Source organism: Mizuhopecten yessoensis, unplaced genomic scaffold (genome assembly GCF_002113885.1).
Source record: "Mizuhopecten yessoensis strain PY_sf001 unplaced genomic scaffold, ASM211388v2 scaffold2711.2, whole genome shotgun sequence".
Taxonomy (NCBI): Eukaryota; Metazoa; Mollusca; class Bivalvia; order Pectinida; family Pectinidae; genus Mizuhopecten; species Mizuhopecten yessoensis.
The window spans coordinates 654676-798854 of record NW_018485984.1 but is presented as its reverse complement, the minus strand read 5'-3'; the positions used below and the strand labels follow the sequence as shown (position 1 = coordinate 798854).

Sequence of the window (144179 nt, the reverse complement as noted above, 5' to 3'; positions counted from 1 at the left end):
GAAGCCAGATCATTTCTTTTTTTTTTTTTTGCTTCTTGAATCTTTGTGAATTTGCTGAAAGGTTGGCTTACATGACATATGATATTACTGTATATATTTAGAAAAAAACCGTGACCATGAGCAACTTGTTTTCGTCATTAAATATACTATTTTTTGAAACAGTGTGTATTCTTTTAACTAGACTTATTCATTTCGATAAGTCCTTGAGTTATGTTAAAAAAAAAATTGTTAATAAAATAAAACGATGGATTTATTTTTATGTATAATTTGTAAATACCAAATTATTGATATCGACATAACTAAAATTAGCGGCTCTGCTTGTAAAATGTCCACACACACATGTTATACAAATACGTTACCCGTAACCGATGTACTATCAAACGTACCATAGTTTCGCAGGTTTATCAAATCAGAAATATATATCCTGATACTGTCTCAAAGGTAAGAAACACACACACACATGTATAATCAAAAGCATGATATACACCATGGTACTATGAATCGTATAGCATAAACACCAGGTACTAGCAAACGTACAGCACACATACCGGGTATTATCAAACGTATATCATACACACCAGGAACTATTAAACTTTTAACACACCCATCAGGTACTATCAAACGTATAGCACATACAACATACACTGTTAAACGTATATCATACACACCAGGAACTATTAAACGTTTAACACACCCATCAGGTACTATCAAACGTATAGCACATACAACATATACTATCAAACGTATAGCACACACACCAGGAACTATTAAACGTATAACACACCCATCAGGTACTATCAAACGTATAACACCAACAACAGGTACTATCAAACGTATAACACAACCATCAGGTACTATCAAACGTATAGCACATACAACATACACTATCAAACGTATAGTACACACACCAGGAACTATCAAACGTATAACACACCCATCAGGTACTATCAAACGTATAGCACACACACCAGACACTATCAAACGTATAACATACACACCAGGCACTATCAAACGTATAACAAACCCATCAGGTACTATCAAACGTATAGCTCACACACCAGGAACTATCAAACGTATAACACACCCATCAGGTACTATCAGATGTATAACACACCCATCAGGTACTATCAAACGTATAACACACCCATCAGGTACTATCAAACGTGTAACACACCCATCAGGTACTATCAAACGTATAACATACACACCAGTCACTATCAAACGTATAACACACCCATCAGGTACTATCAAACGTAAAGCACACACACCAGGAACTATCAAACGTATAACACAACCATCAGGTACTATCAAAAGTATAGCATACACACCAGGCACTATCAAACGTATAGCACACACACCAGGAACTATCAAACGTATAACATACACACCAGGCACTATCAAACGTATAACACACCCATCAGGTACTATCAAAAGTATAGCATACACACCAGGCACTATCAAATGTATAGCACACACACCAGGCACTATCAAAAGTATAGCATACACACCAGGCACTATCAAACGTATAGCACACACACCAGGAACTATCAAAAGTAAAGCATACACATCAGGCACTATCAAATGTATAGCACACACACCAGGCACTATCAAATGTATAGCACACACAACATGCACTTTCAAACGTATAGCACACACAACATACACTATCAAACGTATAACACACCCATCAGGCACTATCAAACGTATAGCACACACACCAGACACTATCAAATGTATAGCACACACAACATGCACTATCAAACGTATATCTCACACAACATACACTATCAAACGTATAACACACCCATCAGGCACTATCAAACGTATAGCACACACACCAGACACTATCAAATGTATAGCACACACAACATGCACTATCAAACGTATATCACACACAACATGCACTATCAAACGTATATCACACCCATCACAAATACGTTACCCGTAACCGATGTACTATCAAACGTACCATAGTTTCGCAGGTTTATCAAATCAGAAATATATATCCTGATACTGTCTCAAAGGTAAGAAACACACACACACATGTATACTCTAACGTCACATACCTTTTTGATATCAAAAGTATGATATACACCATGGAACTATGAATCGTATAGCATAAACACCAGGTACTAGCAAACGTACAGCACACATACCGGGTATTATCAAACGTATATCACACACACACCAGGAACTATCAAACGTATATCACACACACCAGGAACTATCAAACGTATAACACACCCATCAGGTACTATCAAACGTATAACACACCCATCAGGCACTATCAAACGTATAGCACACATACCAGGTACTCTTAAACGTATAACACACATTCCAGGCACTGTTTAACGTATAACACATTCCAGGTACTATCAAACTTAACGCTTATAGCACATACTGTACCAGGACTATCAAACATACAGCAAACACACAAGGCACTATTAAGCGTACAGCACACATGCCAAGACTATCGAACGTACATCTCACACAACTGTTACTATAACACATGACACACACAGGTACCACCAACCTTACGAAACACACTAATAACTTTTAAAAGTACGAAAGTACGGAATATGCAAAGGATATCCACGTCCTTTCGTACGATATTCATACGACCGTCGTAAAATCTTCCCTCTCTTTTTACGGTTGTCGCAAGAAACAGAAATGTTGTCGTACACCAGTCATTCGATGCTCTGTTGTACGATAACTACTATCGAAACCTACGAAATGGGTTTAGAATCGATAAACACCTACGACGATGGAAAAAGTGGAGACAGTTCAAATCTCTACGACAAGGGTCTACGTTCGTCGCAAAACATACCTGAATTTCGTACGACACACCGAGGACCGTCCAAAGTATTTCCCCAGTTTTCTGCCGTAGACCTATTGAGTGGTATCAGGGTCCGAGTAAAGTAACAAAGGCTTATGACCTGTTACATGTATAATTTTACAAGGTAACGCGGACATGCTAACCAAACCAAACTTAAAATGTTTCTTTACTTCTTTAAATATGATATATAAATTACGGTTGGTATTTCATGTAAAACTCCCAATCCCATTCACGAATTCCCGCCAATAATAATTCCTTTGATAATAATCTTAAATGTAGAAATATGCAATGCAAATGCAAGTATTTGCGAATAAATCTTTAGATATAGTATGTGAAATCACGTATTTCCTACTATAAATACTGATGCTTTTAAATAAAGCAGGGTTTCCTGTAGGCGTCTTACACTTAAAGTATAAACACGTCCGATAGCTAAAGCCACCACAACGTTAATTATAATGAAACACATATTCACGGGGCTCATTATATAAAAGTGCATGCGCAAGTTATGATTTCGCCGTACTCTCCCATCAACAACACATTTTAAGTCAGTTAATTAATGCACAAGTTTAGCTTGCATATTATCTTTGATCATCCTTGCAGGACGTTGATTAAGAAAGAATACACTTATTACCCACTGCATAGTGTAAGTGTCAACTATTTTGGGAGCCCCTGTTGAGTAAGGAATTTGCTTTCGCGCCTCCAGTTGAGGACACAAACGTGACCAAAACAATCTACTGCACCCTTTTCCTGACTATAGATCTTTATATTTTCTCTCTGTACGTTTTGGCAATTCAAGCAAATATTCCCTCTTATGCCTTGCTTTGATATATACAATGCATAACTCTTTGCTTTCTTATACAAGTGGGGAAGGCAATTGGTTCTGTCTCCAGGCCGGGCCATACCAAAGTCCTTGAAAACTGGCAGTTGCCATTCCCTGTTAAACGTTCAGCATTAAGGTTAATTGAAACAACTGTTTAACCGGTTTTCGGTTTTATATGATGGATGTGGAATACAGTTATTGGCGTCTACGGCATAGTATTTCAGTGAGGTAGCACTCTCAAGTAAGCATCAGGTCTGCGCTATCGCAAGGAGACAAAAGCTCCAATAGCCCCCCCCCCCCCCCCCCCAGCACACATATACATTACACACATGGTGGCACGTCCTAAATGAACTAAGTTGTAAATAGGAGGTCATCAAATTAAACTAAACCAAACAAAATTATCTATATTTAATGCAGAATTTACTCTTAATGAATACAATGACCAACTAAAGACTGACGATGACGTTATATTCCAAACAAGGTCGCCACGCTTCCTTAAACTGTCTCAAGGTATAGCAAATTAAGTGAAAACAGAAAGGACTGACAAGAATGAGATTGCTTCATACAATCCAGTCACTAAACAGAGGGTGTGTAGCCGACAGGGTGTTCTCATTTGTCTGGTATTACCTCTTTGCCAAGGGACTAGTATGTCGTCCCAGGTCTAGTTGACCAATTAAGATCGGGCATTGGTTATATGCCTCATCGCCAGCCAATCCGTTATTATTTTCTAGATGGATAAAGGATACGTACGGTGTATGAAAAAAATAACTGAATAATAAAGTACCATCGGGTGATAATGAAGCAACGACTATCAAATAATTTAATTGTTTAGCTACCTTCTTTAAACTTTTTTTTCCAAATGTACCCCAATACATCCTCTGAAATAGACTTAAACTTCCCGTGCAATGTAATTTATTCACTGGGTAACATTTATTTAGATGTATGTTAATTATATCAAAGTATTTTTTGGTTTTTCGTGCAAATGACTTTACAGCATTGTAATAAATAATGTCACCAAAGATTTCTAATCTCCGTGGTTTGAAAGCAACAATACGCAACTGACAGTATTTTCGGTTTTAAGCACACAAACAGGTCCGATACGCAATTTTCGGATTTTTTTGTCCATGTCTTTATCGATCTATGGTTTTGCTTGGTTTCGGAGATGTCTGCTACGAACTAAAGAATGTTTTGTCTGAGTTTTTTTTTTCTCCTCGTCTTCTCCACTTCTATTTAATTTAGCTAGGAAGATACATTGTTGAACGGTAACCGAGGCTCTTCCTTGGTTCGCGACGAGATCGCAGCATACCAAACTAGCGTACATTCTCCACCTTCTTCGCCAGTAATTGTTTCCCTGGCCTTGAAGTCAATAACGTTTGGTGTTTTTCTTAAAATAAAATTTGTTTGTTTGCTAGATTCGTGTGAGTGTTTGTCAGTGAAGGGATTGATGCATTTCCGTTGACCTTTGGCAATGTCAATTTGAAAGTAAGTTCAAAGATAGGTTAACTGGAAAGCATTTTTCCCGTTTTTATCTCAATAATATCAACGCATTTACATTTAATGGTAACTTATTGAGGCTTCGGAAGAAAGCGAAATGCATCCGTGACATTTATGGTCTTTTAATGAGTTTAGCGTAAATGGGTTAATGGATGTTGTGTAGTTGATATGACATTGGAAGCATGCGGACAACAATGCCATATATCTTTGACTTCCCTTGACACAGTTCCAGTAGACTATACAAAACATCTCGCATGCCTCTTTCGTATGTGTTGCATCGTATGTCAGTAATGAAAAAATCTTCTCACAAAAAAAAAAATGTGAATTTCGAATTATATACTACTGGTCGATACGGAAAAAAATATCGTTGAATTTACAGTTAAATTATATATTTTCAGTGATAGCTTAACATTGTAAATATTTTGTTTTCCAAATTCAAAACAGCATGCTTTTTAATACATTATGGAAAACACCTTAGCGAACTGGACAACTATGTTGATGCTGGTCAAATCAATGATTTTTTTCTTATTGTCCCAATAGCAAGCCAAACAGTGTTTAAAATATAATGAATTATAAGAAGAAGACAAGGACCCGACTTTGAGACAAAGTCGTCAGTAACAGAGATACGAATTCGTGAAGCACCACATGGCCATTTCTTCAATTTAAGACTCATCGCTGGTACAAAGTTCAAACGAATGATAACAACATCTAAAGTGGCCCGAAACATAATTACAGCAAAGAGATAGAAAGTGCTGATTAACCCTTTACAACGTTACAAACGTACACCAAGTGCCTACCACAAGAGGAACGACATATGGAAGAACCAGAACATAAAGCCGATGCGCATCTCAAAAAAAGTCATTCCGTAGTGACTGTTAAATTCAAATACCTCTAGATCAAGGCAAACAGAACTTACGATAAAAACCATTGTATCGATATCTTACAGGTGGTCAAATTGTTTATTGAATTGTCGATCACATTTCTTTGTTTATATTTATATTTGAGTTATGCAGCTTCTTAATAAATCAACCTAATTGAAAACGTGTTTTGCATGTATTGCTTCATGTACTATTACACGTGCTTTGTTCCTACTTTCACACGTTGAAATAGATTAGAACAATGGTCTATTTAAAATTTAACAAAATATTCAATAAAATAATGCGACATTATTTTATCAATCATACAGATATACAGTTGAACCATGATATATAACAAAATTGTAATACCAAAAAGTCGAATGTTCCCCTTGCTTTTATATTAATTAGATGCTTATCTTATTATTCTTTCAAAAGTGTGTTAATGGTCCTTAAGTGATCAACGACAAACACAAACCATTTTGTCAATGTTAACATTAAGTACCTAAGAAATGGGTTGACTCGCTACTTTAGACTCTCCTCTTGGTATCAGTAATATTCGACTAGATAGATGAACACTAACAACCAATACAGTGTTTAGCCAGAGTTCTCTGTCAGAGACTTTAGCCTAATACTATGACTTTTAATGGTTGGCATCCAACTTGACATGTACAATATCCACTACAAAAGAAGATTTGTTGTCGGTTTTGTTGTTTGTCTTTCCTGCAGTCGACGGAGACAGCATGTGATAAAATAAATCAACTCTTACTCTCCTCGTCTATCTGGTTCGTGGAGTTCATGATCATTGCTTATCCTTATTGTCTCCTTAGTTTTCAGTTGTTGTTAGCTCCACTGTGTTCTTCACTATTTACAGTATTGTATAGTTCAATTGTAAATTGACGAGCTAGGTGACATTTCGCAATAAATGAATGCTTATGATGAGAACTCTATAAAAGTCCAAAGTAGGTTACACATTGAGTTTTGCTGTTGGCAAGCTGATATTTACATTGTCACGAATTATCCCAGTGCAACTTTTTCAGCATCGCTTCAGTCGGGTATTAATCATTTCAGCTGTGTTGACCTCCAAGGTTTAACCGTCAAATATTAACCTCAAATATTGACAATCAAATGTTGCCTTCGTATATTGATCTTCAATTGCTAACCTAAAGTATTGCTGTCAAATGTTGACCTAAAATATTGCCGTCAAATGTTGATCTGAAATAATGCCGTCAAATGTTACCCTCAAATATTGCCGTCAAATGTTGACCTCAAATATTACCGTCATATGTTGACTTCAAATATTGCCGTCATATGTTGACTTCAAATATTGCCGTCAAATGTTGACCTCAAATAATGCCGTCAAATGTTGACCTCAAATATTGCCGTCAAATGTTGACCTCAAATATTGCCGTCATATGTTGACAGTTATTTTTAGGTCTATGGACTTAATTTAGAATATAATGAAACTATTTAAAACACTCATAAAAGATGACAAAATACTGTTTCAACTTTGGTAACCTGCATAATTGTTTATGTATACGAATGGAATAATGCACTAGTAGATATCTGTAGAAATTCTGCTCTAAAGCTTAGGAATAATCAATTTATATCGTCGTATCGCGATGTGACATTGTCCGTATGGGCATTTCTGGAGTCGTTATTTAACATTCCGAGCAAGGACCTAACCTATCTATTACCATATGCGTCCTTTCTTATGTTACATAAGTACATGTATGTGAAATGTACAACGACCAGCTATATTTTCAGCATTGGCGGGATGCTTGTCAATGTTCCGGAATATAACCCCGACAGATTAGATTATGTGTGGGCCTAAATCATATATCGTTGTCCTATTACCGTGAACATATCACCGAAGGCCTGCACTAAGCTCAGGTACATGGCCCGACAGATCAGATTTTGTGTGGGCCTAAACCACGTAGTCCTATTACCGTGAACATATCACTGAAGGCCTGCACTAAGCTCAGGTGTACGGCCCGACAGATCCCCGTGGTGTTGCACTCACAGTATAATGTTAAAAATAAAATAAATACAGCGGATCTGTATTAAGGACTCTAACCCGAACCTGGAAACATTATATCCCCCTTGCGCATATGGGTCCCTGTGTAGTGGATAGACCGGGGTGACAAAGTAGATCATGCAACATTGGGGAACTTGGGAGAATTGCGAACCTAAGTAATGCCTCCTCAGAAGCTCGCCTTTGATGACGTTTACAATGGGAGGGCTTACTTAAGATTCCTTTGAATGCAGTAGAAAACATTGGTAAATGTTTATAGTAGGTATTTGCGACCGATATATCATCTACTGTTTATCGTTCAGGGAAAATTCTGATAAACCGATTACGTAGCCAATCTATTTACATTCTGTACGAGTTTTGGAGTGTTTGGGGAAATGTCGAGATTCATCAAAACGCGCTTTCAGCTGCTGAGGAATATGTGGCAATTTGCATTGCAGTTCCTCTGGGGACTTGGTAAAAAATAAATACATTATGTCTCATGCGCGCGTGGTCTTACGGCCACTGCCGATAAGAGTAATAAAATGCGATGGCTTTATAAGAAAATGTCTATCACCGTCGTTTGGAAAAGGCCAACACTAATTCTAATGGTATAATAAATGGTCCTCATCTTTTTCTCGTCTTCAAATCCACCGTCAAGGCATACAAGTTTAAATATAAATGATTTGTTTTTTAATAGGTAGCTTTTTCTGTCGTTTGTACATCGTCTACACAATGTATAAGGCGTTTGTTGCGTCGGGAACAAACACAAGGGAAAGAATAATGAATAAGATTTAAACATTTTTGCTCCTTTTTACAAGTCCTCACAACACTATGGAAACGTGTTGTAACACGGAATCGGCTTGTTTGCCCTAGCTACATCGTGTTGTGCACATTTAGAAAAAAAAACCACTACAACAGGAGGAGGGGGAGATGGGCGGACACAGATGTTCTGCATTCCATGCTCAAGAGGGGTATTATAAATTCCAAAACATAGATGGAATCGCTTTCTATATTAAAAACGTAAAATGTTGTTCTTGTTTTCTTTTTTTATTGCCTTTTATCTCAATCCTTAATGATAATGATTTTGAAAATTCACCAAAGCAGATGAGATTTCATTACACATGAACTACATATGATGTTTGTTTATAAACTTCAAAAATTGAAATAAAATAATATTTCGTCGTTAGTCTTGCCTGCTGTCAAGTGATAGGGTGCATATCGGACGTCGACAGAGTCAATTTGTTGTCACTCCATAAATATCCCTGAGTTTGTATCAATTTCAGATATATAGGTCTGTTTGAAGAGATCGATGTCTCTCGCGTGTAAGCGATAGTGTTGAAGGTAGAGCATATTTCACGTCTCAACGTCCGGTAAGATAGGGTTCCGGCCATCGGATCTACCGATACCAGGACTTGATATAACTCACATTGTGAGGAAAGTACACTGTAGATTGATTCATAAAGTTTGTAATATCCAAATCATTCATGTTAAACCTTGACATCGTTATAGATTCACAACACGACTTAAACTAACTATAAATATACCACAAGTTTCCAGTACATTGAAACATAGGATACCTCAATGTATTAATCATGAGATTGTTGGGATAAAAAAATAACATATCATATAATGTTATATTGAAATTGAAACTGGAATGAATTTACCTTTTATCATTGCATATCGAGGATCTGCTACATTTTCTTCTTTGATCAATAAATAAACAGAAGGTCGCGTGAAATGTATTCGTAAATAATTTGCGTTTTAGTGCATAGGGTAAAGAATTAAAATTGTAGTGAAGATTTCAGAGAATTCTTGCAGTATTTTATCAAGAGTATCGCTCCTTACTCATCCGGTTTTAAATAAGGTTTATAACAATGAAAAATATGTGTTATTCACAACAACTATTCATTACAGAAAATTCAGGATGACATTGACAAAATGATAATACTGATTAAATTCCTTGTTTTATGAACACTATTGTAGCATGCCGATGAAAATATCTTCTTTAATAAAAACATGTAAATAAACAGTGTGCCCTACAGTATACCATACAACTTTTCAATTAATATATATTTGTAACATTTTAAAAGTACAAGATTAATCCTTTATATTTGATACAATTTAACTCCCCACATTTGTTTACGTTTGTTTAAGGTATATTTGCTTCTGAATTGACAGTACGGATCAACCAAACCACGTTTTGGGAAAAATAACCTCATTAATATTTGTTGTTTTTCTTGTGTTCTCAATGGATATGGTTTATCACTATCCTCTTAAGATGTTAGCTATCTATAGTTCTGTGGGTGTAAGGAAGAGACATCTTCGTCTACTGAGGAGATTCTTTACCGCCGAGCCCTGAAGCAGACTCTGTTTAGACAGTCTAGAATCTCATCATTAGGAGCAGATTCGTGTGTACGACCCTAAAAGTTACGTGATGATCATGTTGTACCACTATGGTTGTAGGGTAGCACTATCCTCCTAGCAAGAAGTTGCAATTGAGACATCACACAATGGTAACAGCTGAAAAACCTAAAATTTCTCCATCTTATGGGGTTATTTTAAAGATGGTCATTATGCATAAAACTAGTGTTACGTCTTTTGAAGAGAATGTGTGTAAAAGAGTAGACCAGTCTGTAGGTTCTTTGCTGAATTCGGCAGTATAGTTTCAATGTTCCAAAACCTATATATAAAACTGTAATTATCGCTTTTTCCCAGTTAAACAATATGTGTAATTTAAAAAAAACACGTACTAAATAATACTGTTGCGTATGTGATACTGCGTAATCTGGTAATCAGAACCTCTAGACGTTGGAAACATTTTTTTCTTGTCATCGTCTCATTTGACCCTGACACTACGTTATACCTCTTGTGCCAGACAAACAATCGCGATTGTGAGGGCAAAAGGTTCTAAATCGTGTACATTATGCAGATGTTCATAATGGTCAATACCCGATCCATGTAAACACTTGTATGGGATGGTGTAGATACAGCCTGTCAATCGGTATCGTAGTGTGATAAACAGTTATGATCAACTAGCAACAAGGTTTTATGTTACCCAAAAGATATCTTTCTGTTCATTTATTTACGCTCTGCCCATTCCAGATATTTATGGTGGCGATGTCGCTGCAATAATGGTGCAAAAAGCTTGTCCATATATTGTGTATTATGTATGAAGAGTCTGAGGACGTTGACAATATAAATGACTTTGTTGATCTGTCCGACAGTTCCCTTAAACAATAAAGATAGAGCTTTGGAGACTTGTTACATTTTTGGTGGACATCCATTTTATGATTTGTAAGGACACCGATCGTGTCGTTGGTTATCAAATGGTGGCATGTCTATGCCAATTTCTGATAGTCTTGTCATTTCCTCTTGGTATTCTTTGTATTCTAATCTGTCCCGCATATAAAACAACTATCAGAATGCTATGCCAATTGACAAGGACATCTATGCCATCAAATATAATGAGTTTACACACAATGATGCATGGTGGACTACGATCTAACTTTCCTGCGATATCGGGCTTCATTGATTCACAACCACTGTTAGGCAAACTGAAGTATTATACTTATTCTCCAGAAAATGCCTTGCTAAAAAGAAAAACCATCGCTGCTTTTGAGAAAGGCTCATTGCAGATAACGCTTTACACATCAGAAATATTGATCGACGGCTGGACCGAATAGAATGGTCGTGGTCAGTGTTTGTGATGAGCCGGATTTCGCTATTGCAGGATAATTATTTAGTACAATTGAATACTGTATAACACGAAATATGCGTGGGTACTTCCCTTCTTGGTTTGAAGCTATTAAGATCGTTTCGTAGAAACCGTTTTCGTTGATATCCTATATTAACAAACAGTCGACACCTATATTATTCAAATTCGTTGTATTTATTTTCGTGGTTCAATATCAACCTCGAAAACCACGAATATTTATACACAACGAAAATGTTATGTTATACAATAATGTGTTTCAAAGCGGTCATTGTTGACAGTTACGATTTACAAACAAGGAGTTATTGACATATTTAATAGCATTGCAATATATCTAATCTCGGGTCAGATATTTATCTTGCAATGACAACCATTTTATTTTTCTTGTCTTTATCTGTGAATAAACCTTAAAAGGCTTCGAGTAAACTCATTCATCTGTGTTTATTTTTGTTTAAATACATGCACGCATTTTTTTTGCGCTACGACTTTTGACATTCTGTAATAGATGGCTTTAACGGAACCAAGCATGATCCACTTCACGGCAGGTACACTTAGACGTGTGCTAATGGTAACGAAAACACCCCTGTAATCCCACACCTTTGTCCCAATACATTTGTGAAACTGGTATGAAGCATAATGTGTGAATGTAGATTGCTCGCCTTTTATCACAATGACGGGGCTAGGCTTCCTACCACGGTGCCACTTCGGCACCAACATAACAATTAAACACAGTTGCGTAATACTTGTACACGTGTATTGTGTGCGTGTGTTGTACGACTCGTACAAACTTGAGTGGTCTCTCACTCCAAAAACCAAAACAAGACGTTTGTGACTCTTTTTTCAGGAACCACACATTAAAATGTTACAGAAAGTTCAGGAATTTGCTTCTGTGAGAAAAACTGAAACGTCAGATTGCCCCGTATGTAAAAAGATTAGCGGAATATCACGGAGTGTGTTCTTTTAAATCCCCATCTGGTCCCTCAAATGGGAATTTATGAGGCGCCGATAAGCAATAGTTCTTTGAGGGTGGTGACTGTTTTTGCAACCATTAACTTGATATGTTCCTCCTTTGACACATAGCCGTTATCTGTGTAACACTGAGAATGTACAAATGTACATTTATCATAAAACCATTGAGCAAATTTTGCAGTACAAACATAATACATACTGAGCACATCTCAATGTATGATGTATAAGCATTGAGCACATCTCACTAAAACCTATAACTATGAGCATATATCACTGTAAAACTTATGCTTATTAACATATCTCACTGTAAAGCATAAGTACACTTAACATATCTCACAGTGATGCATATACCGAGCGTTCACTGCGAACATCTGTACATATCACAAACATCTCACTGTTTATCATATACTGAAATACTCTGCAAACTTACAAGCATCCAGCGTATCTCATAGCAAAACGACTTTAATTGAGTAAACCTAACCGTAAAACATATAAACATTTTACAGGTCTGACTTACCTTTAGTCATTGAGCAATGTGACTGCAAGCGTATAAATATAAAAAATGCAAATTTTATCTTTGATGATTCTTTTATCAAGGGTGATATGTAACCGGTGTTAATATATAATACATAATAGGCTGACGGATTTAGCTTTCTTATTAAGTAGTTTTATTTTTACGGTCTAATTTCATAAAAGGTAATAAGGTCCTGCTAGTCCATTTCTCCTTATTTCATTTATCATAATATAAACAGTCAGTGTCATTTGACTAATCGCTAAATCTGGTATTAGAATTTTCTGCTTTTGCAAAACACAAATGGTTGCTAAGAATGCCATAAACTCGCATCCACAACGAGCCTTCAACGTGCTTATAATATAAGCTGTTTAAAAAGACGTTAAACACACTCTCAAGAAAGAAAATGAATGAAAAATGACCAAATAACTAATTGTTAGAACGGAGTTATACACAACTGGATCTTGTAAAACAGATTCGGTAATCAATTGCAAAGAAATATAGGCAGTGTCGAATAACTTTCGCCATGCATCGGTATGTACATAGCTGCTTAGAACATTAACAAAAGAACTACAAACCATTGTGTCAAATTTTAGACTAAATGACAACCTCGTTAAGGAATAAAGAATTGCTCCAAAATAAACTGACTGGCCTTTCTTTGTATGATACTGATATTTACAACATGATTTAAGACATGGATACGTGTTTGACCTACGTCTTGGTTTACAATAATTCTATATTATGAGATCGCTTTGTGTTTGCCCTGGAAACACGGCACACTTCAAACATGATATAATCCCACAAAAAGAAGGTACAAACGAAGTGCAAAATGTTCGGTACCCTAAAGCTCAGTTTCTAGGAGGTGTAGACATTATAGTCTGTAACGCTTACTTGAATACATGTCCGTTCGTGCAATGATGTATTATTCTGTTGTCCCCTTATTTACTGGTTTTGCTAGGACTTAATCGTGTGAAGCAGCGAAGTAAATCCATCATTTATGAAAAGATCCCGGTCATGATTTGGCCTCGCGAACAGCTATGGTTTCCTTGGATCTACGATAGAGAGGATTTCTGACTCTGTGAACGAAATGATACAGTTTACTAGTGGTACGAGGTGGACAGGTGCAGCTTAAATAGAGCAACCCTAAGAGGCGAGAAGATAGCAACAAATGTTCGGGTTATTTCACCAAACCTTTGCTTTAATAGACAGTGCATTCTTTTCCAAAATTATTACATTTATACAATAGGTCCGATCTAGGTGTTCGATATACACAGCTTTCTTGATTAAGTTAACCTACCAAATAATACCTTTATCATCAAACGAATTGTAACAGATGTTGATTTTGCTTATTTTTTTAAACTGACGGTTATCAAAATATAGAAGAAAAATAAGTCAAACAAATTCGTTGTAGGAGAAAAAGCATTTTTCATCCTCTTTGAAGACAGGAAACCACACTAAAAACATCTTACATGAGACCAACTATGAAGTGTAATATCAAATTCTTGTGTAACATTGAATATGGGAAATTAAACCCATATCAAGATCAACAAAAGTTCAATACGGATTTGCCATCAAGTGATACCAGTATCAGCTTGTATCATTGCACAGCAACACATCTCAACTATTTAAATGACTAAACAGCATTCTCAAGTAGAAGGCATTTGCTTTGTTGCCCTACAGAACTATCTACCTTCAACGTTGGCTATAAAGGCCAATGTAAAATTAGGTTACCGTCGGTCAAATTAATAATTTGTTTATTTATTATACTATAGGTGATACCAGTATCAGCTTGTATCATTGCACAGCAACCCCCAAGCGGCGCAAAGCGCCGTCGGGGTTTGATCTGTAAACACTTTGTCCACTTCCGGTGCTTTCCCATGCGTGAAAGCCTTCTGGGAAATTGAGGCCGTATGCTGTCTACAAAAATATGATGGTAAACCTTACGGTATCGGTATTTAGTAGTTTTCTAGTGAAATATCATGAATTCTCCATCTGATAAACACATATGTTTAATGCAGTGAAGATAAACGAAATATAATATATTCGCAAGTCAAAACGTCACTCTTAGTATTGTCCAATCTGAACGGTACATTATATTCTCTGCGTAGAATTTTCAGTTTCAAGTTTAGATGAAGTGATAGCAGAATAAGTGGTTGTGTTGTCAACCTTTGCAACATACATTATTGTTTTTACATATCTACAGAATTAAAATCATTTTTGTCTGGAAATCTTACCAGATAATACTACCAAACGGCAAAATTGCAATGAAAACCTTTTCAAAATGGCGCTCTGTATTGTTGTCAAGCGTGACATCAGTATACCCTGGCGTCAAAAACTACGTTACACATTCCCGCGCTTTTCTGATGAAGCAATATTTGAGCCTAATGATGTGAAAAAATGTAAGAAATAGAAAATTTCATGGTTTTCCCGTTTAATACGATATATTTATTTCATTTGTATAAAACGAATGTGATAACAGCCAAAAAAACAACGTTGTGGCAAAATGTGTCTTCGTCTCGAGAAGTACAAATGTAACAACTATTATTCAAAGGGGCGGGGGCTACGATTGACCCGTTAACCTAGAAGACGGTTGATGTTTTATCCAAAATAATCAAATAGGTACATTGTCAAAAAAAATATTTGCAAAAATCGCTGCAATTTTGACAAAAGGTATAAAAGATATTTCTATGGCAATCATCTTTATTTCCCGGCTTCTCTCTCTCAAATGATGGCGTTATTACCAAATCGTTGACATTTAACGTTAGGCCTAAACGTGCAGTTGAAACTGTACATTTGCGTGCTGTGGGACAATTATTAAGTGACAAAAGTGCAAAATGTAAGGATATTGAGCGTGAACGGAATATTCTGAACGACAAAATAATGCCATTAACAATTCATATAATTAAAAATATATAGATTCAAGTATGCAGGATCTGTTCCCTCGTGTTTGATAGACTGTCAGAAAGTCGTCTTCATAAAACAAATTAATGTCCAGCAGCTTTACTGCATTTTCTTGGTTTCAATAAGCACAAATGACTGAATTTACTATTTTTGCTTCGGTTATGACACATTGAATTGTATATTACCTAGATATGCTGTTCGGCTCTAAGTCTTCGTCCAAATTAACTTACTTTAACCAATCAGTCGATGACGTACAGTGTTCTCCGTTGACTTAAACATTTGTCTGCTGTATTTTGAAGCATATCGGTCTGGTTAAGTCACAGATGATCCGTTTTGTGTTCGGAGGTTTCGCTTGTGTTTTGCGATTTGATACCCGAACCCGATTGTCTTACTAGTAAAGAGGAAATACTCTTGAATACATCTAAGGGTAGAGACTTTCACGTTTGAAGTTGGATTATATTGTATTACATGTGTTTTTGTCCCACTGCAAAAAAAAGAGGAATTATATTAATTAATCATTAACGTATTTTATTCTAAATATTGCGATCTCTAAGTCGGTAAATGTATATGCACGCGCTTTGAATATAAAAACACGCGTGTTTTACTTTCAATGTTTGTGGGTGTCATCTGATAAATACAAACAAAGCACTCTTAAGTTTGATTCTCACGCCATCGATTTTAAAATGACCAATTTAAGTTTTATTTGATGAAGAGTTCTTTAACCTAAAATAACATGGCGGGTATCGTCGATGAAGCAGGTGATGTTTACCATTCCGAACTACCTGGTCTTATTCTCCTTGTACATTCCATGGGTCTCTATGCAAATATTCTCCTTTGTCCATATTTTGTCACAGTTTTATCGATATTGAATTCGACCAATACTTGTATCAACACCTCTGTATTCTCGTGTGTTTTTTTACGCGGTATGTCTAAGAATTATTGACGAGGGGTTTATTCAGTACATAAAGGTTATATGAATCTATCTACAATACAGGTATGACACAAATGTAACTAAAGCATAAGCGTCTTGTTTGGTATGAGTTGTTGGTTTGATTGATGGTTAAGTTAATGGCTATACATATTACACACAACGTGTTATCGTAACTAGGTTTCATGTACAGTATTCACACTCTCAATGAACTGGACACAAGTACGACATAAATCGCGATGAAGTGCTTTTAACCTATAAAAGAAAAGTTTTTTCTTCAAATAGTGTTCGGTGTAATGTTTAATTTCTTTGTTGAATTATTTCGGTGAAGGTCATTTGGATTGACCTTAACCTTTAAGTAAGTTGAAAAAAAACCCGAAATATTCAAGTTTGTTTCTTTAGTTCTAAAGACAACAGACCGAATTATGATAATTTCGATATGTTAACTAAAATAATTACTAAACACCAATGTATACAGGGTAGGAAAACTTCAGCAGTAGCATGTGTTACACACTGTTAAACATAAAGTATCTTATAAGAGGCGGAATGTTTACTAGTGAAATAAGAATGTAGACAAACAGACCTGGATGATAACAAGACAGCTATTCATACATCATTTGTAAGCATTATGAATGGATTGTTGTAGTATTGGGAGGCTCGTCAATTTCCACGCCTAGGTAGATTTATTTATGTAGGGCGTCCTGTGTATACCTGAGACCATCTGTACCGACTGTCACAGGTGTCGGTCTATAACGCCTGGAGCTTTCTACACTATACATTTTTCATGTATTTTTTACATTGTTCTTGTTTCAAGATAGCCGCTATCATCAATATGTGATCATAATAAGTTAAAGATTTTTTTTTTTTTTTTTTTATTTCTGCTTCCATTGGTGCTAGTAGTTATCTCCAAAAGGGTTAAAAATAAGGTTGGCAATATACAGTGTAAACATGCATAAGCTATCGCAGGGTAATTTTGCTTTTGATTAGCTTAGTTTAAAACATATTCATTGCAAAATATTGCTAGTTATTAGCGTTTTCTTCTTTCCAATGCTAACTATGAAAGCATTAGGAAAGGTAAGCACCAATGATTGTCACAATTAAACATATGATAATAACTATATATACATTTGACTAAAGGTCATTTAAACAGTGATGAATCAGACCCAGAAGTCACAACACCATTTCATAGCAAATATTTTATACAAGGATTCAGAAAAATGTTTCAGACTTATAAAACTCCTTTAAAATGTCCACACGCAGGCAGCGACTGATCAGATATAGAAAAGGGGTATAGAAGAAAAGTTATAGGGGAGGGAAAGGAATACAGAAAGTGAGTAGAATGAGGGATACAGAGAAGAGCATAATAAAAGTCCAGGAATTCAAGTAACAAGATAAACCTTTCATTCATAAAAGAAGATATGATAGGTATTCCCAAAGGATGTTACAAATTTGACTTTTAGCAATGTTATTGTCTAAGAAGTCATATTTACGGGAACTGTGTAAATGTGTAACATGTTCAACTCGGCTTCAACATAACGGGTAATTGTCTGAGATTAAGCTCCGGCATTAAAGAGGTTTTCAGGATTTTAAAGAGGCAAAACTTGTTCTGAGTGCTCCACAGAATTCCAGTCACAAAGAAAATATAAAGCTTAGACACGGTCAAACGAATGATTTCTACTACAAAATATATTTTGATATATTGTGAAAGCCAACTCTTTACATTATGTCGTGCGGAAAAAATAGAAATAAAGGTTGATTTCCTCTCTCCATCTACCTGAGAACAACAAATCTTGATTTCCATATAGTTTTAGATCTTGTACAAGGATCTGATTCGACCAAGTGCTTGTAATACAAATGTGATCACACTTCGTGTTTGTTTGGCAGTTATACGTACGTATAATGTGTGTGATATTCAGGAAATTATTCCAGTCCTACTTCTTCTGATCAGGTCATATGATCTCTGTATCACTGGACTTATTATATTAATGCAACTTGTTACGAACTGGTAAACAAATAACACCTACACGTGTACAGTATCGCGTGTGTTTCGATCGGCTGTTGCGTCTAGAATGCTTAAGATTTACGATCCATGACAGTGTTAATAAGACTGAAGTAAATGTCCATTTACTACGAAGAGGTCGTCGAACACGGGATTGTCTGTTTGCATAAAAACAATACAAGCTAATGCTAAATTAAAAGGCAGCGGGTGAGAGAGAATGAGTGCGGTTCCACAGTAGCGAAAACCTCTTTGCAATAAAACAATTCCAGTTAACGTTTATTTAAACTGCTGGGGGTCAATTATACGAACTCTGGTCATAAAATAGGCAGGGCTGTTTGCATTAATGCAATTGATTTTGACATTTATCTAACTACTAGAGGGTCAATTAACCAGGTCTCTCAACTGCTCATTAGGACTTTTTCATCTTTTATTTTGCACTTTTTTTCTGTCTTTCTGGATTGTTCATGTCGAACATGCTGGTAAGGGTATAGCTTATTTTAAATGAGAAACATTCACGCCTACTCGGCTGGGCCCTCGATGAACTTTCCTGTCAAATATATAAGTAGCATCCAAGCTGCAATACCAGTTTTATTGCCAACCCGTAATTAACAGAAGCATAACGATTGTTCATGCCGCTATGCCTAGTCACGTTACCTTCCCCTGTCCAAAAGCCCGGGAATGAAACATTATACGTGACTGCGGCTGGGAATGTATCGATCGCTCTGTAACCCATGTTTCAGGCAGCGACCCCTAGTGACCCGAATCGTATTCAACCGTCTATTATAACAAAAGTACTAGCATTTTAGAGACGTTTCTGAATTGATTGTGTTATTATTTTTCCCATGGAGAAACGTATATGTATGTTACACGCCATTGTGTGTTAGGAGCCTGCAGTGCATCTTCAGATTAGATGTACCACAACCTGTTCCGTGTGTTAATGCAGTGACAAACTGCAGAGATTATCAGGCGCAGCGTTACGTAAGACCTTAATGAATAATTTACATTCATTGATTAATTCGTTGACATGAACACAGTTAAAACAGATTACATACCTAAACTAATACAGCGTGCGTGTTTTTCTGTTCATAAAAGGTAGTTGTGTAATGGAAGGTAAAGAACCACACGTGGTGCAAATGACACGGAGCATGAAATTGCCCAAGCTTAGTTTTTGCAACAGTTGCACGTCACAGAATTAGAAGAAGCACACACAGAACCAACACGAATATGGTTCCCAGTACACGACAGACTCTCTCCTTCTTACTTCTTGTATATTTTGCTCTAGTTTACGTAGCTGCATAAGTCAAAGTCTCTTATGGCAACTTCATTTATCTAGCTTATACTACATCGCACGCAATGTCCTCTTAGCTACTTCTTGTATTCCATACTCTGGTTTACATGGCTGTATACGCCAGTTCATCATCTCCTCATTACTTTTCTGTATCTCATACTCTAGTTTACAACACTCTGACTAATTCTTGTTAGGAAAACTTGAAACTTGAGTGAATTAAGAGAGAGAGAGAGAGAGAGAGAGAGATGGGGGGGCATTCATAATGAATATAGAAAAAACAACCTCAGAAACCATGTTACTTTTAGGTATCAGATTATTTTCAATTGAAACATTTCGCTCATTCGCCTTTTTTCTTTTCGGCTTATCATGAGACGGTTGATTGACATTCCTAAATAATGTGATTAGTTATATGTAGTTATACTTATAAAGTATATGCACTGGCAGAAGTCGTTGCTATATTTAATAGAGATGTTTTATAAACTTTTGTAAAACCATTACTGTGATCATTTTAAGATTGTGTTCTACCTTGAAACCAAATAAAGAAAATTCCCTAAAAAGTCATCATCGATACACTTTGCGTACCAAAAATAGAAAATGTCTTAAAAACGTTATCGTCGATACACTTCGCGTGAGTCGCGCAAACAAACAAAGATATAAAAATAACATAAACAACTGACCTATATTTATGGCAAGTTAATGCAAATAACATTGTTTGCGCATTCATAAAAAAACAGTACTTGAAAGAGATTATAATATAGATGTTCAAACATATATATTTGGTATTTAAATGATTAATACAAATATGTATTTTTAAATGCGGATCAATACAAGAACGTTTCATGGCATTTGCTGCCTTCCATGTTCCCCGTTACCTAGTTCAAACAAGCAGTAACCTATAATTGCACATATGAATCAAGGCTGTTTTTTACTCGTTATCTTAATTATCGAGACACTTTATTACGCGTGCGTGATAGAAACACATCTAGCGTAATAATGCTGTTTTCTAATAAATCCGTTAAGTTGGCAACCTCAGAATTGTTGGCAACTTCTGTGGAGGAATTATCGTTTGTATCGGACTTTTCCCTACACATTTCTTTAGGAGTCGTACCCTTTTCGCCTGAACTGGCGAACGTCTAACAGGTTGAGATATTTCCTGTGACATTTCTGGAGACAGATTATTAATATCCAAGATGAATATTAAAACGGCGTCCCGTTTCATGGGCTATTTACTTGGAAATATTGTGTTATATGCTAGGGCCGAACAGCATGATGAGAGAATTTGTATTAGAACAAAACAGAAGGTAGATAATCAGATGCTGATATAAATAAACTGTAGTTGTTCTGATCTATCCGCTGCAGTTGATTTTTTCCCAATTCGACGACGTCATTGTGTGAATATTTTACGCTTCGTAGGAGGGCATCTTTTCATAGACCTTTTTTCTAGTTGCAAATAAGATGAGTACACTATTAACACACTAACTTATACACGTTTAAATAGAAAAATAATAACATAAACAAAATATTTAAGATAGTTGAACCATTACTTGTAGTCACGGTTTCTTCTGCAATGACATACAAATGCATAATGCATGCCCAAGACGGCATGCAATTTGCTACTGTCATGGGAAAAAATCCCCACGTAGATGTTACGTTAGCAAAATCGTTGTTGTCGTTCTTATCAAATGCATATACATATATAACAAAGTAGCCATACCATCAAACACTATTTAAAATCAATATCAGAAACATTGTTTAAGTTCAAAATCAAAATATCAACCTTCACTCATATTTTACAGATCTAAGGCTGATATACATCAAACTATTTGTTTGCATAAATGAGATATTGAACACTTTGTTCAAAGACAATGCATTCAAGCCCTCCAAACAGTCTGCTAGTTCCAAATGCACAGTTAGGAGGAACGTGTCTATGAATAACTCTAAAAGGTTTTCTGTTCGGTCGCTAACGGAATTAAGTACTTACTGATAAAATATTCAAGAATTTTTGTCAGACTCAGTCTCACTAAGTCGAGAGAGTCAAATACTTTTTTAACAAATTCTCGAATTATTTTTCTTTTTCAATTAAAGAAAACGAAATTCCGACGCCTTAATGAATGGTAACATAATTAGATATGTGTCGAGGATTCATCAAAATAATTAATACAAATCTGATGTCAGATGTTAGACGAAAACTCGATTTATCATCTGAAAATGAATTCTAGAAAACATGATTTGAAAAAAAAGTCAGAACAATCAACGAGTAAATTGATCACCAGCATTTTAGCCTCCTCGCGTTGTATCAGCGCATGCGCGTCGCCGATTTAAAATGCAAATTTATCTTTTTGATAGCTGTTATTTTAAAGTTCGGTATGATTTTGATATATCATACATGAATATTTAACTCTAAACTAGCAGTAGATCGCTATGTGTAAGTAAACAATGGTTAAAAAACCTGGGAATGGAGTGTCCTTTTTTCGCGTGTAAGTGCTGCGCGTGCAAAGCACGTTAAATCCGTATATCGGTGGAGAATCTACAGATCGCTTCAAACTAAGATTCTGATTAAATTAAAGATCCACCACTTGAAATGAAAGCTGCTTTATAACAGAACCGGTAACACTGTTCAATAAGTAATGAAAAGAGGATTAATTGTTATTTTAGAAATGCACCTTTTTCTATTACATTTTTTTCCTCGGCACAAATGTTCCAGTTATTTAATAGAAAATTTTACATAATATCATTAATAATGAATAACTGTTAGTATTTTATCCAAATTTGAGTTGTAACTAAGCTTTGGGATTCAATTATAATTACATCGAACATTTAATAGCGCAGGGGACTATTACATTTGATTTTCAAGTTGCAATTTAGTATCAAAGCTAATTAATATTTGTTTTTTTCAGTATTCCTTTGAATTTCATTTACTAATGACTACGATGAGGATAACAAACAACATTTAATCAATACACAGACATCGACAGTTATAATTCTGAACAGCATACACACAGTAAAACAAAAGCGTTCAAATCGGAATCAAACATTTAGAAAGCATTATTTCAAGCGATAACGTTCTGTCGCCCATTGAGGAAGATTTAAGAGAGAAACTACAGTATACAATGGTGATAACCATCTCAAATTAAAATTTATTACGGGGAATGACTACAATTCGTATAAATAAGCGAACAGAAGACGAATAAATATTCTATGTGTTCTATGATCTCGCATTCCGATAATTGAATAGTATAAAATATGTATACTTTTTGCCGCCTGTCCTGGCCGTACATTTTCACAGAGAAAAATAATCAATACATTTGTAAGTATTACATTTAAATAATGATGAATTGTAATTATGACAGATAGGGTTTTGAATTCAAAGATTATTGTTTGATAATTAGAAGGATATATATATATATATATATATGATATAATTTTCCAGGTTATAAATGAATAAGGTCTCTAGAAGGATATCGTCCTGGGTAAGATCAGTCATTTTCTGACTTGTCACGTAGATATTTGAACAATTTGAATGTAGTTATCTCCCCTGATAAGCCAATGTATTGATATTTGGACTCCATGACACTGTGATCATTCTGCCCAGCCACCATATAATGTAAGCAACATATACCTTATATAAGTTTCAGCCATGTCATCCGAATTGAGTCAGTGAAAAAAAAATGATTTAAAGCTTTTCGCAATCAAGATTAGTAATAACACTTGTCTGCTCTCTGCGTAACGGTAAATTGTATGGTTTTGCAATTACTTCTTATCTTTGCAATTGAAAATAAATACAAACCCATATCACAACCTACTTTATTACAGGCTTAGAGTATTTCACGTACATGGGAAGATGCGTTACTGCGACATTATATCAGACTATCATACTATCCCCACTCTGATCGGGCGTGTACGTACTTTACAAAAGTGTCTGAAAACCAATCTACGCTTGCATGTTCATTATATCTGCTTGCAAAATTGTAGTTGAACCTTGTTTTGATGTCACTAGTTTTGGGGGCAAAGGTATTGAGCACAGGTTAGGAAATTTATTAACGCCCTTTCCAAAGGCGTACATACACGTGTAGTAATTGTATACACCATAAGATGGCATTAACACAGCCAATCATATTTAATTGCTTCTAAAAATGAAGGAAAAAGAGGAAATTGGGGAGGCTTGATAAAGATGACGGGGTTTGATATAAACAGACGACACGCGTGTGAATTTTGACCTACTTTTGAAATATGCGACTACTCCATATAGTGTTTAAAAAGTACACATACTTCTGCATCCACACATGTGTATTCATTAGAATACATTGTAATTGACGTGCAATATATATATATTTATATATATCATAATCTGCATTTCGTTTTGTATGACTCATTGCTACATGTATATTGATTTCAAATGTGTTTAATGAAAATGCAGAAGAAAGCATATGTATGTATAGATACTTACCTTATTTACTTAATTGCATATTGATTTATCCTAATTCCCTTTGAATTCATGTATACATGTATGCTTATGTGACTATTAGGTTGAGCGAAAATAAAATTCTGATTATTGATTATGATTGAATAGCTCGTCAATGCTTTATATCGGCAGTGCTTAATCAATGACACTGCGCTATACCACTGCGGCTAATAAGTAAACAACAGATTTAAGACTACGTTTGCTGTTACGTTTTGTTGATAATTGGTAAGATATCATATTGTTTTATGTACAGTATTATCTGGGTTAAATCTGTTATATGTGTTAGAATCCCGCCAGACTGTAGTAATCTGTCTATTTTGAGCAAAACAAAAATAAAACTAAACAAACAACACAACACAAACAAATAAACTGATCAATAAATAACGAATATGTATATACGCATATCACATTTGTTAGTTAGATGTAGTTGAAATATCATTTACAGACTATATTAAATAGATACATCAAAGACTATTCGGTTATACAATAACATTTTGATATTATCTTTTTTTCTCTCTCTTTTCTTTTTTTCTTTCTTTCTCTTCCTCCAAAAACAAGAACAGATGAAAGGAATACAAATACATATTAAGTTGAGACGTTTATTGTATCTTTATGGTGAAGGCGCGTGCATTATTGCCCATCCAGAAGTTGTAAATCCGCCATTTGCCCAAATCTAAACACATAACGGATAATGTATGCCACCTCGAGCACGCCACTGTACATCCAATTGGTTTCGCAAGCTTTGTGGTCGACACTAATATCGAGAACCAATTCCGGATCATCTGGCAGAACCTCGGAGGTCACTCCCTGATTGGAACACACTTCAACTCTACTTGTGAACAAATTATGGATGATGAAGCAGTCATTCTTTTCTGACTGGGGAACTATTATGTCCAGTGGCGGGAGCGGAGAGAGCGCTAAAACGGATTAGTGATATTTAGTGACCATCGAGATGACACCAGTCCCTGACACTTCTCCTCCGAGAGGAAACCGTTTAGACAACCCAGTCCAGTACTAGCCGACGCTGCCGTACAGCTTTGTACGTACACTAAGACAAGAGGTGGTCGTATTTTATACATATTAATGAACTTTTAAAACTCCCCACGCCTTCCGTCTGTTGTCTTGGTGCCTAACTCAGACACGTAATAATGCAGTTTCTCACCGGGTCACTGGGACGCCATAAACCGGCGATGGCATAATCTTCGATTTTCTTTCTGAACTGATAGCAACGCTCCAAAAAGGTTCAAATAAATACAGGACAATTTTGCTATACGTTATATTTAATGTTCGAACAAGAGCAGGAATATATTTACTTTTATTTGTGTTTTATTGCGTTTGATTTCGTTACCTATTCACCCTTCGGGTTTTTATCGATGGGGAGACTATCACACGATTCATATCGTTCTACTATTACCATCTTGTATATATCTAGTAGTTAAAAACGGAAGCAAACATTAAATACGGCCTATTAAAGATGGTTTTGACGTTTCGTATGCCGCATCTCTGGTCTTGTACGATTAATATTGTTCATTTGGAGTGTTATTACTAAAACAAATATAGCTCAAGCGTTAAGTATTAATTAAAAATTCCAAATATGCATTAGAACTTTTGGATTAGAATTAAGGGTTACACTTTATACCTCAAATAGCATATACAGATTATGTCTCCATTCATATTAATTAATACATGTAATTTTGTTTAGCACACACTTTTAAAATATATAAACCCTTTTTTTAAATATAATGTGAAAATAATTTAGTCCAAGTCAGCTGTCTGTTTTCATGGTGGCTTAAAACGTAAACAAAAACAAATAATTTGCTATATGAATAGATATAAATAGAAACCAAACTTTTACTATCAGACAGAAAGATGTTCTCAAAAAGAAATCTTGTTTACATGGGTTATATTGTTCTGAAACATGCTGAAAAACTGGGATGGTTGTAAATATGATAGTATATAAATATATATTATCTAAAATGATATGATACTTAAAAACAAAAGTAAAATACAAGAGTTTGATTTTAACACTTTGCTTAGGGCGTCCATAGGAATCAACAACCCTCTTATAATGCGCATTAAATTGTTATCATATAAATATAAAACATATACAATGTTATGATACTTAAAAGCCTCAAGTTAACTACAGGAGTTCTTTATTCGAATTTAGTAACCGATTTTAACATTTGCTGTGGGCGCCTTTACATGTAGGAATCGATAAAAAAGCATTGTACATGTAATACGGAGTAAACGTAAGTTAAATACAGGCACAGCCAAGCTCACATGGATGGATATTAAGGAAATTAGGGACTCTGTGCATTTTTTGATTAAAACAAATATCGATATACTACTTAATACCTCATAAAGCAGATATTCCTCTAACAAATGTAGACCAGTGTGGGATATTTCTATCATACGACATGCACAGGAAAGAAAAAATATAATAAGTAAATGTGAAAAAAACATAAACACTATTTACTTTCAGTAATACAAATTATTTTAAGACTGACACAAATGTATCACTTAAAAAACCCCACTGATTCTTAAATCTTGTTCTAACTATTTAAAGTATGCTTCGTTTTTCTATTAATTCATCTTTTCAGTGTGAGGTATTACATGATGTAATGGCTTATTTGAGGTGTTGTTTATATTTCCTATTTATTTAAAGGTGTTGTTATTACGTCCGTCGTTGTCGTTAGATTGGGTTGAGACGAATGTGATTTTCTCGTAGTAACTTGCTTTTTAATCTTAATATTTACAGGATGTTCGTTGGTTTGCTAAGATAAGGAAGATCCTCGCTGACAGTAAGTATGTCATGACATATAAAGAAATCACATTTAATTTTGGTTTCATGATTGTGATTCATCAAATAAGTCTATACTATGTGTTCGTTTATTTTTATAGAATTCTGAAACAAATTCATTGTCGAATATATTCCGTTGAAATACGTTCTGAGGTAAATTGCTTAGCAGGTTTAATAATGATACTCGATACAACATGTGGCCGCAAATTTGAAATAACGATTGTCTAGCTTCTTCCGTTCCCGGTGAATTGAGTAAATCAATACAAACTAATTGTAAAATAAATAGAAAAGGCAATTTTAAACAGCGACTGCTATAATTGTAATAGTTGCTGTTGAATATGAATTTTACAAATGTATGCCCAACGCATTGTCGTAGATAAAAAACAAAGCAGCATCTCAAAACTGCTGGTTACTAAAATATGAGAAAAAATATATTGTAAAACACGATTTGTAAACATTTGCATTAGTATTAATAATTTAAAAATGCGAGGATAGATGAAAAATACATGTAAATAAATGAACGCATGTTGGTGTATTCGGAAATATATGAAACTCTATTTAAATTTGCACTGAATATCACATTACTTTGTTACCAATTTTCTTGTAGTTTTTTTTGCATATGCAAACACAAAGTATCATTGCATTATTGACAATCTTATCCGGGTTTCAGTAGAGTTGAAATAGTAATATAAAGTTCATTATATTGAATGTGTTTAAGAGACCGCCTTACATATGTAATACAATAATATGTAGCACGTGGTTGTTAAGTAGCATCGCAAATACTCTAATATTGTATACACAACCTAGATCAATATACGAAACACTATAGTGAATTGTACAATTGTCTGCTCAACTGGTATTTGATATATTATAAAAATGTGTAAACTATCGATTATCTCCATTATTTAAATGAATGATATATAAACGCCTCGGATATATTTAATATTTCGATAATCTTTCTATTTTTACGAAATTATCAAATGTAAACGCTTTGTCTTAAAATACAATTTGAGATAGAAATGTGTATGTAAATACAGGAAGGAAAAATTTAAAATCCATTTTTATAAAACTTGTATATGACACATCCACGTGTATATTTAAATCTAATCGTACGAAGAAAAGCTGTATGATGCTAAAGCTAACATCCACATAAAGGCGTGAACTGATATACAAATCTACATGTATCCCTGCAGGCAACTTTTTTCACTGTCTCTAATAATCCTACCCATGCCTTACCTAACGTCCAAAATAGACATATACACATATTGAAAATAACTTTCAATTCTCCCACGTTACATTGTATGTACATCGAGTATATATACACTAGATTTTATAGACATCGTCTCTACCAATCATGACGCAACGTATCGGTCTAGTAGACGTCGCTTGGTTTGTTTTCATTCGATACTCCCCACGTGCTCTGTGTAAAACTCGTTAACAGGCCCAACTCGACCTGTCAAATCTCAGCGCAATCTCAGCCTGTCTGGAGAGCTAGCCCAGCCCCGTGCATACACTATAAATGGCTTTTTCAATTTAAACCAACTGGCCGTGTCGCTTGCTGGGACCCATCTTAAAAGATTTTTACGTCGTAAATCATATTTGTCGAGGGAGTCAAATGGAATGGCAAAGCTTGGCTCCGCCCACATTGGGCGAGTTCTATAATTGATGATAGCGGGCTGTACGGGACCAGATTTGAAATATGTTGTAATGTTCTCATGTGTGAGCTGTTTTTGAGACTGTTGAAGAGATTAACAGTAAGTATACACTACCATTACTATTTATATACTGCTTTATTGTCTACACTGAAGCATCGTTTACAAATACTGCGTTTGTATATCTAGTTAAAATAATACACAACTCGAAATCGATAAAGAGTGAAGTACCATATCGGTTGGGAAAATGAATATTCATCTTTGCTGAACACTTAGTTATATGCCTCCATAAATCAGTGTTTTCGCCCATTTGCATTCTCTGACTTTTCTATTGACATCCACGACTAATTCAACGTCATATAAAAAACCCTAAGTAGAAGGGGAAGTGGGGTCTAACGTCTATACGTCGGATTGCAAGGTTACTGATTTTATTCATTTATGAACGAAGAAAAAACCCTCATCAACTGGCACACCACAACTCATTTTGGTGTTAATCGTCTGATGTTTACTTTAGTAGTGTAGTATTCTTAATTAATTAATCAAGCATGGTATTATAATCATGATGTTAGATATGAAATAATGAATATAACGTCACAACGTAAAGTGTACTAGTTGTATTGTATATACTTGAGTAATACTTTTTTGGTGTTTTTATTTAAAGATGATATAAATGAATAATTGAATGAAGCTTTGTAATAAAAAAAACGGGGTATGTATAAAATGTCTAGCGTTTAATTAAAATACAGTGCTATACTATCAAATGCAGTTTTTAAAACTAGCAGAGAAATTAGCAGAGCAACCATTATAGCTGATATATCTCGTACAAATCGACGGTGTAAAACCGTTTCCTTTTCCATTTATGATCACATACTAGCAGAAACATAGAATGCCATCATTTTATCGAACAACCAATTTTATATTGAAATACTATTTAAAATAAACCAGTGTAGTTATAACTGATTATACACTACCACGCCGTGTATGAATAATGCAGTTTGAATCAATGTTTAGAAAAGGAAAACTGTAACATTTTCCATAAAATAATTAACAAATTACTTAATATATTTATATTATATACCTACTGAGAGGATAGCTATTTGCAGAAAACATGTCATCCAGGTACATACTTTATTTGACTGTTTATTTTCCCCATGGGTCTAAAGTTGCTTTTCTCAATGGTATTTAACAGCATTTCCATTAATTCAATAATATCAGTTCATGAAATCTAATATGGTAGTTTTTGTTTTAAAATATTATGAATATTTTCTAGTGAATGATACAAAAATCACGAAAGCTGCATTTCTTGTGTAATAATGATAATCAAATACCGTGTTATGTTCTCTGTATAATTTGAATCACTTTAAAAACTGTTTATATGTTAGTAAGTATCACAAACGCATTTGACAATACACTCTTAACTACTGTTAAAATAATAGCTTATGATATTATTTCTATCAATTTCATGCAATTATTCTTTGATTCATTGTTGATATTTTTAAATCAAATATGACGTACGAAATACGATATTAAGTATATCAAATGGTAGTTTATTTCACTCTTTAAGTGATTGCGAAAATTCAATAATATTTACGTTCTCATTATTATTATCAGTAAACCTAAACGGGTTCAGTGCTATCAAGCTGAAATATCAAACCTAACTATAATGGGTGCTATTGAAGTGTTGTATCTTCAGTTCCAAACACCAAACACATGTACATGCTTCACATTGTTATACATTTGAACTAAGCAAACTCGAAATGTTGGTCTAATGCAAGGAAATGGCATTAAATATTGTATTGATGATTATTGGATCCCATCATTTTCCAACAGACCTACTGAAGGAATCTTAATAATTAATGTATTGGCTGATATTCAATTGATCCCACCATTAATGAGGGTTGAGTGGGATGTTACTTATTTGTGTATTTAACATTGCCAGGTCAATATTTCAGCAATATGGTCACATTTTTATTATCATTTGTCACGTTAGAAAAAAAGTTATAATTATATCGCAGTGTGTTTGCTTAAGACACTGTAATGCCTAATGAAAATTAATGCGGGATACCTGTGCTCTTTTCCCTGCAAAGCATAAACATTTTGCTTCTTTGTTTTTATATACATATCAGCATCCAACTAAGATAAACCGAAACATTGTTATAATGTGCTAGGATTTTTACACGTTTTAATTTTGCAAATCTAATATGTTACGAAATATAGGTGGTGAAAACATATGAAAATTCATATTAAAAATATGAATAGTGGAACATAAATGTACCAAAATTAACTGGTTGGTTTCTATTATAAAAAACAACTTAATAAATAACAAGTATCAATACCTTGTTAACTGTATAGACTGCCCTAGTGAAGCAGTTATTCTAAATGTAAAATTCAAAACATTCATCAACAAATATTTATAATATCTACCATATAAAATGTTTTGAAAAGCAAACATTACAGCTGTTCATTACCAACCAGGTTCAATGGTCATCCATTTCTTTATATCCCGATGTCGTTGATATATAAGATATCCAGGCTTATTGTCTAATATTGACTTAATTATCCATTAATGGATTTTCATGTAGGAATACAATAACAATAAGAGCCGTTACATTAATAAGATGGTATGGACAGGTAAGCCCCACATGGAGTAACCATTATGATTTCACTTGTAAACATCATACAAATTTAGAACACCCCATAAGGATTTCTAAGTTCTATTAAACAAAATCGAACACTTCCAAAGTCATTATCAACTCGACTAAACATTAAATTTAAACAAAAATGCAGTGCATTCCAAAGATGTGAAATTCAGCATTTCTGATGGAACTTTTTAAACAGATTATGCAAACAGCATAAAACGATGTATGATAGGAACATAGTTTATCGTTTACACAATAACGGACGTATAACTATATAATTGGAGTGAACAAATGGGGCATATATAATAGGAGATATCTTCTGCTGAATTTAACAGATGTGAATGTATTCTAGAAGTTACTATTTCTTCTGATCCAAAACTGTTGTTGTATCCAATCTTCCATTTACAGCAACAGCATGCTATTGAACACATATAAGTGAAGTTCTGTGACATCTTAACCATTAAATTGTGATGATGCATTCCATACTTTGGCACAAATGTAAAGTAGATGAAGGTGGGTGGGATGCTCCTTTGAACCATGCATACATATCTACACCCTTCATTGAAACGATACTTGTTAACGAACTTGGCAGAAACTTTATTCATATCATCTGATGTTACTACGAAGCCACATCAAAATAATAATCAAAAATAAGGAGAAATTTCATAATATGCCAAGGATATTGGATCGGTAATGTTGTTTTCTTCTTTAAAGATAATTGTGAATCACTTGTATGTCGGCTGTGTTGTATATTCTTCAGAATTAACATATTTAACGAATGCAGACGAATCTTTAAAAGAGACATGACTTGTTCTAAAACATGTACACAATTTAATTCCAACTAATCTTATCTATTAATTCAATATCATCATTACCAGTGCATTGCTGGAGTAGAGTGTCAAGGTAACAACTGAACCAAAATAAAACAAGCACGCAAAATGGGCTCATACATGCAGGTAGCGTATTTGTAAAATGTTTGTTTAATGCACACGTTCATTTTCAGCTTCCAATATACATTCCTTTCTTGACTTTCACTATCCTTAGCACGACTAAAGTATATTTCCTGACATGCCCACGGTATTGAACTGTTAGGTCCCTTTTGATATAGCAACGCTAGTTGTCTGACTATTAAACTGTATACTGTCCAGTGTTTACATTCTATTCCTAGTATGATTCAGGAATGACTCCTCAGGAGTACCAATATCTGCCAGATGTGGTCTTTGATTTGAGAGAGAGGAAGATATATCGGACCTACTCATGGTGATCTGGCTCACTAAAATCGATATGTGTTCCTCTATCTGACTTACTTCTTCGTACTTCCCTCTTATTGACATTTATGGGATGGTAAACGCTATTTTCGAACAGATATGATAGGTTTTTATACCACTACCACTCATGCCGACGTTGCTAAACGCTATTGTTATAACATCGTTTTCTCATTTATTCTCCCCTCCATTTTATCCAATTTGACCTTCGCAAACAGATTTAAATATTGTATTGAGCCAATGGTCACTTTTTACATTTAATTTAGTCAATGGTTACTTTTGACTATTTTACGACATCTTCATACTCATCTATAACAAAGACCCGTTTGTAACAGTTTACTCATCTTCTGCTATCCAATTCAGAAATAGTAGTGCAGGATTTAGTAGTTTAAAATCAGAACTATTGACACTAATTATAATGCTTGGCCTGTTCAAATCAGATTAAAATCCAGACTACCAATCAAACTAGCTACCATATATCTACAATATTAAGATAAACATAAACAAATGATAAAAATTTAAGAAAAAAAATGAAATAAAATTACAAAGATATATTTAAATAACAAACAATATAATGCCAACATGTAAATAATCACTTATCAGTTTCTGTGTACAGCTAGCACTGATCTGAATATACCAGTTGAAAGAAAACATGGTGTAAATATATAAACAATGAAGCAAGATGAAATCTGAGTTGAAATTGTTGAATAATGTCATCAACAAAACACGCTTTTATATACAAAAAAAAAGGTGTTGACACAAAATATGTCTATGCAGTTGGTTCTGGTGTCATGGATTATTCAGAGGTGTAGATATGTTCAAACAAACGCCGTTTTCAATCTTGATAAAGTAATATTTAAAAAAAGAAACTCTTTCTATCACAAGAAACAAAATTCATGGAATTTTCTACTCGGATTTTCGTGGATGAAGAATGTTAGTTCTAAAATGATGAAGAGGGTGCAGTAGCGCGGATTGTAGCGGATTGTAGCTGGTCCAGAGACCTAGCGCGGGCCTCCAGGCGAAGGGTGAAAGAAAGGAGCAGGAAAACAAATTACTATTTCCAGAAAACACATGAATCACTCAGACAAAAATTGGAAGGAAAGAAGCAGTTAATTTTCACGACATGTAGTTCTGTGCGATATTGTCCAGTATAGGCGGATAACCGAATCTGTGGAAAGGTCAGCCGACGTCGAGAAGTAATTATTTTCTACCACGAAAGATTCATCTGCAGCTAGCCAAAGCATAATAAAGAAAAAACGTATTATTATGCGTCATTTTTCAACTAACATCAGACACAGCGAAAACACTAGTGTCGTATCTCCTAGATGCCATTTATTAACGTCTGTGGTTCTTGCCTATACGTGTCTTCCATAAGATTTTCACTGCTCTGTTTTACACGTCTGTCGAGGGTTTGATGGTCGTTCATGATTTAATCATAAGCTTCGCCGGTCCAATAACTAAATTCCTTCCTTGAACCTCATGAAAAATAGCTTTTCCTTTTCTATTGTATGTGTCAAACCGTCCCCGAAATCAAATTGTGAAAGACGCGTACGAAATGATGCAAAGGTCCCATATAAGCAAACGTTTTAACACCATATGTCTTGGCAATATGTCTGCATTGTGCTTGTTTGGGAAGCTTGATACTCCGGTACAATGGACTACTGTGTGAAATGTTCTGCAAAGGAGGTAGAGTCATCCGCAAAGATGTCATAAACCTTAATCGCAGACACACATTTCTAGCCTTAGAAAGTCACCATCCGCCTATGTGATGTAATATAGTACAATGCATTCTGGCCGGATTAGGTAGCATACGTATATATAACATCATTTTGACTATTTGGGTAGTAGTTCAAAGAGCCTATACTTAACGCAATATGTGTGACTGTCCTTTGTATTCATTCAGATATTATCTTATTTGTTTTACCAATTGTTCTTATGCTATTGATAGCCAACGCTTTTAAACAGTGTATATATATGAGTTCTTCAATATTGATAGTTTTATTATATATTCTTTAGGTAGTTTGAATATATTCACTCTTTTACTTTATGAAGCAGCAATCAGATGATCTTGTGTTTATACGTATCTCTTCACACAGGTTATAAAAATATCGATTAATTCAAATCTAACGAAACACAATATACTACTGCTGTATAGAAGTGCATATTGCATGTGCACGTAGTGAGCATAAATCAATTTTATATCCCATTGTTAAGGGCTATTAAAGATCTCAGAACTCAACGATAAAAACAAATTTTGATTGCATCAAAATGTAAATATGAATTGTTTTTGTTTAAAAACCGTGTAAAAAATACTTTATTGGGTAATTATGTTATAATTAAAAGCATGTAAAGCAGCGATATTAAAATGACAGCACAAGCAACACAAAGACGTGTGTGTATATATAGCATGTGCATGTTATAAAGGGTGATCATGTGTGTTCATTGCAAGGTGTGTGTATGTGTGTAGAATGTCAGAACTGAACTGTAGTGATGTGAGAAGGTATGTTGATATTGTAGGCGACACATTCGTGACACACTGACATCGAAATGGGATTGGGGACCAAATTTTACAAGAAAAACAACCCAACGACATTCTTTTATTACTTTCCATATAAAAACTTTATATCATATAAGCATTCCATAAGGATAATGTATGGTGAACTGCTCGTTAATCATTTTTTTAAAAGATAAACAGACACAGCAACATATAAAAAAATATAGAGTTAATTTATATGGTAAGACTTATAAATACCGAATATAAAATATCTGCAATAAATATAATTCTGCATCTGGGCAACAATCTCATTATAATGTAAAATTATTTACCCAAAACGTTTTTACACTGGAAGTAGTGAATATTTGTGTTGGGCCAATATAAGTACAATTGATATTTCGTATGCAATAATAGGTAGTGAATCGAGTTGCTATTTGACGAATTATTTGCTTAATTATTTTTGCTTTTTTTCCGATGTTACCTGATCAATTGTAGTCAACAAAATGAGAGAAGAGATTAGGTGAGATCGAATAAGAATTGAATATCACCAACATTAAGGTTCATATGTCAAAGGAGGCTGAAAACGTAAATTAACATACTATTATGTGCTATATTTTTAATGACGGATAAAGCTCTATTGGCAAATATATGTTTAGGTAAATTTATTGAGCGAACGAAGTTTGGACGGACACAGACACTATTACACGCGTGCTATGGTGACTGACACTCAACAACAATGGGTTTCCGCTACCTTGTCGGACGTATTTTCTACGTGTTTTAACAGTTTGGGTCTACATAGAATGACATCTAACCGACCCGGATAAATGTACGCCTCGTAAATCTATTTAAACATTAGGGGAAGACAATTGTCAAATTAATTTCTAATTCTAGCACAATATGTCGTTTTCTGCTCTGTCCACCTGAACCCTAATCATACCACGGAATGTCCTCGATTCATAGGCTGTCCATTACGATGGTAGTATCGTCGCGTAATTGACCAGTCATCTTTTACATAAAACGATAATTTCTGCGTAGATATATTATAACATACAATAATTATGTAAATGAGTTAAAATGCTATTTTTATAATTAAATGTTTTGTTTTAAACAGTAGACAAAACTATTGCTCTAATATAACAATGATCTTTCAATACATATGTATTTTTTCAAGTTATGAAATACTGACATTTGATCAAAAGAAGATCATACATCTGATTTAATTTCATTATATGTTTTTATAATTCTTTTTGATCACGTTTGAAGTTTGAAAACATACAAGTAGGTACATTTGTTAAAATGAAATAATACTAATATCTATTTAAGATATCTCAAAGTATCTGTTTAAATTTTATTTTCTGTAAGTTACTGTGTGAATGAGTGCATTGTACAGGGGTGGTTTACTCTTTTGTTGTTCGCATGGCGAATAAACAATTATTAAATTAACCTTGATGGTTTCTCACATATATTCCCTTTATAAAGTTGAAACCTTTTTGTTATGTATTTAAACTGATCTCGTGAGTTTATTCTTTGTTAAATATCAATAAATTGTCACCAACTTAATTGTTATTCAAATACATTTTTATATCAACAGCAACTAAAGATTTTTTCCTAAATATCAATAAATAATAATTGTTTTCTTAAAATATATAACATATTTAAAAAAGCGTTAACATAAAGGTTTAGATGAACAATCAATACAATATTTTGGAAAAATAGTAACATATACATCCTTTCATTGTTTACACATGAGTCATCGCAAATTGTTAACACGCACTTTTAACATGAAACATATTTAGTAGCGTACAATACAATATATATGCTAAACTGAGACAAAATTACAGAGAAAAATAATTGAATATCAAAAAAATAATGTGTAAAACCTTATAACAGTAATATGGCATACACTGAAATTGAATATCAGGGTTAATTATGTATTATATTTAAAATAATATATACATCTTTCTATTATTATCAAAATTACATACAATAGAAAGATCAAATGTATGTTTATTTTCAAAACGTAAATTTTTATTTTGTTTTTACTTTTTTTAAATTACACGATATGATTTGATCAGGCATCGCTGTTATCATGAATATCGAGGATCATCAAGAAAAAACATAAACTTTAAAAGAGTACATAACAATCATTTCATACCTTCAAAACATGGTACATTGGTGACATGCTCTATTCAAGGCTGTCTTATGTAGTGGTAATATGCTATTTTGCTTCCCAAGTGATTTAACGTTTAATCCCATAATTTCCAATACAACACTCCGTCAACGTACTAGAAGCGGTTTTCTTATGCTCAGTATGTGCTTTTCTAATCCATGCATTTTTAATACCAAAGGAGTGCAGTAATTAATTGTCTTCGTGGTTCCCAGTTGGCCAGAAATTACTCCGTAATAAGAATATATCGAACCTACGTTTACCAGAGTGAAAACAATTTGTTAGCGCTTCTTCATTTTGCCCCACGTTGTTGTCATTTTTTATCCATTCTTATTTTGTCCAATGAAAAGCGCTCGTTTGATAAACTGCATAGCTATGCATGATGTATAAATAACCGGTGAGTTATTTAACACAAGTTGCACATCGAAAGAGGGATTGCCTTCACCTAAAAATAACCACTATTTATTGATACATATTTTGTGTGAATATTATGAACACATCAATATGAAAGAACATGGTGTATAAAGAGAAACAGGAACATTTTGAAGTTCGCATAAGAGAACCAATGGTGAACGTGAAACATGAGAAACGGGATGTTGTATTATTTTAGATAAACCCTTTATTGCTCATTGTATATTCGATTATTCAAGATAGAAATCATCCAATGAATCAAAAGAAAAATAATCATATACAAAGCTGTCAAATGGCTTTAGCTAGACGCCAAACAGGGAATAAATCATAAAATGTCGCCTTAGCGTTGTGTCCGTGTATTTATTCACCTCGGTTCACGATACATCACCTCGAGGACTGATATGTCCATGTAGGCTTTTTATTTATGTTGGTTAATTAGCCTTCCTTTCTAACAAGGTTTTCTGACTGTTTGTTATGGTATCGTAAATAACACAAACACGTGCCAATATATATATATATATGATATTTACAGTAAATCTGCTTTAACATAGATGTAATGACCTCACGATTTACGACACTGCGTCCAAAATTTATTCAGACAGTTAAGTTGAGTTGTTTTATCGCCCGTATAATAACACAAACACTCTCCTCCCTCTAGCATTGTCTTATATCTCTATCTTCCTACACCATCCGCCGGAAAAACACCTTTACATACATTTTAAGAAAACAACTGACTGATGATGTTTGTGTTTTAATGATTACCCGATTTTTACATCAATATTATATTCACCAGTGCAAATACCAGTTATTCAAATATGAATAAATTAGTAAGGTAATGATTGATAAGTGTTGCACTTGCAGTTAATAATAAATGTGTTTATTATTTATATACCATTTCACAAGTATTTTACCTTTTCGTGATCAAGTCATGACAACTAAAGTACAATCGACTTTTAACCCTGAAGAACGTTAACAGTTCTATCTTAAAATTGATAACAGTCGTGTATTGTTTCTGCGTCATTTGGTTTTGGTGCAAGTAATAACATAATAACGTTGTACCGTTATTACTTAAGGTAGGGTAAGAATTCATGAAAGGCTATATAAACATATGATATATCTATAATTTGAACAACGTATAATATTTGTTTCCAAAATTTGTATCGAATACGACTTTTTGCAATACGGAGTTTCTTTAGTTAAAAAATCATATATGACATTCAAATTTATTATTACATCGATAAATGCCTATTAAAAATATTATATGTTTATTATATTTCGTTATAAATATAGTTTTGCGAAGAAATATAAATACAAGTCTTTGTTTGTATTATACGGTCGTTTAGACCTTTGTTTAATCTAACGATATTATATTCAGTAATAATATGTTACACGTGAGCATCGTTCCTCAATTTCGTATAATTGATCATTTTTGATCTCACAAAATCTGATTTCTAAACCATAGTCCGCTTCATCATGATTTTATAACAAGCTATACATATATATTTATAAAATAGTTATTACGATCAGAATATGATTGAGAAATTAAAAGTTTAAACCGAATGCATATCTGAATTTATATAATCTTGCATTTAAACACAGTTATTATATTCTTCTAACATTTAAATCCTAATTGAATTATCGATAATTTTGTTTCGTCCATCCTCATTTTATTTCAATGAAATAAGATGTGCAAATGTCTATCAGTCGTAGGTATATATTTATGTTTTTTTTTCTTTCAGGTGAGACATTTCTTAAGTTCGTTGATACAGACGGACCGGGGAAACGCTTTCTAGTTGTTTGAGGGAAGAAAATGCTACATTAAATATTTATGTATTCCTCTGACCACAGTTTTCGCTACAAGGCTAGTTCTATCCGTACAACGTAAGTATAATGCCTCGAAATCCATTCATCATGAGAGTGTTATTTTATATATATCTGGACATAGTACTAGCAGATGAAAATCAAAATAATGTGTTGGCGCGTTCTAGGTTAATGGTGGTTTGCTAATGACTCTTGGTCGTTCTGAAGTACAGTTCAAAACACATTAGTCCGTCGGCAGGCTAGTGGCTGCTATTGTGTAAAGAATCGCCTTTTTATCACATATATCAGATAAACAGAAATCTCGTTATTAACATAAGCATAACTAGAAGTTAAGTTTTTTTCCTGCTAGCAGAGCAAAGTTGATTTGCTGTTTAAACATGTAATGTACAGTGTGTAATATTTCGTATGCGCTGGAGTGTGTCCTGCGATACAATAGCCCACGTGGGTTTATTTGATCGATGGGCAGGCTCAATGTTGGTCGAAGTCGTATGTATACCAGTAAGACAGGGTGCCGGTGTACATTTAACAATGAAACAGCTCGGACTAGGACGTCACACTGTTCCTACACTTGTAAGTTGCATTTAGTAAATATAATATTTATTTTACTATCTAATCTTTTGTAGAACTGTAAATATTCAAATCTATTTTGGTCTGACTTTTACCCTCTGTAATGAAAGCGATGTTATGATTGGCTGACTTAATCACGTGGTTATCATGGCTTCTTTTCAGTGGCGAGTGATTCTCTATGTTACAACGCTCCCTACGTACTTCAACAACATCAACATAATTCATTCTGCACGCGTCCAACCCTGACGGTACGGGACAGTTTTACGATCCGAAATTACTACGGTACCGATGAGTTCATACTTCGTTAATTCTTTATCCACGTGCTATGGACAAACTGTTGGACTAGACAGCTGTTCTGAAGCCAGTTTTCATAGAAATGGAAATTATCAGCATTCCGGTACGCTTTATCCGGGTTTCCCGGGTGGAAGGTACCCTTATCCGTCTAAAGAGGAACGGATTGAAGACCAAAATGGCGACTTTTATGGAGCTCCCAGGTTGAGCCATCTACCTCACTCCAGTCCCTGTTCTTCCCCTCACAACCTCCATGTCGGAAATAATAATTCTCAAAACGTCCATCATATCCCATCTAGTGAAAGGTCATCGTGTAATATACGGACAAATTCAAATAGTAGTGGTTCATATTATCCGAACGGGCAATTGGGTGGTGGGGTGGAGAGGAATAGAACCACCCCACCCTCACAACAACCCCCACCCACCCCTCCGGACCAGCAGCAATCCCAGGTCTCCCCTCAATCCGCTACAAACCAGGCACCTCAATCCCCCCGACCAACGGATCAGTACACCCCCCCACACATCTATCCATGGATGAGGAGGATGCAGTATTCTCAAGGTAGGTGCATTGCTCACCTTTATCAATTTAGACCGGGTGACACCCCTTTTTCAACATTATGTTTTTATCTTCATTTTTACACTAAACATAAATAACACCATTTTATGTCCAAATATAACGTTTTCGATGATTATTAAATGCAAACACAGTTTACGATTTATCTTCAACAATAGTTATCAATCGCTGGATAGGAATTTTAAATATTAAAATTACAATTATACTTTTAACAGTAGATTACACCCGTTGTCATATAAAAAAATCCAATGGCGAAAGTCAACACTCAACCCGATTATCTGACGTTATCGTGAACAAAAATATGTAAATTTTAATGTTTTCATTTTTATACATTGAAGAATTTTATGGGATTGCAATATTGCTCTAATGGGACATTACCCCAAGATTAAACTGGTCTACGTTCTGACGACGGTGTGTGCATATCGAATGAGGTCACACCCAGCCATATTTGTCATTGTTCATTCAAAACATAAATACTCCTTTTTAATCTATTTCAAATTTAAACGAAAACTGTTCTCGTTCTTTCGATTAAGATTGTAAATTAACTCTAGAGGGAATCACATGGGATATATATACTATATAGTATGTATGGTTTCTAGAATTACCGTGGTTAAATGCTAATCAACACTAGCGAACAAAAACCTTGATTTACGAGCGGAAGCCATTTTGTCCAACAAATGTAAACAATAGACCATGTGGTTGCGTGGTCTGTGAAACTCAAACTACATTCAAACACATTTATCCAAACTGAGAAGAAGGTATTATGGTATTTTTCTACATGTCAAAAATAGTTAATACATTTCTGCTGAAACATCATTTTGATAGAACCCGTGGAATATATATAAAATACAAACACATATCCACATTCTATACTAAATTCATCCGTATAGAGTAAATATAAATATATTTTAATAAACCTAGGTACGTTTCCCGAAAATAGTGACAGTCTAGACACACATTAGTGTTGAATTAATGCAGACATTTGTAACGGACAAGTCATGCTGTGGTCAGTTAATACCTCTAGTATGTCAGGTTAAAGTCATACCTGTCCCCAAGTGTACGGGATTGTTTATCTAGTACACAACATACACAGTTAGATATAATATGACACATTTAACACAAACACAATAAAGCAGTAACCTTTTCTATCTTTTAGTAGACTAGTTTGTATTTCAAATATCTATTTCAAAATATATCAGTGATATCCCAGAATAATTGTTTTGGTATTTAGAAAAATAGGATTTCAATGAATTCTGGTTTAAAATTATACTAATAGAATAAATACACATTCTAACCAAAACATAATACATTCGGTCTGTAATATACTATGTTTTCTAAATGCATCAAGAAACGGCATTTTATAAAACGTTAGTAATTTAACTGTACATAGGAGACTATTTGAGATTGCATATGTATATACACATAAGCTAGTACACCGTCTCGTTCATACCTCAGCAAGCACACAAGTATGTGTTTGTGTTGTAGTGTATTTATTTTTTAACCGCCAGAACTAATTTTGAGCGTAGCCGAAGTTAGACGAAACGGGGAAAATTCGTGATACAAAGTTTGCAATACCTTGTCTAAAATTCGTATGATACATACAAACCTACCTGGATGTCAGTTTGATTTTAAAAGGCTTTTTAATTCTTTCTACTGATACAATTATATTAGAGGTTAAATATTTCTTTTTATTGTAATTTGCATTAAATTTGCAATAAAAAGAAAACAATATTACTTGGAATTGTACATAAAATCAACAATATAACTCGGGAAATTTAGGTAAAAAAACTCATATGGCCATTATTTTAACAAGCAACTGCAAGTTTCAAATGAATTTCCAGTTATTAATTGAATAAAGGCTTCTCATATATCTGTATACATACACTGCAACACACCAATGACTTATAACAGGGGATATTTTAGATGCATACTATCAAGTGTAACATACATTACACTTGCAATAACATATACATTTTTATTTTAATGAACACATACAAATCGTACATAACGCAAAACACTTCATGCATTTGATACAATAAATGAATGCGCTCTTTCATCCAATAACCTCAAAAATTTTAACTGAATTTCCAACCTTGAGTCCTGAAAATCTTTGATGCCTCAAAGAGAATAATTAATTTGGATTAAAAACTGTCTTTTACAGTATTGATGGTTATTATATTTTAGATCGACACTATACTGAGACAGTTTATGAATTTATTCTAATAATTCACGCATTGATATTTCATATAAATATTTACATTATAATATAGATATTATATGTGCTATCCATGACCTGTATAATAAATGCGTTTCATAGGTAATATATTAGTAAGTCATATACGTACCTCTTAACTCATTATTTTTTAATATAATTTCGCCATATGCATTTACTAAAACATTAACTATAGATCAACAGTATCTAAATAGGTTATTTTTTCTTTCTTTTGTAACAGATATTTCCTAGTTTAAACATTAGAAAAAGAAATAATATTAAAAAAAACCACGCAGTTCTGATGTCGTGTTTGCCTAAGTATGAAACTAACTTTTTGGCAGGGAAGAATTTTGTAAACAGCGGTTAAAATACTGCTATTTCAAGTCGAGTCGAGGGTCCGTTAGGAAACAGAATAGGTCATAAATAAAAGTCACACGCCACAGTATAATAAACCTAGTGATGCTAAACGTCTAGAACTAATTCATGAACACTGCCAGCCCGACTGACCACAAACGCGGTCTCCTAAAGAAATTTGACATTACCCCTTATACCTTATTGTATGGGCTATTAAATATATAACAAGTTTACCTGGTTAAAATATCGACACTCTCACATACATTTTATTTGCACAAAACATGAATAACTTGTTTATTTGTGATATCAAATAAGAATGAAGAAAATTATTTTTAATTTTAATTATATTTTAGAGTTTTTATATATATTAATCGTCGTTGGTAGCGGAATCGATTTTTCTTATATATTTAAGCTTGGTATTTTATTCTTATATAATTCAATACTTTGCTGTATATACTATGATATAACCATAACAATTTTGCTACACTTAAGAAAAACATAAAAAAATGGAAATTAAACAATTATACGGTTTTTATATCAGGCATTATTTTAAAATGTCTTTCCGTTGTTAAAAAAAACCCCAAAAAACAGTTTAATGCAATATTTAGCAAACCTTTGTGTATGATCATATTGTTTTTGTACCCAGTCTTGTGGTTTTGTTTTCGCTGTATCTATCTTCTATACCAATGGTTATCTATGCTTTAGATGGGATATTATAATACTGAAAAAAAACCAAGCTGTAATAACAATTTTGTTTCGAGTTTTAGTCATTTGGGGCAATCAATAATTGATATATATATATTATTTGTTTTCCTCCGAGATTTTGACTAATCATATATAATAGTCAAAGAATCTAGTAGCAACTAATCTTCAAAGACAAAAATTCCCAATTGTACGAATTAATTGTGTTTTTAAGAAAGTGTCTAACAATATGGCTAATCAACGGATTCTCTACCATATCGATCTAAGTTTATTTAGCAAAGTGTCTCCATGGTAACGCTTTTGTAAGGCGTTCTCTAATTATATTAAGTGTCTCATTACGGTGTCCCTGGTGTAGGAGATGGAGCGTACCATGGCAGTTTTTTTCATTCCTTCCCGTTTTCCAATACATCTATACCGACAGCACGACCGGGGTATACTCTTCGACACATAAATTGTAATTGTTCCTTTATTGTTTTTGTTTTTCTTTTGTATCTATTAATTCTTGAATGAAATAAAAAAGCAATATCAAAATCCAAAACATTGAATTTTTTGTACAAAGCATTAGTCACAGATACCTGCAAGTTGTATCATGACTGATACAGTGTATCAATAGTATACTATTATAGTTGTTTGAAAACGTAAAGCTTTTATGATTTCATTAACAGCTATAAACAAAGTTGATAACACGCGCCGTTTTTTAATTGTAATAAAGTATCTAAGTGAACACATTCGGCGAAAATATATTATGTACCGTATTATTAAGTAAGTATTCCAAACGCCCATCGTTAGTTAGTGCTATAACAAGTATGGGTGTGTATTATAACTGTTTTAACATGGCTTTAGTCAATATGGATTTCCCTTGAGTGGTATTAACGATATTTTATTATTGATATATGGTCGTTTTCATTTCCCATTTTTCAGTAGTGTTACTGATTAAGTTTGGCAAAGGCTTTCAATTTTGAAAAAAAAACACATAAGCAAGATTTATTATGTTTAAAAACAATATTTTGCAGCAAAACCTGAAAGCCCAAAGTTTGCTTAAAAATGATATAATGGATACATGAACATGCTTGTTTGTGATATAAAGTATTAATAAATCAAACTTAAATATCATAAATATCAGTTCATTAATTCGATAGAATATCAATTGATTGATGACAAACATCATTTTTACTTCATATTTAAAAATGGCAACATTGACAATCTGAAAATTAGGAAAACAAAATATGGATATATCTGAATGACAAATTCATAATACTTTTTTTGCATCTCAACACAAATAATAATATCTATAAATTTATTTAAAAAAGCAATATCAAAACATTGTCACTGTATATAGCAATGTTTTATGCAGCAGGAAGATCAAGGTCAACCACATGCATTTCTTTAGTCTTGCAATTTTCATTGGAAATTCCTACAATGCACGACTATACTAGCTTATAATAATTGAATGCAAAACGTATTGGTTTAATGTGTTATTTTTTCAAGGAACCAGCTAGTAAAATATCCGAATTATTTTCCATCTTATTGATATACTGTGTCACTTTTAACTAGTAAAATTCTGATAGACTACTTGTTGATAACATCAACAAATACAGCTTTATTTTAACGTATTCATTTTGGAAGTAGGTTCAGTGTGTCTTTCGAAGAAACGGACTTTGCATTGCGTTGTTTTGTTCGATTGTTTCTTTGTTTTTTTCTCCTTTTCAACGTACAAATATGTTTGTATCTTATGTATATCAAACAATGGACATGGGTTTTTCAAGAATAGTATATCACAAATGTATGCAATGCCGAACCTGAGACGATTTCAGTGCAATGTGTTTTCAAGTTAGATTTTTTGTCTATTTTGTATGCTTTGTTTAATGGGAAAACACGACTAATTCAGTACTGCCTTAGTTTAAGCGACCAGGTATATTTCATTAATTCCAAACAATGTATAAGTTAGGATTACCAGACAATGGAAATTAGGAAGATCAGTTTCATCTTCCCGAAAGATAAGGACGAAAAGAAAAAGATTTTGATACATTGTTCTATTGTGATCAGTATGTACTCCCTGATTGTGTGCTATCTTCTCCCTGTTCGTGCTTGATGCTCCCTACCCACTATCACAACGTGCTAATATGTGCTGCTTCCGTCCTCAGAGTGTGGATATTTGTGGGTCACTGACGATAGAGTCATGCTAGAAGGTAATTAGAAAGATGTCCCCTAGAGTATACATTCATTACGTTTTATTGTATTTGACCTAAATTAGCTGAACATTTTGAGAATGTAACTTCTTCCCTGTGTATATTGATACAATTTTATGTTTTTCACTTGTTTATTCTATTTGCCAGAAGAATCTACAAAAACTAATATGAGCATTATGATCACATTAGCTTCGATGATCGAGATCATGAGATACCAGTTATGCTATTTTCCATACCTAGAGATCATCAGCATGCCAGTGATGAGTAGTTCGCGTTGGTGTAACTATCGATTGGAATGAACCTTTGGAACTGAAACGTGATCATAAATATTGTCCAGAATCGCTAATAAACTAGGAGTGTAAACGGATCTAAGTTAATACATGACACGTGGTCTTTTACTACACGAAGGTGATCTACCAATCTGAACAATCGTGGAGAACTCAATAAAACAAAGAATAATTGATTGATTTACAAAACACAAGAGCCCATGAAGCCAAATGGTTTTCAGAATAGCCTTGGTGACGTCTAGAAAGATATATCACTGGTTCCCAGCAAGATTGTTTTCAATACATCAAAGTCGTGTAATGTGTGATATAAAATGTATTTATACTAAAATACATTAATGGATGTTTTTTTGGAAATATATGCGCATGTGTTGAATCGGAAACATTGAAAAAGGATATGAACTATCTTCACTGTAAACAATACATTTATTAAATATTCAAGAACTCTTTTATTTAAACCAGTTCGCAAAAAAACAACAACAAAAAACCAGTATACTGAACTGTATATGTTTGATGAAAAAGATAATTGTTAGATGCGTAAATAAAATGCTGCTGCCCAGCAAATGAATGGCGTTCTACAGTTAAACATATGCATATATTAACAACAGAAAAATGAGTCACAGCACGTATAAATACAATGTAACATAATATATAGTAGCCAAGAACGTAAACATTTTATTACAGGGTATACGCCCATTGGAACGAATCGCCTTTTCTAATCAGGATATACAAACAAGAAGAATAACAATTGTTTATTTCGTAAATTAACAATTATTAACAGTAAATATCACTAGCTGTTAACATAAATAACAATAGCTGACATCAAACACTGGATGTGTCATTTCGTAGTTATGTTTTCTTTCAAAAAAGCTTATGTTTACATCCCTAAACAACATTATTTCAAAATATAAATGGACAATAACAATAACACTATTCAACGTGATATATTAACCAAGTTGATGTACACATGTCAATAACCTATCACAAGTGTGACCATCGCATATTCGCAAGAATAATGTGATGAATTCAGATTGCGCATATTGTTCCCTGTATCATTATACGTTATTGAGATACTAAGACACATATTGATAATTGAAACTTGTGTTGTACCCTTTTCAACGAACAGGTGAAACCTGACACCCTTATCGTTTTCCCCGAGGCCATTTCATACTAGAGATCAGAGTTCGTAATATCGATGTATATTCCAGGGCAAAGTAAATCCTCACTTGAATTGAATCTTCAAAAGAAATTACATAATTATGATCGATCTTTCTTTCCAGTCCACTCTAATACATTAGATTAGTTTATCAAATATCTTCAACGTATACACCTTTGCAATGAATTAACACACAACTTAAGTGGAAACCGACCAAAATGTCACAGCTACACATTAAAGCGAATGTTCAATTTTGCATGGTTAATGATACATTTTCCTGTCTAGTAGAGTTTTCATATTTAAAAAAAGTGTAAGACCAAGTTTGTATGTTATCTGTGAAAGCGGCTAGGCGTTCCATTGTACACTACCGTTTATCTTGACTCGTACCCAATCTCAATCGTGTATCAAAACGGAAGGGCATAGAAACCAAATAACTGAATATCCCTTTAAAATCATCTGCTGCGTGAAATGTTTTTGAAATTGACACGAAATCTACTCAGCCATGTGTAAACGTGGTTTTTGTAATGGGCAGGGTAGGTTCGGCCTGTTGAGAGGTTTATGCTCTGTGAATCAGCTATATAATAGCTCTAATACTCACAAGGAAGCGGGTATCGTTTTCATCAAAAGGTAGTCGCTTTGCTTACTATGTTGTAACATAGACTTGGAGGAATAAAAAAAAAATCATTACCTAGCTATAAATGTGTATATCATATTCCGTCTCTTATGTGGCTACTCGACGTCCACGGGTGACAAAAGCAGTGCTAGTGGTGATGCAATCAAACGTCCATATGACTATGTCTGTTACTGCTTCGCCAATATGAGAATTGCGAATCGAATATCCTGATCACATTAGAATGGTATCTCTTCTCTTGATAATATATTCCATAAAAAGAGGGTATTCCAAAAGCATTACTCAGAGTTAGACAATTAGCAAATCGGGAACCTAGGTCAATTCAAAAATTAAAAAAAGTCTGATATCACACGTAATTATTTCTTTCTCAATAATTTGAGATCAAATATTTCTGGATTCGAGTCTTTGATTAGCGGAGGTACCGTACTAATGAAATGTACGTTATTTAAATCTAAATACCCTGTACCAATTGTTCTTAACTCATGAACTAAGAATGTTTGATGTGGAACAATGCAAAACCCTGCAATCTATTTATGTGTTTTCAAACAATTTTTCATGGATAATGCCATCTGTAAATAAGAAAAAGGTATGTGCCATACATACACACATCTATATCTATATGAGTCTAATGGTCAATTAATTTTTAACTCGGATCTCTCTACGTTTACCGCGAATAGCATTGATCGCAGCAGTACCTATACGGGTTGTATCATTAGTGCGTAATCAAAGTGAATGCTTGTGTCGTCTCTCTTATATCACGCTGTTTATCTCCCTTGGAAGTTGTGATAGATGTTAATCAATGCGACTGACAACACATTCAAGACAGCATTTGTGTAAAGAAAGGGTACGTTCACCTATTTCAATAGTTTTCGTTCGTAGTTAAACAAAAATATTTTCAATAGATGTGTTTTTAATTCAAATTCAGTAGGGTTTTATTTAAAGTATGAAACGAATATAAAGTAGCTTTACCGTTATTTATGAACTTAAATCCTAGAAAATGAATAATAAAAGGACCTTGTAAAAAATACGTGCTGAATCAGAAGAAAATAGATCATAATTTAAGTAGTGATGTACAGTATATGATTATACCTCATTAAAGCAATGTTTATGAGGACCTAAATCTACCCTAAACGCCAAACGTCAACATAAAATATTTACGCCATAAAACATGATTGCATCAGCCTCCTGAAGAGCCGATCCGTTGATGTCTGCAGTCACTTTCGGGACGAGTATCATAGTTAAATGTGTGAATATGTTTTATTGTTATAATTAACGACAAAAATCCAACTAGCTGTAGTGTGATACGTATATTACAATATACAGGGAGAAAAAGTAACGTTTCTTTATCTTTACACAAAGATGAGAAGTATTCTCAAATAGAATGACGTTGAAATACGCGCCCTATAAATTATTGTAGTTTACGGTGAAATACTCAGTATTATCATTTTTTAGCGGTATCTCTTTGCCGAAGGTCATAACTCACTTTTATGTCTCTGTAATTGAACATTTGACTGAGGATACAGCGTAAAGGGTCATAAAATAAATTGTCAGTGATGACTATCTGCCCCAGGCCAGAACTGTACACAATTGTTTTACATACGAAACCACTAGGCATACTGTAAACCTATGTCTGGCCAATTGGAGTTTACATGCTATCCAACATTTCATGAGGTGCAAACGTTTATTAGATTATGTAGTACTGATGGAATGCATACCTAACTGCAATACATATTTATATTTATTTAACGATACATTTAAAAGTTTACATTATATGACACGTTTCTGTGAATGTTTTGCCACGAATTAATCGTCTTAGCTTTTACAAGAGGATTATGTGGCAATCATATCCGGTGAATTAAGACATTGGATTGCCAGATGACATTTTAAGGTAGGCCTGCGATGGGCAGACAAGTGATGTAGAAGGTCGCTGCGTATATCATGGCTGGTATTTGTATCCAGCTTATTTCTTCAGCTATTTACTTATCACTGCTTAGCATCTTCAGAACTTGAAAAAAGGCACCGATAAAGAAGTTTTGCTGGAATATGATAAATTTTAGTAAATACAAGTTCATAGGGAGTCTTCTTATTTAAAATATACTTACATACCATCACATTGCAGCCTATTTATGACCCGAAGCTGTGCACATCTGAGTTTGTAATCCGATCTTCGTAAGTGACAAGTGTGTTAACGATGTACACATAACTGCATTATTACATATCGTTAAATTTAAGTGTATAGTCTTTACTAGATAATGAACAGTGAAGGAAATTTACTCAAACACGTAAAAACAATTTAATGAGATTTAAATCACTGGCATTTTTTTCCCTGCGTGGCGTGTTCATTTTTTTCACAGTGTTTTAAATTTAGAAACAACATAAAAAACGATACAAAACATCTAGATAGGCGAGTGTTGGTTGAAATATACTAATTCAAGTATTTTAGGTGTTGTTTTCTTCCCCATTGAAAGGAAGATAAAATATCAGTGTATTTTGAATTATCAAATCAATATTTCGTTTAATTAATTAATTCTGCTATTTTAATTAACATTTTTTTGTATAGTTTTCTAATTTATCAACACATTCAATAGCATAATAATACCCAATAGAGCACTTTCACTCAGTATCGATCAAGTTCATCTAATTTGAAAATGCTGAAAGAAGATAAATGCAAATCATTGTACACGTCCCGGAGCTTGTTTCAACACACGCGTCCGTCTAAATCAAAATGTTTATGTATGTCTATTATGGAATAGTAAACGTTCTAAATTCATCGTAAGAGACTATTTTCACATGGCCGTTTTTTCTTTTCACCATCGACACAGTTGACTAGAAAGCATACACATTCATCAACTGTAACCTCTCAGCATGCTGGAATCGTACAATAAACAGTTTTACTCGCTGTGAAATTTTATCCTACTCTTTGAAATGAAAAATGTCCCGGGAAGATGCCTGTTTGGGATGGCTTTCGTTTCTCCGGTAGTATGACAACTGGTAACAGTGACGGTCACTACTTATAGGTTTATGTGGCCAGAGTCTGGCGCCTCTCTGCCCATAAATCCTAGCTGTGTGAAACATGCCGCGAGCATTGTGTGCTTAACAGAACTTCACTGTTCAAAACCATAACAAACATTGATGCACAGGTGTCGAATTGAATTGAATATAATTAACGGTCGTTCAGTGTTAGTTTTGTATTTATAAACATGTAAACATTATATATATTTGTATAGGTTGGACTGAAATCGATTTGCCATAAATATGTGTAAGCTAATTAGACTTATAGAGGTGGAAGTGTTGGAAAACTGTTTTACAAGGTTATATTGGACTAAGGGGGAGCCAGCTAACACGGGCATCTTATCCCAACTTAGGTACCGCTTACAGAGTTAAACACAGAATGCCACAAACAAGATTACTGTTCCGCAATTCAAAGATACATCGAGAGGGGTTTTATGAGATAAGCAGTTTAAATCAACCAGGAATGCATATTTTATTCTCATCATTTGCTGCCGCGGAAATCAAGAGATGCTTAACGATGACATCCCTGTTCACATGTCATAACATTCGCTAAGCAGGGTGTTGAGTTCTGCACAAAAGCTGCAAAATAAGAACAGACAAGAAGGCTCCAACCGTTTGTCCAGAAACTACGCGATTAGTGTGGATCGGAATGACAGACTTACAAAATATTGTATCTATTCTTTTATATCCATGCATATTCGTTTGACACATGCATACAGGTATGTCATTTAATAGAAAAAATATAGATTGTCCCACAATTTTATGCAAAGAATATGAAAATGCAATAACAGAAATCAGACATTGTTTGATCCCATTTGCAGTTTTAAATAGTTTGGAATAATCGAGCAAAGAACTATAATATTGAGTTTGAATTATTATTTCTATACGATACACAATCTGGGTTGATGGGATTTGTTTTATTATCTTTAGTTAGCTGATGTAATTTCATGTAATCCCACATGTTTCACTGTTTGTGAAAATAAGTTGCATTCTTCATTGGTCCATACACGATTCATTTCCTGGTCTGAGATTATTATTTCCTCTTGTGGATCTAAGCTGAATGACTTGGACGACAACCCAAGAAAGCGCGGGGAATTATGTGAACTTGCAGACGACAGGAAACGGTTGTGATGCGTGCATGTATGGAAGCCACCTCGGTAATCCATTGCAACGTTTTGTTGTAAGAGTCGGCAATTGGAATCCCACGATGAATACGCCGTTCCAAGAACGAATGACTTTTTGCACAAAATCCATTACCAGCGGGATCAGTTAGATGGAGGACACTACAAACTTTCCTGACATTTCTTCCTTCACATGCCAGGGGTTTTTCGTCCAAGTCTCAATCACGAAACACCATTCCGTCAACTGCATTTAAACATGAAGTCTTGCTTTGAAGATCTGAGAACAATGAACTGTATATTAGTGGTCTTCAGTTAAGGTCTGAAAGAAACATGCACCTAGATTGTTTCGTCTGCAATAGTAATTTGGCTCAATACTAGTAGTCAACAATGTTTTAACGGCTAATATGTTCATTAAAATCTCCAATAAAGAATATTATCATAACGTGAATCTATGACAAAATGGAGTTCTGTCGGCAAGAAAGGAATGATTCAGCATGGTATGACTTAAGATTCTACAGTAATCACTGATAGTCGCCAATATTGGTAAACGATAAGTTTTTAGTATTAAATTCACTGAATATGTGATATTTCGAAATGAGGTAGTGGATATGGCTGAGAGGCATCTAAAAACAACAATACTTTGTTTTCCTGCAACCGTCAGACATAGTTTGAATATAAATCCGTCACTCCAGGAAGATGTCACAAATAATTGCATACCACTCGGGGAGATCACTCCACTGGTTGATTACTCCTCTCTGGGGTTGTATAGATTGTTTATAAATAGGCGGCCTGTGTTTCGGAATAACCTTATATGAGTTAACTTTCTAAACTTACAAATCAGTACCACTCTCGTAAACTGCTGTACATCGTTAAATTGCATTTCAAACCTATTTTTTTTCATTATACATTCTCCCTTCATTATTTATATATGAGTATAACAAACTCAATGAACAGGGAATAATTAACTAATCAACTGATGATATTAGATATGATATTCTCTGTCCAGATTATGTTTATTGTTACTTATTGCTGCGTTGCCAGGTTGATACATTCAACAAGTGATGTTTGATAAAAATTTGGTGACGTAGATTGCCAAACGTAAAACAAAGATGTATTTCATGTTTGACCGCCGTCGTGTTATATAAAAACATTATATCAAGAACACCTACTTAATGATGGGAAGTTATCAAGAATCAAATATAACTGAGCAAATAATGCTATCGATTTCAATAATACCTTGTTTATAGATTTGCGTGACAGATATTGTGATAAAACTATTCCAATTACGTCATACGAAAACAAAATAGAAAAGCGCTGCTGTGTTTGTCGTAAAGTGAAGCATTCTATATAATGAAGATTGAACAAGGGATCGTATTGGACATAAACTATTTGCATACCGGATATTTGTAAATGTCTATACACACAATACGTTTATATGAAATTCCACTTTGTAGAACAGAATTAATCTAATTCACTTCTTTTCATGTTGTCCTCGTAAAGATTAAGATACCCATTTCGTTCTACTTCTTTATTATCCTATAATTTATATAATGACTACCGCTTATTAAGGTTAGTGACAAGCCAAGCCTTAAATTACGCAAAACATGCTTAACCATCATTCTGCGCAAGTAAGTTTAATTGTGGAAACGCACAATGTTATTAATGTGGTTTTATCAATTATCAAAACATGGCAAATGTGATGTCTTCTCCCTAAAGCTGGAGTGAAACTATAGGTGATTAAGTGTTTAAAAATGGAGTTATGAAAATCTAAATTTAGCCTCTAATATTCATTAGGAAGCTATCTCATCAATAAATAGAAGAGTTGTCGCTTGAATATATTGATGTATTAATCACAAATGAATAAGTTTGCAGAAAGTTCATCTGGTATTGTTGAAATGTTTTATTGGTTATCTATTTCACTATCTTAGAAAGGCTCGCTCATACATTTTTTTTATATACAAGATTTATAATCACACAAAAGTATAATGGGCTACATAGCCATGTATCGGCAAGTAGTACACTAATGAGAAAACTAACACTTGATATAAGAACACTACATTTTGTTCTTAAGCTAATTCATGTTACATCATTTTCATTATTATTCTGTGTTTTATTTATATTGCTATCATACAAAATAGTAAAAATAAGTATTGACTATCTATTTCATCATTTAAGAATGATTTATCATACTTTTTTTGCACATTAACATATACCTAGTGATTTTCTGGCTTTGTTTCGACAGGGGCATGTGCCTTGTTACTTTAAGAAAATAATAGGCAAAATGTATGGCATGGAGGAAATATAGGGATTTTTGCATTAAATTTGAGGAAATACAGCAGAAATCGTCACTTGAAAGGGCCTTTACAAAGCCCCAACGTCACATGAACAATCTCTGGTACTACTGAACAATTTTATGAGAAAGAAAACTAAAACATTTCAACATAGAAATACATGTTAGGACTATCGCGAAAAACCATGTAACTCAATGCACTATTCATACTCTATGAATAAAACAAAAGTACACCTACCATGTGTTTATTAATATGTGCAAAAACCAATGCTTTCTTTCACATGTCTGTATGCTATATTTTATAGTAACTCGATAAAGGGGGTTGTGTCCCCCTTCTTATTATACTGTGATGTTGACAATACCGTATAGATGTGTATACAGGTCCATAAAGAAAAGCTGCATTGTATTAGACCATTATATTGCTATGGTTTCCTGGTACCGGTGGGAGGGAATGGGCAACACAGTAATTGTATCCAGCAAACTGACAAAATGAATATCAAATCCGTGTAAATTATGACTCTACTTTCTTTTTACTTAGCGTTTGGTGGTCTTCGGATCACACCCGATACGGCGAGACGTTTTCGTTCACCTTAAATCATCCCCATGACACTAGCAAACCACGATATTAGACCACTCAAGGGTTATTTGGTGTGAGGCTTGTATATTATTCCGATGCAAATGGAATGGAATAAAACGGAAACCATGAATGTCCTGATGCAAAGTATCAAATATTTAGATTGGTTGTAATTGGTATGAAAGAATTAAAACATTAATTCTCTTCTTCATTATCGGTTTAAATTATTTAAGAAAGTAACACCTACACTCAAGTTGATTTTATATTCAAATTATTTGTTAATGTTGTATGTGGGGTATATTTGACACTCACGTTCCTGCAATACAAACTATAGCTAAGTGTTATGATACAGATTCATATTTTTGCGACAGCTCGTTTACAAGACTGGCTATTCATTGTTATTATCAATTATTGTAATGCTATAACTGATAACGATACAGGGAAATAAATCATAACCTAACCAAATTTGTATCAGAAACCCTCATCAGACATAGTAGATAGTAACTATCTAGTTACCTACTGTCTGTGTAGTACTCTAGTCTAATATATCTAGTTATGATACATATTTATATGTCTGGGTCAAATTGTTTCTAATTGAAACAGTCACAACAGGCGGACAACGTGTCGAAATTCTAAACTGACACTTAATGATGCGGGTGATACCCTTGACAATTTAAGGTACTTTATCTTATATGTATGATATAATTAATTACGTGTTATATTTTTGTTATTAAACAATGGTTTGTCAGTTTTGATTCGTTTGATCATACCATGATATCGTTATTGTGTACCCTTAAGTAGTTTGTGCATTTACATTTGTAGAATACCCAATCAACAAACAAGGTGTGGAATAGTTGTATAAGTAGCCTGTTAAAGTTCACTTTCGCTTTATTAACCCATTATGGTATTTGTTTAATATGTACCTGACGTATGTACTCATATCTAACCGTTGATTTGTTTTCCTATTTGTAAATTCACTAGGTTGTTTCAGTGTATATATATCCTATGGGGACATAGATATATCAATTCTCAATCAGTTAAGTAAAACAGTTTCAAATATAAAACGCATCAATCACTATTTGACAGAAAGGCAAACGCCTGCGACTTATTTTGCCAAGTTGTCTTCTCATACAATAAATAAGGGGAGATAATATTTTGATTTCGACAGCAGAGTTAATCGAAGCGTGTTACTACAAACCTTTTCACAGTTAGTAAAGGAAATAGCAATCACACCCTCTAGCCTTATTAAAGGGTCTCGACATTCTATAAGTACACAACTGTCAGTCGGATGTAACGTTAGAATGTACCCGGAATGAAATGTATTTAACTCTAAAACACTGGCGTGAAAAAGTCACGACATCTTACGCGATTTTGTGACTTCTGTTTAAATTCTCATTAATATTTATCATATGTCAACCGTGAACCTTCAATCATCAAAGTAATGAAGAACAACTGACGGAAGAATGATACAATATCACTTTGTATAACATGCTATTACTTGATTTGAGTCCCGGTACATAACTTGGTTACTGATTTAAGGTATGGATGGAATGTCGTGAAAGTACATAAGACACATACTCGTTTTATCAATATCATTGTAAAGATTTGGTATGAAAGACACATCCTTTTTGTGTGTTGTATGTCAGTCAAATTGTTTTGAAATGATAAATCTGACCATGTATCAAATGTAAGGAAAGCTAAAGATTGTTTGTTTTACATAAATAATTTCTGTTGATGTATTAACCAAAGTAAAATGTGAACTAGCATTCAGTTGTTTATTGATGACATCACATTTACAGTATTTTCTTCCTCGGCTACTTATCCAATAAGTTAATGTTGTAGCATCATTGGGTCAGCAAATATCAATACCTTTCGCTCCATTATGAAATATCATTTTCAAAAGACTTCTCTTGAAAAGACACCTTTCGATGCGTTTGATGGAGTTTCGCTTGTTCGAAGTTTTAATATTTTGGAAAAAAATCAATATTTTTTGTTTTGAAATTCAAAGGGTCAAATTTGGGACTTATTTATAGCCATCCTAGCATATTTGGTTTTCTGGAATTGTCAACGTTCAGTATAAGAATTAAAGGCGAATTTCTTTAACTTATAAGCCTGAACATCGCTTTATAAAAAAATCCTATCTTTTATATCTGAGGGACATTATTCAAAGTCTGAATGCCTGTTCGGAAATATGAAAAAGCTCCTCGGCGATTATAACCGCTGGAGTGTTTCCTCTTTTAAGAGGCAAACAAAAGGAAAAACAACCAGTGCAAATGCTTCCAAGGGAGATAATCAGCAACCCTTAAACAAACGATTATGTTACTCGTATTGTACTTGTCCTAACAAAATGTAAGCTTAATTCCGATTTCAAAACTGACTCAGAAACACAAAGTTCAAAATATTTCCTCGGAACATAACATAAAACATTTCCTTTATTTCAATGTATTGCATTAATTGTGTATATTTAGTGTTTTATGCAGAATGATTCAGTAAAAGTTTTTAAATGATAATTCTACCAAATTGGGCATGAACAATAAGCAGTGGACACTGTTCTGACAAATGCTTTTTACTAGGAACGTATTTTCGACTTGAATATTAATAACGTCGTGTGCATAGTCTTATATGAGAAGGTGTGATGTCAACTTTTTAATTTTTTACCCTAATGGAATGTTACTAAAGGTCGGCTAGTAGAACGACACTTGGCGGTATATACATCCTGGCTGTGCTTCCTCTCGCTCATAGAATCCCATTTATCGCTGCCAAGATTGGCCCTTCTGGATCTGTCTAAGGAAACAAGTATCTCGCACCTGTACCATGCTTGACGCGCTCATTAATTGTACTGTCAGGCCGTCATCCCGCGGTCAAGGAATGAAATAGTTAACACATCTGGCATGTATAAAGTTTTACTAGGAGAAAATAAAGTGCGTCTGTGCGCTTGTAATGTGTCGAAATATGTTGACTTTTGACTAAAATTTTGTTGAAATTGATGATAGCGCGCTTCCAAAATGACAATCTTCCATAATCCTTATATCCCTGTCTTCCATAACCTGTCGGCTATGGCGTGAAGTGGTGTTTTATCATCGCCTTGTTATCGCTGTGTCCTGCCAGTTAAAAACACTATCGCCGCGTCTTCTTAATATTATTTAATATACAGTGATAATATGGTTGTTTACGAACTCTAGGTGATTCTACATGTAGTATATACTGTTGGTGTTTGTGTATCACCAAGATTTTGTCCCCGTTTGTAAAACAATTGTTTTGATTTTCAAGTAATATTGAAACATTTATAATAAACAGCAAGTCTTAATCCACAAATCTCATTATGTATCCATATATAATACAATGAAGTAGCTTTCTATTTCCGGATATAAACGTAGGACAGATTGTTTTTATGTTCCATATTCAAGATATGTAACAGACACAATTTTATATACAACCCATCGGTTATCAATAACCTTCAACGGATAATGTAAAATAATGCTTAATGTGCATGCGTCATAGCTTTCAATGTGTAATAAAAATCAACGTTATTCAACGTCTATGAAGCAATTAAAACGCATGGATGCAAATAATATCCTTAACCATGGGGTTTACATGGGACACTAAGGGTAATCAACAGGTATTTTGAAATACCATTGTTACTAATTAACTGCATTATAGTATGTGTATGTATCAGATGAAACAATAGTTATGTGAAGAGAAACGTCACTTCAATCGCGGATTTGCATCATGGTGGTCGAGTGCCTGTTCAGGAGGAATACGTTTTTCACTGGAATCGTTCTTTGAAGTAGAACCTGTTAATTAACATTAATGCATTCTTATATAATTTAATAAAAAAAAAACATGGCGGCTTCGCCAGCATATTTTAAAATACCGTTTAGATTATAAATTCGCCATATCTGAAAGTATACATAACAAGGAAATTGATGCGATTTCTTCCCTTGCCAAACTTACTGGATCAAAACAAGACAAGCTTCTCTGCTTGCTATTGGTGATTTTCCAGTAACGACACACAACTTTCATTTCTAACAATACGTCGACTGAGTTATTATTGTTTGAATTTCTGCTGAGCTGTTGTTATAAACCCACACAAATATACTTTAAATGTGTAATTCAGCACTATCTCTCTACCAGATTAGGTATTCCCCAATACCTCATTGTGATGATCTGTGTGTGTGTGAGTGTGACAGTTCCCCCTGCCCTATGTGGGTGATATGTGTTCAGAAATGAAAGGTCCTGATTTATAGAACTTCTTACCTATATATTCCTAGCAGGACATAAATCTCCAAACCAATAAAACCCACACATAAACCTACCACATCGAAACATTAAACAATCGGAACCTTGTATAAGGCGCCACACCATAATTCATCTCTCTTAGGCTGGTTTCATTAAAGTATAATTTAAAATACTGTACGTGTTAATATTTTGGTGTAATTAGATAGGGAATGTTTTTTATAAATAGATTGTGTGTAGTAAATATTTGCTACACACAATAATCCTTCAGTTTTCTTTCCGTCTTTTTTAAGATTTGAATTTCAAGAAATTATTTAAGGCGATTTTGGCGTAACCTAACCTATATTAGTTTTGGCGTTACCGTTAAAGAATAAGGAATCACTTTATGTTCGTATGTTGTTTTACCTTAGGAAAACATGCAATGCTAAAGCACTGATACTCGGAATAAAGTAAATGTGTTTTGGATAAGAGAGTAATGTAACCCAAAACTATGATGACTTAACAGTATCTATGTCTTATGCCCTTTATTTTTGTCGCCTCCATGTATACGTTGATACCACACATTCCATTCTAATATGAACGACTTCCTAACGGCATAGTCATGTATTTGGTTTAAATATTAATAAAACTTACGCGTAACTCAATAGCATCATTAAAACATAAAGCTATTTACGGTTTATTAAATGATATATAAAAAGTCAACTGAAATAATTAGAATTCAATTCGAGAAATTTTAAATTGTTTAAATAAATAAAATGTTATTGCATATTAAGGATTTTTATTTTTTTAACAATTCCCAAATGTAAAAGACATATATTAATTGTAAATACTAAAATACATATATAAAGCTATAACTATATATACTTCAGTTTATATATTTAGTTTTGATGATGATAGATTGTATGAGGTCTCAAATAATAAATGAATAACAGCAACAACAATTTTAGGATACTTTCACAAAGTTCACTATGATAAATATGATCCTGTTATATATATTAAAAAGTGTTATCGAAAGATTAGGCAAGATGAGTGTTGGCTCTCTCCGTCTTCATCGTAAACTAATAGGTGTTAACAATCGACCTTATTACTAGGAATAAACTATAGGTTATTTATGCGTGGAAGATAGAGCAGCGAAACGACACATGTCGTGTTGTCTCGCCAAATGATCTATATATTGCTTCTGTCTTATTAATTATGACACGTTAACCTTAGACATTGGCAATATATCATTATAAACAAGAATCATCTTCCATATTGTCCTCAGCGTACACTTCCAACCGGGTCAGGATTTCTTCAAGATGGCTAATCATGCAATAGTTCTCCGGGAGTATTTACCTAAGATAGGGGTCCCTTATCGCACAGTCAGTGTGTATATGTCGCTTTACTGTCTTGTTTTATTTTTGCCCCATTCCGATTTTTTTGTCGTCTGCACTACAGTGCTTAACTGCACTTTATCAGCCGTTATGTGTATCAGCGGTACTTTACGGCAGGGTTGATGGTATTCCGGGCCAAAATGTCACCTGATCACTGCACATGGAGGATTTAGCGTACAACATATGGGAAGCTGTCTTCTGTACCTACCGCAATATTTCCTGAAGCCAAAATGTCTTTTTTTTTGTAATTTAGCACTGCGATAACTCACCGATACTGGATTTTCACAAGAAATGCTTCAGATTGATTTTTCACGAAAGATCTGCCATTGATTATTTTTATTTCCCTGTGCTCGCTGTAGACTATCAGTGTAAAAATATTTCTCATTAATTACCATCTCCTCTTTAGCATATTTAATTTTAGTGTCAACATATTAAGATGTAATGGTTCAATGCAACGCTAGATTATTGATGTGCATTATCATCAGTTCAAAGCCATATTTTTTGGAATCTAGCAATATGCAGTGTGTTGCTGGAGGCGGAGAACAAAAAATAATCTAATGCATCAAGCCTTTTTGCTAAATTGCCTTCTTGGAGGTGGGGGTTAGCAAAGACCTCCAGCATTGTGCAATGGCACAGAGACAAAGGAAATAAGAGAGCGAAACAGAATCACCTTCAAAATTAGGCCTGCAACAAAATATAGCAATGGAATACAATTATTATATAATATTAATAATAGATTTCATTATCGTGTCCTTTAGATATGTTATAGGATCATAATATAGCAACATGTTGACACCTTTTTGTTTTGTTTTGCTAAACACGTTGTTAACCGTTTAAGCATCAATTGCTCCGATATGTTTGACGTGCTATCCCAAAATAGCAGTAGCTAATGGTATTCGAGATATACGTATCACTGTATTATGATGTTTAATAAGTATTTCCGTGAAAATGAAAACACAAACAATTCCAGACAATAGCAGATGTAATATTTTATTTACTGTTTTTGTATTCAGTGGTTTTTTTTTATCTTTCTTAAACAATTGTTAAACCCTACAACTACTAAATGACGAAAGCAACGGGACAATTTCTTAACAAATAAACCTCACATTACCAGTATTTATTTATGAATCCCTGTTTGACAATATTAAATGTATGTACTAAATTATTAAATTTGTATTTTCTTTCGATAAAAATAAATATTTCAGTGTACACCTAGTACCCTGCAACACTTGTCTAACAAGCTGGTTGATTTGTAGGTCATATTGTGCTAGACTGGGATATATATATATTGGGAGATCACGTCTTTTAGACTGAGTATTTAACCCAAAGTTGATGTTTCACAATTATCACTGATTACCAGACAGTCTGTGTGTAGATCTAGTTTCGTCCCATGCTATTAGAGTTACTATTTGAATTCGTTACATAATCGTAAGCTGGCCATATGTAACATAGCAATATATACACCCTTGTTTCATCATAGTAAATGATAAGATCGCTTTACAAGCAAAACACGAACTTTCGTCTGGCGATGAAAGTTATGTTATACATTTACTAAATATAACTGCACACGGTGATCATGCTTCTGACAATTGAGTCGAGTTATTTATAGGATATCTAGCCAAGTAGGTCATATCATAATGTCCATTAATGTCCCACTATATTAAAGACCGATGTTTATCTTTCGAAAGAAGGTCAATTATGCGAACAGAAATAATAACTTTGCAATTGTTTGAAAACAAAACATCGTTCTGGTGAAACTTGTTTTTGAAACGTTTAGTTCATTGAATGTGTTCTTGATTACTCAGCATATGAAGATTTGTCCCACGAAAATGGAACAGGCACGTGTATAAATGTATGTAAATATACCTTATAGGTTGCAAATGTACATCTTTAAAATAGCTTTATCTGTTCTAGATACCTTTGCATTGCGAACTTCTTATCATTCCTTTAAATGTTTAAATATAAATAATTGTTGTCTCAAATCAAATCGCCGACTCATGGTTGTGGATGGGCCTTTAAAGTCATCTGTACATTTGATGGTTGGAGCGCTCAAAATATTTCCTTTAATACATTTTATAAATGTCATTTATTACAACTGTCATGAGATACAAGCGTCAATTTCTCACGTTACACGTCTCAACGTCAGCCATCTATTCTATGTATTTAATATGAAATTTATATGTTTACTCTAAAGAGCTCTCAACTGCCTACAACACTTTTATCCGAGTTGTCAGATAGTGTCAAACGAAATGAGCCATGGAAGATCCTTGGTAGATGTTTGACCTAAACAAATACATCTCGTCTTACCTTCGTATTGTCCGAGCATTGAAGGAAAATCCCTGTTCTGTCAATGATATATAAATATTTGTAAATGACGATTTAAGCGGCGTGCTTCAAAACTGAAATATGTTCGTCGTTCTGGTCAATTAAGCAAGTGACTATGGAAAAAAAGATTCTATATGCCCCGTGGAATATCTGTAAACTCGTCAAATAAGGTGTTATGTGTCAAAGACAAGGTGTTTGAAAAGAAATGAACATAGAATGAGATGAATTGAGGTTCTGATCTGTTGTGATTCTACAGAAGTAGAATTCGTTAATCATTAAATGCCGCTGTAGGCTTGGTTGTCCATAACAGCGATCAGAGTGTAGCATATTGTAAAAGCGAACGGAACTATGGCTATGATGAAGGAGCTGCAGTAATCATTTCGTTTTACTTTTAATGTTTTTATTTAATTCACTTATATAACCTAATTACAACTTCATAATCAATTGTGAAATTATGAGAACTTGCATAAAAAAAAATCAAAAAACTGTGAAACATATTTATTTTATAAATACAAACTTGTTCAGTAAATGAAGCATTATAAAACTAATAGTTGGAATTCAGAATTCATTGATTAATACCAATAACAAATAAACGGTCAAAATACGCTAGTTTCAGTATTAAAACAAAAACATCATATTAGAGACTACCGTTATTCATAACTACCCCATGCCCCCGCCCCGCCCTCCGAACAAAAAAATGTAACAGAGCCTGACAGGGCACAATGGTAGACAGCATTAAGGCGAAAAGCACCTCCACTGCTGATTTGCATGTATGAATTTAAAACTAAGGAGTCCTATCAAATAATACTTATGCAGATATCTTCAATAAAATAAAAGAAGTTGAGACATTTGTAAAATTTGATTGTGAAACATGTATGCACATAGGAATGCAAACAATAATTAAACAAGTTATAATATCAGATAATTGTTACAACGGGTTTAGTTTGCTGATAAAACATTTGTATATGAATTACGCAAGGATTTTACCGTAGGTAATCACATTAATTATATCAGTCCTGTAACATACACCACACACAGTACATATATAGTATCGCAGGTATGTTACGTTAATTGCTAATTAGTTTGATAAATCGACATTAATTAAACCCTGGTAATTTATTAGTATGTTAGCAAATATCAGTTGATTGTAAAAAGACGCATTATCTGGAATTAGTTGTGGTTTTAATACTGATTGTGAATCGTTAAGTATAGTATGCTGTGTCCCAAAGCACCTAAGCACCTACTACAATGTGAATACAACGTGTGTATGAATAAAGGCTATCGTAAATGGTTACATATCGTGATCAGTATAAACAATAGGTCTTGTATTTACATAATACTCAACATGTACTCTGAACACGACAACGTAAATACACAACCAAATATTTCTTGTAGATCATTCGGTACACATGTCTGCTGATATTTCTCTCACTGACATAAAATTTCATGAAAACACGATATATATATAAAGAAAGCCCCGAAAGGCCAAGAGGTGAATACTTGTTTTTTTTTCAGGACACGAAAACTCGGAACGATATAGTAGGTAGTTCGTAAACGTTTCTGAACATTTCATTATATATACAGTAAGAATCAACAGAATACGACCCTTAAACCAAGTGTCGCACGCGAGGCTGTTATTTCGCTGTCAGGTCACCTCAGTTTCCAAAGTCAAAATCACATAGAGCCTATCATTTAACCCCGACTATTTCATCGTTTTGTTCCGTGCTAGTCGGGGGCAGGTCGAAAGCAAATGATCATTGAAACTGAAAATTGCCCTCATAGAACAAGACACTGTAGGCACTTTAAATGGTGTCTCGACTGTAAGACAATTCGACAAACGATGATAGAATAACAATTTACGATGTATCTTTTTTCAGTTTATATTTTTGTTGTTGCGAAAACCACTACTTATATTCCGGGTTTAATTTTTCTTTATCACCATGTCGACATCGATATCTCATATTCGATCGATCCCGGCAATGATACAATTATACAGACGCAGAACAAACCTATGTGTTTTCACCTTAGGTGACTTGGCTACTGTGTACCACAATGGGTCTGGGTGACTCGCTAGCCTGGCCTCTAACACTGTCTGACTGCGTCACGTTGGACCATAACTTACCTGTAATTACCACATATTAGTGTGTCTATTTACAGCTTACCTGGTAGTTACAGTGTTAGGAGACATGAGTACGTTTGAAGTATAATTCTAGTGATAAATTGTATAGATACTACTTGGTTTTCTACAGACATTCACACATTATATATAATCTTTAGCCGCTGTATATACATTAAAAAGATCTTCTCCACCTTAAGTATCCAGGACACTAATATTGACCATTAAAATATTCTTAAAATATTATCATAGGTATTAGATCTTTCACTCAAATGCTTAAATATTTTCAACAGGATTTCCAACCACATCCATATCAATTGACGACTTCATGAAGATGACTTTATTCTTTGTTTCAATTTTGCCATCTGAATCATACTGAAATAATTCGAATTTCAATATAGCTTCAGAATCGTAAATTCTGCAAGGTTATAATTAACATGAAATAAACTTATATTTGTGTGTGCGATTATAAGGGAGATAACACATTTATTTATTTGTAATCCGAGACCCACGTATTTTTCAATTCATAAAGCAGCGGTACGATCTGAGAAGAGAGGACCTGCAAGCAGCAGTGCTGTTATTTATGTTGCTATTGCCATGTGAATATAGATATTCATTAAAATGTTGAAATGTACTAAAAATAAATAATAAATCTAAAGCAAACAAACGTGACTTGAATTGCAATAATTTCAAATCTTCAAAAATTTCATTTTTGTATTCACACATATTCCTTTATCTTCTATTTATTTGAGTTATCCCTCTTGCAAGTCAGAGTTTGTTCATTGAAATTGTCATTCTACTCTAGGTCGGCAATTCAATAATCCAGCGTGGTACATCTATATTGTCCGTTGGACTATCAAACAAAATTCCGTTTATTGCATTCATATACTAATGTCAACAGCCTATGACACATGTACATATCCCTATAAAGGATGATGTATTTACTCAAAATCAAATACCTTCATCTTACAAGGGGATTACTGAATCATCTGGGGCGGATTTCCGTCATTACTTTTATTATTTTAATATGTGTCAAGTAAGGTCAAAGTCACACCGTTGCTTTTTTATGAGAGAAAATATGATTTATTTCTCATAAAGAAGCAGATGTATGCTATTATGTCAAGTAAGGTCAAAGACACGTCTTTGGCTTTCAAAGGAGACAAGATTATTGTTAAACAGCTGGGGTCCATGACAACCATAACGATAACAACTCGTGACAATTTTAGGTCAATAAGATTAACACAATTGTACTATTTTTTTATTTATCCCTTAAGATGTAAATCGAAATGAAATTGTGAAATAAAATCTGTAAAAAGATCCGTGTTTAACATCTCTGCCCTCTGATTTCCAGATGTTACTCTCTTTTAAGTTCTCTGCACCCATGAACAAAATGCCATGACAAAATCGATGGCACGCGTTGAACTATTTGATAAGACTCAGGTAAAAAACACAGCTGACGAATTACTAGGCTTATACCCGTCCTTTGAAGATTATAGAGAACGTTTAATGAGTGTTACAGCTGAGATTTCGGGGGTGACTATCACCGTGATTTTCGATTAGGTCAATCACCATTTCTGGCGTAGTAACCTTAACGCCATTACAGTTCTAACGCCATATCATAACATTTGTAATTACTGAACGTTTATAGCCGTTGTCTCTTTCATCTCCTTGAATTATAATTCAAATTTTATCAATAAATACAATATATAAGAATAAGACATTGTTAAACAAATAATGAAACATTCAATTAGCTTAACACTGCATTTATGTAGTATCAAGTATACTAAGGAAAGGGCATGTATACGATATGCCTGTTGCCCTGTTCCGATTGCACTTAAGATCTGTACAATAAAATATTCAGAAACAGAAACTGCATTAAATTCAGAGGCAGTGTCAAAATATCGAAATACATAACTGTAATGAACTAAGATACAGTGTTTGATTTGTCTGTAATCCTCTTCACGAAATTAGGAAGATTTCCCCAAGCAAATGCATTTTAGTGCTCACATAAATGAATAAGTGTTCGTGTAACAACGTTTAACATAGACTCTGAGCCTTGTATGTCAATTATTTTATGACACAGTGTCATAACACGGTATGGTTACCACAGACATCGGGTTGACTTTCATTAGTTAGAGACTGGTAGCGGTGTGAAGTTTATGTTGTCGGCTTTCATAAAATTATCACCTTTTTGATTCTCAAAAATTAGGATTACGAGTGTAAACATTCTTGTGGCAACACTTTGGTCGTTACTAACTATTATTATTCATTGTATATATATCTCGAACAATATTAAACTGTAAATCATAATGGAAGTTAGTTTGACTTTGTTTGGTGTTAAAGTAAAATGAAATACATTTTTGGACAAAATAAAAAATAAATAAAAAATGTGGATCATTATCTTAAATCATCACTTCAGGATATCATCAATAAAAAAATAATTATTTATATTAATAGATATAATAGCCTTCATAGATGTTTACTTATAAATACTCTTGTCATCACATATCACAAATGTATCTTCAATCAGTGTAAGACATTCACAGAAACAAAAAAAAAGAATTGTAAAGTACAATTTATATTACAGGAAAGCCATTCATCAGTAAAGAATGAGCTTATGAGATTACAAGGCGTGTAATCGATTCTATACATTTACTTTTTTTTCTATTTGCATGATGTATTGCGTCGCTTAGATAATATAATTTTCTTGTAATGCAGTAGTGTAAAATAATGCATACATCTTGTTATATTGTAACCCAACATAATACATTTATCTTGATATGAATCAGGAGCAAAGCTGTTGCGGAGGGAGAGAAACAACACTGCAACGTCTGTTATCGCGATGTAACGCGCGGTGATTCCCCTTCACACATCTGTATTCACTATCGATTAGGCATTCAGATTTTTTTCTGTTGTCATAAAAATATGTAGGTGCCATAACATCACACCTTTGCGATATAGAAAACTTGTATGACGAACAATAAATGTCAGAAGCCGAGACCATTGTGACAGCTCCCTGTGTCAGACTGAAAGCTCCTTAAGGTCTTACTAAGATTATGGAGGATATGGAAATATTTAAAAAAGAAAAATGTATATATATATATATATTAGTATTCCGTAGAAACAGCTTGACGTGCTATGATAACGAACACAGAACATGGAAAAATAAAATAGTCTTTGATCTTATTAATTGTCGGCTATTGTTGTCTGGCCCGCCAGAGCACATCACAATCAACAGAGTAGGGTCATAAACCTGTTACAAATGTTGGCGCCTTGTCAGTCGGGCTGTCGTTTTGACGAGATCTCGGTGCCGCGAGACTTGATGCGTGAATAGAAAATCGGATTGTATGATTCGCTGTCCATCATTTGTTATTATATCAAACATAGTAAAATTCCGACAGTTGATGAGTGGACAGAAATACCTGTTATAAAACTAACGTGATATGACGAGCTGTTGACATGAACGATTATATTATCACAATTTTGAGATAATCTAGACAACTACTTAGACGGATTCCAAACATTTACATAATAGTTTATTTTATATATAGTAACCTATCACACTGCCCTTTCCGGTATACATTCTTTAGATAGTTTTACATCAATGAAGAAAAATGAAACTACCATTCAGAATTTTTTTCTTTATATAATATGAAATATAATTTATTAGGATTATTTCCTTCATGTTAAAAGGAAATTATGTAATTTGGTTAATATTTTCAAAAAGGTTGAACGTAAATAGTTTGAAGCAACAGTTTAGGCCTGTGCATTTTTATCTTTATGATTACACAATATGAGGTATATTACCTCCCTTTTAACCTAATTGGTCATGATAATCATTAACCGCATTACCGTCTGTGTTAACTTTTGATATATCAACAAAACTATTAAAATGTATTTTAAGTGCATGAACTTACGGTACTGGTAACCTTTGATATTGTAATAAAACAATCAATATATTATGTTTAGCTTGCAAAAACTCTGATACTACCTTAATAGTAATGTAGATTTCTCATATTGAAATTATTTTATATCTTTCAGAAAATGCAGATGGCGAATCGAAAAGATCGAGAACATCCTACACACGGCACCAGACGCTTGAATTGGAGAAAGAGTTCCATTATAACAAATACCTCACAAGACGCAGACGAATCGAAATTGCGCATGCGCTGAATCTCACGGAACGACAAATAAAGATTTGGTTCCAAAATCGAAGAATGAAATGGAAAAAAGATCACAAACTCTCACATATAGCCAAAAACATGAACTTCTGTAATGCATTGGAAAAAGTGTCACAAGAGCGAGAACATAAGGGGACCTTGTGAATATGTCAGATAATAAATATACTCAAACTCTTAAGACGATGTGACATATCGCTTACTCACACAACCATTGACGTGTTCAATAGAACGTCATCACTTACGTCATTATCTATGGCGATAACGTCACGCAGATCCGGTTGATTCACGCCCATGTACTTGCTCTGCAACGACTGTGGAAAATCGAAGGATATTCGCAACGGATGGTCGCAAGATATTCGACACTGAGGAAAAGTCCCGGGTCCAGTTTAGAAAGAGTCTTTTAGGACGGTGTCGCCAATAATAACACTAAAACAGTATCCGATCAGTTATGTGGATCCTTTAGCATTTGGAAAGGTCCAATGAGCTATTTTAGTGTTCTTTTAAAACAAATATTGTATGAAAACAGATTATATCGACTAAATTAGATTAAAGGCGAATATTTGTGAACTATTTTCGTGTTCTTTTGAATCGAATAAATTATTAATGAAAGCAAATTTATCAGCGCTTAATTAGATAAAACTCAAATATTTGTAGCTAGGTTATTAATTATTTAAGTTCATTATGTTTGCTTATAAGATAAACGATTTCACATTTAACGGTGATTCATGACATAGTTTCAATATTCTACTATCGCGATTATCAGGGAAAGATTACCGACTGCTACATGCAAGTATGTTCATTGTCAATCATATGAATAAGGATTAGTACAATCAGGGGATGTTGCTAGATCGGCAGAGTATTTCAGTATTTTAACATAACATGTGTAGTATTTCAAGTCAATGTGGACGACACAGTAATTAACATGGAACAATTGCAGGGAAAACGAATGTGGAAAGTGTGTGTATGAGTTCAAAGTCGAGTGAGGTGAATGAATGGAATTTTGTATATGAAAATCCAGATATTGTAGTGCTTATTATGTTGGATGTGAGTAATGATATCGTACCGAATTAAAGGGACATATTTTGCAGTTCTGACAGAACACTGTCAATACAAAAAAACACTGATTACAAAATGTACAGGTTGCAATTCCTTCAAATTTCCACAGTGCAGCCGAGTGAAAATATTCGTGTTTTTTTTTATTATGTAGAGTAAAAAACGTTAAAATACATCTACACGATTTGACATTTTAGATATTTCCAAAGTGTGCCCCTTTAATGAATTTCGAAATTAGCTACTGAACATGTACATACTTTATATAACCTCGGTTTTCTTATCAGGGTAATGACGAGGATTATGTGTGAATTACGTAATAAATATATGCGTATTACGTAATTAATATTGAATACTTATAAATTGTAACTATGTATTTATGTAAGTAATTGTATCAATCGGCGATAAATATTTTCCGTTGATATGAGAATATTTTATTTAGCCACAATTCCAATCGTATCTGTGTCTGTTTCGTTATTTATGTCGTAATAGTCGAAATAGTGTTGGTCTTATTTTACATTTTCAAATTACAAAAAATATAAATATATAAATATATCTATATATTGTTTAGTGACTGAATTGATATACTTCTACAATCAAACTAAAGGAGAAACATTGCAGGTTGACGTTTCCCTGAGCTATATACATTTCACATAATGTTGTTAGCAACAATTTGAAGATGGATATTTAGGAAAAGGTTAAAGAGAGCTGATCTATTTATTTATATCATTTTTTTATCTGAAAGATAACAAGTTGTTATGCAACAACCGAAATAATAAAATGCTGAACTTGATACATGTTTTATATATATATGTGTTTCTACAATATCTTTTTCCATGATTCAGGACAACTTTCTGATACTATATTTCTTACTGTATGTTCATTACTTGGATTAAACGTGAACATTGTAAAGTATTCAAAAGAAAAAGAAGAAAACAAATGGCGCAAATTGACTAATCTTGCTACTGCCCTTTTTAAACTGAAGCCTGTACAAAGCAACACGAACCTTCTTGAAAATTAGTTTTAATTACGTTACATTGCAGTTCAATGTGCACAGAAATAAATTTGCTGATTTTCAAACAAACACATTTATAATTATATTTGAACTACAACATATGGACATCACGTATTTTTGCTCAATAATCCCAATAAAGAAATTCAATATAATACGTTTAATTTCCAATAGTTAAATTAAGAGTTTAACGTAAGAAATATATGTCTGATTTAATGTCTTTGAAAAGCACACAAATTGAATGAAACCGTAGAATAGAAATAACTTTAGTTTCATATTTCATTTAATTGTAATTCGTAGGAATTTTACTGCCTAGTTGTTAATTTGAAAATTAAATATGATGAATATAATTTATATTAAATGACTCATTTGAAGATATTTAAATCTCGTGACCTTCTACCTTCATACTGAGCATGTGTCCAATCATTATCATGTTATATATGCCATTTGTTCATTGTCAATTTCGGTAGCTATACTGCCAGTCGTATAACGTCAGCGTACGATTAATTTGGAATAAAAGATAATTTTAAGGAAAATTACTTTTGATTTCTAGTTGTTATTTTATAAGGGATATAGTTGTGGAGCTTGTAGAAAGTGTTTATATAGACATGGAATCATTAATGATATGCAGAATATTAGAAACCAATAGCATTCTTGCAACAAACCATTATAATCAACATGCATAGCTGAATACAAAACGGCATTGACAGGAAGTTGAAGTTGACTACAAAATACCACAAGGCATGCTTGAACCAACTAGTATTTAACTCATTCACCCCTGAAGTCAAATATGAGCTCTTCCAATTCAAAAGTTGGAATAGTTGAATTAATGCGACCTTACAATGCGAAAACAAAATGCATACCAACGAAGACCATGTGTAAGTGAAAGATATATCTTAATTCAAATTTACCTATAACAAATCTTGACAACAAACTTTACAATATTTTTCAAATAAAAGAAAATTTTGTCTATAAGTCAAATAACACATTTCCTTGCTGTCTTTCTGAGCTAAACATTTTGCTCAGAACCTTGATAAAGACAAACATATGCAAATAAGTGGGTCGTAAGACTTTATATTTGAACAGTCGTTTAAAATGAATTAATCAAGAGATGACATTTTCTATCAATTGTTTTATCAGTAGATTTGTTTGAATGCAAGGGGTATTTACTTACGATGTTTGAAGCTGTTTCTTAATATCTCTGTAAGACATCAACTGCGATAACTGATACGATAGGGATTACCGTAGTATTTCACTTAAAGTTCAGCGTCAATTATGTTAGCAAATGGGCTAAATGTTAACCATTTATTATATCTGCTTCATGCCTGTACTGATATATACATCCATGTCGATTTTACGTGATATTGTGCTAACATAAGCCTAACTTGTCCCCCTGATAAACGTGAGTATGTACAATCAACGCTCTTATAGAAAAAAGTAAATGAAAGTTATTTTTTCAGTTTTATCTGAATAACTCTTGCTAACTGTCGTCGTATTAAAGAATTTACACAATATCACGACTCGATTTGCAAACAAATCGCAAAATAATATTCGGGAACATTATAATACCTTGAATATTATTTTCGAGAGCTAAAGAATAATTTTACCAGATGGCTGCTTTAATATAGATTATAAATGTAATTTCTACCAATAAGAAAGGTTATTCAAACATCATCTTGAAATATCTAATGTCAGTCAGTAATTATAACAGTAGTAATCTGGTGAGGCCGTCGGCCAGGTAATTTGCCATTATACATTTCACTTATTGCACAGTTATGGACCAAATAAATAAAAACTAAGTAATACGCTATCCTTGCTCAAAGAACATGTATTAATAAGACTTTGAGCAACATTTCCAGGATAAAGGAATGCTCATGAACTAGGTGTGTTGCCTCCTGAAACGGGAATAGATACAGACGTCGTGAAAATCAATATTTTGCCTTAAATACACACCGTTCAATTCAATAGCATTCTTCCTGTTGTCAGACCATGCGTTTGAAACCCTAACACGCCTTGACAAAGTGCATTGATGTTATATATAATCCTTTCGAATATATTTTCGCTATATTTTCTCATTTAAGGTTATTCCTAAATCATCTGATTACATAGACTGAACAGAAGAACTTTTTCAGCAGAAAATGTATATGTCAATATGACCATTAAAATAAAGAAAAATGTGCAATCACTTATTTCAAATATGTCTATATTTTTTTCAAAATATTGAATTGATATTCCTTTGTCTTGTATCACTAACGTTACTATTTTACATTTATTTTTAGTATAACAGATATTTAAAACATGTTATGATTTCATTCGACTATTGCATTATATGTTGTAATGCTAACATCTTTTACGACAGTTACCGCTATATTAAACATAACTTGTGTTGCCAACAAAAACAATAAGCACACTGCTATATCGTTTGATTCATTTAAGCTTTATTTATGTAGGAATACCACACATTTAAAAGGAGATTAAAATAGTAATTTGACGACCCCTCACCTTCCCGAAAAACATGTTTCAAAGGGATTTAAATATATAAATGTTCTTTTCTCTCTCTCAAACATTGTTCAGAAGTGGATATTCTAAATTTCATCATATCAATGTTACTGTCATCACTTCCTACTATAGCCAAATATTTTAGTTACAATTTCTAATATCTTGTTTATAATGTGACAAGACGGTGTTCAAAAAATACTTGCTCAACAATATAATTACAACGACGAAAATAATTTTTGAAAAAAGTCAAAGTCGAATCCGAAAAGATTTTCTTTATACATGGACATACAAAAACGCTACAAATGTGTTACAACAATTTTATTTATTTTATTTTGTGTACGAGTTATAGATACATGTGTTAAAAAAAGAATAGACGTATATAGTGTTTTTAATATTGGTTCTATATATGCTATTAAGGTATCGTATGGTATACTGTTTGCCATCAATAGTCCCTGAGCGAAAGACGAGTGAAATATGACCTCAAGGCAGGTACTATGAAGCCGTGATACAGACTTGAACTGTATATCACGTATTTGTCATACTCCAATCCCTCTTAATCATACACAAATAAAGTCATAGATTTAAAATCCCTGAGGTGAGAAGAGAACTTGAAAGTAGCAGGTGTGTTGTTACCAGTGGTCACTCACAGGAAGTGTTTTACTTCTTAGCGCGTGCGTATATATTTTACTGCCTAAAAGAGTAATGTACAAGAATATGGCAGAGTGATTGACCAAACACATTTCGTAGAATTTCTGTTGAGCCTATATATCACTTCAGCGATAGGGAAAGTCCGGTGCACTCTGCTGCTCTCTTCATATATATATATAGAGAGAGAGATAATATCTTTGAACAATGATTCCCCGTCTAAAGAAATAAAATCAACAATTTACTACTTCATATCAAATAGTTATTTAAACAATACATTAAGTAGGTTTTAAACATACTTTTACAATACACCAAAGTAGTGTATATATGATCGAACATTGCAAACCATTGAAGAAACAGTTTTCGTATAACTTGACATGTTTAAAAACATGAACAGTATTTCTTCAAAGTCCGAAAAAAAACAATGTTATCTTAGTACATGTAATTGTGACTACCTCGTTAACGTCTTGGAAAGCCTGATAACGAAGGTCAATAGTCAACGATCTCTCATATCTGACCAGAAATAGTCCTTCCTATTATACATGGAAAACACAACCAGATATTGAAATGATCAATGTTTTTGTGCAAATTTGAACTCTTTCCTTATCAGTGCTATTTAGAGGTGATATTTCGCATTCATCCTAATACGCAAAAGCGTTTTATCATTTCATTAGATATTATAAATTATTATCTCCATGACACAGAACCCAGGTTATGACCGTAAAAACAGCATTGAAAACTGTCAGAGAGATTACGACAAAAAGTGACAGTATGCTTAGGATGTAGGAACAAGATTTATTTGAAGTTGTTTACTATTTGTGATGGATGTTATGGGACTTGATGGTAGAGATAATTTATTAAAATCATAATTCTCAGATACATGAAAGACCCTTTTAGACAAAAATAAGTATGAAATGTATCGCTTAAATTATTGTTATCTGTGGTATTTCTTCGTTAATTCGATCTGGTAATAATCTGGTATAAACAAAGACTGCTGACGAAATTTTGATCTTGAGTAAAATGTAATTACATGCAGTTATAATAGAAGCATGCAAATGGCTATGTAATAAAACACGTCGAATTTAATTGAAAATTTGAACAAACAATTTCAAATGTCCTTAAAATTTCGAGTAGTTTTCAAACTATTAGAGAATCTACAGAGATTAATTTAGTTAATTTACCTCAAATGTAAACTGTCCCCGAGTTAATCAAGGTACCGATATTCTCATCGCTTCGTATACGTATAATATTTTTTTATCATTTTAAATGTTACTACAGATATGTTACATGTACTGTTAGCTTTATTTTAGCTATTAGTGATGGATTGCAAATAAGTAAAAGGGAACGCCTCAAGTTTAGAATGAAACAAGTTGAAATATTATCACATTTTCAAAGGAAAGGTGCTATCAGAAGCTCAAAATGAGTTCATAAAGGAAACTACATTCAACGAAATCTGAGAAGATAAAGACTTATTTTGTAACACGACTGGATAGAATAGTTTTTAAAAATAGAAACAGTCATAGTATGAGAAAAAATGTAACAGGAGTTCTCGTGTTAGATATATCGCACAGAACAAATTAAAAATGTACAATTAAAAACTATGAAACAGTTTTTGTCAATATAATTTGAATATACGCATCTGGGGAAAAAATATATATTTGCAAACGTTAGGAGCCTTTACGGTAATCCTGTGGTTTCAGGGTATCGCTGTTCTCATCTTCTGGTGCATACTTTTCTTCACAGCCCCAACATGTGTCTAAAGAGACTGGTATATTAAAATCACATTAAATGGAACTTAGTAAATGTTTGGTATGAGGCCGTGGAAGAAAAACTAGCAAGTCATTACCTTGTCCTGCCGATTTGATGTTAAGATGTTTTAATGTTTAGTTTTGTTACAATGCCATAAATCATATTTCGCTGACGAGAAGCGGTATATTAGATATCATGATTCCACAGTGTTTCTTCGTCTGTACTTTAGAAATTGGAATTTTCATCTTATAAATATGATTTCTTCCGAGAGGAAAAAAAAATACATATCTCAGCATGTCAAAATATATTTAGTTTCTATATCATAACTCATGATGAAATAGCGGCGTTTGAGAGCAATATGAGTTCCATTACTGTATACTTGAGACGAGAGTGGTATGTCTAAAACGGTATATCTGATATTGAGATATACGACGGACAACTTACTTGTAATTAGTAAAGTGGGCTAAACGCACGGATATCATTAGCAAAGATAGCTTTTGATAAATACACCCAAAGTCATTTAAAATGAATGAATTAAAAACACTTCCATCATAGCAACATCCTTCAAGTAACAGTAAAAAAGGGGAAAAAAACAAGCCGTTTCTAATGTCTTGTTATATTTCATTTTAATAAATTTAATGTAGTAAAATGTGTCAAATAGTGTAGCAGATACATTAAATTTATATATATCACTTAAAGATATGTTACCATACCATGAACACATTTATTGGAGGTGGCGTCACATTAACATTGATTTTGTTGATCAAACGACCTGTGCAGTGCATTATAGGGATGTGTAGGTTCTAGCGGTATCAAAGACAATTGATTAGGAAATTGAATAACTAAAATAAAATTTAAAAAAATGAAAAAAAAAATGAAAAAAATGAAAAGAAACAAATTGCTGCTTGGGTGATATAATAATTCATAATACAGTCATAGCACACACAAAAACACGTGTAGGTAAGTTCATATCATGATTATACATTAAAATCAACTAATTTCGATTCTATAGTTTATGAAAATTATATGATGCACCAAGAACCAAGGAAACACCAAGATGAAAGGAAAAGCAACATGGGTTAAGTTTTTCTTTAACTGAGTATGTCAGCTAAGTTGACATATTCTGTCAAATATAAGAAAATGTAAAGGGCAGTTAGAAACTAGTAGCACACGTATTGTTCTGGTTAGATGCAACTGTCAACAGAACAAATCTTTTCAAAAATTGTTTTTGCTTATTGTTAATGGCTGTATGATTCGGGGCACATGGAACTGTAACATGCATCTACCATATCTGACGATATCTTATAATCACCAAAGGACTAAAACTTAAGAAATGAAAATGTTGATAAGTAGCTTGGGTGTTTTGTCAAATAATAAGGCAAAGACTATGTATTCCTATGTATTACTTAAACGTTGTCATTTGAATCCTACAATAAACATTTTAACTATCAGCAATGTTGAAAGCATTGCATTTTTATATTAATGTCTCATCAATCTTATAAATATTTACAAAACTTATCTAGTACAAAGCAAAATACCAACATCACTCCGTAGCAGAACTTATAGACATGGTTAAACAGCGAATGTCCCACACGTCTTGATAAAAGTGAACTCTCTGCAAGATACTCGTTAATAAATTATTTTTAAGTGAACGTAATAGAAATTTCGTGATACTGTTATACGGAGGATAAACCTTTACATAAGAACAGATGTCAAGTTGGGGATTTTGACAATGGCAGCAGGCTTCCTGCGTGTTGACATGCCCATGTTTACAGTATGAAGTCTAAGTCTCCTTTACCTCGGGTAGGCATTGCAGTTCCGGCTCATTACATCGAAACTGCAACATCACTATTCGATCATTGTGTTTGATAGAAAATATCAAGCATCGATTTCACTTGACCGACCAAGGAGGCCTGCCGGTTACCGCCAATTATTTAATGACTTCGTATCGTTTTTTTCTGTACCAATGACTAAATATGAGAGAAGGTAAGACCTGACATGGGACCACGGCCAAGGGTTCATATGACGTGTAATCGGGTGAGCATGTCACGTGTCAGACTGACACACTGACACATGGCCCGACTTCCGTCCACTGCTCGCGACCTCAAGGTCACTGAGGCTCGAGACTTTTCACTGGGTCACGGAAGGGCGAGACACGTCTGGAGGTCTTCCATTATATAAAATCACGCTGGAGAACCGTAACCACAATTGTAGACGGAAGAATTTCTTACCTTCTGTCGCATTGTAAAATTAGGGGATTGGTACATAATTCAACGGATGTAAGCAAAAGTGTTCTTAAGTAAAAAATAAAACGAAACGAAATAATAGTGCCCTATAACTAAATTTGTATTCGTTTTTAACAGGCACCAGTTATAATTGATTTAATATGCGTTTTACTACACAACCATATCACATATCTTACTGCAGTGGAAGTTGTATGTAACACGGGGGAAAATGGCACAATAAAATGTTAAGATTTGTATTATCTTGAGTCTAACCAATCATCAGTTTAGAGTGTGGAATCCCAGTAAAAAAAATATCGAAGTTAAGCAATATTATACAAACGTGTGTCGAGTTGGGAAGATGTTGTCTTGTAAAATCGCGGTAACGGTTTGACTGTAAACACTAGAGCAGAATCTGAGAAGCGTATATGATGATAAGGAGAGAATGTGATCAAAATTAATCTGTTTTAAAATTAAGGAAGTCTTAATTTTCCTTATCTGTATAGGGCATGACCTTAGATCCACGGCTTAAATCAAAACTTTCCATTTTTACCAATTTCACTTGTAAAAAGTCGGCGTTCGTAGTGCGCCTGTCACAAGTCGGATAAAGACTCTGTCATGAGGAGATAAGGAAAGCTAACAAACGAGTCCTTTACGATAAACAATTACAAATAGTGTAGCTCTCACCGACAGACCAGGCTTGTATTATCCTTTTATCAAAAGCATTGTTAGCTTCAGTCTTTGCTGATCAGGAGTGATGACGTAACGTATGCGTAGTTATAACAGCGTTTGTAGCTTACAGACGTTACCTATCCGCGGTTATGACAGCTAGTGACAGACCCTGTCAGTTCTGCATCGAGATAGTCACAGTATTCTTATATCGATCTTGATATCAAGCCGGTTAATCCAGGATTGTTTAGAGCAGTGATACATTTTCCAGGCAGAACTTGACTTCACTGATAGCTCTGCTGAGAGGACAGCTATTTAAAAACGTCAAAAATATCTCTGTTGACACTGGGGGTATCGGCGTAGCATCATTAGAGTCAGAGAAATGTCATGCACCGTAATGTATGGTCAATAGACAGGGTATTCGGTACACTTGTAAAGTAAAATGATAGTAGTACAAGTGTAGTTACATAAACATAGACGATACAAAACTACATGTAAACACTTTGCAAACCTATAAAATGAAGCAAATAAGTATATCAGGATTCTTTAGGATATATTTCGTTCCAATTTACGGTGCATCCTTTTACAAAATCGACAACGAAACGCTCTAAGCAGAAGCAGTATATTGCTTCAAATAACGTATTGCAGACATTGCAATCATGATATAATGTACAAGCGTATATAGGATCCCAGTACAGATAAGGATGTCCTAGAAATGTCAGAAATCGACAATCTATAACCAGTGACTAGGTACACGTGAAACTGATAGCATTGATATTCATAAACAAGAACATATTTTCAAACAAACGTCAAAATTCAGACGAAAACGCCCGTAGAATCTGATGACGATGACGATAATATAATTATGCTTCGCCAACAAAAATCTAGATCATACGGGTAAAATGAATTTATGATTACAAATGCCGTGTTTATTAAATTGATTTATTGTCGTCGCTTTATCCGAGATGCACTTTGAAAGGTCAAAATGTAGATTTCTTTTTCAGTTACAATTATCGTACGTAGATGGAACCTAAGAAGGTATGTATAACACTTATTTGATACATGTCTCTGGCGGCAAAGAAAGAATTATGAGCATTCATTTCATAAACACCATTTCATTATTTTCATCATGATAAAACGCGCTTCCTTTATTTTTTTTCTCAAAAAAACTAAAATTAGATATTTCGTACACGCCCCATATCCAGTTCCATTTCTTATCAATTAACAACAGTATGACACCAGGTCACTCCCTTGCTAAACAATTGCTATAACAAACGGGTTGACTAATTTAGTCTCAGAGTTGCTTTATTTTCTTTCTCGAGAGTCCATGCCTGTTAAAAATGATTGAATCTAGATTTTCCTGAGATAGGAATCCTCTTCAATAATGAACTACATGTCTATCTACTCTATAAGCTTTATTCAATGAAGAAGAATATTAATGATGGTCATCAAAACCTTATTCTCAAATCGTTGTATGTCAAGTGTCTTAAACGTTTAAAGTCTTTTCTATGTCTTAGATCTTTTGTGTCTGATTTTTCCCCCCAGAAAGTAGAGAGATAACACGATGTGTTTCATATTTGATGCGGGACACGTTGCACTTCCGTAGTTCCATGTATCTCTTCCGGTATGTATTTAAAACATTTTCCCGTTTATCTCCACCGTTTTGTTTGTCCGTCAGTAATGTTTGAAATTGTTGTTTTTATTTCAGACCGTAATATGTATGCTTATATGATAGTTGATAGATTTATTATATGAAAACAATGTGTTTTTTGGCTATTATTTACAGTGTTTTCTCATTTTTCTCACGTTTTGTTATTATATCACTGAAATATTGTAACATTGCGTATCAGCGTGATCCTATTTCAGTTGTTTATACATTTAGCATGTCATGTTTTTACTTAATTTAATGAAGTCACTTGGACGTGTGATTATTAACGAAGAATGTGTGGATATTAAAATATAAGTAAGACGGTCTGAAAGGCCGTACAGTTTTAACTCTACTGAACCAGAAAAGTTTGTTATGCCTTATTTGAAATTTACATGGATATTGATTACCATTTAAGTCCACAATGCACGCGAACAATTGAAAAATATATTGTTGCAAAACTTAACCCATAGATAAAGAGGCTCTTGTTACATCACTGAAAATTTAGCGAGCTTTTACATGAAAGACACGCTTTTAGGATTGAATTTCACGTTTTGTTGCAAGCACTCCTCAATGAAACTTGTACCCAAGCTACATGTGGAAAACGGGAATATCACATAAAAAATATCTCCCCTGTCCGAAATGTCAACAGGTGACGCACGGATCTTCAGAATCTATTTCAGTTATTGATATGAAACATCTAACTGTCAATGAAAATTAATCTGACCCCTGATAAGCAAGGACCTTTTGACACCGTCGAATATAAGATAAGCGTCCAATCCCTAAGTTGTAAGACGTTTTGAAAAATTAGATTTCGTATTAGATTACTCATATTTAAGCGTTGTCAAATCATGCCAAAAGGAAGCAACGCATAACGTACAAGGCCAACAAACACTTTATCTTTGGTAATAGCTTAATAGAATAGTCTGCACTCGACTCGGTCGGGTATCATATTGTTATTGTGAAACATACAGAATGAATGGTTTATACTATCATTGTCATTGCAGTACCCCTAGTTAAATAAAACGCATTTATCACTTATACAATGCTAACAGTGGTTGCATGTTACCCTCATTAGCTAATAACCAAGTCGTTGGGTCACTCCGTACTTAGTTGGGCCGATACTATATCGGACCGGGTGTGTGTGAATGGAAACCATTCACTCGCTACGGGATCCACTCATGCTTAAATAATGTTACGTTCTTAAAATGCGGGATCTGTTCATTTAGAAAGTCGTGTCCAAATTTGCTACGGTCTGAAACCTCGTAACGACCCGTGGTTTTGTTTGCGGTTTTCGCGTCTCATAAAACAGGCGAAAATAGAAGCTGGTGACATGTTGTACATATACATGGCGCTACCACAATAGAAGCGTATTTGCCGGATTGTTGGCATACAATAGGATCAAACATATCAAGGTGTTAGCTATCTTTACTTCGTCGAGGTTGATCGATATTTAACATGAAGATGTCTTATCGTGTATTGCTGTTTTGTAATGTAGTTAATTCAAACACAAAACAAAACACTAGACCGCCACTGAGTTGATATGTTAAATACGCTATATACTATGCAAAATTTACTTCATCGATGTGTGTGTCTATTGTTTTATATATCGATTTCTGGATACGTCAAATAGTGTGCTGTATAGTATTATGTACATGCATAAGTAAATAGTTTTATATAAAAAAAAAAATATAAAGACTAAACAGTTAAAAGACTTTCCCGTCGAACATTTTGTTGATGGATTGTCAAAACCGACTGCAAAATGGTCTCTGTATATATTGAAGAATTCGTCACCTTTAAAACAACAAATTGCCAACTCGGGGTTTCAGCGGAGACCCTGGTTTAGTACTTTACAAATTGTGATCAGGAATCTATTGCTATTGAGCATTGTCCAAATAACGAGCGAGACCACTTTGTATAAATCAACGGCCGATAGGCAAACAGTTGTTATTTAACGAGGGCGACATCAGAAATTATCTAGAAAGTTTTGCGAATAGATCCTACTTCGTTTAGAAGTGCATTCATAAACATTTTTTTTCATATATTTATGAAATACATATAATATATATTTTTAGAACTCGAGTTGTTGTTCCCTTAATTGATAAAGTAGCACATTTCTTTATTATGAAAGTATCAAAATGCTAAACTCAAAAAACAAAAACCCCAGATGTTTATGAATGAAACTGAAAACATACATATGTACATGCGTTCGTTTACTCTAAGCTTAAGTCAATAGACAACTCCGGATTCTGACAGAGAAAAAATCCGAATATATGAGGTGATGTAAATTCTCAAATTACATTTCTCTGGCACTATCATAATACGAACTGATATAGGCAAGGTTCTTATCCTTAACTGATAATATTTGAATCTAAACATATGTACTTTGTGCCGAGGGTGTAGATAGCACAAAGGTTTTTTTACCATTAAGCACTGAGAATTTACTTGAAATTCCAATGAAATATTTTATTGATATAAATATGTTTAAAAAAGATCAGCTTTGTCTGTTCATCTCACAGTTGAGTTCACAAACAATTCATTGTAAGTGTAGCTTTCTTATATCAACATTTCTTTGTTCAGAGCCACGAAAGTTTAAAGAAAATGGATTAAGTAATTCTAATTTCTAAAGAGTTTAAATAAATGCAATATATGTAAGACGAACCATATATCCTAAGCATAAAACTGCAATTTTGATAGCTTATTATTATTCACAATCATAATGACGTGTATAAATATGTTGGTGTATCATATTCCTGAAACGTGTACCTTTGCATTGGTTCTGGAGGAATTGTCGATACACCACACATTATTTTCTTATATTTAGTATTCTTTGAATGATGTTTTGTTAACAATACTTTCCAAAAATCTGGAATTGTCTATACCTGTAGGACACTAGAGAGATTTTTAATATTCATTGTCGCGTGCAGTTTGTAAACAAGATGTTTAATTGGTTTCCCTGACAACTTGTTACTACGGCTGGCAGATTGAATCTGACAAACTCTCGCTTGGCCGGCCATCATCTGTCACGCGCGCGTTGTCACCTGCCAGTGTCTCCCCCTACCTGTTAATTTTACCTGACTAGGTGTATCGCTGGTCAACTCTTTTTTAAGCGTCTGTCGTAAATATGTCCAGTTGGTGTAAGTCTGTATCAAATATGCCACTATTTAGATCTAAAACAAGTTAATATGGCATATCTAGTTCACTTGCTGTCTTCTCCCACGTAAACGAAGATAACTACAGCATGCTTTACGGATTTCATTAACTAGCATTAGTATAACGAGCGTCGACACAAACATTACTCATTTCAACAGGAATGAAACATGCATGCCTAAATTGATTGTAAAGGATTTTCACTTGGCTTAATACAATTATAAATACAGACGTCTGTTTGGATATTTCACTAATGAATTTATTTTAAAATTGTTGGTCTTCATCATAGGTGGATTATGAAACATTACACATGAAAACATGAATTATCAATCATATTATCAAAAGGCTCTACAGAACAAATACACAATATGTATACCTAGACTTCTTAAACAAAGCAGAACAATAGAATATAGTTACAACATTCATTTCTGTAAAATTCAATACTGCACAAACTGGCAAAGTTGTTGACAACCAAATGAATAAATAAAAAAAAAGCAAAGCAAAAAGATTTTCGTATCCATTGTGTAAAATGTACATTCTGACAACCCATTTAAACCTTGTGTTTTATTTAGCGCTGTCTTTTAATTACCCTTGTCAGGATCAACAGGTGCAAATATCTTGAATCATTTGTGGCACGCGATAACTAGCTCCCATGCCGTATGTTAGAGACATGATTGACACGAGGTTACGATACGTGTACATTGCACAGAAATTATAGTTATGTCATTTTCTCTCGAAACCATTTATGCTATGGTATATGTCCTGTGCTATCACGTATTTGACAATAAGGGGTTAAATCACTTATTTCGAGTAGACATCTCGTACGTGTCGGCTATGTTAAATCACCGTGTTTATCTTGCCTGATTAACAGAGAAAACATTGTCACGTGACCTACTCACCCATTGAACGTTAGGTTATGAACCTAAGGCCTATAATATCTATTCTCAGGTCAACTTATCGTAATTCTGACTAATGCCCTACAGGATGTCATATTAACAGAAACAGCATGTGAAATATACATGTGAAATATACATGTGAAATATTCTTAAGGCAATTTGTTGGGATCGCCTCTGTTCGGAATGTAAAACTTGATGAAATGCATACAAATTTACCCCATTCATTACAACCTTTATAAAATCCTACTTTTATTTTAAAATTGATAATACAAATGAGATTATCACTTATGCTGATTTGAAAACTAATCAAATTTAGACGATTTTTATAGATGAGTAAGAAATGTCAATACCTTTATTACCTAACGTGATTTCTACACTAACGTGAACGCTGTTTCTATGGTGTCGACACTGTATGCTAACAACGCATACTGGATCAGATATAGAAGGGAGCTAATTACCGGTGTTTTGTATGCAAATTATCTGTCTTCTACCTTATCTGGGTATGACATTAATCTCTAAGTTATTACAGACTATTTATTTGTAAATCATTCGCAGAAATACAAGTATTGACGAAAAATAGGATGATTAAAATGTTGATTTTCTGAAAGGTGCCAGACAGCATATGCTATTGATAATGCTAAGTGAGTGCGTCTCTTGATATACCGTGATTATTCTCATTATCAAATAACACAATACAAATGTTGTGCACCACCAACATGTATTGATAGGTCGTATAGGCGATGATCAAAAGCAAGATGAAAGATGTAATGCCATATGACACACCTCTCTCTTCGTACGTCCCCAAATTAAACTTAACAAAGATTAAAAGTTTGTGTTTTCAAGATGTTACTCATTCCTTTTAACATCAACGAAAAGTTCACATGGCCGGTTGTACTACGATAGTATAAGAGATATAGTTATAGATGTAAAGTTACATTTGATAGCTGAACTTATCTTCCAATCGCAAAGTTAGGACAGCTCCCCCTAATGTTCTCACTCCAGTTTCAGATACGCCATTTATGCTGGAGAATATCAAAGCTAAAGAAACATATTTTGTCCTTGTATATAACATTTATTGACAGGCGTACCCTAAAAATACTAATGATTTCTATTTCCCAGCTTCCCATTCACATATGTTGAACGATATGAATCTGTATTAATTATTTCACAACAGCAGATCGAATAATGCGTCCTCAATATTGATAAGATTCGCGTCATTCGAGCTTTGACCTCCCTGTTTCAAATATAGTACTGACATATATTTACGAAATGAATTACGTTTTTTGTATCTCCCGTTTATCTAATTTAATTAACTAATTCATCCCTTAAGACACATTTAAACTTTTCCAATTCAATAGTTGGAATAGTCTATTATGAAATTTCAGGGGTGAATGAGTTCGGCAAAATAAAAAATACAAGTATATATTTAATTTTATAGATGGTTCTGCATGCTATCCATAAAAACAGTCTGAACAGGATTGTGAACAAAACATTTTTGTCTTATTTCTATTCATGTTCAGTCTTTAGGGAAATATAAAATATAAAAAATGATAATTGATTGTATATTTACAGGGTCCGTAACTCAGGGTCCATACAAATAGACAACAGACGAGATTTCAAACCAAACAGGAAAGACAGTCATTAAAGTTTATAATACTGATTCACATATGGGCCAAATTGTGTGGAGACATTTTTATGGTTATTTTCACAATTTCAGCAAATACTTATCTTCACCTCAAAGAAAAAAAACATGAGAATCTCAAAGAGTGGTGAAAAAGTAAGTCGAACTTAAAAGCTACGAAATTAGGAAAAACATGTCCAAGATTGCGGGTTATGTTGTTTTTAATGTAAATCTCTTTTTGAGATGAAAAGTCATTTTATTTTGTATTTAAAGATGTAACGTAATGACTTTCAAAACTTAATCTAAGACGTTTCGTCATTTTCATGTGGAAAAGGGACGTAATGTCGCTATATTACACATACAAAAAGTGTGCCAATAAATAGGAAAAATAGGTAAATTTAAAGTATTTTTTCTCTATTGTAGGTTCACTAAGTGTTCATATAGTTAAAGTAAGGGATGCAGGTCGATGAAGACTGTAGGTATATATTTTTTCCTGGTTTCATTACCTTTTTTTCAACCTGCATGTAGTTTTCCACACTTTGGTTGCGAAAAGACCAATACTTATTTGATGGAAATAAACTTTATAAACTTTTTATAAATCACTTAAATGAACTGTGCTATCATAATGATAGTAAAGCAATCCGGTAGTCATTACTATTATAGAATGTGATCTGTAGACGTCATTACCAACGTTTTAATATTGCATCACAGAATATTGAAAAATAACAATTGATTCGTGCAAACGGATTTCTAATGATTCTCTGCAATTCCAACAAATAAAGATGCAATAAAGATGATATGAATTACTTATGTAGTGTTCCTTGTTGTTGTTGTTATGAAGATACGACGCTGTTGTCGTTTTTTTTTAGATATTTTTACCATAAAACAGGAACAAATTAAAAATAGAAATTAAATCTTACACGGAGATTTTCTTTTAATTTATCGAGGAAAATAAACATATCACAATGAAAATAAAATGTTGAAGCGAAAGTGTAAGTATCCGTCGCCAATACCAATACGGTATAAATGCATGAGCAAACATTATTAATCGGAACTGCGCTTGTCACTATAGGACAAAACTGTATACAGTTGTGTCATACCGTCCGTGGTACCTTGTGCCTTACACACGCAGGAAACCAATAATTCCAAACGTGTCAACGACGTGGATTCGACAATGGAAGTCGGCTACACTATGAGGCAAGCTGCCCCTGCGTAACCTAATCGGCCTTTAAATCTTGGCATGTACAATGCTATTAAGGAATTAGAACAATATGTAACCCATACAAATTTAGTCAAACATAAACAAGAATTCTGTATCGGTTATGCGTGTATGTCACTCGGTACACTGATATAACAGCAGATGGGGCTCTGACACTACGTTAGGGGTACACCTGTGTTGTATACATTGCGGCTTATAATTAATTGTTTAAGAAATCAAAATTATTTGTAAATTTAACATAATCAGTAGTGCAAATTAGCATCTGTTCTGAAACACCGGAAGACACATTCTGCATTGCAAAGAGAAATGTATCCTCGAATTCAGCTGTCAGGCCGGCATAGCTAAACCCTTTGCTACAAACCCCCCGATGCATCCCTCTACGATTGCCGCTTGTACCCAGATCCCTCCACACCCTCCGAGATGTAGGTTTGTTATAAATGTTCAAATAATTGAGTAACAATCGGCCGGTGTGCTCTCGAATGTAAGTCCGCTGGGTGGATCAGATGACGAGACATAGCAGTGCTATATACCATCGATTCTCATCCTCAAATTCCTGTGCATGATCAAAGTCATTACCAGCACAAGTGCTATGTGTACATTGTATGTACAACAAACTGATTTATGTTGCATTGAGTTAGTTAACAGTGTTATATAAAAAAAATATGACGCCATTAAAGACAAAGACAATTAAGATAATTGCACAGTAATTTTGTGACATTTATTTTATTCGTGTAATTATTCAATTTTACCTGACGTCAACTAAGGCAAGAGCCCAAAAGGTTCTATTATTATCAAAATACATGAATAATCTGTTATAAATGCGTTTGTTTTACAAAATATAAGTATAAGTATATAAGCACTTCATTTTTGAATTAAACCTCTTTAGTGGAAGATATGTTAAAAAATTTGCATCGAATAAATCATTACAAGATATTTAAGTACTACCTTTATGTTTTTGCTGACAAAATTTTCATCACGTTTAGAAAAATAAAATTGCTACACGCACTGCAAATCGAGTGTGTCTACAGCGAGAAACAAAAGTACATATATCAAAAGCGGGCATGACATCTTGTGCTCAAATATCAAAACATCTTTTGTAATAAATCAACTGAACACTTTTATTCCTGAATAACTAGTGGGTTTATTTACCTGTTATATATCGATTATGCGGCTGTCATCATGCAATCTGCTAATTGCAACAGTCCAAGACACAAACACCTGTTGAAAGCGTTACAATTTCCACAAAAAGCACGTACATTGTATTCTAGTGTTAACGATGTGTGCCGATGAGGTATCGCTTAAATATGTATCTTGATCTTTGTCTGCAAAAACAAATGCATGGTATATTGGACACCCATAAAAACTGATATCTGATAGCGAAGGAATCCTATTTCATATCAGGTTATGTTTGTCAACTAAATTGAATGATTCCATTACATGAATGTCAACAATACGAGAGTGTATTCTGTATTGAAGCGCAACTTACACAATGAGTTCGTATACTTTTTGCAACGTTTGATAGCAACAATGTACACACATCGCCATTCTAGATAGAACTAATCGAACAGTTCACCAACACATAGTTCGTGAAAGCGTTCTATTGCAAAATATACGCATCGTTACCACAATTCGAACAGTGAATGACATAGCTGAGACGTGAAGAATAGTTCAAATAGGTCAATAGAAATTAAACGTGCACGTGTTTTGCGTTCTCGTTGAATATTCCGTGTGGAATGGCGAGTCAATGAGCAAAACGGGAAGAGTCCTTTTCTTGTGTAGTAGCGGGCAAAGGGCGATCCGGCTACAAGGCGATATCAGAGAGCCATCACTCATTCATGCGAGTCCTGTATTCTCTCAGGACCAAGCACCAGTTCAAATAACAACGGCAACGAACGAAATACAAGATTAATGAGAGCGATTAGTTGACCCTTATATAAACATTGCAACTTCAACATTGTTTACGAAATCAATGTTCTTCATTTCGGCGGCACAATATAAAATAGCAGCTCCGCAGTGAAGATTGGGTTGCATCCATTTGTCAAACGACAAAACAAGAAACGAAACGAAATTAATATGACAGACCCTTCTGAATAGATATATCATTTCCAACCTTCAATACACATGGGCATATGAACTGGCTTACTAGAGAGTCCCACAATTATTCATTACCATCATTAGCCAGGGTCGTACCATTCGATTTTAAGGGTTAATTAAGGGTCTTCAGAAAGGATTTATGATCCCTGCCATGAGCTCTTTAGCGAATGGCATCACGTTTATGTCTTTATAATGTATTTATTCATTAACTGGTCTTGATTTGAGTATATCCTTCTTTACATCTCAGACACTCGCGTATATCCATGAACATATTGTATAGGCTAAACGGCGTGTCGACTCTGTGATCCTTCATTAACTGTACCGTATACTTTGCAGTAAGTCTACACTGATGAAGTTACGACAAAGACGTCAAACGTATTTCATTCGAGAGTTGCCCTCATATTTCAAAGCAGCGTTAATAATGATGACACCGCTTTGAATAAACAATCTTCAGAGTGTCCCAGACGAGATGAAAGCGTAAAAACCTTGTTACTGAGAAACAATGTTTTCTACTCTTTTTCGTCCGTTGTTGTATAATAATGTGTAAAAGTAATAGTCAGAACATGCTTGGAGGCAACTTTGTTTCCGATATCGAAGAGGAAATAACAGCTTTCATATATTAAAAAAAAATCAATAAAGGTTAACAATAGTTGAATGCGGAATGGCTAATTGTTCGATATCGTTGTCGCTATTGTCATATTTGACGTTACGATTTTATATGTCTGTAATTCAGGTGGCGTTAAAGTGATTGGTTTTATGCTACAGCTTATGCAGATGTCAAATGTAATAGATCATGTAGCTTCATATTGAAATAAAGCAGATGTATGAATAATAAGATTTCTTTTTGTGGTTCTTACCGAAGCTATCGCACATTTTTAAGATAATATATCCATACAATGGTTTTCAATCATCGTCGACAAAAAGATTACGACCTGTGGTTAATAATTGAAAAATAACACTGAAGGAGGAATACAAATTACAGCTATTACATCGGAAATTTTAGTACGAATACATGTCATACTTGTGTAACTTAGAGGGAAAACATTTGAAAAGTTGTATACATTATCGAAGGAAGTTTACAAAATGAAAATGCATGCTTAATCGTGAGCAAAGGTAAAAAAAGAGTTTATATAGGATTGAAAATGATACTTAATATTCATGTTTTTATTTGCAGTGTTTTGCTACTAAATAACCTAGCCAAAACAATGTCAGAGATACAAGACTATTATTTGAAGTAGCAAAACAGGCAGTCGGCATGACAACGACCACCATAATGGTGCGTTCAGCAAACGGAAAGGACACACATAGACAATGATACCACATTTATCGGTGTATTGTTATCTGCAGATGGTTCCATGTTGTTTTACACTGAACAGATATCACATTTCTATGTATTGTAGTGATTTAAAAAAAATTGTATTGATGTTTTTTGTTACCTGGTACTTGTTTGTAAGGGGAAATGCACAAAACATAGAAAATATGTTCTCAACGGACTTTTCAAGCTAATCAATTGAGAGCGGGATATGTGAACTTCAAGTTGTGGTACATGATTGAGAACTAAATCAGGTTCTTACAAAAACGTAAATACTAGTGTTTAAATATTAAGTAAGATTCATCAGTTTCGAAATATGTAAGTATCAAACTTTAGCTTAATACACATACAATGTGCATGTACTTATTAAATTTGCAACGTTTCAAAACCGACTAGCTCCTTTGGCAAGTCATTCATATCTTGACAAAGAGACCAGGCAGTCTTGCACCGTTGGTATTGAAACGTTGTGACAAGTTTTATAGGCATTGCTTATGTGTTGAGTAATTTTTAAATACTTAAGCTGTTAATTTGCGGGAAGTATAATCATGATACTCCAAACAATATTACAGACAAATTGTCTGAAAACCTAAGTTTAGTTATAGGGCTGTTACTTGCACGATGTATCAGTTTGATGCTATATTAACCAAAGCTGCACCGTAATTATGTCCCATAGTAAAGTTTGAAGTGTGTAGTGCAGTTGCGCAAAGATTGTATCAACACTGATCTGGTAAAAGAATGATGTCAAAAGCGCTGTATAAAGCAACAAGCTATCATCGGATCGTCATGCCACTGCGAGTAACAAAAAAGGGTATGGTCGTTAATTTGAAGATGCCCTTTTTTTAAAAAGTAATTCGATTTTAATTGTTCATATTTAAGTAAAAAAATAAACAGTTGAAAAAAATAGCGCGTTATCAAAACTACTATACAATTCGATACAATTGATGTGATTATTGTTGAACCTTTAACTTTGTGATCTACCGTGTGACGCCGGAAGCACAGGTCTGGAATTAGGTGTCATATCACCCACGAAGCTTTAATGTGAGGCTGTGTTCACAGAAAGCAACGATGCATTGATGCAATGATGCAATGCAACCACGTGACATGCGATATTCGATCGAAGATGCCTACCGAAGGACTGCGTTACAGAGTGGATGATAAATGGTTTGCTCTACTTCTTGCATCTATTGTATGATTTTATCTTATAATTAACCTTTCCACGCTGCTTTTCTGCATTCATTAAATATTATTATCTTACATTTAGCTTTTTCACACAGCTTGGGAGAACATTATATATCTTAACCGCGTCACAGTATGTGTGGTGGAATATAAATATACATTATTGCGTTTTATTGGTTCCTAAAATAAATTATTTGATCGTAAACCGCACATAATGGCATTACATCCCATATCCACGACTGCCATTAAGTATGAATTGCATATCTAATATAAAAATGCATGGTATCCATCAAAACTTAACAGCACGTGTCTTGAATTCGATACATGTAAACGGTTTTGATTTGTTCCAATATGACGAATGTCATTCTGCCTGACCTTATGTCCGGTCAGGACACGTCAGTATACCGGAGGATCTTCAGCTTCCACCACCTGTGTTTAACATAATCCATCACACCGCTGTTTAACGTTAAGGTCACTTTGACGAGTGATAATGCACACACAACATATCTTCTGATCAGTAATTTCAATAAGTATGTACATTACAAAAAATATGTTCCTTCCAAATAATGTTTTGTCCTGTAAAATCGTCTTAAAAGACGTTAATGGTCACTTGTTTTCATCTTTTTCATTCACTGAATTGAAAACTGATCGAAAACAGTACTATTTGAAATTACTAGTTTTTATGTGGGTTGCAAATTTATGTGCATACCCTATGTACCTTCCAAATAGTTGTGTGTCCTGTAATACCGTCTAAATGGCGTTTACCGGTCTGTCTTTTTCATTTTTTTCATTAATTTAAAACAAGAATGATCGATCAAAATGCTATCACAGCTATGTAGTATTCAATGTTTTAAAACAGTTTGTCCATCGCAACATGTTCGTTGGCTGTATTTATAAATATAAAGTCCAGCGATGTGTTTTGGTGTTCCAAAAGGTATTTTTATTTCAGTAATAATTACCATAACTTTAATATGCATATACAATACCTACACCCATCTTTGTAGCCCAAAAACAAAAGATTCAAATATCCCTACCTCCCTACCGTGACGTAACCAATATCCCGACGACAGAGCCATGGAGTGATATCCCTTCCTCTTCCTTTTATGGCACCTGCTGCCTGCTGGCGCCCGGAGCTGTTATTTTGCTGTTATTCGCAAAAGTCCCCTCCCCACCTATCTAGTAATGAATCAATTGACCGTCATGAAAGTTAGCATTCAAACATCACATTTGTAAATTTTGCCAGTTATTCTATTACCAATATTTCGAGAATAAATTTCCTGAGTACATATGCGGCACACTTCAAAACTAATAAGACGTGCATATGCTTTCCTGGAAGATCCCAGTAAGGCGATCTGAAGACAAGGTATTATATACATATGTGTTAAAAGCTTTTGGGCCCCTTAATTTTACTTCCCCCTATTTTGTTGTGGAAATCATCTATTTCAGGCATGTGAAAAAAGTATCTTAATTCTTCAATTATTCGTTAGAAATATATATTTTCTAACATAAAAGAGGTTGACAATAATACTTATAATCACTATAGCAGTTCCTGTACAGGCACTTGCAATGTATAAGTGTATACAATTTTATTTTTTTACAGCAATAATTTCTTTTTTTAAACAAATATAACACCTGGATTTTGAAAAAGTTGATTAAGAGGTCATTTTTTCTTTAGTAAATATAACTCACACGCAACATTTGTATACATTAACAGTAATGAGAAATGGTTTATATTAGTTTTCTTCTGTAAAAAAGAATACAACTTTTCATGAAATCCAATATATTTTGTATACAACTGAAACATATGTGATCAAAATATAACAAGAAACAATACTATTAATGTACGCTAATAGTATACCAATTATCTTCAAATGTTTCATTTGCCTTTTAAAATCAATATCTTTTCTTTCGCGTTGTTAAAATGTATGTAAATAAGTTTGTTAAATATAATAATGTAGATTAGTAAGTTGATGTATAAGTACATGTATGATAGTGTAAGGAGTGTAGGATAGAATGATAATGATAATAATGACACAATATTAAAATACATTATGCTTCAGCAAATTCTGTTTTAAATTAGCTGTAATAGTGATTAACAGCAGCAAGAAACGAACATGTTAAGGAGTTAAACATGTAGATATGCGATGCTATCGGAATAACAAGTTCGCTAAACATTATAAAAATATAAATATCAATATTGATTTAATATTTGCAGCCGACAAGTGAAAAGAAACTATGACATATTACATCGTTAGCAAATACACAATCGGAACACACCATCGATATGAAAAGATGCCAACAGGAACCTATGGGATACAAATGACAGGAACTCCCGCAGACGAACCGGAGACCAAGCCAGGTGTTTTGAAAAGGTAATCATCGCCTGCACTACAATTCATACAGGAGACAGGTCATAACAACACTAAAGCAATATTTATAGACACGGTGTCGTATATTTAACAAAAACACAAATATAAATTTAGTTTGGTTCAATGAGGTATTAATTAGTGACTAGACAAAGATTTCCTTCTGACAGTGATGCCAAAACATGCTACTAACTTTCACAATTGCGTCATTTGAACACTTTCAAAATAAACACTATTTGAGTAGATATGTTTTCTAGGGGATACCCATGGTATTTAGGAAACGTTATACACATACATAGGGGTATATGTACGTATCACACCCATTTGGTTGCACCCGTCGTGATGTTTGAAATTCATTACAAAATGTCGGTCACAAACTAAGTTACAAATTTATCATCGAACAAATACTATATCCCATAATTGGACAATTCTCGCAGGCCGTATACCCGATAGCAAACCATGGCTTCGTATTCTATTACAATAAAAAAACCTAACCGCAACTGTTTCACTCTGCTCATTGCTTTGACAGCTAAACTGATCAGGTATGTGTCTCACCTTTGACCTATTATATGGAAGCTGGTTGGAAACATGAATTTAACTCCACTAGACGTTAATCAAGATGTATGGACTTTGAAACATGTTATCACCCTTGTCGTTATGTATACCATGCTAACATTTTAAACGTGTAAGGTATGATCTGTCATTATCTATCACATAAAAAAAGATGTTGTGATTTGCATATAAGCATATCTTTAAGCAAACTGGGTATTTAAACGAATGCATTGTTCCGATGGCGACACCGACAATCATTCCTGGTGTCTATACAAATGCTCTGTAATTGCGATCACGTAAACTTGGTATTGATTATCAGGTGACCTGATAGGATTGCTATTTAACTTTCTGCCATTCACAATACGTGTACCGGGTAGATTGTACGGGTGATATGACAAGTGTACTTAAAACAAGGTTATATTCATGTTTGTATTATTTCTAATACGTATTCGATTTTTTGTACGTAACATAAACATGCACACTATTTTTGTTTTTCATTTTTGTTTTTATTTTAAAATTGACGCAAATAACTTATGTCGTGAACCAATATATCTTATAAGTGATCGTGATTCGATTGACAACTGAAGTGTGAAAGATTGTGTTACCTTATCAACCCTATCGCTTGTTACTACCATAATAGGAAACAAATCGAAAATGGAATAATTGAAGTGATATCCTCATACAATTATAGCACTATTAACACCGTTATGGAATGCACTGTTCAATACGCTTTATGTACCAAGATACCAGTTTTCTTATATATTACATTTTCTTTATTATGTATCGTCCAATATGGTAAAACCCAACGATATCGTGGATGATGAGAAGGAGTTGAAATGCAGCATATCTCTTTGAAAGAAGTACATTGAAAAACACATTAACGACAGTATCCGCTGTCTACTGAAGAGGACAAATCGAAACTGGAAGTTGATATCAGACAACAACAGGGACAGTGGAAACATTGTAACCAGATCAGGGTAACAGGAACACCCTACCAAGTTCGGAAAACGGAATTCTGTGTTCTTTAAAGCTTCATATGTAATGATGGTTATCGTCAAATCACGAAGTAACGAAATAAAATAGGTTAACAACGATCAAATATGTCTCCATACACGAAAGATATCAAGATCGTCCTTAAATGAACTTAACAAGTTGTTAAACAAAAACAAAACAAACAAAAAATCGTATCAATGAAATCATGTCGTTGTGACGTTTAAAAGATTTGTTTCTACGAAGACAGGATCTCAGCAAAACTATGTCAGAATGCTAGAGTGGTCAGTCAACAGGGCGCATGTATCTCGAACATGACTTATTATAGTTTGACAGTAAAATGGTAGATGGAATTAATTCCGTTACGATTTGTCAGGAAATACTAGATTAAGGATAACGATTTGTTGTAGCTAAACTGGTTAGCTATGTAAAACCTTAATAAATGAATTTCAAAACTCAGAGGAGTATTTACTTTAAAATGCATTAGTAGAGTATGAACCGAGTATATGATATAAGTGCCATGCACTAATTTATGACTGTTGTATTCACACATAAACTAATCACATGCATTTAGTATTCGTACACATGAAAAACACCTCATAATTCCGTAGGTTAACCTGTGATTGTATTGGTGTCTGGGAAATCGGTAATAATGAAAATAACAAAAACAATTTACGTTACCAGACAAGCTGCATCGGTTTTGAAGTACATACCACACGTCATACGTGCTGGTGACATAGTATACCAGACAACGGTACCAGCATGGTAGCAACAATCATACAATGTATATTTCAAATTGCATAACGTATTCAATTATAATTGTACAAAAATAAGAAACCTTATTGCATACATATTCACAAGTGAAATATCAGAAATTAGACAATTAATAAAACGTTATATGATATATGAAATGTTATATCTTCCCGTGTTAAGAAATCACTGTTAATATTGATCAATCAGAACTGTACTTTCTATTTACTGCGGTAGATTTTCACTTTTAAGTTCAGATGAAGCGATGGTAGAATAGGTGGTTGTTTTAATACACCTTTGCAATACACGATATGATATTTACATAACTACACAATTGATATCATTTTCGTTTTGAATTCCGACCAGATAATAGCAGAAAACGGCAGAATTGCGTTGAGTTACTGATTGAAAATGGCGTTCTGCCTTGATGGCAAGTGTGACGTCAATAGATCTTGGCGTTAAACGCAACGCTACTAATTTCCGTGCCTTTTTATGCAGCAATATTTGCATCGTGCTACTAGGAAAAATATAATCAAAAGACGATTCAATGGTTTTGCTATCGAATACCAGATATATTTAACTCGTATGGTAAAATATACCAATAGTTTCATAAGAAATATTCTGCAATTCTGGTGAAATATATGGTATTCAACGTGAACTCATTCAATGTCTTCTAAACATTATAAAACTCAGTTTAAACAACCTCCCTTTCTATGTGATATAACTATACCTAAGTAAGTATACAAACGAAATGCACAACTCTATTTATGTTTTTCTGAATGAAAATGTACAGAAAGGTTTATAGAAGTAAATACACCCAATGAGCTAATATGTCAGTGTAAGAAAAGTAAGAAAATAAAAACGACAAATATAATGATGATGACTTCTGATTATGAAATGCGGCCAATTTATAATATTTTGGATATACGGTACGGGTACATGTGTCTGGAGGTACGATCACCTGCTTCAATACATCTGTATTCATTTTTGCCAGTGCCAGGGGACGGATGACACAGGTGCTACACACTATCACCAGGTATGTATCACGTCATTAGGTAGGTCGTAATTGACACGTAAGACATAATGCTATACTTATGTAGTATATAAATTTGTGTAACATCTCCCTAACCTCTTGCCCAACAGTCTGTTCATCGTGTCGATGATAAATAATTAATTGGTTTATACGTCAGCATTTGTTTTGACGGCAATTCAAACATTTAAATCGTCTACAAAAAGATCCATTAGACGATTAATTGATCTACAAAAGAACATTCATTAGACGACAATTTTCTTGTTGGCTTCATTTAACTCGAATAAACAGTTTGCAGCTCCGAAACAAAACTCCTTTTTTGCTTTAACGCACATCCACAAAAAACTTGGATAAAAAACATGGACACATGGGCATTGCCCCGTGACTGATAAACAGTTAACCTCGACCATTTCCCGCCAATTAGTATACTGTACTGTAGATAGAATTACGAGTTTGAACTGTACTGATGTGAAGGAGGAATATATACACTCGGCGGTGTGATGGGTATGGGTGACCTAATTGGAACAGGTACAGAAACAGAACACTCAGGATACTGGGGCCCCACATCGTCTGTCTCGTCGGAATGACCTTGAGGTCACGATGTGGGTCGGGAAGGATTTTAAGGGTTATAATGGGGCCACCAGAACGATGTCTATATTTAAGTATATGATGAATCAAAAGAACAGTCGTACCAGGTAGTCTGTATGGAGACTGAACTTACCACAGTATATCATGTCTGAGAGATAGATCTGGTTAATTAGATGTGTACATACGGAAAATGTCTCGATTTAGTTTTAGTATTGATGTCAAGTATATAAGACTAAAGTCATTTGCAATTCACAATGTAAAATAATATAATTTATTCTGATATCAAGAGTCTTGTGTAGTGTTAGGTATCAAGGATGGATAATCGCCTATTCACTATGCATATGGGTTGCTAATTGAGAATGATACAAGTAGAAAACCGGAATGAGATATAATCAACAGGTTGGAATGTTTTGATATAACATTTGCATGATTATGCTAACACATGCTATCATATTTGAAAACAAAAGTCTTTAAATTTATTTTTAGTTATCGTAGATGTTAATACAGTAAATAATCACTTAATTAAATGTCTCGATGATATGATATTTAATTTTAGTGATTCCTATATTTAGACTTACCGAATTATACAAATGACTTAATCAAACAAAATCCGGACATGAATATTATGAATATATCATTTAAATGAGTGAAAACAGTTTAACAAATTAATCGATAGCCCAACAGCAAATTAAAGTTGAAAATGGTCATGAAAGGTGACATTTGATGACCAAATATTACTTAACAAACACTTGATAACAAGTAAACTTACATAACCTATAAATTATATCAATACACAATGTTTTGCTAATCATATATATATATATAAATATATACAGTTTTGACCATTTTGGCCATAGTGGGGTTGTAAAATCTCCCACAAACTGGTGATCTGTCCATCCAGAGGTGCACATGTATATTTATACACAACTTCCCCACAACGATTCATAAAGTATGTATTAATTTACAGACACAAAGTTAGACTGATTCAGTCCGCCACACGTGGACCATAATAAGGAACCTGTGTGTATCACACATGACAAGCGTCGCGATTCGTTAGTCGTGTAACAAATATAGTCTAGACAAGTTAAAACTATACCCCTAGTGATAATGACTGCATTTGTTTAACATCAAACAGCTTCAAACAGTATCAAGCATTACCTTTCCTGTGTCATAGTCGACTGCAATCTCCCGGAGAATACTCATTTACAGTGAACAACATTCTATATGATATCACGTTATTGAAAATATCTTTGAAATGCAAAGGTTTTACTCTCGGTATCTCATTATTACATTGCACTTTTGGAAAACAATGCAATGACAAAATCGAAAGTTCACAGTAAGCTAGTTGGTTGGGTCCAGACATAAAAAATGACCAATTAAAAATGCTGATAGAAGTTGGTACTTGTGGATTGCAGATTAGAAAGATATAATCCGAGATCAAAGCTCGTCGATTTTACCGTTAAGCTGTCGCTCTATTTACATCTATCTTTATCAAATTTCATTTTGCAGATGTCTCAGGCACATAGGACTAGTCTAATCCTAAAGTCATAGACAAAGCCCAAGGAGTATATGTGATATCGAGAACTGAACTCTTGGATTTCGGAGATGTGCGGAGAATTTCTTTATTTGTTGAAGATTGAGGCCGGGATGTTTTATATACTACATTTCTCAAAAAATAACAGATACATCTTCCGAGCCCAAATTCGTAAATTTACCGCCATTCTCAAACTCTTATTCAGTACTAAAACTCCTTTATATAGTCAAGCGAGAAAGGACCTTAAAAGTTTATGTTACCCAATGTTTAACTGAATGCTGTTTCCCTGTAATCATTTAACAAAAATAGTTGATTACAAAATAAAAAAAACATGTTACTGAAGTTTGGGTTTGAGAAGGCCTTTGTATAAAATTGGATGAAAGAAATGTAACCATATTTATTATTTGTTAAGACAAAACGTTTACCATTAATAAGCCACAGTTTCGATTTAATCAATAGGAATATCGGTATGAGAGAGTGGTTTTAGATAGAAACAATGATGTGATAATACATAATTCATAAACCATTTGATATCAGGGAAAGCATGAAGAAAGTCATAATTATATCGTTCATTAAAAAAAAAAAAAAAACAGTAGCAGAAATGTGATTAATGCTAATTACCTAGTCGGTGATGTGGTTTTATCATTTAATCATTCACGTATAGTTTAGCTGCGTTTTCCATGCATTATCTTTTTTTAAGTTAAGAAGCAGAGGAAGATGTAATCATTTCATGACTTGTGCTTTCACGGTTCCCTATTGAGATGTAGGCATACGCAGTTTCAGTACAACAATGCAAAACGTCACTAGCCAAATTATTGAATGATAGGCGGATCTTTCTTATACCATCAGATAAAAACTCAATACTACGTTGATATATCAAAGTCAATTGTAGATTCGGTTTGCATCATATTGCACACAACCTATGTTTATTTAGTTAAGAACAATAGTCCGTTTTTTCTAACATTATTTTCAAGTACTACCTGTATAGAAAGGAAGCACTTTGTCGTAAATCTTATTTGGAAACAAAGTACTGTTTGCATAATATAACGTGTCAATGGGAATTGCAGAACTGAATATTTTGTGTGCTTATCATATTGGAATATTACGGGAAATCACATCTAAAATAGATCTTGTACATCACCAATCTTTCAATCTGCTTACATGATAGGCTATCAGAAATACTATTCAGCATTGCAATATTTTGTGTGCAAATCATGTTGCAATAATTCATGTTATCAGTATCATAGTTCGTGTTAATAATGTTATAAATTGATGATTACCCCTGCTTATGGTATCATGTGCAAATATTGTGATCTTACCGATATCCCCTGTAAAACTGTTAGTTATTTCATCAACCGTACAAAAACTTTAAGAATGCTATGATCAATCAATATGATTAGAAATAAACCGACCTGTTACGTCATAAGTCAGAGTGTACTTATCAACCTGTGGTCGCAGGGGACATGTCTCAATCAAATAAAGAACAATTAATTATCTGTAAATTAGACAAATGATGACACTAGACAAGATATTTAACATGCACGATTGATCTGTTCATTGTATATAATGTTTGTAAGTTGACCCTGCCTTACATTGCCGATCTCTTCATACCTGGTTCTACTTAAGGTAGACTTACAGACGAGTTTGATGTATTGCTTTACAGATCAAAGTTATAACAGAATGAAATATTGTTTGATGTTCTTTAAAATGTATTTATTACAATAACATACCTGTATTTAGTGTGCATGTTTTTTTTACATACAATTGTAACTTGTTTCATTATCCTTGTATAGTATATAACATGTCATTTATTTTTAGTACCAATCTTTTTTAGTTTAACTAACGGAATAAAATGTGCCGATTTTATAAAAACATTAAAAATTAAATCCAAAACAAGACTTGTTTCATTTTTCCAAGAGAGATCAATATTTTTGAAAAATGTATCTCAATATCACCCCTTCACCCCTTTAGTACCCCAAAGACATGAATGAATTTAAACAGAATTCCGTACTATTGTATTTGTAGACAATGCACTCATGACAATATAAACAACAGACATTAGAGTGAGGCGCAAAAAAAACCTGCCGGTTCCCCTGGTTAAATAGATGTACTTTTAATCTTTGACCTTGACCCCTGCGACTATCTGATAACAAGGCCGGCAAGCGGTAGCTGGTACCGTATTGAAACTCAGATAGTGTTGAAACCAGATCATGCTTAATTCATTACATAGGAATTGTGTAACCGTCATGGACAGAATTATAAATAACTCAGACAGACGGAACAAAACCCTGTGCATTAAATCAGACTTCTGATACACAACATGTTATTTCTATTGTGCCCTAGTGCATATATACGTATAACCGAGCTATTAGGTCAACGGATTTGCCAATTCACATATAAGCAGGTTTTATTCTTATGGACCCCGCGTGTTGTATGGACAAAGCGGACACCTGCAATGGACAGGCAAAAAAAAGGCGACATTTTGACATTTTTTGTGGAATACAAACTTAAGGCCTGGAAGGGGATCAAAGAACATCAAAGTCAAATAGTGTATCATATTTTTTTTGTATTCCAGAGATAAAAAGAAAATTCCAAACACTTCACAGTTGTATAGATATATATTGATATGTCATCGGTGCATGTGAAATATTGCACCCAGTGTTATATATACCTGGTAACAAGTGGGGGACCAGGTGTTGGAGTAAAAATCACATACGTAACTGCTTTTAGAAATTTAACACATGTTAGTTAATTAACAAGTTGTTATAATTATCGTTAATATCTGGGTACGAATTCTTGATCGTTCTTACGTAAACTGCTATAAATTGACATGATCTCTCAATAAGATAGTCTTTGATCTTATTATTCAATTATGAAACATAAGCTGCTTACTAGTTAATAAGAACCCTGTATCTCATTATTTACACAGAGAGTTATTATCAGACTTAGCAAACAATAAGCAAAGCTTACAATAATACATATATTAAAAATATCAAAAATACTTCAAACATATTCATTAAACAGATGTTCACGTTTAGAAGTACAAGCACAAATATAGCTATATTTCTACAAAACTGTCATAAATAAATTTAATCCAAGAATCATAAACTATCCAAGTCTTTCTTTCAATAACTTTATCGTTTTAGTAAGACAGGATTACTACATAATTTAACACACATTCGATGTGTTCTGCAACTAAAATCTGTATAGTAATTATCATGATAATATATACGTTTTTAGTTGTTGAATAGCCCTTGTGTCTTGTTTATGTAAGTTATGTGTGTCTTACCTTCTAAATGCAACAGAACAAGATAAGTATTGTAATACAATAGCTAGAGTTCACAGGTCATACGATATAGAAACTGCGAGAGACTGACAAATACACAATTACTACAATAAAGTAAAACACAAAAATAGAACATGCACATCAATGTCAATGACCCCGTTATTATATCTGAGTGAATATAGACTTTCACAACATTTTCACAAACGACAATGACATTAGGACTTAAATATGGCATCAGGGAATGTGTCACCATATTGCTGTGGCATCAGGGACTTATATGTCAATATGAGGTTGTTGCATAAGGAACAGCCCTTTGTCATTAAGGATGTCAATATCAAAGTGAGTGTGTCAACAATATCATAAGTATAGCAACAGGAATGAAGTGACGGAGGATGCATCTCAACAGGTAAGTACAGTAAAGCACTAGAGAAGAATATCATAATGGAAATGGTGAATAAGAAAGTATGACATTTTTAAAGTATGACTTTAGGGATGTATATCATAGGTGTGGCATCTCTGAGGTATGACATCATGAAAATATGGTATTCAGGTAGTTTGTCTTCGTGGAACTATACCACTACCGTAGATCAGAGATGTACATCATTAGGTACTGTGACAGAGAGAGAGAGAGTGTCATAAGGAAAGAGAACTCGGAGTGTATGGTACTAAGTATGGGACATATGGCATCGACGATAATATGTAATAATATATGGTATCAAAACATGTAAACATGGCATAATGGTCATATGGACATAACCTTCAGTTAAATGGGGTTTTTTTTTCTTACGCGTTGTTTGTAGACAAGTTCATTTCTTTTCTGTGGAAACAAAAGATTAAGAAAAAAAGTGCAATTTTGATTATTCGAAAGCAACATTGGTAATGTCTTAATTTGCTATGAATAGGTCTTGTTTTCGACCGCAGTCGGCTTTGATCTTCAATTTTCATTGTTTTCATTTCTGTATTCAACTAGTCAAATTTTAACAAACTATTTTTCTTTCAAATATAGTAAAAGATGTTATCTAAAAGGAATATGAATATGAATACCGTGTTATGCAATGTCATAAAGCCATAATATTCAATTATAGCATTTGGCTGAGGTCGATACCTGGATTTATCGACCCGAGAAAAGATATATTAACAGAGGGCGCAGTCCGAGGTCAATATATCTTTTCTCGGGTCGATAAATCCAGGTATCGACCGAAGTTAAAGGCTACAATTGTTTTATTATTTTCAAAACAGTAATGTTAGCAATCTGAAAAAAAATAACAGCAAAAATCTACGGAAGCGGGTCGATGCGTTTGTTTGGAGTCACGTCATAATTCTATTTTTAGAAACACCCAGTCCTTCAACAAAAATCACGCGCTTTAAGTCAATATCGGTTTTTATCGGTGGACACGTGATGCACTCTTGGCTAATCACTTGTCGGGAATAATATGAAAAAATAATAACATAAATTATGTTTATGTATCGTGTGTAATATCACTCCGAAAATGACGTCGCAATCGAATAGGAACAATTATTGTGACGTCACATCATTGTGAAGCGGACGCAATTTTCATCGTTTCAAAGGCGGCCAAGAGCACAATATTCGTTTTATATCACAATTATACAGTTTACATTGTATTATATGATAAAAAGAATCTGTCCTAAGTTTCCCTTTATATTATATTTATTATACTCGTTTAGGATTTTTAAATCGAATATTAAGGGAAACTTATGACAGATCATGTATGTATTACAATGTAGTGTTGTACGTGCGTCACACATTCTCTAATTGAGTATTTATTCATTTATATAAGTACATAATACAATAGATAAAACAATCCAAATCTACCCGAGAGTTAAACAGGAACAACACAACTATAAATCTTACAAATGGTAATAAATCACATTAGTCCCATTTATTTTATGTAAGGCTATATTTAACCAAGCAGGTGTCCGACAAATACTGTGATCTCACACCGTGACAAAATGATATTGTTCAAACCGGTTTAAGGTGTCAAAACGCATTATCCCTTCCACTGCGTCGTGGGTGTAGTATTGTTGAAGTTTCGGTGAGGTTCAGTGGTATGGACATAGCGCTGGTGATGAGAGGACACTACCTTGGCAGATCTACCCGACCTTATGTAACATTACGTACCAGCAGAACATGCGTATTGCATTAGGGACCGCCTCAGTGACTCGCTGGTGTTTCATTATATTGACACAGGTGTTCACTCACACAGACAGACGTTAATTCTGACGATTCATAATTGAATATGGATGTGTATTCGTGCTGTTAATGTACTAATCACCTATTTCATCGATTGTTTGGTAGGTTTTAATGTACATGGAAATCATGTTCATTAATTAGAATAAGAATTGTATATATTAGTTGTATTTATGCGTCTGTATGATCAGTTCATGGTAGAAATTAAATGTATCGTGGATTAAAGTATCAAACTCTGATAAACTGGACTGAAACTTGTAAGCTGATACTTCTATATTGCCTTATCTTTAAACGGTTCAAACGGTTAGTTATATTTCAGAAAAAAAAGGAATTAGATTTGATTATATTATTTTGTTCAACAATTGAAAACAACTACAATACAATCATAGCCAAACTCATTTTTTTTCAACATTTCGTTTTTAGAAACGACGGATGCATTTTGCAAAAACATCGGCATTAGTGATTGCTAAAAAGGGGGAAACCTTTTTATTTTGAAATCGCTATATATCAATGCTGTCACATGGTAAGGTACAAATAATGAAGGGGCTGATATTATAAAAAGTAGGATGTTTTCTACTCTTTATAATCCTTGATTATTTGTACTCTACCATGTGACAGCGATGATATATAGCGATTTCAAAATAATGTGTCTATATTATATTGTATGTACCGGACAATGCAGGAAATATGAATGCTAAAGGTTGCTCTTTAGTCATCAATAGCTTGGACCTAACATACCTGTTCTTTCTTATCATATGCAAATTACAAAATAGTTTCTTTGATAAAACACATATTACTTTCAATAAGCATCTCTAACTCTGAATCGCATACCGATACCGGCATGTATCATATGCTGCCTGGAACTTTCTATATTTTAGAGACATAATGGCGAATAATACATAAGTAATGCTTGCACTTCCATAGCACAACAGATATCATCTATGTTTTATTCAATTTATTTATTAATTTTGTTGTTGATACTGTTGTATGTGTTGTCGCTGCTGCTTTTCATGATTTCTGCATCGCCATGTGTTGAAACCGTTCCGCTCTTCCTGCAAATGTGATTTAATGATCCTGAATCTATTGAAGAGCTTATTATGACTGGTAGCAAAAACTTTGCAAAGTCTCTCAAGTTCTCTACATTGACCACTTTCCACGATCTTCACAAACAACATAACCAACAGGACGGCTTACTACGAAGCATGACGATTTCGAGTGTCCTATCGTGAACTTCCCCTTTTTGATAGCAACATACCTGTTTCCCCAACCTACGGGGTAAACATATTGCAGTTTGGTTGGAATTTAGGAGCTTGCTCCGAATATCAACATTTCCGTGGTAGATGTCGACTGCTGAAAAACATTCAACAAATGGTTTGGAAACAAGTACGTTAAAATAACCAAACTTTATTTATTTCATAACAATTATGAAATGAGATATATAAGTGAAATTTATAACTCGATGCGTATGCTAGCACAGGGTGGATTTAAGGCGGGCGGAAACTGGAGCATCAGCAGAAAAATCCCTTGTGGTCAGGCAGATGACAAAATATCTGTTCACGTTCGCTCGGGGGATCGAACCCCGTCTTAGTGAAAGACGAGAGCGCTATTCACTGCTCAGTGCGCCATCCGATAAACCCAATGCAAGTTGAGAAAGACGGGAAAAGGTTATTATATTTCCTTGTGTGATACATAAGTCGATTTGTTATGTATATTAGTATGCCTTGTTGTTTTGTTGTCACTATCTCGTTTCTTGTTATAAGGACCTGGCATTTGATCGACTTGACAAATGATTACTTGGTTGGTGTCGTCGATGAAACGGACAACACTTTCACTTACGGAATACCTTCCTATCCTCCTCGTACTTTTGCAAAGGTCCATATAATTCTTCCCCTTGATTTTTGTAGGGTTTTTTAAGCTTTATTTTAGGTTACATTTTGCCGGGTTTTTTCTGACAGAACATATTTTTATTTATTTTTATTTGGAGCCAAGTCCACTGAAGACGGCAAATTTTAAAAGCGAAAATAGACGTGACAGATGCATAGTACCACATAACCCTTTGCTTACACTTTTATAAAGATATCGAGATACAGACTGTGAAAACGTAGTCAAAATGGATGTTCAGAGAGGTACTTGTGGGTTCCTTTTGTTATTTGATTCAGGGCTTGTCCGTATATACACTATCATGACCTCTGCTTCTGTGTGGTGTGTTTAGTTTCCTGGGCATTGTTACACCACATGGCCTGCTGTCTCGTGTCGCCATTATTTAATGGCGGACATAACATGACAGGGCTCGGATAATGTGGCTTTAATCTGCAATAGTCTGCAGCACGGTTGGCAGACAAATGTCCGGTCTCAATTGTGAAAAATAACATAAATTGGACCCTGTACAATGCTAAGGCATCAAGTAGGATACACACAATCCACGCTGTGTTCGCGGTAAGGACGCGAACATGAAAATAAAGATACTGATGGGGTTTGATGGAAGGTTATGTTGTGGTTCTGACAGTTTATAGGGTTATCCGAGAGCAAATTCCTTTAAAATAATGAATTAAATTTGCAAAAGAATAGCTCTATCTGCAGGCCCAGTTATCTCCGTATAAACATTGAAATCAGAGACATGCCGTGTTATTGCAATACCTCGACGTTTTATGGGTTCGAATCCTGAGTCCCGATTGGTCGAATGCATCACATGGCGTGTTAAATTGAGAGAAATTACGAGCTATGCCTGGCATTATAAGAGGTAAATCATACATTTATGTTTAAATAAATCGCCATTGAAAAGGCCACCGACGCCGCTGCGATGGTATAAAACCGACCAACATCTGCCTTTAGTTAGTGAAACTATCTGTATTCTGTGGTAAGTTTTAACCCGTACGTACGCCTACGTGCACGACACACGTGTAAAGCAGGGATTACTCTAAATACCGACCCAATTGTATATCCGGATTATATTCCACTGTGTTGCGTTTGAATAAGTTCGTTGGAAATATATGTAGATATTTTAACCATTATATATAGTGATTGTACATTTTTACATGGAGTTTTTTGCACATGGAGATTTGTGAATGTGTTTTTTTCGAATTAAAGTGTTATCTATAATTAGTGCCTGGCCTATGGTGTTATATGTAAGGTTATCCTGCCTGTGGTCGTCGTAGATCCATCGCTCTTTTCTGTGTTACGTTGGATTAAAATCCTTAAACCGGAAGTACATATTGACTTGGATTCGTGACAGAATGATGTATTCCTACCCAGTGTCCACCCCCACAAGGCGATACTCGGTAAGTCGGATGCATCCGCCAGCATGGCACTATATCTTTTGACACTCTTCATTCCCCAATGGTTATTTACGGCGAGCCTCTATCCTCATGGTCTGTACCTCCTCAAGTATCTAATTAGGCCCAATCGGCCAGCATTCCATTCCTCCCTGTCCTTCCTTATTTATGACCTTCAAATGTCGATGCAGAAGAGAGATTATCGTTTTATCTACTAGTATTGAAATGTAAGACTTGCTTAGACGGAAAGATTTAGATCCAACTGCGAGAGCTTCAAGTGCATGAACATTCATATAAAGTGACCCCAAAAAACCGAATTACAACAAAAAAAGCGTTGTGGACGTCATCTTTTTCTAATTCCCAAATACATCCTTATATTTAAAAAGGGGGAATTGCACTAATCAATAAAAATAAAAATATTAATATAATTGTTTTTATTGCTAGGTCTGCCCTCCACGGAGGTACAGGTAACTTTCAGACATAATCCCTCCTTTGTACAAAACAATTAGACATGTTTATCGGAACTTCCTTTGCGTTGGAAAACTTGTAACAGACTAAATGGATCTGTAGAGCAGATGCCAATATAGTAAGGTATCCAGCCGTGTGAAGGCTCCAATACTTCTAGGATATTGACATCCAGGAAATAACTAGTCGGAATATGATTGGTCATGTGTTTCCGTGGTATTGAATTGGAAATCACTTGGATATTTATATAGTTATTAATAAACTATAAGCACATAACTATCAGTATACACAATTAGAAAGTAGCACACGTCACTTACAAGCCCACATAGCTCTACACAAATTTCTGTACGGTCCAGCTTAGTTTGCTATACTCAATGGCACAACTGACATGTATATTGTGTTCTACTTCCGAACTATTTGCTTGGAAGATTAACTTAGAGTGACTTTTTGGAGTTTAAATAGCATCCGATTGATTGCCATACATCATTGCTGTACATATGACAGGTAAATTCCTCGATAACGTCGATACCAGTATTTCTGTCGCCCCCTAATATTGAATATTTTTCCGGTCGCTTTTCTCCACAATGGCACTTTGCAGTATTACGCACGTCATGCTGATATAACGGCTAATCGATAGGAAACCAATGCTAGAGTTTGAGGATTACTATAAGCTTTATTCGTGGTAATTATATATTTATGTTTGTCAAATATATATACACTAGGAAGATACTTATGAATTGTTTTATAAGAAAAGTTAAAAATCATCACTTATCATAATTTATTAACAACGATCTGAAGCCTATTATAAAAGTTGTCCGTCGAAATGTCTGCTCTCTTTTGATATGTTATGTCATTGAGATTGATAAATGAAGAGTGTTGTTCTTGTGTTAAGAACAAAATGCATTTGATCAATTGCGAAATTATCAAAAAGAAATGTAGAAAATGGGATACAATCCCCAAAATGAACTCGGTCAGCTATCATTACATGTATGCACTTAAAATATATAGTTAAACACATTTGATCAACACAAAATATAAAAACTTTAGAATTTTTGCATCGATAAGGTTAATATATAATACAGTTATACAGTTCTGGTTTAATCATACTCATTCACACATTTTTGTGAGTGTTTTGCATAATTTTACACTTATAGTGAAAATGTGTCGGAGATCGTTCTCAAACAGGACGCATGCGTTATGGTGTATGTGCAACTTTGCAGCTCAAGGTGAATTCATTGTTATAATTTTGCACTATCACATTATTAAAACAAAGTTAAGTTCTAGTTATTGTATTGCCCTTGTGTGTTTACCCTGGTTTCGGTTAACTTTAGTGCACACAAATTAAAAGGATATGACAGTTGAAGTAATGAGGCTATTTGTACTACTTTGTTTACCATATCTAATGTACAATAGACAGACTACAATGCAATGATGCTATTTTAAACTTGACTTATTAATAGCAGATTGGTAGCAATATGCCCTGTACACCAACAAATTAACCTTCAATGTAAAAACGATTTTTCGCTAAGTACTTTCCACTTTCCGAATATTCTTATTGCTCAATGGTATTCTCATTTAAGCAATTATACACAATCAATTCATTTTGGGGATTGTATCCCATTTTCTACATCTTTATTTTACAGGCAAGAAATCAGTAAATATTTTGGTAAGCTAAGACCAATAATACAGACGGGAGATTCGGTCAAGAATTAACCCTAGTTATAATAGCTTAATAGTTATAATGTTGTTGTTGTTGTTTGGGTTGGGGTTGGGGTTTTTTGGTGGTGGTTTTTTTCAAAACAATACCAGTGCCGGTTCATATTTTAAGCAAAACTGTCTCAATCTTGTAACATGCTGTTTTTTTAGAAAACAAACCCTTTATATATATAAAGTATATAGAATGTTCAAATCTAAAACTAGACATCCCGAAAACATGTGCCTTTTAACCGGTTTGGTCGTTTATAACTCACGGCTAAAGGTACAAACTGACTTTAATTGCTTAGTTTTTATACCATACAGTGTATCATTGGTTACTTTTATAAACATGTTCTCAATTTCTTTAATGGTAAAATGTGTCTTCAAATAAAGATTTTTCAAGGAATCGCTATTCGAGCGCCGATAGCAAAGCTGAAACATTTTTGTTCTGTAAAAAGAGACCAACGACAACAGATGGTGTCAAAATGAAAATGCAAAAAATAATCTCTTAATGAAACAATAAAAAAATATATGAATTAATCGTGTAATTGTATGTTATAATATTTTATAGTCTAACCGTATTTAACGAAATCAATCTCCTAACGACCTTCTGTGTTACCTCTGTATGCATGAACTACACGTGTCGGAGTGAGCGCTGGGAGTGATTTGTCTACGACCACACAGTCAACTCTGATAAATGGCGGCTTTACGAAATTGTCATTTACAGAATGTGTGATTTGGAATATGAATATTTTTTATAGAGTAATCAGTAAAATAACGAATATTATCTGTTCTCTTATTAATCATATTCATAGAGACGAAGAAAACCAATAAAGGCAGTGTATGCTACGATGGTTTCATTAGTTTTGATATGCAAATAAGGCACTCTTAGCCAATTAGAAATACGTTTTCAGATAAATCATATTTCCTCAAATGGTCTTCAGCAAGATATCGTAAGACCTCATGTACGAGATATATTTGACCGTGAGCACTGCAGAGTTATCAAGAAAAACTACGCATTCCGAAGGTTTACAAGAAAACAAATCAAGAATATGAAGGATTTATGCTAAGACATTGACCAATATGTTTGTCGTTATAGTTAATGTCATGGCTATATTCTGATAGCAGATGATACACTGGTGCATGGCGGGTATTTTTTTTATTAGTTTATGATTGTTTAAACTTTTAATTCAGAAATGAATTTTAAAAAATAAGGATTGCAGCAGTTGTACATAGGGATAGAAACGGAGACCTTTCGTGCAGGTTAAACCAAAGTAGAGTTAATCAGTCAGTATCATCCAATCACATGAGTAATTGGTAGGTGCATACCTTTGACTTCAGACAGACGTTTTAAATAGAGTTAAATAGATAACACAGACTCATTACTGCTGTTGGATTTGTGTTTCAGTCATTTGATTTTATGAATATTGTTTTATATTTCTTTATAAATAAGAGATGCTCTCGCTTGACCCTATCATAATTAGAACAACACCTGTTATACATTCCAAATTAATCCTGGCATTTGTCATCTTTAGAATAGCCAGAGACTTGCAAAATATATATATCAAATTAGGTTACGAGTTCACCTCCCAGCTGCTGGACCTGACACGGTTACAAACGACTGTCTCTTGGTCATTACTGGTCCGCTAGTATTCACAGCGATAACCGTCACTTTGTATAGCCAGATTGCCGCTGACCCAATTCTACTTGCCAAGATTTTACAGTGTGCGAAGTAACGTTAACTTTTTTACTCTCTACACAACTTGATATTGATTCTGGAGTTGATATTTCACAGCGCGCCAAGAGTCTCGCGTGAAACCTTGGTATGCAAATTATAATCTGTAGTAGGCGGGGTCATTGGTCACAAACTCATAAAACATTTCCACGTGAATTGAGAAATATACAAACTGCAATTTTACATTAAGATGGAATTAGAGAGTTTATGTAATTGGAATACATGCATTTGGCTATCATTTACTATTTCAGTTAGCGTTTAATTGTAGACTACATTTGATTGGGTGAATATTTCGCTAGCATTGGCAGTCGATCTGTCTTGGTAGCCTATGTATATTGGAACGCAATATTTGTGCTATGGTCGAACGACATCAATCAGAATGGTATTTTTGCGTCACTAACCGGTGCGCAGTCTGGTAATCACATCATTTATCATGAAGGCCTTGAGATACGTGTCATTGTGAAATGATGAATCCAATACCATAATGTAACCTGGTAAAAAAAATCAAACATTTTTTATTAATTTGTTTACTCAGTAAAGTGATATTGTTAGGGGATTATTTATTTATGTATTGATAGTTGAATCAAATTCATTATATATTCCCACCATTTAAAAGCGATTACATCAGTCAATATTATTAATGAATAACGGTTTTCCAATAAATTCTCTATAACAACGATACCGCTAAAGGACGCCAAAAAAAACAACAATTTATGTTTATTTTATCATTTTAATTAAATTGAATTAACTTTCTACACCACATCATTAAGTATTCAGTGCGGGCTATTACAAGAACAAAATGAATGTTAATTTAAAGCAATTGACAAACAATTATTTCACCGCTGAAATATATAGCCTGCATATAAAAAAGATACCGCGGTAAATTTAGTGAGCCTTTCCCAAATGATATCATGTTATAGAAACAGGTATCATTGAATACTCGAAGGCAGTAATTAATCATCAACTAGACATTACAGTGCACTTCAGCAGAATAGTTATAACCAATAAACAAAAGTATTTGCGTAAAGATATGTTAATATTCTAATTAAAAATGCATACCCATGTTTTTTTCAGATGATCGGGTATTGTATCATATCAAATTATAATTGGAAAAATAATCAGCGCTTAGTTAGGACAGCAACATTTTTTATGATTGAACTTTATCGGAGACGAAATTCAATACTAATTTAAATGTTCTGATTAAAGGACTGGAGCTTTGAGAGAACTATATATATATATCTAAAAATTAATTCTTTTTTTTTTTTGGTTGAAATGAATGGTATTTTTGCTATTACATAAAAACTGTTGTATGACATTTGCCTTCTTTTGAAAAATCACAGAAAATAAATGCAGCTATACTTTATTTTAAATTGATCATGTAATGTCTACTTGTCATCCATTAAGTTTTTTGTTAGTTTTACTGCATGCATTTTGAAAGTTCTCTTCATACATGTGATGTACCTGAAGGAACCAAATAAACTTGATTTTTTTTTAATATTTAAGACACAAATATAAGACAACTACACGATATAACAGACACTTTAAGCTGTTGTTTAGATACGAACAGTTTTCCTCATAACGGTGCATTGTATATATATACACTGACGTCGCTCTTCCTCAGAAGATTTCTTGCACCCTTTCCACTTCTCCCTGTTACTCCATCTTCCATCTTTCAAGACTTATATTTTGTCTATGTGTATACTGGCTAAACGTTACAACAAAAACTGGCATTAAAAGTTGTAACATTCCGGAAACAAAAATAAACCTTAGGACTTCTGTAAATATCATTAAGCACGCTTCTCTCAACAACATTTCTCGCTGGTAAAAAGAGAGTTTACTTTTTTCTCCATTTGATGAAATGGTGTCGTTTGCAACCGAATCGTTCTGGCTCATCTCCACCATAAGTGATCCGAAACTGACCTAAGAGAAAAGCCTTGGTTTTTAAGTCATAATTTATATCTATCCATTTCAAAGTAAACAGAGATCTGAGAGGGCTAACAAGATATCTGTTGGTAAGATTCATTCTAACCGCGGAGATGCATTTTCCGTCTGTTTCCAGTTTGGGGTTGAAAGGATGACGTGTAGAGACAGTAAAACTGTTTAGAATGGGTCCCAGTGGTGTGTTTGGGGTTTTTTGCCTGCAAAAACAGTTCTTTGAAAATGATTTTGAAAGAGCAACTGCTGCTGTCTGAGAATTGTTACGAAAGGTATGAAGTAAAAAAGACAAGTTCTTACTTCTACGCCCTGGTAAAATATATCGAGTGTGCACTCATTTTTAAAAACCTTTTTTTTACCCCTTGTAAAAAAAAATAACAGCATTTCTTTGGAATAATTGCAAACTTAAGTTCATTTAAATAAATGTACTCGCACGATATCATTACGTTTACAACATCGGGCCACTTTGCTGCATTCATTACCGTAAAGTGTCATCCGGATCCTTTGTCAATGGTTATTTGTAGATTTCCGAAGAAAAGGTAAGTTTTATTATATCAACAGAGGACCCTATCACATTTAGGTTTTAAAGGGAGCTTCAGCGAGTTTAAATGATTCCGATGCAATGGGAACTAGTATCGGCTTGCCTTTATCATGAACACAACCAAAGCATGTATATTCGAAGGCAAACACCGTAAGTTTGGTCTTTGCCCCGAATTCGTGACGTTGTCCATGTGACGTCACAAGAAGTGATATATTATTATATTACATATCGAGCGTTTATGTGATGCTGTTGGTACACTAAATAAAAGTATATATATTATTTTTAAAACAATTCCTCCAAAGAATAACATCTTGAAAAGATCTAGGAACAGAATATATATATAAATAGCTCGGAGCAGATTCCATCTCATACTATTTTTGTTGACATAGGTTACCATTTTTTTTAACTCAAGTATTTTACACCAAAATCGGTATCATAATGTAGTAGTGTACCTCCATATAAACAATATTACGTTATAATGCAAATTAATATATCTTAATTCATTTTCCTTTATTAACGGTAACGTTATTATGCATATTAATTAATGAATGACATGGATCTTCTCTGACAAAAATAAAACAAAATCATCAAAATAGAATTTCCATTTTTTGTTCATAATGGTGGGATACGCGACCATCTCTTACTGGTCCAAATTGTGCTGTCCCTGTTTTTTTAAATTCTTACTTGGGGTCAGAGTTCGGCATCTGTCAGTGACAGTAAAATTTGGGAGCTAAACAGAAAAATGTACTCCTTCACACGAGAAAAACTATTGCCTGTTACTGGAACAGATGCCTCTCTGATGCAGACTTTCTCTTCAACCATACACATACAACAGTATGTTTGTCAATTCTGAAGGATGTTAAGGAGCTATAGTTGTTGGTTTACAAAACAGAGTTATTCCCCCTTAGCAATCAATAGGTTTTTTTCCTGAGCCAATTCCTTCTCGCTTGATATATTTGAAAATTAGATTATGCAAGAGTACTGAAATACATACAATTTGGACAGACGTTAACGTTTCATGAGCTTGATAATGTGGAGCATGAACACTCCTAAAAGACTCGCCATATGTTCTATCTGCTGTCCCAAGTTCCTTGGAATTTGAGGCAAAATCTGAAGTAAATGATCTTCCCTTTAATGTGTTAATGTTACCCTTCCGATAGTCACAGGTCCATGGTTCTCCTTAAGTTAAATAAATGTTCGTTAAGTTGGACCCGCCTCATACCAGTTTAAGGTCTGAGTATGCAAATTAAGATAGAAAATAGTATAAAGTATATTCCTTACTTCAAAAAACACTTTCATGAACTTGCATCAGTTAACGCTTAACAACAGAATGCGGAACAAGTTAATCAAGCCGCTGATCCGTTTCTCTATATGGTGCTTGGCCGGGAATAGATGGGCGATATGTAATAAAGAAATATCCTGGTGTTTGAATGCATCGACACGCCATGCATCAAATTCTGGAATATTAGAAATTTTCTTCAAAAGGAGACATACATTTGAATATGTTTGTACTTTGTACTGTTAGAACACAATAAATACATAGCAAGGTGATTAGTTCCCGCAAGAAGAAACTAGAAACATGCGCCTTTAATGTAGATTGCGCAACAGTATGGAACATGTTTAGTAGACTCTGTAAAACAAGTGCCTTTAAAAGCAGACAGAATTGTGTTTCTTGATAGCTGAGCTAAGGATGGGAAGAAGGTCGGAGAACACTGAGTAGAGCTACACACCAAACCAGATCATAAAGAAGCGCCCTGACAGATTGGCGTTATAAATCTGTCAAGTATTCTACCCATTGATGGAAGTCCTACAGATGCGAGGGGGAGAATTTCACAAATTTTAACATGCTCCGGATCCTTCTTTTGACACGGAGGCCATATTTAAAACTGGAGTTTTGTTCCTTGACACCAATAGCTGAGTGATGGGATTACCTCTCCTCTCTCCCAGAACACACAAATCTCTTCCCCGCGTCTCCAATTCATCCGACAAGATTCTAACCCAGATTTATGTGCCTATAATCCACGTGAGCCGTAATAAGAGATGATTAGCCGTACTCTAGTCGTATATAACAACGATCCCGTTGGACCGCTTAAAACTAGATTTGTGTGAAATAAAAAAAATGACTTCAATATATATTTTTATTTCGCAATCTGTCAGTATACGGCTTTGATACCTTTCTCGGGTGTGTTGTGTTTGTTAATTAGATCTCTTCACGTTAATCTACTAACTGATAAAGGGATGGAATGAAGTGTTATGGTGGGTCACTTCCGGTGCGACAAAGGAAAAGTCAGATATCCCCTTCAGAAAGAAAAAAAGAAACACGTTCTTTTAAAATTCACAGTTTTCATAGTCGTTTTAAACATTGTAATCCTTGAAAACTTCGGAAATGATATTCCTTCAAAGTTATACTTTAAAATGTTACACTTTATTACAAATAAACTAGTGATTATATAAATAATATTGTTGCCAATTGATTACACATGTGCGCGACAACAAACAATTAAAATATCTATTTTATTTAAAAAAAAAAATAAAAAATAAAAAAAACATGGAATCAATAATCATCAGCGTCGTTATGTCAGTATCTGTATTTGAGTACTTGGCACGCTGCTCTTGCAGTTCTGGCGTAGGGATAATCAATTATTACAATGGTGGAGTTAGAAACTGTTCTGTGTTTGGGGCCGACGGGGAGGGTCAAACGAGAATAGGGTGCAAAACGAGTTTTTGAAGGAATTTGATAGGCATAAGGGTTTCCTGAATTCTTTGAAGCCCTTCTTGACCCGCCACTTTTTCATGAAAGAAAAATTTTAAAGACACAGCAGAAGCTTGTGTATACACCGTGTGCAGTGACGAAGTTATCAAACTGAAGCTAAGTCAAGTCCATGTTCCAAGCAAAATTATAACAGAGAATAAATTTAGTAAAAAAAAATCCATTAATAGAAAAGTTGCTTCTCTTCGTAACAAACTTTTTATAAACAACACTTTATAATAATGTATTAAAAATTAAAAATGAATATATGGGGAAACTTAAATCACTTTTCATATATGAAAATAACATCTTATATTAAAAGGTAATTTACAAAATACATTGTATGATATTTAAATATTTTATTTCGATAGCGATTTGTAAAAATACACACAGAATTCAGCAGGGGGGATCGTTGTTGATAAAGTAATGGATGAGCGTATACTCAAAAAAGTCTGTTATTCATCGTGATATCGTTTATAACTAATAATCATAAATATCCCTGCGCCGGAGAGCAAAGTGTTTTAAGATTATGATAGGGTGTGTATAAATCACAAAATGGTAATGCGGTGATGATGTCAGATAAATTTCCGGAACAAGGTCAAAATAGAAATAAATTGTTCACCAGAAAAGCATGTCTGTAAAATGATTTAATCTTTTAAAATATCTTTTCAAATGAAGTTTAATATGTATATAATGTTCGTTATATTTTGAAATATCTATTTTAAACGACAAGGTCCAAACTACTACATTGTCTAAACGTATATATACAATTTGTACATGGCCATAAGTCATGCATATTCTTGTTTCAATCTGTCATTTAAACCGTTACGAAGTCAACTTGATTTATTTATTTTGCATTTTAACCAAATTTTCAGTATAGTTATTGTCCTCTTGCATTAAGTAGCAGGATTTTATCAAATTATGTTTTACCTCCCTTTTCAGTAGAAAATAGTTTCAATATAACAATACGCTGCCCATATATATACATAGCAACTGCCGGACTTGACATCCATCACTTACAACTTAAAAAACCGTTTGGCACGTATTAATAAAACTTAGTTCACAATGTTAAACTACATTTTGAGCAAATATGTACGAAGCTCGCCCTAGTTCCACAAACATCCGTTCACTTAGTTTTCCCTGAATTAGTGTTATGTACAGTACAGGAAAACATTACTAAAGTTCAGGAAGCTTTCCAAAACACTTCCATTAATGATTGTCTATGTTAAAACTTCAGTTATAAGAAACCTCGTTAAACTGAGGTTTATATTGATCAATATTGATTTGAATTGAGTATATATATATATATATATATATATATAATACCGATTTAACGTGAGTATAAATTAATATTCATTTAGAGTGAGTATAAATCAATATTTATTTAGAGTGAGTATAAATCAATATTCTTTTAAAGTGAGTATACGACAATATTTAATTACAGAGAGAATATATCAATATTCATTTAAAAGTGAGTATAATCTAATATTGATCGAAATTGAGTATACATATATATCATTATTCGTTTAATGTCAGTATACAACAATATTTAGTGAATATATCAATATTGATTTTAAAGTCAGTATATATATATAGTAGTTAATTTGAAAGTATGTATCAAAATGATCATTAAAAAAATACATATAATGTCGTTTTACTGGAGATTAAAAAAATACTGAATTAACAAAAGCATATATCACCACTGATTTAAAGTAGGTTAATATTAATATTAATTTACAGGTAGCAAAAAAAATAACAATGAGTCTCAATTACTATAGCAATCATTTAATTTGATGTTTTGAGATAACACATTACCAGAATGATTGGACGTTCTGCACGGAAGCTAAAAATAGAAACAGATCGATATACAGAAATTGAAAGAAATGAACGAAAATACAATAAGTGTGCATTACAAATCATTGAAATCGATTATCAGTTTGTCAATCTGTGATTTTTCTACAAAAATCTAGAATGTTCTACATTCCAAAAATTATACACATGTTCATGTAGTATGTTATGGAAAGTGAAAGTTCTAAAGTGATGTCAGACTTGTCAACTCTCAAAAAGCGCAGATATTATGTACTTATGGTATGTTATGATGATAAAACTGGTAAGTTTTATTCAATAATATCTTGTATTGTTCTGTTATGTATCGTAATTTAATCTATTGTATTGCTGTGAATTGTATTGAAAAAACGGTAAATTTAAATAAGTTTAACATCAATGATCTGTATGAATTGCCAATTGCAATAATAGAATGTCATTAAATAAAGCATGATCATTAGATTTAAGAATGACGACAAATGATATATTATCATTTATTGTCAATACAAATCACAGAAACTCCAGTCTTCCCCACCCTCCCTCTGTTTGGCTTCCTGGTGTTTAAGATACGTGAACTCAGCATATATATATATTCAAATAAATGTATATGCCTTACTATAGATTTACTCCGCCCTCTGTTTGGTTTCCTAGTATATGCCTTACTAGATTCACTCCGCCCTCTGAGTCATTCCAGGATATTCAACAAGCTGTGGTATAATGCATATTAAGATAAAAACAACTTTTTTTAATTATCATATATCTGCGATGAAAGCAAACTCGCCCTAAGACCATTTCTACCGCATACATTACAATAGCAGGTGAGGTTTGCTTATATGCACTAAGTTAGAACCAAAAATTTGACAAGACATTTATTTTCCTTTGCCATGGATAGACTTGGTAAACTTAGTAATAATGAAGCAAACGCAAGGCACATGCAATTTGACCACACTATACAGGATCCTAAATTCAAAAAATAATACGGTAGACTAAAAAGTCGACAATTTCTCGTCATCTTCAATTCGTCGTTATCCATAGATGCTGTCTTTGCCTTTTTCATCTTGTTCTGCAATTTATAGTTGATAAGGATATAATATGCCATTGTCAGTGACGTAGAGACACCCTAATTAACTGGAACCTTTCACCACTAATCCTAGTGAAAATGTATCATTTTTAATTAAAATGTCTTTAATTGATCAAAAGTATTTAATGAGGACGAAAGAACGCGGATGTCCAGCTGTGAAATTCCCCACATAATACACCATATAAATTATCTTGAAGATTGAAGAATGAGAGCGTTAAAAAATCTTTAAGTTTAGAAAAATGAGTGTATAATAATATTATATATGCCTAATTTACTTTCCGTAATGTCTTTATTCATCGGCGAAACAATGTTTGATTTTGTTTGTTTGTTTGTTTGTTTGTTTTAAGAATATCAGTGTTCGTTTCATTTCTTTGTAGACATTTGTCTGGCATTTACAACAGGAAATGAGGAATACATTATTTAAAGTTTGGCTTTAAAAGCAAACCCTTTTGTACAGCAAGGAAGATGGATCTATTTCATAGTGACCTAGCCAGTAGTCAATACCATTGAAATATCCATATCATTGTCGCTATAATAATAATGTTGTATGGAAGGAAAGCATTACCTCGCATGATTTAGCGTTTCAGAAACGTTGATGATGTGAAAAATAAATTGTTCATATCAAATATCTGCTCATTAACATCATCTATTACTTAAATTGAGATTTTAGCAGAATAGAATCACTGTTGGTTTATATACCTAGAGTTATTGTGGTTTAACGATTAGTTAATATTTTTGAACACGTGTAATTGATTGTAGACGAACATTTTTATCGATCAGCAAATAGAGGTTTTTCTCCTTTTTGTCTTTAATTTAATAAAAAAAAACGCATGGAAGTATGACTATAGCATTAAATAAGTTCTACAACGACCCGTATAATTGCTTTTGAGAAATAAAATGTTTCAAAATAACCAACCACATGGTGAGGCACAGACGGGTGTTCGATCGAACGTACTGGTCCAAGGGAGATAAATCGTCTATTGTTTAAGTAACTTTTGTCCTAGACAGTGTTACATAAAGCGAGATCAGAAGATTTCCCCCTTACATTTTTCACCAATCATCTGACAACCTGTTGATGGACGTTAAGTATGGGATTGATATCACCGACATAAAACGGAAGTCATCATCATCTTAAAAAAAACAACTTTTTTTATAAAATGTTATTTCTGCATATAGAGTATTACTTTCCATTGGACATTTATGTACGTCATGTGTACATTGTATATATGAGATATCATCATTTTACTCATAGTGTAAACAAACTGACGTACGTAGTGTACTATACAACTCGGCTCCGTTCAAACATATTTTATGGTACGCGGGAAAGCATCATCTTGGATAACATGTCCGAAAACGGATTTGTGTTGTATTCCTTGAAACCAGCTGCGTTTCAACGCTTGCAATTTCTATGAAAACAACTAAGAACATTTCATTTCATCTTTCTGGGTTTTCAAAAAACGATTTTGGTTCAGGATACGTTTTAACATACTGTCGGTTTTCGGAACAGCTATTGTCGCGGGAACGTGGTAATATTGTATATAAAAGGTGTTTTTTTTATAATAAAAAATAATAAATTTAAGGATGTTAATTGCAGTACCAAATGATTACTCCTGGAGTAGCATAACCATATCATCCAGAACAGATGGTAGAAAATGATGCGTTTCCACCCGAAGATAATTTCTGGAGTTTAGCCAGTCTCCTAGTGTCACATCACGTTTGGTACCCAGCTTTCTAATATAAAATACAACCTATACGTTTGCAACAGCACGACAACAGCAAATTGTGGCTTAATCAACAGTTAGTTTCATTCTATAACATGACCTTAGCTGTTAGTAGGTCGTCAACCCAGATAAACCAAACCAATGGTAACACTTTGTCGACCGCATACACTGTTTAAGCTACGTCAACACCCATAACAACGAAAGGTATACGATTTATCACACGTATATTCCATATCTAAACAGTAATACATGTACTCCGTCACTCCGTACTCCGGATTAGACATTTTTGCGAGCTTGACGTTCATGTAGTCTGAAAAAAAGAGGTAACCATAGACAATATTACCACGTTCCCGCGACAATAGCTGTTCCGAAAACCGACAGTATGTTAAAACGTATCCTGAACCAAAATAATGTTTTGAAAACCCAGAAAGATGAAATGAAATGTTCTTAGTTGTTTTCATGGAAATTGCAAGCGTTANATTAGACATTTTTGCGAGCTTGACGTTCATGTAGTCTGAAAAAAAGGTAACCATAGACAATATTACTACGTTCCCGCGACAATAGCTGTTCCGAAAACCGACAGTATGTTAAAACGTATCCTGAACCAAAATATTTTTATGAAAACCCAGAAAGATGAAATGAAATGTTTTTAGTTGTTTTCATGGAAATTGCAAGCGTTGAAACGCAGCTGGTTTCAAGGAATACAATACAAATCCGTTTTCGGACATGTTATCCAAGATGATGCTTTCCCGCGTACCATAAAATATGTTTGAACGGAGCCGAGTTGTATAGTACACTACGTACGTCAGTTTGTTTACACTATGAGTAAAATGATGATATATCATATATACAATGTACACATGAAGTACATAAATGTCCAATGGAAAGTAATACTCTATATGCAGAAATAACACCTTAATAGCGTATACGATATAGCTATAAATTTACATCATTTTTTTTACAGAAAGTAGAGGGGGGGGGGGGGGGGGGGGGGGGTATATTAAAGTAATTTTAACATGTTGATCAAACATGCCTCATATTATTCAGCAACATGTTAAAACAAGCACTACTGTTAAATAATATACAAACATAACAATGTACAAGTACTTCCTCTCTTAATATTAAAACCCAACTTTGCGGTAAACATCGAAAATGTGCGCGAATTTAAAGACAGCTTCTCTGAGGAGTCATCTTGGATAGAAAGCGTTTGTTTCGCAATTCAAGACCATTCGTCACATCATGCAGATTTCATCTGGAGTTGACTTTCCTGTACCAAGAGCGACAACTGTACATTAAGAGTTATGTCCGATGTCGACTCTTCGATACAAAGCAAAATCACTTTAATGCAAACAAAATCTAAATGAGTTGAGAAACCTTCTCTAATGCGTCATCTGCTACAGTCGAACATCAGAACAGGCTTCACATTTTGTCGTTTTAGAGAGGAGATATGCTGTGTACCGGGTATTGTAATGGTGGTTATCACCAGTTATGCATGGGGGAAAAAGTAACGGAACAGCGAGAAAAGGCAACGGCGACACCATTTAATGTACCGGTAATATTTCGAACCAACGTACACGTTAAAAAAGACAACTATGACACGAAGATTATAAGACGACTGACTGTGGTCCATCATGTTGATCCTACTAAACCGGATAGTTACTTTGCATTTGTATAAAGGAAATCTATAGCGCCAACGGTAACTTTGTACAAAACAATAACAAATTGACAGCTATACCATTTTATCTTTTCATGACACAATAAAATCTGGTGCGTTGATTTTATTATCGCATTGGGTTCATAAAAAAACAGTTGCACAGCAAGCTAGGCCAGCGACTAGCTCTCGACACGCGGTGTGACACAGGTTGCTTCCCTTCATCTGTAGTATTTTGGTTACATAGTTTGTCATGGTGCATGTACATGCACGTTGTGTGACGTACTATAAAACCTGTATTTTCTTCTGGTGATATGAATATGATACTATAGTATCATTGCAAAGGCATATAAAATGGAAACTCAAGTAACATTGTATTAATCTATATACACAGTGTGTGTATATATATATACGTTTCACAATACAATTTTCACCATGACACATTTTCCTTTTAAAAATCAGTCCCCGTTCAGTTATCTCTGCAAAAATAAGCGAGCAACATTATAAAAATAGTAACACCAGTGAACAATGTGACGAACTAATGAAGTCTTAGAACCTGCTCTAGTTTCAGTACGGGCCTGAGATTCCGACTTGGCCGTTTTGGCAGTGTAATTGAGTTTCATTTGGGCCAGATGTAGTAGGCAAGGTTAATCGTTAATAATCTTCTGCTCTTTAGAGTTCGAGGCGTGCTACCTCATTAGTAGTACATAAACCAGAAATGTCTGCACGGGTTAAACATCACCTCACCACAACAGTCCTGGTGGTAAGCATAGACTGGAGGCAAGAGAAATAGAATATCAAATGCGACGAAAACAGTCATATATATAATCAAAGACACGACCACTCTGATCAGAGACGGATCCAGAGAGTGTTAGCAGGTAGACACGCTTGTCCGTTCGAGAGCCTTGTCCGATTCCTATTTTATTTTTGTAACCAGCAGAGGGCGCTTAACCAAATTGGCAACTCCCTTGAAATAATTGCCCTACCGTATCTGTTGGTTATATAGTAAGGACCACAGAGATCTGAGAACTTGTTACAGCAATATTTGGACCTAAACTAAGGTGTTTAGAGTAATTTTACACGATTTTCGTTCTAAACCCCCCATTATATGATCATTGGGGGTGACATTTTTACCGAAAATCGATATAAACCCCCCAAACGTGTAAAATTACTCCAAACACCTTAGTTTAGGTCCAAATATAGCTGTAACAAATGTTCAGGTCCCTGTGGCTAGGACGTGTTTGTTGTACACAGTGACATCTTCCAGTGTCGCTAACTGTAATTATAACTCTGACAGTCAAAACTTTAATTTAATGTTCAGTAGACAGGCTTGTGCTGCTTCTTCAACCTTCGATCTTTTCAGCCATATTCTGATGTGTCTTCATCAGCCGCTAATGAGAAACGATACCGACTTTTGGTAGCAATATAGGCCTCGACTAGAAATCGGACCAGAATCTCACACGGAAAAAAGCCTTTCTCAGAGAGGGAATCTTGGGAAAGCGAACAGATTACCTGGTACGCTCTCGCCTAAACATAACATGAACACGCAAAGCTGTTCTAAACTCTGCCCCTGTTCAGCTTCGTTTATTTTTACATACACATGTATAAGCATTAGCAAGGTATATTTTTCAATGCAACACGTTCGATCATCACTTGACAAGCCTTTTTCCTTATTTAAAAAAGCACATTTGACATGGTAAAATAGATAAAATGAACATTTGTTTGTATGTTGTGGTGGAATTGTAGCGCTCACGATTGGGAAAGGTTGGAAAAAATAATTGACAGAGGTCGAGTTAATTATTTCTCCCAACATTTTCGAGTCCCGAGTTATGTTCCTGACTATAACATACGCGCAAAACACCTGCTGGTTATTTCTGTAATAATTTACAGCGCTATAGGTCCATGTGTTCCGCTATGCCCACACAGACTCTGCCCCATAAAATGAAAGGCTGGATGTAAAAACAGGTAATAAAATTATAGTACGATAAAAGTATAATTATAGGGACATAAAAGTCAACAAGCTATGCTATAACGGGCCAGAGACTAGTCTTACCGCTAACCACCATCAAATACACATTCAATATACAGACCCCGCAAGGTGCGAAAACACAATTATCTTAAAAACCCGTTATAATATACAGTTATCTTACCTATAGACTGACACAAATAACCAGCGGCGATATTCAGATATTACTAGTTATATTTAAAATTAATTTAGAACATATCTATTGATTGTATAGATTTGTAGTCTTAGATTGCATACTGTGACCAATGTGGGCTTTTTACACACTGTTATGAGGTGCAGGGGATTACTACTGATTAGACAGGTTCTTATGAAACGCAATTCTTTGTAAAGATTTCAATATCCCATTTAACTTCGCTAAATATTCTGACATGCAACTTGGAAACACAACGTATATCCTTAATTTTAATTCCTTAATTTCTGACGTTTAAATATTTTATTTTGCTATAAGGAATGTCACTCTCGCTCATACGGAAGTTGCCGTGACATGTGCTCTACCAATTTTACTGAATGACGTCACAATATAGATGATTTCCTAATAATGAATCAAAACACGAGTGTATTCATTAGATCATTGTACTTGCTCTGATAATTTATAGAACTTTTCGACTTTCTAGAACGACAGAAAATCTAAGGACGCTTTGGTCATTGCACACCAGACTCGCTATAGTACTGTACCTGTAAGGGTCCGAAGATCAGAAATCGTATACAGGAATCCGGCTGACATTCCCCTTCTCCTCGGTCCCCTCCTTACTTCCAACCCCCTCCTGGTCCCATTTTCTTTCAGATTAATTTCAGAATTCTACGAACCTTTGATGCAATTACTAAAACCTATGACACGTGGATAGCTGAACAAAGATAAGTAAGTAAACATTTCGTTTGAATAATTTAATGCTGGTTATATGAAAGTGTATTTTACTTACTGGATTTGGTAAGTTTATGTTCACTGTAAATGGATACTTAACTCTAATATGTCACGCGCGGAAATTTTGTGCTGCTTCTTCAAAAAGGAGTGGACAGAAAAATCTATCCCCAATCAAAGATGTGGAGAAGTCAGCCTGAGGGCGAAAACTTATCGTACTAGGATATAGATGCTGTAAAGATATACTTAACTTTGAAAATGAAGCATCTCAGCAAATTTTACATTACTTGTAATTTACATATCCCGCCCAGTCGTCCCACTAAACACGAGGAATTGTATTTATAATATTTTAATAAGAACTGCTGTGTACAACATTTGAAGTTCGGAATCTACTCGCTACTTTTGGCTGTATACATTTACCTGTAATTGATAACAACATAACCATGAGTTGGTTATTACATGTACATTCGCGGGGACTTAGACGTGTGACAATGTGTAATCCCTCCATCTATTGGGACACTACAATAACTTGTCTCCAAGACACCAATCACTGATCAACATCTTCATCGTCAATTTGATCAAATATTACAGTCGAACACGTTTTTTTCATTGAAATACGCATTTCTAAATATTTTCCTCATGTTGGTAAGTATGGATTATGAAAAAATCGTATTACACAACCAATAAGAGTTTCTATGTGACGTTTCGATGACTAGTACCGTTCATTTCGATGACTAGAACGGTATGTACACTGTTACCTGATTTGTCAAATGAAGGTGACAGTGTAAGTCATCGAAACTGTAAAAATAACTTTTCAAAATAAAAACTGACATAGGCATAAGTACCTGTCAGGTCTATCGTTTATATAAACGACAAATGAAGACATTTGTTATATGATGATATTCCATATGGTTTTTGATTTAGAGAGAAAAATATAATAAAAAAGCACATACCTGTATAACTAACTGTTCACTTCTCTGTACACGACTTTTTGGCTGATTAAAGTGTTCGTGTAATTTTACTGACCATGTGGTAACCGTTCATGATACCATGATAACACCTTTGTCGTAACCCTCAATGAGTAGCTGTGGTTGCTTTCTTTGATCGGGTGCCATCTTTCGATTTGTTTCATTCAATTTTGAACCGTAATAATCATTTACTCTTACGGCCTTTAGCAAAACACATCATCCACCATTACACTTGTCTGCATGTTATTTCGAGTAAAATTAGCTTTGCTGCATGCAGGAAAGAAAGTATAATGAATATGTTAACGCGAGGTTGTGACATAACTGCTGATGTTGACTATGGAAACATGGATGCTGGAGGTATGAAAGCCTTCAGACGCCTAACTGGTATAAGTAACTTATAACCAAATCATGTTTCTGAAATTGACTTCAGCATATCATAATCCATTATCAGTCTGTATACTTGCTGTCTTTTTAAGTTCGTCCCCGATAAATGTAAAGAACGCGTGTTAAGATAATTTCTTTGACTAAATTTGAGTTTAATGTTTAAGGGATGAGGTGGAGCTAAGGTAACGGATCAATCTGATAATGTTTTACCGTTAGTTTGATGGCGCCCCCGATCAGTTAGTTTACTAAGTCCAGACAAGTTTGGAGCTGTCTGACTCGAGTGTCCAAGTACATCTCTATACAACGTTTGAGCCGGGTAAATACATCGTTATAACTACATGATAAACCTGTCATAAACATTTTACTGGTTGTATACAGTGTCTGATAGCCGTCGGTGGATGACTAAAATCATAAAATCATAAAACTAATAGGTAAGCAAACAACCATAAACGCAGAAATAACTGTAAATCTGTGAGAGTGCGCTCCCTTCCCCCATCACTGATACCAGATTGACGAGAGCTGATTGTAACAGACATTTACTTAAGTTTTTTAAACATTTTAAACATAGCTTGTTTTTATAGTATATATTTAGATTTCCTTACCAAGCAGGATTGTTAAAGTTGAATTTTTCACTTTCAATGTTTATTTTGATGACAACTTTGTACGTTTTTCCCTAATCATTGTCACACTATTAATATGCCAACAGGTTTGACACCAGTGACATACATGGCAGGTGAAGATGACGTGAAAATTTGCATAAATGCAACGTATTTTATTCTTAATTGGAGTAGAAATATGTATTTTGCATAATTTATTCAGAATATTACGGAATTAACTCAGGACATTAATTGGTGATGATATGACCCATATTGTCATAGCTCTGGTTACCTTGAATGCTATGTTTTGTTCAGAAGATCCACAGTCACCAGAGAAAACGTTTATTTGAACATAGTTTTAATGAAAAAATACTCATAGGTGAAAACTGTCAAACTGTGTTATGCTATTACTTAAAAGGACACTGAGGTAATATCTGAGAAAATCTAAAAATATCTCGAATAGTATTGTTGTGCATTGTCTCTCGTTTTCTCAAATATTATTTGCTATCATTGACGTCACCAAAACACATAACACATATGTAAGAGTTGGCCGGTATGTTAATAGTGTTTCTATAAGAAAACCAAAAGACCTTTTTGCACTTCTTTCTTTTTCAAATCACATTAATGCACATTATTACACACAAGCCAAAGTGTAAGAACTATTATCACATACCTGTTGAATTTTGTTATAGTAATACAAGCAATTTTCAGAGCATGATGTGCAATACGGAATGTTGTATTTACCTACTAGCCGGAACTACTTTTTATGGGAATCCCCTTGTCATGGCGAACTGAAAAGTTCCCGGTATATTAAAAAAAAATCAAAGTTTATAAAATCTTTGTTTCGATCTCTACCAAATACGGAAGGTATGTGATAAAAGCAAAACCACACACTTGGTGTTTTTCTAACGAATCCGAAAGCACTCATTTATTCCGCGGACGTATATATTAGCTCGTGCGCTCCGCGCACTCGTGAATATATTCGTCCGCGCAATACAATCGTGTTTTCTGATTCGTTAGAAAAACACCAAGTGTGTGGTCTTGCATATGGATACCAATTACACTGTATTACCATAAGGGATTTTCCTTTATTCTACGGGATACATAAACATTCCCCACACATGTTGGCAGTCTTGAAAGGCAAGAAATACTGTGTCAGGTCAAGTATAAAACGATACGCCAAGACTCCTAAAAACCTCAGTGGTGTTGTGGTTTCCCATCACGCTGTTAATGGTATCAAGACGCTCATACATTCTGAGGAAATGTCAAGGGCACCAGTTAGACTTTAGAATTACAAATTTCCTATTTCGTCCTTTTTTTGTAAGAATTATAGCTAGTAAAATTCGTCATATAATAACACACTTATGTATCAATTATATTCATATTCTCAATTTGATTTCGAATCTATATGTAATAGAACAAGATATCATAAACGTCATGGACATAGTGCAAGGATTAAATCCAGAAGTATAGTTTTTTTCATCAGTGGCAACGTATAGAAAATCAGTACTGCTTTAGTTGAAGTGCCATGATCCCATGGATTTGACCCGTATTAATGAAACCATTCTCATGAACATTCTCTGATACTGTGCTAAAACCCAATTTCTTGTTTCCTTGATAAATCAATATTAAAAACACATTTTGTCTGTGATATAGAAATATTTTTGACCTTGTTACATGGCTCAAGCGAGTTACATGGCTTGAGCACACAACTCATGCTAGTTTCATAAATACATGCCAAGGTTATAAAATTTCAGTGATACCGCGCTTTAAAGTGGCCCTTGATTGACCCCATAACCCGTGTCATGTGACCTTATTTGTTCACGGGAACATTAAACCACTGATAGATAAACTTGATTGTATACCTATTCAAACGGAGAAATCTCGGTTTTTCTGAAACGTTTGGTAAAAAGCAAATGAAAACGTTCAGAAATAAGTGAATGCTGTATTAATAGCTACTGAACAGTTTTTTTACATCCATTTACATACTACACGAAGCCAGCAAGAGCTTCTGTCAAACATGAATGCTACCGATTACGTTCATGATTATTGCTGATCTAAACATCATTTGCACTATTGTTTGAAATTCCTGTATCATCAGTGCAAACAAGATCCGCGGAACAGCCAAGCGTCATAAACAATTAGACAAGACGGAGGAGAAGGTCAAACTGGCACTGATACTATTGCGTTCACAGCTCTGTGAATGTCATTTCTTCTTGTATTGTTTTTATAAGTTTGTTTTGTTTGTTTGGTATATATGTCTAGGGAGGCACCACCAGAAAGAAACGAAAGAAGACAGGAAAGATAGCAAATGAAAAAGATCCCAAGTGATGTCACAGGGGCAGCAGATCAAGTTTGTCCTCTTCGTATACGTCATGGACATGCAGTAGGATACAGCAGGCATATTCCTGGTTTCCTCCAATGTGCCATGATATAAATAGAAGACAGAAAAGAAACCACCGCCCACTCTCAGTACATTAATCACCACGTACGATCATGCGATGAGATACAGCAGGTCTTTACTTTCCCCGAACCTAAACAGGTTATTTATGCAAGGATTTTGGCAGTAGAAATGTAAATACAACAGGTAGTGTCATACATATTATCATCGCCTACCATTGTAACCATTTAGACTGATTTACATATCTTGCATACTTTATAATATTCATAGTATATATGTATGAATACCTTAACATCTTTACAAAAAGTAATGCAATTGTGCTTATTTTCATAGTTTCAGAGGAGATATATGCTTTTAATGAATGCCATTAAAGAGATAAAATTCAAATATATCTGTCATAGTTAAAGCTATATAAAGAATGACATCTTTTCAATTAGCTAAACCCAGTCGTAAACCAACATTTCTGACAACGCGTTCACCTCTACGATATGTATTATGCCCATTCAAATAATCAGAAAAAAAACATGTCTGTTAAAAGTTATACAAAATGTAAATCTATTCATACTCTAAACACGAAAGAACTATTTTGCTTATGCTGAAACAGACCTGTGCTGTATCCACAAATGTAAACATTATAGTTCTGGTACAGCAAACAACTCATCAATGTTTTAAAGGGTATCTAAACACACAAACAAAAAACACAAAATAAAGATGTTATACAGCTGTACAATGGCTCAAATTGGAGGTACCCTGTCTTTGATTTGCCTGATATATGGACATCGCTATGCGTAGAGGTCTTCCGAAATACGGATAAGTTCGAGTCTTCGGAATTACAAAAGGAAGTTACTAAAGTAACAAGCTTAGTTTTGAGAAAGTACTCAGCATAATTACAGAAGAAAGTTCGGAGATCATCACTGTCGGGAACATGTACGATGGATAGATCTTTACAAGATGGCTGCTCGGCAGGACACGTGCAGGTAATCCCCGATTTCAAACAGCAATATTCATAATTTGTATACTGACTATAATGATAATATTGCTGTACAATTTACATATATATTTGGACTAAGAATAAAAGGAAATCTGTCTGTAAACTTGTCAACATGCCGCTATGAATATTTGTCCCTAACTAAAACAAGTAATCATTCGAATATTAATTTGAAACCCATTTAAGTCAGTAATTAAATGACTATGACCTGTAACTTATTGTGTCAAGCATGATTTAAAAAAAGACAACATAGTTAAATTATACTATGCAAGCCTTTGCTTCACTCTTATAAAAGTCACTCACGATGCAATTTGTAACGCCTTTGCGAAGACCGAGCCTTCGCATCGCCAATTTTTTCTTTGTTGTCTTTTTCTCAATCCTGCTTGACATTCAGTCACAAAACGCTGTCATTTCATTTGAGACTTGCATAAGCATCAGTTTAACACACTCTGACTCGCTACATTTAGTTCTCTTAGGTACGGGCAAAAACTAAGTTGAGATTCCGTTTGAATCGAGCATATCGGCAGGTTGATAAGTTTACAGGTAGACGTCTTTTAATTATTAGTCCATACTCGTCTAAATATATGTACAACAATGTTATCATTATTTAACACTCAGTCACGATATGCAGCACGACAATATGAGTATATAAATTATGAATATATCATATAGATATTACGGACATTGCTGTTTGAAATCGGGGCTTACCTTCTCGTGTCCTGTTGAACCGCCATCTTGAAAAGACCTACAGCTGTAACCATCGAACGTTTACGACGTTCGGACATACAATAGAAAGCTGTTCTTTTCAGTTCAAATAAGATTGTAACTCCCGATCAACTTTTAGAAGGGTTGTCGGGGTTAAGGGGCAGGAGCAAGTTTGGAAAAGCAGCACTACGAAGTTCTATCGGATTTACAATGGAGAAGGACGTTCACAACGATAAATGTATAAGTAACGGACTTCCGAAGTTACGGAAGAATGACCTAAAGAATGTCCCGAACAAACTAACTTGAACAACGTTACATGTAAAGTTACACATACTGTATACTACATGTACGTTCGGATTAACGAGTCTCCAGGTTCATCAAAGAAAGTTGTATGGACATGGGCTGTCCGAATTACATTAGAACGTGCGGACTAACGGAACAGAAGGAGTTGCAGGTGACGGTCTGAGAAAATTTATTCCGGATTTACAAAACGATGTTCGGAAAACTAAATCAGGAAGAAGGTATTACACAAGGTAAATCGGATTACGGAGCTGAAGGAATGTGTGTTGTCTTATTCGGAGTTTGGAGCAACTTCGGATTGTTCACGTCCAGGAAAGCCACTGTAGACCTATAGAATACCTGCTGCACGGATTGTTTTTGACACTGTCAATCTTATAACGTTTTGTCACTCGAAAAACAAACTAACTACACTTCACATTTAAAAGCATGTCTGTCAGTCACTCGGCCATGAACTGTTACGCACAATTACTAAGATCCTCTGTTATACATCTTACGCAGTCGCATATATAGAGCACAGGAAGTCTATCTATTATTCTACACTTTAAAGGGGATCAATTTCAGGTATAGCGTTACAAATAGGGATTTTGCTGTTACAAGCGAAAAAATCTACAAGTTAGGGGGCCGAAAAAGGGTTGAAATTTATCAACAAAGCAAGCAGAGGTTTTCATTGCAACAATCATTAATGCAAACTTTAAAATAGCAACCCAATATTTAATATAAACAGCATAGACCATTAGTTTTCAAAAAGGGAAACGTTCTAATAAGGTTAGGTTCAAAGGTCACCCACTCGTTACAACGCAGGGACCCCTATTTCCTTTCCTGGTTACAAGTATTCGCGCGATTACTAACCATAGAAAGCTTTATCAGTCGGCGTTTTGAACTTCAACTGATAACATATTGTTGAAAGAGAATGAAAGAAAAAACAAACACAAGGAAAAGATTGATTTGAGACATTTTGAATTCCCCCAAAAACAGTGCATAGACTGCTATATATTCCATCACGTATTGGTAGGTGATTTACACCCCCAGGGGCGGGACCAGGTCGGTTTACGGGCAACGAGGGAATAAAGTCCGAGGGACGCGGGGAATGTTGACCATGTCCTCAACCCTTATCGCCCGTAAAGTAAAGTACCCGCTTTTATGACCTTTATCAGAATCGAGCTAACATTGCACTGTAATAAATTACGTCGTGGTCATATTTAGTACCTTCGATTTAAATTGGAAATCGGTGTGTGAAAGTTGTATACTGGGTGTGGACTTTCAGAGACGACGGACGGACACGATCGGAGGATAATAGGTGGTTTCAACGGAGAGGATCTGTATGGGACCCGAGAGCGTCAGGTTAGCATTTTGAATTACATGTACGTAATTTAGTGCTATATCATTTTACATTTTAAGGCATATGTATTTAACAATTTTAAGTGAAAGAAAGTGTCGTTGTCAATGCATTGTGCCCTAGATTATATTCATGTGTAAATATTTCTCAACCATATCACGAGACTTTAAGACAGATTCATTTTCGTAAACAGCTATTAGAACATCGTTTAATACTGAGACTGCTTGTTAAGCAAAACCTTGGGACTCTAAAAGGTTTGAGACATATAAAGGAATTGTAAAGAAAGTAATGAAAAAGAAGGCATGGCGAGTTTACGAATGAAACAATGGTTTGAACGTTAGGGTTTTATAATAGCCCTTCAATAATTTACAAAACGCAGTGCCGTGTAGCAAGTTAACGTAACACTTAATAGCCAAAACGAGGTTGCAAAAGTATGTATATTAGATATTTTATATCTGGAATGAATTAAAGATATCTTTAAAGGAAAAAGAAATATCTGTAAATGAAATAGAGTAATCTAAAAATAAAAATAAGAAATCTTTAAATGATATGGAGATATTTGTAAATGAAGTAGAGATATCTGTTAATCAATTAGATATCATAAATAGAAATATCTTGAAATGAATTAGATACATCTATTAATAAGCAATGGTATTCAACAAAATTACACATACGATAGATCTGAACTGTTTATTATTAAAGAAATGTCATAAATAAACAAAGATATTCAGATATCTTCCAAAGTATATGAGATATCTCTTTCAGGACTGAGATGTTAAGCTGACATAGTTATAATCCTTTGTGCTCCAGGCGGTTGAATATATATATAACTCTTCCTTGACACCTAGCTCACTGATTGTAACCGGCAAAGAATTAGAAATATTTTAGTTTAAAAAACAGGAGAATAATTATACGGACGAGTTAGGTGAGCTACAAAGGTGTACCGTATATTGTTTAACAAATGAAATATTAAATATGCAGTCAGGATAAGCAGTGTCTTTAGTCCTTGACCATTTTGTAAACGCGATAAATAGATGCATCATATAACCCGAAAAGAAATATTTATTTTCATATATTTTCTGTCAGATATATCACATAATACTGCACTATCAAGGACTCGGCCCCTATTAACCTTGTATTTTAACGTCAGATTGCTGTCAAAGCTTCCCTCACATACATCGTAATTCATGAACGGACAATTACCTAACCTTGTCTGACACCACTTTCTAGGTTTTTTGCATGAACAATTATTTAAAATATCGTAGTGGGCTATTTATTCTTTCTATTCCTAACACTATGATCATGAACTTTGGTTATATTCTACATTCCAATAAAATCAGCCGGTTAAAGAGGAAGGAGTCTTTAGCTTCACTATGCCAGGGTAGAAAACAAACCGGCTTACCTATATCCACCATTTATCTACGTCATGATCATGGCTGCACACTTCGTGCGGGTTCATCAGTCGAGTATTGATCTAAACATCTAACGTCTAACATCAATTTTTTACACATCTGATATTGTTGCAACAAACTCACTATGTCGAAACTCACAGGCCCCTGTGTGAGTTGTCTATAATGTAGGCTATAGAACGAATACACAAACGCTTAGCATAATGCCTCTGGACATAAAAACCAGGTCTTGCTATCTTCGTTAGATTTTGTCATTGAAGTTAAAATGATCACCTTTAGATTACACAAAAAAATACTGGTACTTCTACACATTTTCCAAATTTGGCGTCACATATTGTACGTGTAGTATAGGGTTAGCGAGATATAGAGCACAGGGACTTGCGAATCAATTACAGTGTGTATATGTTTAGACATGTCCTGAAGTGAAGGAAATATTTTAAAATGCCTCTCCCTAATGGTTGTACATATACACTACATAGAATTTAAAACTGTCGGAGTCCAAAATATGACCGCACCTAAAAATCTCGCAGCAAAGGTCAGATTTCAGGCTTGTGTACAAAAATATTTATGCATGTATACCTATCTAAATAAACGCAAAATATCAATCTCCATACGTGGGCATGATCTCCGTTTACAACTAAGTACACTGCAAAATATTTGTCCATGTCCCTATGTCACAGAGGGAGGGAGGCGTGTGATACCTGACTATGGCGGGAAACTATTGTGTGCCACTTTGTTTATTTGCCCAAATCCCCCCTTAAAATAATCAGATACATTTGCAATCATAAATGTACACATTCAGTTTGGAGTTCAATGTCATTGGATTTCGAAAACGAAGCATGAAAACACCTAAGCAGATAAACAATAGTCATTTTTTAAGTATTACTCTCCAGTTCACGCTGTGTTTATTTTTAGCTATTTAAACCAAATAGACATATATTATACGGTTTTTTTCCTGCCAACATATTCATTTCTAAAAGTTAAAGTAAGGGTTAAGGGTCGTCACGCATCCGGTGCCTGATCGTACACCTGTCGTCTTACCTGTCGTACCAGGTATATACCCCCTCAGGTGTAAGCTCACACAACTTAGACAACAGTATCAAGATACATTTATTCCTACCGAAAGGTTGTGCATTGGTATTTATTTCCTTCCAAAAATATGACAATATATATTAAAGGTATATAAGTACTAACAATAAAAGTTGAATTCCAAACCAAAGGCTGGGGTACGCTCTCCCGAAGATGATTATTTATTATATTACATATTACATCATTGGCGTGATAACAAAAATGTCAAGAGCGCTAGAGTCGTATTCCTCCCCTATTCATTATTTCTCCCTTAAAGTGTATGTTACGTCAATACAAGTACAGTAAGACATCGATATAATACCCCTTGTTTATGTACAGTAAAACCTCGATAGAATGCCCCTTGTTTATGTACAGTAAAACCTCGATATAATGACCCTTGTTTATGTACAATAAAACCTCGATATAATACCCCTTGATTATGTACAGTAAAACCTCGATACATGTATAATGCCCCTTGTTTATGTACAGTACAATCTCGATATAATGCCCATTGTTTCCTTTGCAACCTCGTTTACCGCCAACATGTTCCAATGTCCCTTTTTTGTTTTCTTGAGAATTTATCAAGACATTTCCCCCAACAAATCGATAAGCTTCTCAATGTCGTCAATTTTCTCTGGACACATGCTGGCAAGATAACGAGGATTAACTGCATTCACGTGTTCTCAAATATCCTCACATATACATGTACATGTAAACACTCACACATGCATGTACTCACATACAGATACTCTTACATTCTCAAAACATCACACATCAAGAATACCATGCATTCTCAGAAATGCCAACTCATATATCCACACATATCGATACTCTCAAATTATCACACATTCAGAATCTCACAAGTTATTACACAAATTCAAATGTACACACAGATACACAAACTCGCATTCCTGCATACTTGTTTATATATAACAGATACCTCTATATTCTCCCCACCTATAAACCTGATATTAGAGCCTTCTTCTGTCCGTGTTTCGTTCAAATGTACATGTAGGACTACCGTAACACTGCCAAAAATTGTAACTACGGATTCGAAACTGGGTTTTTTTCCGGAATCACCATAGATTGGAAAAATCATTTCTGAAAAGCATACATATCTTACAGCACTTTTATAAAAAAAATAATAAAGATGAAATGAACAAAATATAATCAACAGTGTTCTGAGTGTAACAAATCAGCTAGGGAAAACAAGGATTCGAACCCTGGACTTGTTTTAATATCGTTCTTATCGATTGCGTTACCTGACTAACGGAAGTATCCGGGCACAACTGTGCAACAGTTACACGCAAAAGGAAATTAAGGGGAAGTTGCTGTTTGTACGACCATTAAAACTATTTTCGTTACTTCCGGTTCGAACGACTCGGGTTCAAATATTTCTATAGCCTTTGACGTCACGAATTGTAATTGTTAACATTACCTATTCATATACTTCTTGGCTATCGATATTTGCATTTCTTAATAGATTTCAATTGTAGTATAAATAGCTAAAATTGTGTATTGATAAGCATCGGAAACTGCCCAACTGTCCTTACTATCACTCTTACATCATGTTACATGCAGGGTCACAATGAATACATTCATTTTTTTGATTGGCTGAAAAAAAACTTGAATTACGTGTATTAGATACTTCTTACAATAAACGCACCATATTTACCGAACCCCAAAGAAAATGGAATAAGATATTTTTTGAAAAAAATCATAAGGAAAAATAGAATAATATATATATTCAAGACAATCAAACAGAGATAGAAATGTATAATTGCATTTCTTTGATTTCTAGGTTTTATCTGATTTAGTAACTGTAGTAAGTGTTTTTGTAACTTTCTACGGTATTGTCTTCTTTGAATCAAGTTGTGCAGGGGAAGTAACCAGACTAAATGCGAAAAGGGTTTGAAGATGGTTGTTTAATTAACATTCTGTACAGAAATATTTCAACTATACTTTTTAACGATATTGCTGTTATTTCACTTAATGGATGGCAATATTAAATGCGATAGCGTTTCGGATAACGCAAACCCTCATATTCTATCATTTATTTGTGTTGTGTTTCTATTTATGCACAGGAGATAGCAATTGTTCATCAACTCTTGTTACACCTTTGTAAAATATCTTACCTTACAGCCCTTGTCATATTTTTTGTCGAAATCTTATTACCGTAAAATCTGATAGATCTCTCATGTTTTTTCACGGTACATTGTAAGACAAACAACGGATATATGCGCTGGCATTATATATAAATATTAACGATGCTACGTCTCATATTTATATGATGAATCCCGGTGTACTCGATCTCAGACATATTGGATGACTTCAGCTGCTGACCCTGTACGACCCCGTGTGACCTTGTATGACCCGTGTGACTAGTATCATCACTGTAATACGTAACACGCACAGGTTTGTTCGGTACTGCATCAGTAAGTCTACAGTATATATATATATATATATATATATCCTGGCCTGACTCTGGAGGTAAACGTGTTATAGTGTAGACTAGGGCAATCACCCTGGTTTGGTGTGCTTGATCGAGAGGTGAACGAGTTTCCTAAGGATCAGATCCATCAGCTTAATGAAGTCAAATTGCTTATGAAATTAAACTTTCCTATTCGATATTTTGAAAAGCAAGTGTTAATATACACATCTTTGTGTGTATACTACATTAAATCAGCGATATGTGTGTTTTGTTTTGCTTTTCAACAAATATGAAAATATCACTATTTCAAATATCAGCATAATCTTTCATTAAGCTGATGGAACTAAATGCATTCGAGTCCAGAACATTGACTCCCGGTCTTCCTGACTTCATAGTTTAGAATGCACTTGAATCTGCTTTATACCTATCGTACAAATATATGGTTATATACATGTACATTTAAAAAACCTTAATTTTCATTCCGTTCTTGTACTATTCTCGCCTCAAACAAATTACAAAGTGATCGTGACTGATAGTTGTAGCTGCCCAGATGTGACTGTGGGTCATAAGGTCAAGGTTAACACGTGCATCGGGGGGAGCATGGCCAAAGTGCATCTGTACTTACTCGCCATCAAGTTGTACATGTACATACAATGTATCAAAACCCCCTAACCCACATCATCTAAGAGGTTTCGGGAAGAAAATTCGCATAACGCATTTGAAACAGATGACATCTCAGGATACTGTAGCTGCGGGAACCGTAGCTTCTAGGCCCGATTTTTTTTTATTGTTATCGGTTCGATAATAAACAAACAAAAATAGAAACGATCGGGCCTAGAAGCTACAGTTCTCGCAGCTAACGTTCCTGTTACAACTAGATACAATGTGACAGAATGCTTACAGTACGTGTGTCGTGACTTACACTTGTTACGCTCATCATAATTTGATGTTGTTGATTACTGTAAACATACATGAACAAGAAATAATAATGTTTACACAGAATAGCATGTCTTGATCCAGGTGTCTGTATAACATGTACACAAGTTTAAACCACGGGCCCTGATGTCTAACAGCTATTGACTCCTTTCTAGAGGTTAAGCAACGATAACCTTTTGTTAGCATCATGTTTCCTAACTTTCCTTCTAGATCTAGCATGAGTTTCATGACACTTTCGTCATTGCTGATTTCGCCAAATGAGTCAGACCGCGTTGGAATTTGTTTGACACAGCTGTTTTTAAACCTATTTGTTAAAGTGTTGTTTCTTAAGACTTAAAATATTTTGACATTGTTCGATTCTGATGGATTCTGAGCATTCGTAAAGCTTTATAATCATGTAACCAAAATGTAAATGCAATTTGGGTACGACATTGACGATGTTCCTTTTAAAGCACCATAAAGTACTGAAGTGCAATTCAAAACAAGAGGAAGAACTCGGCAAGCCAACGGAAATATGCAGTGAACATGACGTTATTTTCCATTGATGACGTGACGTCATTTTACATTGCTGGCTTATATGCCAAGGTTGCTATGATGCTAATGGCGAGGACGTAGAATAGTACGGTTGTTAACGTTAGAGAGTGTTGTGTATGTGCTTGTATAAGTTCGTATTCAGGGACCAGACCATATCAACATATATATATATATGAACTATTTAAATGTGTCACAAATTCATTAACGGAGACAACATATATCATAACTTTTCACAGATGAGCCTGTCATATTGTGATATGACTCATTTTAATAAAATGGCACGTAGAATAAATTACTAGTTAAGTCCCAAATCTGGCGTCAATAAAAACGATGAAATTTAAGACATTAAATGCATTTTTTTACATTTATGCTTGTATGCAACTCTGTTCGGTTCAAACTCGATGAATCATCACTTTTTACGCTTAAACAACGTTATCGACCAGTGATAACATATTTAAAAATTTGTCATAAGATTCACAATAATGTTTATTAAATGGAATATATTTCCAACAAATCTTCTAATTAAAGTTGTCAGCAATCTATGGAAAAACTGTTGATGAAATTGCTGTCATAAAATGCCATAAACACTTTATGATTTTATAGTTTTGAAAAAAATTAAAATTCCATTTACTTATATTCATGTCATGGATAAGCGTGCAAAGTCTTTTCCCGACGGCTACCTATCCCACCAGAAGTAGGTTCGAGGCCATGCTGACGTCATTATTGTGCATACGTGAATTCAAGAGATGTCACGAGAACAGAATTCGAATTCAAGGAACTATACCTTCAACTGGGTCAAAAGCAATGTGTACACGATACACGTGCCGAGTGTTACTCTTTGTCGATTCAGTTCAGTTTTGGTGGAAAACCCCTTGTTTCTCCTTAAGACCATATATAGGCATTCCATTGGTCTAAGGCTTCACTAGTGTACACTTTCACTTTATTGCACTGCTGATCGGCTTTCAGGTTTTACCTTTGTCTCGCCGATTCGTTTTAACATGGACATGGCAATTATATCGCACATGTCTGCGCATGCTTAACGTTATGTATATATCTAGTTCTTTACGGCACAGAAGAAATCAAAATTAATTCCATTTTATCTTCTTTAGCACTTTTCACTTCATGAGTGCCGTATTAACGAAAATTTAAAACTTTTGCAGTGTAAGAAAAATAAAAAGTCGGGTTATCCTGTTTATAAGAATAAAAGTATAAGAATAAGTCTTGTATAGTGTTATGCATATTTTTCTATAAATACACGAATTTAGCACCCTAGAATCTGGAATTCCATGTTTAGTACGTACTTAATTATTCATATATTTAATGTCATAACGAATGTCAATGATTCATGTTAATGACACACTCATATAATTGTATCACAATATGTGCCAATGTGTATATTCCAGATATACTCATAAATTGTATATCACAATTTGTGTCCAGGAGTATGATCTTCGTGTCAAGGAGTATGATCAGGGAAAGTTGCAGTAACAAATGTGTTGCTCGATTACAAACGTACATGTCAGGATTTGAAAAAAAACCTTCACGTGTCAGGATTTGAGAGAAGACATCATGACGGTCACCACATGTGGTGCAAGAATCGAGCATTCTTGTTTCGCTTCGCATTCTTTTTGAGGATTCGCTTTTGCTTTGATTTTGCTTCGGTTCATGCACTTGAGTGTTTTCCTTCTTTTTTCATATAGATCTTGTATACAATCGGAATTGGGCAACATAAATGATGAAACCTTTCAGGTTACTTGATAAACACTTAATGCACATCATGTTTACAATAAAAATGTGAAATAAAAAAAAAATTGAATAACAAAATAAAGTGTTTTATTGCATTACGTTGATAACATGACTACCAATCATTACAAATATAGTACCACCACTATACAATCGTTGCCAGCGATATCAGCCTTATACACACATGCATTCGTGGCCAGAACAGAAATTGGTTCATTGCTGTTTTGTGTTGCAGCTACCGACAAACGCATGGTTTTGTGAATCTTTACAAATCGTTTTTGTAGCTCTGTGAAGATGAATCTTTATTATATTTTAAAGCCAATTACATTAAGCAGTT

At 34.1% G+C, this 144179-nt stretch overlaps 1 protein-coding gene across 2 annotated transcripts; it reads left to right on the top strand.

The window, feature by feature from the left end:
- Nucleotides 1-29214: 29214 nt before the first annotated feature.
- Nucleotides 29215-72826, top strand: LOC110445095 (homeobox protein Hox-B4-like). 2 transcript variants are annotated; one of them, XM_021489483.1, is made up of 4 exons: nucleotides 29215-29342; nucleotides 39956-40097; nucleotides 40767-41454; nucleotides 70086-72826. In XM_021489483.1, the coding sequence occupies exons 3-4, from the start codon at nucleotides 40893-40895 to the stop codon at nucleotides 70367-70369; spliced, it is 846 nt and encodes a 281-aa protein (XP_021345158.1). In that variant the 5' UTR covers nucleotides 29215-29342; nucleotides 39956-40097; nucleotides 40767-40892; the 3' UTR covers nucleotides 70370-72826. The 2 variants fall into 2 exon arrangements, with proteins under 2 accessions (XP_021345158.1, XP_021345159.1); XM_021489484.1 differs by lacking the exons at nucleotides 29215-29342; nucleotides 39956-40097 and adding an exon at nucleotides 40507-40607.
- Nucleotides 72827-144179: the final 71353 nt, after the last annotated feature.

Bases quoted from the DNA above. Each gene is read 5' to 3' on its own strand.
- LOC110445095 (XM_021489483.1), top strand. From the start codon at position 40,893: ATGAGTTCATACTTCGTTAATTCTTTATCCACGTGCTATGGACAAACT. The intron at 41,455-70,085 runs GTAGGTGCATTG...TATATCTTTCAG, and splicing joins GAGGATGCAGTATTCTCAAG to AAAATGCAGATGGCGAATCG.